Genomic DNA, 116,693 nt, shown 5'->3' with positions numbered 1-116,693 from the left:
TTTGCTCTGCTTGGATTTTATTTAATTTGTGTCCGTGTGTCGCTCTCCTGTGATGTGATGTGTGGGTGACTGTGTGACTCCAAATAAACATATATATGTATGTATATGAGGGCAAACTCTCTCTCACTCACTCACACACAGAAGTATTCACACACACACACACACACTCACGAAGGCGACGCTTTTTCAGTCTGTATACATTTATGTGAGCATATTTGTTTTACTTTGCTTTTCCATTTTCACTTAACAAAAAGGCAAAAAAATATAAATATTAAACACTCGCTTGCACTCCGTTTTGTTGAAGTTCATATTTTTAGAATTTTGATATTTTTAAACATTTTTTATATCCTCTGGTACACACACACACTAACACAAAAACACACAGGGACGCACAAACATACTTTTTGCTGAACCTGCGCCAACATATTGCAAGGCTGTAATGAAAAAAAGAGTAAATTGTAGAATTAGAATTAGTGGAGTCAAAGCATGTATGAGGATTAATTTAACTAATTAATAGAGTTGGTTTTTTTTCACTTCTGCACTTAGTAGTACTAACAATTGTCGAACGAGCTAGCGAGCGGGAGCAGCGGATTGGTGGGCAAATAAGAAAAATAAAAAACGCTGTGCGCGTTGTGCGCTGCACGAAGGACGAAAATGAAATTTCTCTTCAGTTGAAATCCAAATTTGAACTCGAAAAAAGATTGGAGGCTCGAATTTGGCTTTACAGAGTCTGCTGAATAACAGAATTACTCACATCTGAGTCTGCTGGGGACCAAGCCAAGCCGAATGAAGTCCACAACGAACCCTGTTACGCATCTGGCTGAGTGCGTCTCTGGTCTTTGTGTCTGGGAGTGAGAGCAACAGAGATGCAGAGAGGATTGAAGGATGATTTAGGCTAATAAAAACAACAACAATTACAGCTGTGTGCTGGTCAGCGGCTGCTTAAGCTGCACAGTGGTCAAGGACTACTAATTAAATTAAAGTTAATTTGATTCGATCTAATTTTAACTGTTCAATAATATAATACATTTGTTCATTTTTTGCGGCGATATAAAAATTTTATTAATTTAAATTCGATAAGTCCCTAATGTAGGTAATTAATAATGTTTGCCCCACTATGCAGTTAGGGTAGACATTTTGCAGGATATGCATGCATGTAAGTATTCCTACTGTAGCAGCCGAATGAACGTATATATATATATGTGTGTGTGTGTGTGTGTGTATACATTTGTGTATGTGGAGCTCAACAGGACCTGGACCTAACAGCTGGTAAGCAGGACATTAACGCAACAATAACAAAGAACTCTGACACCCACACAATGGAGCTTGTGTGTGTGTGTGTGGAATCCAGTCCTGCCTGCCATATTTGTGGAACTTGAAACACAGCTGGCTGCAAAAAGCTTCAATTTAATAAATATTTTGTCCTTCCACTCCATTCCACTCTCATAACTCTTCCGCTTCTATTTTGATAATATATTTGTATTTGTTTTTGCTTGGCTAGAGTAGAAGCAGCTGCAATTAATTTTCTCATGTCCCAATTTAACCCGTTCTCTTTGAGACCGAGAAGGACACACAACAAGTGCCCAGAAGAGGCGCAGTGGAGAGAAGCTCTTCTTAGGATGAGAGATAGGTACACACACAGACACACACACACACACATTTTCACATTATTACAATTTATTAATTGAATAATAAATTTATGTCAGCCATTCTTGAATACGCAAATTGGCCATGTTTATATATAAAGTTTATATTTTCAATTAGTTTTTGCTTATGAACTTGTGACACATTTTTGCCGGTTATGTTTTTTGTATATCTTTGTTTTGTTTTTTTGTTTTTATGTTTGTATGTATGTATTTTTGTTGTTTGGTATTGTTTGGCATCTTTCAAATTTGCAAACACCAAATACCAAAGAGCACACTAACAATAAAAAAAATAAAAAAAAGAACGGTGGTGTAAACCTAGCACTTAAAGCTTGAGTAGCTTTTTAACAAATATTTTTACAAAAAAACATGGATGGATTATTTACTTTTTTATCTATTTTTATTTACTTTTCTTTATCTACCTTTTTATCTACCTCGCGTGTTTCGTCCAGTGCTCACGCGTTTCGAGCAGCATTAAAACAGTGTTGTTAAAAGTATTGTTTAAATGTTTGATTATAACACAGTGGCTCCACTGGCTTGCAAATGATGCTGTTAGTTAACATCACAAACTTTGGATAACAGCTGCTGTTGAGTTTGGGTCTGGGTTCCTGCAGTCTGGTAAATTTGGGAGAAAGATTACAAAAAAAATAAAATAGAAAATCAAAACAAAACAAATCGCTGAAGAGAGCGGACGTGCAAGCGGAAGAAATTTGTTCAGAAAAGAGAAAGAAGAAAGTGCATTGTGTGTGTTTTCCTTCCTACTCTGTGGTGTATCTGGTGTAAATGTGTGCAAGCGAACAAGCAAGAGAAAAAGGGGGACAGCAAGAGAGCAAACTGATTGAGTCGTATGTGTGACAATCAAGTGTGAGTGGGTGTATATGTGTATGCGTGTTTTTTTTAGAGGAAACAAAAATTAAGACAAACACAAATTGTTTTTTTTTTTTTTTTGTCACGAAGTCGATTTAATAAAAACAAATTTGAAAGCAATTCAATACAAAAGTGTGCTTATACTTTGAAATCTAAGATAGTCGAGACAACAACACAAAAGATTTTAATACAAATAATACTAATAATACATTATGCCAACTGTGGAATCTTCCGATTCGGACGTGCAACAAAATCCGTCATCGACACTACCACTGCTGGGGGATAATCAGGTGACCATGCAGGCATCCACCTCATCCTCATCGAATAATAGCTCATCGGCTGGTGGCAGCAGTATGTCGTCATCGGTTGGTGGTGGTGTGGTGGGCGTGCCGTTAGATACTCAAAACAGTGGCGAACCGCCTGCAAAAAGACAATTGCTAGATCCAAACAGTGCCTCCAGTTCATCTGGTGGCGGCGCTGCGGCAGCTTCTGGAACCAATGAGAAGTTGGCCTATCGTATTTCAACAGCATTATGCTGTGCCGTATGCTTGGATCTGCCAAAAACGGCGATGTACCAGGTGAGTGATAGTTTCTGGGATCTCTTGAATGTTCCACTTCCACTCCCTTCAGACAATGTTTAGCGCAGTTGCAGCAGCAGCACCAGCAGGCACTGGGCCATCCACCAGTTATGTTTTTATCTACATTAGTATATTTGAGAGTGTGTGTGTGTGTATGTGTGTGTATACAAACAAATCGAGCCATGTCAGCTGTAAGCAAGAAACGGGTATTTCCATACGCCTCCCCCGCCGAGTAGTCAAATCGTGAGCACAGCTGTCTGGGAGAGAGCGAGAGAAACGTATACGTGCATCTGTGTGTGCCTCAAAATGTATGTTTGTGAGTGCGTATGTTTCTTACTCTCTTGAGTATGTCGTGTCTCTTTGAATTTTACGCCGTTTGCATCGTTGTCGTCGCCTTGAAAAATAACAATGCCAGGCACTTGGAACACCTCAGCCCCTAAACCCATTTTCGTATGCCCATTCCTACTTGACCAACCGGACCCCTGACATTAAAGTAGAGTCAAAAATGCATTATTTTAAATTCTTGGTTAATTGAAGACATTCAATGCCAAGGGTGAAGCCCCCAAAAAGAGAGTCAAACTCAAGTTTCCAGTAAAATGTGATAATTTTCCAAGTCTTGCTTGCTACTGGTTACACTAATGCGTAAATAGGAACACGCAAACACACAAAAAACATAAACTTGGACTTGTACACAGATATGGAGATACATATATGTATGTATGTATATGTATACATATGTCTCTCTCTAGTGCACGCATTGGCATTGCACTTTTATTGCGTTTTAGAAGATGACGAAGCGAAGCGAGCGACCCCCGCTAGCTGCATATCACACATCCAAACATACATACATACATTAGAGATGGAAATTAATGCTACTCCCTCTCTCTCTTTACCGTACTTTCTTGCTCTCTCTAAAACCTACATACAGACATCACATTTGCGCAGTTACATTTACTGCTAGTTTTTTGCTATTGCGTCATAGAAAAATTGGAATAGTCAAAAAGAAAACAAAACAAAAAACAAAATAACGTTAGGCTCGCCGATTTGTGGCCTATTTATAGCTCGAACCCGCCCGCCCTCTCTCTCTCTCTCTTTCTCTGCCACAATACGCGACAAATAAAATAAATATTATTCTAAGCAATGCTAATTTTATGTTTTATCCGTCCGCACCCACACTGTGGTATATATGTACATATGTATGTATGTATGTACCTGCATACATATGTACATACATATATCTAAATGCACACGCAAATACATATGTACATTCATGAATACAAATGTACATGCAAATTTTCGTGTATGTATGTACATATGTATGTACATATGTATGTATGTATGTATGTATGTATTTCATTGAAACATTTTATTGGCGTTACGTATGTATCTAAAAGGTGAATAGAAGAAGAACAATATACAATAATCTTATTTTTTATGTAATTCCTTCTCTTTGTTTCTGTTTCTGTCACTTTGCCCCTATTACTACTCCCTCTCTTTTTTCCACTGCTACATACATACATACATACATATGTACATACTGTCTCTTTTTTTACTGCGTCATTCCATTGACCTAGCAAATGAAATTCTTAAAAAGAAAAAAAAAAAAAAAAGAAATCATGTCTCTCTGTATCCGTGATTGTGATTAAACAATTTTTATTTCATTTATTAACAATTTTGTAAATTAAATAAAGAAAAAAACCAATCGTATTTTTCCTTATTTCTCCCTTTCCCTTGACTTCTCTCATTTTCCCTTATGACTATGTTTCTTTTGCCTTTCCTCTCTGTTATTGTTTTGCTTTTGCTGCTGCTTTGTTACCCTCAATGTGCGTCTCTCCGATACGTGCGTGGGTGTGTGCGTGTGTTTCTTATTGTTATCTCGGTCGCACACTCAATATCAAGTCAGCTGTTCAGGCAATCTGCGGCATGGGCGAGCAGTCTGTTTGATACTTTTTTTTCATTTTTCTTTCTATTTTGCTTTATTTATTTGAATGTATGTATGTATGTATGTATATATATATGTACATCCATGTGTACATATGTTTCTTTATATGTACAAACATATGTATGTACATATGTATGTATGTACCTATATAAAATTGGCAGTTTGTTTGTTAACTGAAACTTTGCAACGAAAAGAAGAAAGGAAAATAAACGAAAACTTGTTTAACCAGTTTTCAACAGCCACATGCAGGTGTACATATGTATGTGTGTGTGTGTGAAACTAAGGAAAAATAAACCAAAAACAAAAAAGAATAACAAAAAAAACGTGTTTTCTTTATCTACGCTGGATTGTTGTTGCCTCTTAGGTTCTCCTTCTTTTCCTCCTTCACTCTTCCTATCAGCGGGTTATCTACAAAAACAATCATCAGCTGGCTTTTGTTATGTCTACAAGGCGACTGAAACAGAGAGATATACAGAGAGAGAGAGAGAGAGAGAGAGCGCGCGAGTTACAACCAGACAGATAGATAACGCGAGAGAGAGAAAGAAAGAGAGCGGGAGAGTGAGTAACGTCGTATTGTAAAACAATTATTCTTGGGTAGGTCATAAATTCGCCATTACGATGGATTTTGAAAATTGAAGTTCATTTAACTCTCGGAACTATGTTTGTCTATCTTGTTTTCTGGAATGTGTTTAGCCATTTACTAGATACACACACACACAGAATCAAACACACAACAGCAGCCCAAAAATGTAGCTTATTTCGCTCTTTCTCACAATCTGTTTCTCCGAGTTCCCTCTCTATCTCTGTTTTCTCCACAGATAGTCAGACTTACATACATATATCGCACATGTGTGTGACTTCATTTTCATCGTCGTGGTCTTTCTATCCATATTTTCTCCTTTCATCTCTCTCTCCCCCACCACCTCTCTTCGTTTGGTCTGGCTAATTCTGTAAATAGAATATTCCATTAAAAATGTCGACGTTGCCCGCATTGTTTTCCTCTTTTTCTTAGCCAAATAGGAGAAAGGAGAGTATCCCTCCCTTACTACTCTCTGCCATTCAATGTTGTCTGTCCTTTGCGATGCTTGATTACGTTTTACATTCTCTTATCGTGTCTCTAAACATCACTCTCTCTCTCTCTCTCTCTCTTTTCTCTCTCTACCCTCTTTCTACGCTTTGCTTTCTTTTTATACACACACCAATTGGCCCCTAAAAAGCACAACAATCGACAGAATTTCAAAAGTTTTGTCATCTATTCTGATCCGTAATATCATCACTTTCCGGAAGTTTTCTTCATTTTTTATTGAGATGTTTCCAAATTAAGGAGAAATGTGTCTGTTTCTTATATTCCTGTTCCTCTTTTCACAACTTCTCTCTGTCTCGGAATCATCTCAATAATAAGAAAACTAAAAAAAAAAAAAAAAAAAAAAAAAAAAAAACAAGAACAAAACAACTAATTTTTATAATTTCGCCCTTTAGCCTTTAAATAGTTTATGTGGTAGACTTTAATATAACTCTTAAAAAAAATCTATCTATCTACCTTCTTAAAAATATAATAAAAAATGAAAAACAAAAAATCACAATCTAGTTAAGTCTATAAAACAATCTCATATGAAATTTGTATGCACACAAAAACAAAAAAAATAAAAAACTTTGTAATTGTAAAATGCTAATTATATAGAATATATACATACATAGTAGTCAGCCGATTCCATTCCATAGCATTAAAAACTGAAATTAATTGAAATGTATTATTCTCACACACAAAAATACACAATGGAAAAACAACAAAAACAAAAAAGTAAAAATAGAAAAAAAAAACTAAATCAAATGATTTCAATAAACTATTGCAAAAAAATAATACTAATATGCAAACTCCAAAAAGAGAGAGAAAACCAAAATACAAAAATAGCGTTTTTATTTCAAAAAAAAAAAAAAAAAAAAAAAAAACAACACAAGGAACACCAATTATCAAAACCAAAATAAAACCTTAAAAACAAATACACCAAAAAGTTCCATGGGATGAACTGGATTCTATCCAACAGTTCCTTTCTTCACCTCATCTCGATATACATATGTATATGCATACATACATATGTCCGTCAATCACTATCATTCAGTCTCACCACACTCTCCACAATCCACCACCAGCCCCACACCCACACCACATCAAACCCCATACAAACCAAAAACCAAGTTCATCTTGATCACCGGCCCCCGACTCATCCTCAACCCACCAACAAATCATAATAATAATTTCTTTGCAACCAAAACAACAACAAAATAAAGGCCATAATTATGACTAATAGCAACTTTTTTCTCCTTTTTTTCTTTTATTACAGGTTACTTTTCATATATATTTATGTATTTATTACATTAATATACATATTATACTGCTTTATAATTTGCAATATAACTTATACCTAAGATCATACTTATATATACATAGAACAGACGCAAATCCGTTTTCCAAAATTTATTATTTTATTTTTGATTTTTTAAATTTTTTTTTACATTTTTCTAAATTTCTTGCCTAAAAAAGATATCTAACCTCAATATTTTATTTCTCTCTCTTTTTTTTTTTCTCCATCTCTGCTCTCGCTCTTATTTTAGTGCCAAATGGGACATCTGATGTGCGCTGCGTGTTTTACCCATCTTCTGGCGGATGGACGGTATGAATAAAATTTCTAAATGAATTACATATACATATATACAAACATCCAATCCAATATGCTAAACATAATATGTACATATAAATATATATAGATATATGTATATGTATGTATCTGTATCTAGCATATTTTGAAAGGATCACTTTCGTTCAAATCGGACTAATTTGCTTTTCCAATATCTTTCTCTTCATTTCTTTTTTTCTCTCCCCCTTTTTCTCTCTATCTATCTATCTGTCTTCCTATACCTATTCTCTCCTTTTGGGTTTTCGTTGTTTCTTTCCATTCACTATATTGTTGTTACAGACTACGGGATCAAATAGCAACCTGTCCCAACTGTCGTGTGGAAATATCGAAAAGCACCGCTTCCCGTAATCTGGCTGTAGAAAAGGCTGCCTCTGAGCTGCCTAGTGAATGTCAGGTAAGGAAAAAAGGGAAATTTAAATAGTTTTCTTTTTTTTTTTGGTTCTACCCCCTCACTTTATTGGGGATAAGTTGCAAAGTCAACTCTCAGAAGTGTCGTTCTGTTATCTGCTTAAAAAACCTTTTTTTAAACCTTGATATAACGAGTCTGAGTGGACACACAAAAGTCTTAATTATATCTATAGATTAGTTGTGGGTTCTTATTAGTACGTACCTTTTACTTTTCCCAAGCGACTCAACTAAAACTTAGTTCTAACAAAGTTTTCGTGGTGTACATGATTTCGTTTTCGCTTCTTCTCTGACAGCAATTATAATGCTCAATTCTTTAACGATAAGTGCTGGTCTTCATGATTTTCGAAAGTTAAATGTATCATTTTTAAAATCTATGCTGGCACGTACAAAAGAGTAATAGTTTAACAGATTTTTCTCGTAGAGAAAACAACTATGATAATAAAAAGAAACGACTTACCATAACTTTTATACAATTTTAGAATTAAATTCACGAGGTTTTCTTATAATCATAATTTTCCTCTTTTTGGCTAGGGTAATAAATGATCTACTCTTGAATGCATATCAAATCTTTCGTCAGTTTGTAAGAAACCTACTTGAATTTTTTATACCATACACCCATAGGGTGAAATGGTATATTAAAGTCGCCAAAATGTATGTAACAGGCAGAAGGAAGCTTCTCCGACCCTAAAAAGTATATATATTCTTGATGAGGATCAACAGTCGATTCGATCCAACCATGTTCGTCTGTCCGTCCGTCCGTCCGTCCGTCTGTATGAACACACAGATCTCGGAGACTATAAGAGCTAGAGCCACCAAATTTGGTATGTATACTCGTGTATTATGTAAATGCATAGAGTTAATTGGAATTTTGGCCACGCCCCCTTACGCTCCCAGGAATCACATAAAACTATTTTTCTTAAAAAGTATAACAGCTAGAGACATCAAATTTAGTTTGTATACCCGTTTAGTTAGCGCGCAGAAACTAATTGTTTAAACTTTTTGCCACGCCCACTTCCGCCCCCGCAAATTAAACAAAACTGATTTTATCAAAAGCTAACAAAGCTAAAGTCACCAAATTTAGTATGTACACTGGCTTAGTATACGCGCAGAGTATATATATTTTCATATTTTGCCAAGCCCACTTCCGCCTCCATAATTTAGAAAAAACCGAATTCCTCCTGTAGTTTTTTGACTATCCCATTCAAAGTCGGCAGACTAATTAATCTTCTATGTTTTTCTGCCAAACTACCAAACAAATTTTATTGAAATCGGACTAGAAACATGCAAAATATGCGTATGAACGTATTTTACTAAGCGGTCCACAAGGCCAGAATTGGCCGTTGGCTGGTGGCGGCGCTAGAGTGCTCGTGTGTTTGTAGAGTGGGCGAGATAGCACATAGTATGAAGCATGTAAAAACAAATTAAAAGACATACATACATATGTACATTTGCTTTTCGAAATTTGAAATATTTGTTTCACCCGGTGTATGGTATAACCAAGTCGGCGAGACGACTTACTTACCTCATTAGTCATGAAATGAAATTTATTCATTGGACAATTTTGTAATATTTTGTAAGAAAGAGAAATAATGACAATTTTGAAGTATTTTTTCATTATTCTTTATTGCTAATATAAAAAATGCATATATTATTCCTTTGATCGACTTGATAAGTGACAGTAGATCCTATTTTAGTTTGTAAATGGTTATTATTCTTTAAACATATTTTAATTGAATAACTCCTTTGAAACAGTATTGCAACAATGAGTTTCCCTACAAATCCCTGGAGCGCCATGAGCAACATGAGTGTCAGGAACGTCCGACAAAGTGCAGATATTATCGCATTGGCTGCCAATGGCGTGGACCATTTCATGAGAGTGAGTGCGAAAAGCTTCTACCATAGCAATATTCTAACTCACTTCTAATTTAGCTACTGAACATGAACGCAATTGTTTGCACCCACAAAAGTCTGGACGTGATGTAATGGCAGCCTTAGTTGCCCACGATGACATGTTCAAAGAGGAGATGAAAATGTTCCATACTCTGATCGACTTGTTAAGCTATGAAAAGATAATATTCAATGGTGAGTGGTGCTGTTCGAGATGGAGATAGGCCAATATAAAAAAGTCTTTCTCTTTAGATCTTCAAATGAAGCCTTATCGCACAGATGAATATGTGCACAAATTGTTCTACGAGACGGCCCGCTTCTCGGCATTCAATCAACAATGGGTTGTTAAGGCCCGCATTAATAATAGCCAACGCGATCCTCATCAATCCAATGAGCGAACAATCACATATCAATTGATATTGAAAACAAAAACTAGTACGCCCATGAGCATACATTTCTTTGCTCTGAAGGGCCCGTTCTCAGATATGAAAGTGAATACTCAAATATACAAGCATGATTTTACAGAAGCGGTAAGTCAGTCGATTAAATGCCCTGCCCTGCTCTGCCCTCATATACATACATACATATTTACATACGTTGTACATTGTCATCATCGAAAAATCACATTGTTTAAACCATTTACCAAATGGAATTGAGTGGTTTTCTTCGCATGAGTGAAAAAACACAAATAATCTCGAAAATGTATTAGTCTCCTATCCTATATATAGTTTGGAGATAGAAATAACTTGAATAACAAATTTATAAATAGAAGTATCTGAAGTATTTACTTCATTCCAAAGATTGTCGACTAAACAGGAAATTTTTTTGTATTGTGTAATATGAGAGAAGTATCTTGGAATTGTCTCTGTTCCTTTCTCGTAGTCTTATAAGCAGACTAAATATGATATAGCCCGTCTGACTTAGGTGACATCAAAAATACTTACAAATATCGATTTTAAAGTGAAAAAATAGATGTAAGGTTTCAGTTTTCGTAGTGTTTATATGTTGATAAAAAGCTTGTTCCAAAGGTGGAATTAGGTGAGATTTTCCTACTCCATATAAATACTCAGGAAAAAATAAAAATTCAAAAACAAACGGATTAGCCATAAATCGGGATTAGCTATTATGTTAAAAGATGTAAGATCAATAAAAGTTAATTCAAAGTTCATTCATTTTTTAAACTATATTAAATTTTGAATCACATTAATTTTAATAAATTCTGAATACTCCTTATGTAATTTTGCCAAATTTTAACCGATTGTTTTTAAAATCAATTTTGAATATATATAATGAAGTAAGTAAGTCGACTCGCCGACTTGGGTATACCATACACCAGGTGAAATAAATATTTCGAATTTCAAAAACCAAATGTACATATGTCCGTAAAATTGTTTTTACATGCTTCATACTATGTGCTATCTCGCTCGTGTAGAGTGCTACAAACACACGAGCACTCTAGCGCCGCCACTAGCCAACGGCCAATTCTGGCCTTATGAATCGCGTAGTAATTCATACGCATATTTTGCAAATTTCTAGTCCGATTTCAATTAAATTTGGTAGTTTGGTAGAAATATTTAAGAATAATTATGCTGCCGAATTTCATTGCGATAGGCAAAAAAATGCAGCAAAATTATGGAGGCGGAAGTGGGCGTGGCAAAATAGTAAAGTATACAAATCCTGCGCGCAGGAAAACTACATTTTAAATTTGGTGACTTTAGCTTTGTTAGTTTTCGAGAAAATCAGTTTTATTTCATTTTCGGGGGTGGAATTTGGCGTGGCAAAATTTTTAAATAGTCAATATCAAGCTAGTTTACATACCAAATGTAATGTCGGTAGCTGTCATAGCTTTTAAGAAAATCAGTTTTATGTAAATTCCGGGGGCGGAAGGGGGCGTAGCAAAAAGTTTGAACAATTAGTTTCTGCGCGCTAACTAAACGAGTATATAAATCAAATTTGATGTCTCTAGCTGTTATACTTTTTAAGAAAACCAGTTTTATGTGATTCCTGGGGGCGTAAGGGGGGGTGGCAAAAATTCCAATTAACTCTATACATTTACATACCACACCAGTATACATACCAAATTTGGTGGCTCTAGCTCTTATAGACTCCAAGATCTGCTTGTGCATACAGACGGACGGACAGACGAACATGGCTGGATCGACTCGACTGTTGATCCTCATCAAGAATATATATACTTTTTAGGGTCGGAGAAGCTTCCTTCTGCCTGTTACATACATTTTGGCGACTTTAATATACCATTTCACCCTATGTGTGAATTATTATTCACGTATTATATTTTTTTAAAACTAAATTGCACTTAAATCGGTTAGAAATTATAGAAAATACGGGCTGAAACAATTAGACAGAATAACCACAAAAATCTTGAAAAATTCAACAAAAAAAAAAACTTATAAAGATCCCAGGGTAACAAACGTACCAAATCGAATCTATATAATCCTTAAAACAACTTTAATTCTTATTTCCTTTTTCATTTCAGAGCACTGAAAGTGATTATTATGTTTTACCCTTGCCAAATGGCACAGACGGTAATGGCTCGAGTGAGTGCAATCGTATGTTGGCCAATAAGGGCATCAACTTTCGGTAAGTTAAACATGAGGTTGGAATATACATACATATATGCATATGTTGATCGTATAATGAAAACAATTTCTTTTTCTTTAATTTGCAGTTTGCTCATGTTTTTGCTGAACAAGTGAAAAAAATTTTTTCTGTTCCATCAATAAGCAGCAGAAGAAAGGAAAAAAAAAATACATAAAAAACAAACACACATACACATATATTTTCAAACAAGCTTTAGTTTTTTGTTGTTTCTTACTCTTAAATGTGCAAATCTTAGTTATAGTAAATTGTAATCATGACTGTTGTAGGGGGCATGTTTTCGTGAAACCAAAAAAAAAAAACAAAAAACAAAGATAAGAAAAAAATAACATCTCATTGTAAACACACACATTTAAACACCTGCATACAATTACATATACATATAATATGTATATTTACATATAATATGTATATATACATACATGTATGTATATGTATTTTATATACTTCCAAAACAATGTATGTATATGTATTTATATGTTTTTTTCTATATATATGTATACATACATACATACATGCCCCACATTTAAATGTAAAACATATTTATACACATACATTTGCAGAATATGTATGTACACATTAATAAATTTGCATTGAATTTTACTGTGTAATAATGCTGTAGGTTGTATTCTAAGTTTAGTGAATAATTAAGATATTCTCTAATTGTCATTATCGAGTGGAAAAAGCGTTACATAAATCGTATGTATGTATGTATGATGTAAAATGTATGAGATCTAAATGTTTCTCTTCCCTTAATTTTTGTTGTTTTCTTTTTTTTTTTTTATTATTATTTGTTTCTATTCTCCCACTCGCTGGCTCTCTTTCTCACGAAAAATAACAAAATGTTTAATCATAGCATATAGAGTAATTAATAATAAAAGAAAGAAGAGATGCCCTAAAGATGCCATTTAAAAGAAACACATTTTTTTTTTTCTATTTCTCTATTATTATATAAAATGTAAAAAAACATATGCAACTTTTTTTCTACTTCTCTTGTCTCTTCATAATATATATTTTGGCTTTTTCAATTGTTTTTGATTTACTGTAAGTGCAAGTGGAGAAATTTCTTTAATAAAATGATTACAAAGTTGTGTATTGTGTGATTGTTGTGTGTGTGTGTGTGTTTACGACTAACATTTTAATATGATCTCACAGGAAGAAGCAACAGGTACACACACAAACACACACATATTAATAGCGACACACACACGTTTATAAACAAACAATAACCGTAAAATAAAATAGTAGAACTAATTCTCTTGAGTCGTCATCGTATGCTCAACTACACTGTAAGAAAAAAACACCAATCTGATCCAAAAATAAACCGATTCTAATTACACAAATATATATGTATAATTAGATCGCTCTATTAATTAATTGAATTAGCTCTAGTTATAACAATGACGTTCCCCGCCCTTAATCAGTCTTTTTCTTCTCCATTTGCTTAATTTAAAATTTTGTATTTTGTTCTTTTTTTTTTTTTTTTTATTTCACACACACATTTAAAATGTTTCAAGAATCGTAATTGTAATATTTATATGCCATTTCATACACTTTATAGAAGAGAGAAGAGGATGAGAAAGGAAAAAGAGCAGGAAAGTCAGAATTCATTTGCTCTTTTGGTCCTTGTTATCTGTCTATATATCTCTCTTACTCTCTCTATATTGTGACGCTGGCATCGTTAATTGATTAACTCTAAACATAATGCATATACATATATTAATGATATTTCTTAATAAATAAAATGAAAAACGAAAAGAGAATTTTTTAGTTTTTATTGATATTATGGCTTTGGAATTGACTTTACTTTAATAGGATATAAAAATATCTAAATTTCCTCTTAATGCCTTCGCATTTAAACGAAATAATTTGTGCATATTAATTTAATGATATGTTAAACAATTTCGATTGACATTTAACCAATTAATGGCACTTTGGAGAATTTACAATAAGGATTAGATTATGAATCATTTCAATATTTTTGACAGTATTTCGCTTTTACGATGTTTAGTTCAACATTTTTTTCTTTTAAATTTTTGTTTTACGCGCCTGTTATCGATATTATTATCGATTAACACACAAATCAGCTGATTGGTGCAGAGAGTTGTCTGGCAACATTGGCTAAAGACGCGAAAAGTAAATTAAACTAAAGTTGCTTTTTGTTTTGTTTATTTTTATCGAAAATTACTCAATTTTAACAATGGATTACGATTTCAAAATGAAAACGCAAATGGAACGAACCAAGGTGGAGGACCTATTTAACTATGAAGGCTGCAAAGTGGGACGCGGCACCTACGGACATGTGTACAAAGCGAAATGGAAGGAGACAAGGTGAGGGAGAAAGATACATACATACATGTGTATGCAGACCTTAAATTGTAAATACTAATGTGGCAATTTATCACTTTTCTCAGCGATGGCAAAGAATATGCGCTTAAACAGATCGATGGCACTGGTCTCTCCATGTCCGCATGCCGTGAGATTGCTCTACTCCGGGAGCTGAAGCATCAGAATGTCATTACGCTGATTCGTGTCTTTCTCTCGCACAACGATCGCAAAGTGTTCCTGCTTATAGATTATGCTGAGCATGATCTGTGGCATATTATCAAGTTCCATAGGGCGGCCAAGGCCACCAAGAAACAGGTGGTGGTGCCGCGGGGAATGGTTAAGAGTCTATTGTACCAGATACTTGATGGCATTCATTATTTGCACAGCAATTGGGTATTGCATCGTGATTTAAAGCCGGCCAATATTTTGGTAATGGGCGACGGTAATGAAAGGGGGCGTGTCAAAATTGCTGATATGGGTTTCGCTCGTCTGTTCAATGCTCCATTAAAACCATTGGCCGATCTGGATCCAGTGGTGGTTACCTTTTGGTATCGTGCACCCGAATTGCTGCTGGGGGCACGACATTACACAAAAAGCCATTGATATATGGGCGATTGGTTGCATTTTTGCCGAACTACTAACATCGGAGCCAATATTCCATTGCCGGCAGGAGGACATTAAGACTAGCAATCCGTATCATCACGATCAGCTGGATCGTATATTCAATGTGATGGGCTTTCCACAGGACAAAGATTGGGAAGACATTAAGAAAATGCCGGAACATCACACACTCACCAAGGACTTTAAGCGTTCCACCTATTCGACTTGTTCGCTGGCCAAATATATGGAACGCCATAAGATTAAACCCGACAGCAAAGCATTCCATTTACTACAGAAGCTATTGCTTATGGATCCCAATAAACGCATAACCTCCGAGCAAGCCATGCAGGATCAATACTTTCAGGAAGAGCCACTGCCGACCCAGGATGTGTTTGCGGGTTGTCCTATACCTTATCCTAAGCGTGAATTCCTTACTGATGATGATCAGGAAGATAAGTCGGATAATAAACGTCAACAACAGCAGCAGCAGCAACAGCAACAGCAACAACAACAGCAGCAGCAGCAGCAACAACAGCAACAACAGCAGCAACAACAGCAACAGCAGCAGCAGCAACAACAACAAATGAATCCAAACGAACCAAATGCCAAACGTGTTCGTCTCTCTGGTGCCGGAAATCAACAGGATTTCCATCACCAGCAACAGGCAGCCCAACAACAACAACAGCAGCAGCAGCAACAACAGCAGCAACAACAACAACAGCAACAACAACAGCAGCAACAAATGATGTTCAACCAGCAACAAAATTTCCAGCAACGTTTTAACTAAGCCACATAGAAAGACTGATTTTATCCAGTTTTTTTTTTTTTTTTTTGTTCATCATCTTTTCTAAGTAAATTAATTTAATAACATTTTTTGTGTGTAAGTGTAAGAATAACATATTAAAAAAAGAGAACAAATAGGACAACCTCTTCGTTTTCTCCATGTAATAACAATAAGAGCTAATACCAATCACTAAATCGTCCAATGGCCTCATTCCACTTGGCCATTCGTGCGAAAAGTGTGTCATAGTGTTTCGATTGCGGCTGGAACACACATTCCACTTGACGAAATCTTTTGAGATCATCGAAATCATGCCAAATGCCATGATTAATGCCAGCCATAAATGTGGCACCCATAATGCTAGACTCGGCATTCTGGGCCCGTTCAACCTTCAATTGACTGAGATCAGCCAGAAACTGGCAAACGAAATCATTCCGCGAAACCCCACCATCGACCCTAAGCAAAATAAACAATAAATTAGATTTCTCCTACTATTCAAAGATCTCTTCCACTTACTTGATCAGATCCAGTTTCTGGTTGGTCTCCTTCTCAGCCGCGTCGATTAGCTGCACCACCCGAAAAACAATGCTCTCGAGCAAAGCTCGCACCAAATGGGCCTTGGTGGTGGATGGTGTCATGCCAATGAATCCACTGGCAGCACGATAATCATTCACAGGTGGCTAGAAGAACCAAAAGGTGCAGGAGAACTTAATTAGTTTATCCATAAACTTATTGTGAGCAAACTGCTACTTTAATGATGATATGAAGCGAATATTTTATTTCAAGGTCCCATTATATAAACCCTATTGAAACATACGCTTTAAGGTTTCGGAATCAAACACGGCATACAATATCAACAAAAATTGCTAGGGTATTTAATTTAAGTAGACTGAATACTTAAATTTAATGCTTCTGAAATGCTTTTTGTTTTTATTACCCTCTAAATTAAACTTGACAGGTTAATTAAAAAAGCAAACGATTATCATTTAAGCAGTAAATGCTAATATTAAAGGTCATGCGTTCTATTTTCATAAGGTTTAGAATGAAAATAAAAACAAATTGGTGAAATAAGTGAGAGAAATCAAATTGGGAAACACCAAGAAGTCGCTGAACTTTAGATTGTGGTTTGTGGTAATGAGGTAAGCAGATCTTAAATTTATAGTTGACCAAAACAAAACTTTAAACTAAAACTTTCATATAATTGTCTACCTGCATTCTAACAATGTTGTCTCTAAAAGGAATAGATTGAACAATGTTTTGATTAAATATTCTATCTATCATCTATAGTTGTGTTCGACGGATTAGATAATGGGCTCTTGATTATAATAAAAAAGTAGCAGCAGTTCGAGAAATTAGTTTACGATCGTTGGACTTACCCCCTAAACCACTAAATGCAGGTATAAAGTATACATCATTTGTGTCTGCAACGGATTTTGCAATGGCCGATGTCTCTTTGGGTTGGCTAAACAGCTCACATGACTGGGCCCAAGTGATGACAGTGCCAAAATCATGAGATGCTCCCTCAATACAATAGATGGCATTCTGTTGCTTGAATTTATGCTTATTGTTCAATTGCCAGGCCACCAGCGGATACATGCCACTAATTGATGCATGGCACTGGGACCCAGTGACTAAATTGAGAAACGCACCCGTCCCCATGGTGACTTTAACATCATTGGAGCGAAAACAATGGGAGCCCCATATGGCGGCTGTTTGATCGCTGCAGGATGAAGCAATTGGTATGCGGGTATTAGCCCAATCCTGTCCAAAGGCTATGGGATTCACATGACCAAATCCATTATACCCATTGTCGACAACACGAGGCAGGATGTTAAGCTAGAAAAAAATCAAGAAATAATAAGAAAAAGCCTTTCCAATCGAATTTAAAGATTATTGTCCTACATCAATGCCAAACATCCAACTAATCATCTTCGACCAGCTGAGCGTGAATGGATCAAAGAGTCCAGTGGCTGTGCTTGAGGTTATATCGGTGATATGTTCGATATTCTCCGTCTGCTGAACCGCATGACCACCGGAACGCAATTTGTATAGAAGCCATGAGTCCAGCAACTCCAGACGGACTGCATTCTCTCTAATAGCTTGCTGCAGGCGCTTATTGTGGGCAATCTCGTACAGTAGTCTTGGTGTGACCTGACCATTCATCAATTTTAGCATACTTCCGGCCAGAAAACGCGAATTTCTGGTAGCCAAATAAAGGCCAAAGAAGAAACCATTCATTGTACGCTTCATGCAACCGGAATTCCATTGCTCGACCAGATCATCGGCTCGCAAATCCTTCCAGGTGATAAAGTTATGATAGTACTCATTTGTCTTATGATTCCAAGTTAAAAATGTGCAACGTTGTGTGGATATAGTTAGGCAGGTAATTTGTGAAGGCAACAGCTTAGCATCTACAAAAAATCTGTTTAGAGAGTGAGTCTGATAAATTAAGGATTCTCTTACCTCTTATGGCTTCCTTTATAACTTTGACAACCTTACGCCACAGGCATTCAGGTTCGATTTCAAAGAAACCCGGTTGGGGATTTAATAGCTCTACCTAGCAGCAGAGAACAACAACAATAAATAAACTAATAATTAAATTGACAACGGCAATTACTAGCTTACAGCATCTGTTGATGACCCTTTGACCGTACATTTCTCGTCCAAAATGAAACATCTCACGCTAGTGGTTCCAACATCCAATGCTGCAATATAAGCTGTAGCTTCTGTAGTTGTTCCTATTGTTGTTGTATCTGTTTCTGGTGGCGACATGTTTGTCGTAGCACGCTTGAATTGTTACTGATATTGTAGTATTTGGGTCCGCAAGTCAATTGGCTGCTTATCCATCTCGCTGGGTGGCAATTTCATAGTGCTAGGTTTACACTTCCCTTATCACAACTCACTGATTTGGGTTTCATTTATAAAATGTGATAACGGAGAGCCAGTGTTGCCATACTGCTAGATATTTAAACGGCAAAGCCAAACTAGCTAGAGGGGTGCCCGAAAGAAAAAAGCTGTTTTTGGTTTTATGTTGGGTTTTTTCTAATGGACATATAGAAAAATGTAAATTCAAAGATAGATTGAACAATGCTATGAGAACTTATATACCCTGCACTCATACGATGGAAAAAACTTGATCAGTAACAAAGAAGAGGTAAGTGATGGTCGCCTGTTTGTATAAACACCTTTGGGACATATAGGAACTCTATCTACCAACTAAAATTGACCAATTTAACCTATTTCGTTACAAAATTAGAAAAATTATTGAAAACTACAATTTTTTTAACTCGTCCAACTTATATTACAAAAGCTCAGTTGTGTGTATAGAGATAGAGTTAAATGCTAAATTAGCAACACTATTGGTGCATGGACCTAACGGTTGCAATATCCAAATATAACGTTTCAATATTTTGAATTGATACCATGTCTCGACACCTGCTCATATTTCTGATTGTTATCATTTGGCGTTAAGTGATAAGTTCTCTATAATTAGAGACATTATCAGCAAGTGTGGCCGCGGACTGATTTCTGGTTTCCTCGGCCGAGTGACTCGGGTTCCCCTTTAAGTCAACAATCAATGTGTCATTACATTTATGTGGTTTTGTTTTACAACTTTATTTTATATACACATAGACACGTATATAGATATCAATATTTATGTATATGTATATATATATTGGTATATACAATATAAATATGGGTTGGGCTATAGATAAACATTTATCTAAAATAGTCAACATCATACTAACAGATTTGTTCAATAAAATACAATGTTCTCTTTACAATCAACAATCATTAAATACATCAAGTTCTATATATAGAGTACATGCTAAAAGCGTCCTCTCTATGTTTTCGGTATGCATCTGGGTTCGCCCACTTAGGTACTGGTACTGGTTTCTCTTTCTTGCGAGATATGTCTATGACTAAATTGGAACGAAGCGTCGCTAAGCTTAATCTTTGGCCCAATTTGGCTTACATATCCGTTGGAAGAATGTCTGGTATAAGATATTGACATAGCTCCACTTCATCGCCAACAAATTTGACCTTCTTGGCGGTGTTATCATCTAAAAGCACTCGGATTGCTGGCCAAATGGTGGAAAACAATCCTGGTGAATTGATGATTAAACAAATGCCAAGACGTTCCGGAAAATGCTTGCTCAGCAGCCAAATGAGGTTCTGCACCAGCTGATAGTCCATGCAGGAGGTACTAAAGTCGGCCAGATCAAAGACAATGCACAACCGATCGGTCACCTCCTCAAAACACTTTTTGCAAGCCTCCTCTAGATTGTACACTATAAAGCGAGTCAACTCATCGATGTCACGTGCAGAAGCATTGTGGTTTTTGGCTGGAATGTAGATTACTGGACGGCCGATGCAGTCACGATGACGTAATACCCGAGCCTTGCCCTCCAGACCACTTCGATCCATTTCGCCCAGCTTGGCTACGCCATATGTTTCGCGCCATTTGTTTGTCTTCAATATGGCCTAAAGCAGCAGAACAGTAGAGAGGCGGGGTATTAAAAATCAGAGACTTTTGCGATAAGTTTTTCCCGGCGTGGGCTGAAGATGACGCCGTCAACTTACTTGGAATGCGGCATCTGTAGTCTTAAAAGCCCTCAAATAGCGTCTCAAGGAGAAATCATTATGGTATTGTGTAGGGTCTGCATCGACAATTAGTTTCATTCGCTCCTTCAGATCCTTTAGATCTTGTTCGTTAACTGGCGCCAATTCCTCGGATGACATATTGCTTCTGATTTCGTCCTCTGTTTTGATCTTGATATTCGCGAACTGCACTAAGCCTGTTTTTTTTTTTTTTTTTTTTTTTTTTTTAGAACTGTGCTACAAATTAGAAACTGTGCTGGTTAATTTTTGGAACTGTGCTACGCAGTATTTTGTTCAAAAGCCCTCTGCATTGGGTCCAAGCTTTTTTTTGGAACCAGTTCCAATCAGTGCTGCCAGAATCTCCTAAGGAAACTATTAATATTGTTGTTTTCTAGAAATAAATGTAATATATTTTATGTAAGTACTTAATGGGAAAAAATCAATCAAAATCAAAAAGTACTTACTTTTAGATGGATGGGGTATTGAAAAGTTTATAACATTATTATAATGACATTTCAAGCTGATGAAAAAACAAACGCATCAAAATAGATTTACCACCATGCTAGATTTATCTACTAAACTGCTAAAAAAGTGCCAGCACTGAAACCAACCGATTTCAATGGGCAATTAGATGCCGTTATCTTTATATATTTAAATTTTGTTTATATCGTTATGATATTTTGTTAATAACTTTTAATAAATTTATAAATGTTAACAAGACAAAACTGATAAAATTATATAAAAGAATACACACAACTCGTTCAGTGGTTATCTAACCTAAGTACCCAATAACAAAATAAGTAATAACTACATATACAAATGCAGAGATTCCAAGTTTCGATTCAGATTCTTCTTTCCTTTCTATAGAGATTAAATATTGCTCGAATGTTTATGTGTTGGTCTATCTAGGTCGTTGATTGAAAATTGCTCCTTTCTTCATCGTTCGCTTTTGATACTACTTGGGCACCATGACTCGGGCTATGCCCGGCAACACTTCCGCCTGTAGTGGGCCAAATTCAACGCGCTCACCATCGATAGTGATGATGCCATGATTATCATGAGGTTCCAAACGAAAGGCTCTTACGGGCAAAACCTTGACATACTGATTATTCACCTCCGGCAAATGTGTGCCGGAGCTCATGTTGTAGAGAAAGCTCAATAGATGGGGACGACTTATGCCACCGCGTATAAGAATAAGGTGAATGGTGCCATCGTTCATTTGGGCCTTGGGTGCAAAATGGCAATCGATACCCAGATGCGTTTGATAGACAGCATGCATCATTATGAATTCACCCTCCTCGACCTGCCAACCATCTTCTGGGGACAGCGGTTGATCCAGATCCGGTAAACTGCTGGGAGGGCCGAAATTCTGCGGACGATTTTCCAAATATGATGATGCCCCATAAATCTGTGACTGTTCAGCCAAATCACTCTCATCGGCTAAACTGTGATAGATGCTATCTGATATGGAATAGTAGTAACTACGTCGCGATCCCCCCGACAGCCAACTATCGCAGCGTGAACGAAAGGATTGGTTGATGGAGGTCTCCAGTGAAATGACATCGGCAAATTCTGACGGCAAACATTCAACGGAATGATGAAGGCTTGCTGGCACATTTAACAACTGTTGCTTATTGAGGGTCGTATTATAACTGCGACTGGATTGCAGCATCCTAAGTGTTGGCTCCTGCATTCCTTCCATTCCTCCGACTCTCTGGCCCGTTTGATGGCTTGGCAAATAGCTAACTCGGCCATTATAAGTTCGCAGATTTGCCAGACGATAAAGCGTCCAAATGGTAAAGCGTTGATAGCCAAACATGCGTAAACGTTCGCTCTCTATGTCTACATCTGAGATGAAGCCCCAGCCAATGGAGAGAAAGGAGTAAACGGAGCGTTCCTTAAGCTGAACACGTACCACATCCATGGGTGAACTGCGGCCACTGATGACAGTCAAAGCGGCACCCAAAACTGGCTTACTAAAATAGGGTTCGCTATTAAAGTAAAAAAGAAGTATTAATAAAGGATTACCGTCCGATTCCCTCGAGGAGTCACTTACTTATATCCATGGGCTATGGAGCGTGCTAGACCATTGCCAGAACCGCATGGTATTATGCCCAAAGCTATATTGGGCAACACTTGCTCCCAATCTTCACGCTGCATCAGACCATTGACAATCTCATGGAAGAGTCCATCACCTCCGACAGCCACCACACAGCACCAGGCATCCAGGCGACGTGTACTCATCAGTTCACTGGCAAAATTGGAATGTTTCGTTACATATAGATCATAAGGCACTTCAGCCTCGTTTAACACTGGAGAGACATGCATATTAAAGACTTCACGGCCATTGCCTGACCCGGATTTGGGATTAAGCAGCACTAAAACACGACGACGACGCTCTTCATTGGTACGGTCTACAAAAATATCCTCAAGCGTTTGATGCAATTGCCAGCGCAAAGCGCGATACCAACGATCCGCCTCTCGCATATTATCCTCGAAGGAGTCAAAGGAACGAAAACGCAGAGTCAATACCGTGCGCTCTCTATGAAGCTCGCTACGCAAACTTTTCTTTTTCAGCACGTAGGCAAAAACATAAAGATATGCACTGACATCGCCATCGCATGCGTATTCTTCCTTGCTGGCTGTGCTGCATTTGCTTGGTGTGGCCCCATTGTTGCGATTGTTGCTACGGCTGGTTGCCGAATTCGCCGGCGAATTGGGATTTCCGCTGCTGCAGGCACAGGCATTGGCCATGGCCAGGCGACGCGTCTTCTTTAGCCGCATGCATCTTGCTCCAACGATATCGCATATTTTCACGGTTTGCTCTTTGATGGTGGTGCCAGTGGGTGACTCCCGCTGCAGTGTGAATCCAGTTGTGTCCAGACGCACACGGAATACGTGGCTACTGCCCTTTTTCCGTTGACTAGTGTAGAAAGTGTCGCTGACATCGTGACGATGATTACTCTCACCATCGCCATCGGCCGTGCCCGTGGCCACAACAACAGTATTGGGTGTAGGAGTGGGAGTGGCAGTGATTGTGGCGATTGGCGTCGAGCCCATGGAACTTGTGCCGTCGCTGCTGCTGTTCTTCTCATGAGATTGATTCATATTTAATTGAGATTGGGATGCTTTGAAGCATTTTTGTTTCCGTGACAGCGCTTGTCGTCTTATCACTCACTCACCAACCAACCAAGGCCATCGTTAGCAGTGCTGCCAGTTTAGCAATAAGGTTGCTAGATCTAGCAGATTTGAAAAGAAACTGGCAACTTTTTTTTTTAAATACTATTAGCCACAAATCTAGCAATTTTAAATATATAACGTTTACATAGAATAAATATTTGAACTTGTTATAAACTCGTTGGTTTTATTCGCCGGTTTGTTTTTGTGATTATCGAAAATAAATAAACAAAATTAAAACAATAATAAATAAAACCTGGCTACAAGGTGAGGAAGCCAAGCAATGAATTCGCTTTAAGAGTGTTTTTAACCATATTTATTAAAATGCTAATATAATCATTTAAGATAGTGAAATTATGTTCCTTTTTACTTTATGTATTTTAATTTTAGTTTTCTTTCATTTAAATACATTTAAATAGTTTATCGACTATTTTTGGCATTTTTTAGCATATTTTCCTTAAAATCTAGCTATTTTTTGCTCGGCAGCACTGCCGATTTAGCGAAAATTTCTGCCTATCGTTTGAAAACAACTAAAATTTTTTTTAAATTTAAACGTTTCAGCCTTGCCATGAAATATCCTGATTTTCCATTATGTATCTAGTAGAATCTTAGTAGCTAGTAGTTAGACTTTCAATTTTGCGACAATATTATGTTGTATAAAAATTTCAAGTGCTTCAGATATTTGGTGACAGCGGCAACCCTAAAATCAGAAGACCCCAGCACATGCGGTGGTGAGTGAGCTAGGCACAGAGTGTGAGAGCGAGTGAATATTAATTTTTGTGCAATTGCTTTTTCTTATTATTTGTTTGTTGAACTGAACATTTTTAGTGAAGAAACGTGTGGCTTTATGTAATCTTTAAGTGGGCTAATAACAAAGTGTCAGTTAGTGTAAGCATTTGCAGTTTGGTGGTGGTCATGACTAACAGCCTGGAATTGGAGTTACCGCTCAAGGTCGCGCGTCATCGAATCGAGCGCGTTGGCTTTGCGTATTTCAATGCCCGCCGTAGCAAAATTGCGCCAGGCGGCGTGGAACGTAGCGAATCCGATGAGAAACTGCTACTTAATGGAGCTGGTGAAGAAGTCGATATTAAATACCTCAAATCCCTCGATCCCAAAGAGTGGAAGGAGCAGGATCATTATAGTGTATTGGGATGTGGTAAATTGAGGTAAGTAATTTTTTTTTTTTGTGGAGCACGTGCTAGAACGAAAGCAAGAGCAAGAGACGCCGACAGAGACACACACGCACATGCGGCAGAGAATAAAAGATAAACGGGGACAAAGACAGAGAGGGAGAGCACTTTGTATATATATAAATATATATATATTATATTCTCCCACTGGTTTTTGTAGATTTGAAGCCACTGATGACGATATACGCCGAGCCTACAGACGCATGGTGCTGCAGCACCATCCGGACAAACGAAAAGCAAAGGGCGAGGAAGTCATCACGGATGATGACTACTTTACTTGCATAACAAAGGCATACGAAATATTGGGTAAGAGGAGTCGTCCTCCATTCCAAGATACAAATGTAATAGCTTTTTTTTTCGCGGTACACAGGTACTCCGAAAACTCGCCGTAGCTTTGATTCGGTTGATCCGGAATTTGATGATGCCTTCCCCACACAAACGGATATTGACAACGATTTCTATGCTGCCTTCAATAAGTATTTCCATCTGAATGCACGTTGGAGCGAAAAGCCAAATGTTCCATCGTTTGGCGAGGAGAATGCCAAGCGTGAGGAGGTCGAACGTTTCTATAATTTTTGGTACGACTTTAAATCGTGGCGTGAATTCAGCTACATGGACGAAGAGGACAAAGAGAAGGGCCAAGATCGGGATGAGCGTCGTTGGATCGAAAAGGAGAATAAGGCGGCACGGATAAAGCGTAAGAAAGAGGAAATGACACGCATTCGAGCACTTGTCGATTTGGCCTACAACAATGACAAGCGTATCCAGCGGTTTAAGCAAGAGGAGAAGGATCGCAAGGCGGCGGCCAAGCGAGCCAAAATGGATGCCGTCCAGGCTCAAAAGGCCGAACAGGAACGGGCTGTGCGTGAAGCCGCCATGGCCAAGGAGCGGGCCGAAAAGGCCGAACAGAAACGCATCGAGCAAATTCGCATTGAACGCGAGCAGCAAAAGAAAGTGCTTAAGAAAGAGAGAAAAACGTTGCGAGACAAGGTCAAGGATTCCAAATATTATGCTAAAAATGAGAAGGATCAGATAAAGCATATGGAGGGTACAGAGAAAATATGCGAGACCTTCTCATTGGCTGAACTGCAGGCACTGAACAAGGCTATGGAGACAAAGGGACGCGAATCATTCCTGGCCGCCATACAGACCGCTGATCAGAAAATCGCCACAGAACTGGAGGAACTGACTCAGGCTCAACAAAGAAATCGGCAGCTAGCATAAACAATGCCACATCGAAGGGAGCTGGTGGTGTCAAGGAAGTGAAAAAGGTCGGTGACTTGTGGAGCAATGAGAATGTTCAATTGCTTATAAAGGCAGTGAATCTATTCCCAGCTGGCACCGCCCAGCGTTGGGATGTGATAGCGACATTTATCAATCAACATGGTGGTTCATCGGGCGGTGGCCTGGTAACAGCCCGTGATGTGTTAAACAAAGCCAAGGCCCTGCAGAATAGCGATCACTCAAAAAGTTCGCTAAAAACGCATGCTAATGATGCAGCCTTTGCCAGTTTTGAGAAGTCCAAAAGGAAGTGCAGACGTCCAATGACATCACCTTGGGTGAGGAAAGCAGCTCCGCCAATGCAACGACAAAAACGACAACAACAACAACGACGACGGCGACGAAAACGTTGAAAACAAATTCATCGGATAGTAAAGAGAATATTAAAGAAAATGGTGGCAATATCAAGCAGAATGGCATTGGAACAGCACCAGCAAATGGGCCTGTTTCTGTTACCGTTAATGGAACTGGCTCTGCTACTTCTATTACATCGACTGGGTCATCCAAAACCTGGACCAAGGAGGAGCAAGCTCTTCTAGAGCAGGCCATTAAAACTTATCCCACAACTACGCCCGATCGTTGGGATCGCATTGCCTCATGCATACCTAATCGCAGTAAAAAGGATTGCCTACGTCGAGTTAAAGAGCTGGTCGAGCTGGTGAACTCCAAAAAGGAGGCACAAGCGGCTGTTAAATGAGTTTCATAGCATACCCAAACGCAAACAATTATCTTCCCATTCTCCAGTCGCCTTGCCTTTTTCTCTTCCTGCTCCTACATCTCCTTCTCCATATTCGCCAACTCCTGCTCCTTCTCCTCGTTTAGCTGCTGTGTCCCATATATAAATTTTATTTAAATAAAACATAAAAAGTTTTTTGAACGTTTAGCGAAAAGTTACATACAACGATTCCTCTACATTTTCGAACTAACTAAATGGGGGATGGGGTCCAACTGGTCAGGGGTCATCATCATCGTTCTATCTTATGTCTGTTCGGCCACACTGCGTCCGCCACTCAGTTTCAAATCAAATGCCTGGGGATTCGCCAACGGATCAAGATCGGCAAAGAGCTCTAACCATGGATTGTTATTGGCTGTGATTGATTGGGATTTGGCAGGATTAGCCGCTGCTCCTGATGAATTATCCGACGACTTGTTGTTGGCGTTGGTACCCAGGCTTGTTGTTGCCGGCATTGGTGACGGGGGGCGGTTGACTGAACATGCGAGACCAGAATTTTTGGTTGCTACCATCCCGTTGTTGTTGATCCTCATCTCCCTCCTCCGCTCCGTGCAGTGAATCAATAAGAGGACTTTCCTCGAGCTGTTTGGATAGTTCAATGAGCAATGATTCATTGTCGCCACATGCTGGATGAGCGGATAATAATGGTTCGGCCTGAGATTTAGATTCAACGCTTTCACTTTTAGGCTTATCCTGATATTCACTCTGAAAAATAAAAACATTCATTATTTTTTTTAGGGAGTCAATATTCAATGGAGGACTAACCGCAAAGAACATAGATTGATCTTTGTCAACTGTTTCAATTGGAGCGGCAGCTGCTGGTTCCTCTGCCCCTCCCTCACCGTCGGCCGGCAGTGCTCCTTCGTTCTGGGACAGTTCCTTTAGCACACAAAAATCATATTTTGGCTTTACAATCAGAGCATTCGATATGCTCTGAAAAGTGGAGGCGGCCTTCTGGGCGAAATTCTTCAGTTCAGCCACATAGGCGACCAGGGCATGGGAATACATATTGCAGCGGGCAGCAGCCAGTAAATCAATCTGGAAAGGTGATGTTACAAGTAGGTAAGAATAATTTTTAGTTTTAAGGAAGAGGTACAACCTTTTGTATGGAGTCCATTGAGTAGCCATCGAAATTGTGCTTGGCCGCTCGGACATGAGCCTGGGCTGTACGGAATTTATCTAATCCTTTGCCCGTATCCGGATCTAGCTCTTGGCTGGCGGATTTCATCCAACACAGGGCTGCTCTATATTCGGTGCGTTCCTTCTCCATGGCCTGCAGTGTGATTTCCGTATCTTTGACTGCACGACAGCGATAGACATCGACCTCGTGCTGTAATCGCAACAGCGGCACACGTACGCACATCCGTTGCTGTCCGGCAAAGGACATAGCCTTTCCCGTATGGGTGATACTATTGCCCGTTGTTTTGCTCCGTTTGCCCGCCTCTTTCAGAAAGCGCCCAAAAACACACTCCTCTTGCGATAAAATGCACAAGCGCTCCTGATATTGGTCAATTATTTTGCATAGTTTTAGGGTGGTTTCCGATATTGATTTAAACACCTCGATTTTGGCATCGAGCTCAGCATCGGATTTGATAATATGCTTGTCCTCCTTGGATCCTAGCTTTCGTTGAACAGCCTTTTTGGTAATCCAAAATTGGTGTTGAACCTCCGACTTTAGCATATTGTTTTGGGATTCCTTCACTATGTTCGCTAAATCTCTCAGATTGTGTGAGTGTTGAACGAAGGTAATGTAGGGAGGTGGGAATTTTTTTTTTTTTAAATGTAGTGATGGCCGATTTTTAATCGATTTGCGTAACGATAGATGGAGCCACTGTGGTGTCATAAGTCAAAACGGTAATTCTGATATTTTGTGGGTTTTCCAAATCTGGTCACACTACCCAGCAAACTTTTCCTGCTAACGGCGCACGAATAGCTCCAATTTCTAGTTGTTATTTTTGTTGTTGTTTATTGTTATCAAAGAATTATTCAAAATAATTGTAATAAATTTTGTGTCACGTTACTAATCAAAATAAAAAGTATATAAAACGAGGCCAACCCTTTAGACAAAAAAAAATAAATAAATAAAAATAAACACGATAAACTGAAGCTGCATTTTAGCGGGCGCTAGAATATTTAAATAAATATTTGAGCAAGTGTGAGACTAAAGTGAGTTTATTTGAAATTTGTTTTGTATTTTTTGTTATTGTTGTATTTTTTGCCGGGTTTGAAGGCAAGTTTTTTCTTTTTTTTGAAGTTGCAAGAAACAAAGTGCAATTGAAAGTGACATATAAACATACATATGTATGTACATACGTACAATTCATACATACATACATACATATGTATATGCCGCAGTACGTTTAATTTACTTGACAGGTGAGACTCATATATGTAGTTAGAAAGAGAGGGCCAGATCGTGATGGATGCTACTGCCGCTAACTGTCCAGTCGACGCAACAACCAGAAGAAGAAAGTGAACAGCAACAACAACAACAACAACTCTGTGTGTGCGAAAAGTTTTCTTCTTGCAACTTTAATAAAGAAAATAAAAAAAGGAAAAAAAACCGGGTTGAAATCGGCCACCTGCAGCAGTACTTAGGTGTATGTGTGTGTGTGTGTGGGTGAGTGTGTGTGTGTGTGTATGTGTGAGAGTGTAAGTAGTTCAATTGATTTGATAGATAATGCACTCTTGTTGTCTTTTAACACCAACAGCGCGTGACTTTCTTGTCTTTCTGAGCTCTGGGCCGCCGCAATTAGGTCCGCTTCAATTTGAAATTGTAACGCAAAAAGGTCATGGCACTTGGCTTTAATGTGGGCCCAAAGCCAAAAAAAAAAAAGAAAAAAACTATACATATATGTATGTATATGCATGTGGATCCCTCCACTGCCACACCCCCCTTCTCACGCTCCCACTGACAACCTCTTTATAGTTATGTTTATTCAGCATCAAAGTCGCGCTCCGCCTTCAACAAACAATGCCTAAGAAAGAGGGAGACATAGACAAACCAAATAGGAATAGGTAGGGGGAGTGGAGGGATTGAAGGGAATAGAGGTGGTCAAAAGCGTCTTGTTTCGTTTTGGTCTTTTATTTTTTGTTTTTGTTTTTTTCTCTCTCGTTTTTTTTCCCTTCTTCTATTTGTTATTGAAAAATAAAGATTTCTCTGCAATTGCACTTGATGCTGCTTACCTGACACACTTGTTGTTGTTGTTGTTGTTGCGTTTGGTCGGTCGCTCGACTTTAGAATTGTTAACGAAATCGGAGTTAAGAGAGGACTAGTCACCCAAATGCATACACACCCTTCAAGCCCCCCATACCCGTCACCCCATTTTCCCCATCCCACAGTACTACGTCAATGTTTTCTGTTTTGGTTTCTTTTTCCCATTTAATTTATTTTTTTCGCAAATTTTCTCACAGTCCCCACAAAATATACATAAAACAAAAATCTTACATTTGAAACTTGAATGATCGACAAAAAGTTACCGCTTAGGTGCTAATTAGTTATGCAATCTAATTAATGGTGAACAAGGACATAAGACATACATACATTTCTGAGGTAAAAATAACTTTTTTTTAAACTGGGTTTTTAATATCTTCTTCCTTAGTTTTGCCAAGAGTATGTACCAACAGAGTGCATACAGAGTGTGCATAGAGAGAGAGAGAAAGAGAGCATATAAGCCGCGTCGATTAGGCTTCTTTAGTGGAAGATATTATATATATATATAATCTATATTTCGATTATTATCGGTTCTAATATGCTTCGATAATATATACTGTGGGTATACAGGGTATAAAAACAAGCACAGTGCTCTTAAGCAATTGACTTCTATAACAAACTTTTGATACCCTCTGTTCATCAAGAACGGTTAAATCAAAAACTTAGTTGAATGCAAATGTTTTTATACTTTTTAATTTGAACCTTGTAGTTACGAGCTTTGCCTCTTATTTTTTGTCTGGTATTGTTGTGATTCCCAACAAGTTTTGGTTTTTTTCGTATAAAATTCACTTATACTTGCTTGATCAATAGTCTTAAGTTCTTTAAAACTATTCAAGTTGCGCTAGCAAAGGGTATTAAATAAAAAAATGTGGCAAAAATGTGTGAGTTGTTTTTTGTCACCGTTGCAGCTGATGTTGAAGCTGTTGCTGCTCTTGTTGTAGTTGCTTTTGCAAGCAAATGTGTATCAAGTTACTTTTGGTTGCTCTCATTTGCATGCTGAGACACTGTGTATGTGTGTGTGTTGCAGTTGGTTTTATTTTTTTTCCCTGATTATTATTATTATTTTTTTTGCTGTTGTTGTTGTTATTGTTGTTTTCGTGTCGCCGCAGCGCGCGGCATTGCTGCAACTAAATTGGCCTTAATTGGCTGACTTTTTGTTGCCAAGTTTTGTTGTTGCTTTTGCTCAGACCATATTTCTGTTTGCCATTTGTTATCGGTCGTTGCCGGCCGGCTGAAACACACACAGGTTTATTTTTTCTTATTTTTTGGCCACTTGTGGCATGCAGCTTGCTTACCATTTGCTTGCCCCAATACCTTTTCCTCACAATGGGTAAAACCGAACATTGAACATTTGTTATTTTATCACAAAACCGAGTAAAAATGCTGAATTAGTTATAGAAATCAAGATAACCGTTTATAAATGGCAAAAAAAAAAAAACATGCTCGAATTGTGTTCAAATCCCATGAATATCGCATTTATCTTAACATGAAAAATTGTATCTAATGCAAAATGATTTGCCATTAAATTGGGCATGAAATCTCCATAACATTTATGACATATTTTTATTTTAAACAATTATTATAATAATATTCGTTTATACAAAGTAATATAAATTTTGAGAGCGTCACACACTTGCCATAATAAAATCAGTCTTGACCCTAATTCCTTGACAGTTTTCTTACTCAATGTACAGTCAGAATTCAATTTGTCGTGATCATGAATTAAATATAATCGTCATATTTTAAAATAGTTTATTTACTTATGAGCTCAAAATAAGAGTCTTAAAGAGCGAGAATAAAAATGAACAAAACATTAATGTTTTGAAACTGCTTTCAAGTAATACATCAATTTTTTACATCTTTATGGTCATTTAATAGTTTAAGTTAAATTCTTTTGAATTTCAATCATGAAACAAGAATTAATCTATCGATTCTTTGTACAACATGGCGTATGAAATTTTAATTAAACAATTAGACAAAGTGTCCTGGCACATAACTTTTTTGGATTTCATAAAATACATAAATATACGTGAATATATATTTTTAATCGACTTTAAGAGACAATTGCAACATTTTAAATCTTATTGAAATTGTTAAAATTTAAGTCTATAGCGAGTTTGGTCTTTCGAATTGCCATTGAAAATCTTAATTATATATAAAATACTATTCAATTCAGGTTAAGAAACATTTGAATTAGGGACCTAAGCAATTAAATGAATGAAAATAATGCTTAAAAAGTCTATAGTAAAAATTTCATAGAATTTATTTGCCAGCAATGCAGAGTATTCAAATGTCGGCGTGTCGGTTGTAAAACTGAAAGTATTTCCTCTGATTGCTTTTTTTTTTTGCAATCTGTTTTGGTTTTTCCCGATTTTTTTCTATATACTGTATGTGTATGTTTTTGTTGTTTTTGTAAAGTTTGGTTCATTTTTAATGCGCTTAGTCTCGGCTTATTTGATTTAATTAGCCAGCCAGTCAGTCTGCAAGCAGCTTGTTTTCATTATTGTTTGCAAATTGTGGGAAAAAATTCATTGGACTCGAAAAAAAAATATACAAAAATAAAATAAAACTAAACAAAAACAAATGCAAAAAAAAAAAACAACGCAAAAATAATCGCATTTTGAGAATTTATTGCGCCTGGCTGGTTGGCTGGCTGTTTGCCTGCATTTTATAGTTTGCGATTTGCGATTGCATAATCGGAACTCTGAAACAAGCCAATAAATCAAAATGCCATTCTCAAGCCACTTGGCAACGGGCTGCTGCTGCTGCAGTTGCAGTTGCTGTTGCTGCCGCTGCTGCAAGTGCTGCATGCAACAATACAAGCAACACCACTGGGAGACACGGAAGATGAAGGGGATCGGGGGTGCGGGAAGCGAGAGGATGTGCTATGGTTGTTGTTGGTGGATTGGTGGAGGGAGGACCAGTATAATATTCAGAGCATGTCAATGTGGGCCTCCGGTGTAATGTGTAATGTTAGCCGGCCAAATGTCCCACACACAAGCAATCGAACAACCGTGCAACCGAGCAGCCAACATCCACATGGTGCATGGTTGGTGGGTACTGGATACTCAGTGTACAACATTTACCGTTTTGGGCAAGGTCTGCGCCTGGCCTGGCCTGGTCGGCACAGCTGGGCTTGCTCTTAGCTTGCTCAGCTCTCGGATTCTTGCCACTTGCCACCCATTGCACAATCGCTAAATCTGCTCTGGTTTATTGAGATGTCGTCGACGTCTTGTTAACTGTCAGGCCCACGCGTCGAGGCCAAATGGCCAAGTAGGCTAGACACACAAACACACAGAGACACAGACACATTCATTCAACATTTTTCCAATGAAATTTTGCATTTTTGTTGTTATTAATAACAATTCCGTTTGCCAAGTTCTTAAAAAAAAAAGGCAGGAAAAGGCATTGAAACGAAAGAAAAGTAAAATAAAGTAAGGGTCCAATTGCGTTAATAAACTCGACCGCAATTGCCAGATATTCACATCACTCTCGACTTGTATGTTAGCCCGCTGCTGGCCAAGGGCGTAGTTCTTATCACTGATTTGTGGGGAAAGTTATAGTTACTTGATTCACAATTTGTCAATTAATTGAAATATGTATAAATGAGTTTGTAATTGATTGTTTGGAGATTTGGCACCTATGTACATACGTGATATCAGATTTGATCGAGACCAAAGATTTAATTACCAAATATGATGCAAATCTAAGCGGAAGTCATGAGTCCTTTCTTTAATGATTTTTAAAAGTTTTGTTAAATTTTCGATAATTTCAATTTCAGAATTATATGTCCAGATTTTGTATATTGCTTGAATCAATAAGGCAATCAATTAAGATTCATTGTGAACTCAAATTAGGAGTGAAATCGAAGAATTGTTGATTGCAAAACTTTTCATCTTAATGCAAACATTAGGAATAACAAATGGCATATTAATGATATTTTGCTAATTGTTGCTATTGCTGCTCGGAGATTGATGCCCCTTATTGGTAGCAGCCGTCCATGTTGTGCCACCTAGAGCTTGGTCTGCTCGATTGACCTACAAAGAGCAATCCACATGGAAGGGGGAGGGGATGGCATCAGTAACTGGACTTAAATATAGCTATCAGCTTTAAGAATTTCATTGAGTTCCAACAGCAGCAGCAGCAGCAATATTGAAGCAGCTTTCTTTACTTTCTTCTCATTCGCACAAATCGCTTGATTTGCTTATTGGTAGCGGAAGAAGTGAAAAGTTAATAGCAATAGCCAATTCTCCTGAAGATTGTGAGCAAATGAATTGCCCAAGATACGCACCAAGACAGACGGACAACAGATAGATACATAGATAGACAGACGAACAGTCACACAGACAGACATCAGATTTCATTTCAAAGGCATCTTACGGATGCGTTTTTTCTGCGGTTTTTGCGGTCATACAAATATTTACATTTCATATCGATACCGATAATACATATGTGTGTGTATGTGCGGGAGGGGGACACATGGAACGCGACGTTCCTCTGAATGAGTCTTGTCTTAGTTTACTGCAACTTCTTCTTTTTCTGCGTCTTCTGGTTTTTTCTTCTCGCTCGTCTTTATCGATCTCTTTCACTCTCTCTGCGTTTTAATTAACCCAAGTGGCGACCTGGCCAATTACTTTGCCGCCTGCTTAGAGTTAGAGGATTGGGATTCGCAATGACTTTCACTTTCTCGCCAACCAAGAAAGAGAGAGAGAGAGAGAGAGGAGACACTGAGAGATGGGATGGAATGGGATGTGGTGGGGGGAGTAGTCGGTGGGTTAATGAGGATGCCACATTGCTGCACATTTCGTGCCGCTTCATTGTGATTATCTTGTTGAAAAGATTCAAACTGTGGCAGCCGCTTTCATGTAATTTATTTGTTTATTGTCTTGCTCCCAGAGCCCAGAGCCCATAGAGCCCTGTGCACAACAACGCCCTGCCCTAACCGCCTAACCACCCACCCATGCCAGGAGGCAGTCAACCTAAACTCTTGTTGCCCCCATCTTCTCTCCAAGCCCAACTCTTAAAAATCACAAGTAGTTAGCAGAGATGAGCGTGTGTTGTGCAGGTTGTGATTGATCATTTCACAAGACTCTAGAGAGCGGAAACAGGATTTTGTGAATTTGGTTCATCCTACTATATGTGTATGTATGTATGTATGTATGTATGTATGTACATATGTATGTAGGAAGTAAAAGTTGTCTGTAAAAGGCTCAAAGAAACGAGCTTGACTTGATTAAAGACATAGGAACACATTAACGCCAATCATTTACAATATAATTGAATAATTCCTTTCAAAAGCGAATAAAATTTAAATAGCTTTCCATGCATTTCTTTCTTTCTCTCCCTCTCTCCCTCTTTCTCTTTATCTCTCTATCTAATTTCTGGGAATTCGATACGAAATTTTGTGGCAATTTAGTGTTTAATATCATTTATTATTATTTGCTTTAATTTTTTAAAATTAACCTAAATTTTTCACAACTTCTATCAAACGGGATAATCTTAAAATGTCTTTCCTTTGCAGTTCCATTTCCTAGTACAACTTGCTATCATCTTTAACCAGCAAAGAAGAACAGACTTAACTATTGATTTGTAAACAAATCGAGTTACTTATTAGTTATCCCAAATTTTGAATTGATTCTTTCGGAAGGAGGCAGCATTTAATTGGAAAATGAGTCAGTGTCCTCTATTGGCAAATTCGTGAATGTATCACGTGTCCATCTCTGGTCTATTCAGGGGGAGTCGTCTCCAAGTGCTTTGTTGCTGTTACACTTGCACTTGCCATTTGCTACTTGTTACCTGTTACCTACCTGTCGTTTAGTTGTTGTTTTTGTTTGTCTGCCTGTCTGTCTGTCTGTTTCTCTGTCCGTCTGTCCGTCTGCCAGTCAGTCAGTCAGTCTGTTGGCCCCGCTCGTTAGCTGAAGATGAACAAGTTTTTCTCAGTTTTTCTTTAGTTTTCTTCTGTGTTATTTTTTTTTCCATGCCAGGAAGCCAGCGATTTCTCATTGTTGTTGAAACTGTTTGGGAGACACAGACCCCACAACTCATGCGAGTCGGCTTAATTAGCTCTGAGGGGTTCAGTTTTTCTTTTTTTCGGTATATGTAGGAGAGAAGATCTTCGTCTTCTTCTGCTTTTGCTGTTCAGGTCACACTGTGTTGTTCACATCTCATCAAGTTGAAATGTTTTCCAACGGACATGCATTTCCCTCCACATAAAAACGGTTTTCCCCATTTTGTATTTCGCGGTGATTCATAATCAAGTTTTGGGTTTTCTCATTTTTTCTTCACCTAGAAATGAATGAAAATTTCCTTCTTATCTGGTCCTGAAAGTTACCATTAATCGACAGAAAGAGAAAAAGACTTAAAAAGAGAGAGATAGCCAGAGAGAGACTTTAGCGCATTTCCAGGAAATAGCGTTTCCTCATCAACAGAATCAAACTCACTATGACTAGTGGCAGACCAGTTCATCTCTACCAGCTTGGTAACTTGTTGTTATGATTTTACTTGAACTTGAGCCATTTAACTATCCTGTGCTTAAAAAAATGGTAAGGAATTTGTGTTTATGCAGTTTAGTAATTGCTGTCAAGGAAATTATTTTAATATTTATTAAACATTAATTGTCTTTGTTTTGAAATTATAATAATATTCTACTCCATTTACCTACTATAAACTTTAACTTATAGTTGAACATTTTCTGTAATTATCGCACATTATTAATATCTACATTTTTTCTCTTAATGAGAAGATTTTGTCAGATTTTGTTCGGCATCAGTTCCTATGACAAAATGCATTTAATTATTGTTAATTTCTTTTTTAAGCTGATTAGGTGTCTGAAACAATTTTGTGTTTTAGACAAGAGTGGCCAAATGTGCTCACTAGGTTTTCAGCTATCGATCTTGGATAGCCAGTAAAAATAAGGAAAACCAAGTACCTGAAAAAAGTCCTTGGTTAATTTTAGTACGAAATTATGGGTCATATAGTTGAATGTTGTTTATGACTTATTTAATATAAAATATTAGTGAAATATCTTAACATGTGGTCGGGAACTTGGACAGCCAGCCTTAGAAAAGGGTTTATAAAATGTTTCTTTACATCAGTGGACTTTAATTCTTGTCTTAAAATTTATTTTTTCAACTTGTCATAAATGCTTTCAGTTGCTGTTACTTTTACAGGGCGAAGACCTTGGTTTTTGCCAATTGCGAATTCTGTCTATGTTAAAAATTTATGATTCTTTAAGTAGCTATTCAAAAAAGCTGCTCATTTTATGTTGCTGTTGACCTCAAGTTGGCTCTCTCTGTGGTATATTATTATGATTTTGTTAAGTAACACCATTAAATTGATTGTTTAAATTGTGTATAAGATTGGCATAAATCTATGAATAGTTTTGATCTAGTCCGGAAAAGAAAGAAGAACGATTCAAATATATAACTGAAAAGAAGAGAATTTTATTTGTCCCAGCATTTTGTCGTTGGATATCTCGTGATATTCTCGGGATATTTTGTCGCAAGTTTTTAGTAAGTGTATTTAGGTTTTGTTGCCATCGTAATCGTTGGCCATCTTAGCTCTGGATCTGGTTGAGTCATATAACAAGAAGAAAGACTTGGCCAACAGAACCAGCTAAGAAGAGTCATTGTTGTTGTGGCAGAAAGAAGAAAGAATAACAAAAACTCGATTTCGTTCGGCTATGTGCGACGTTGTTGCAAGTTGTTGTTGTTTTTGTTTTTGTCTTTTTATATTCTGGTTAGCATCTCTGACTTCTTCGCACATGATTAAGCCAGATTGCTTTTAGTTTCTTCTGCTGCTGCTGCTGCAGTTGGATTGCATTTTCTTTTGCTTTTTGGACTTTGACTCTCTCTGTAGCCCTATCTCATTTAGCTTGGCTCAGATGACACAGCAGTCTTTGGTTTATGTTGGCTTTCAGTTTGGGATTCGCGATTTGCGATTCGTGTTACGATTATTTTGCATCATCCATCCATATGAAATGGAATTGAGGGGACCCTTGAAGAAGTTCAAGCATTGTTTTTCAACTCTATGAAAGAGGAGGTCGTAGAGGCATATTACGAAATTCCAGCCACTTGATGATGAGATCTACATACATACAATGCTAAATATTCTTAAGCAAAATGCAAATATCAACAATGAAACAAATCTTTTCGTTATTTGTTTGACAAAAATGTGGGCATTAAATGAGCAAACAATCGAGATCGACAAAGAGAGAAGAGCCAAAGAGGTCGTCGGTAAAGAGTTACCTTGAAGAGCCCCATGGAGCAATAGTAATAGCAATAGTAATAGCAATAGTACATACATATATAATGTACATATGTATATCTATATGTATGTACATATATATTGACTATATACATGTGAATTCAACAACTCATATGGTTGACCCAGTCAAGTGTTTTGCCATATGAGAAGAGATTCCTTTTGCAGCATTCTTGAGGCTTTCGATTCAATTTATGCTAATTGCTAATTGCATAATAATTCAATTTAGCTAGCTGGGTATGGGGATGAGAGGAATCTTAGGCGCATATTTCCGCGTCGTTAAGCACTAGCACCAGCACCCCAGCACCAGCAGTGGCAGTGGCAGTGTCTGCCGAAGTCAATTGCACAACAATTTGTGGCCTCTTTGGGTAAAATGCAAATCTGCAAGAGCTTGCCGCCTGCCGCCAGCCAGCCGCTGCCTTTGTTGATTCTCTTTAATTAAAGCCAACGCAGATGGAGACAGAGATGGTGGAGCGATTTGAAATGGCCGGCCATTCGTAGAGCTTAGACAACAATATTTCCCATTTTTTTGTAAGTTTTTATTTTTTTTTTGTTTTCTTCTCGTCTGCAATCAGGCTTAGCCCACACACACACACACACACACACACACACACACACACACACACACACACACACACATAAACTCACTAACATACCAGTCCTCTTGCTTTATCACCAACACGTGTAGATTACTCATACGCCCCATCTAACTGGACACGCCTGCATACAATAGGCAACACCCCACTTTTGCAAGTTCATTGATATTACTTGGGAGGGGTGATGAGGTGATACTGACTTTGTCATGCTACACATACATACACACATACATGACTCAGGTGTTTCGATGCAACTAACTAAATGGGGGGAGGGGAGGGCTATAAACTGGTGTTTATGTAGTAAATGTTAAAACATCAAATTATACTCATTGTTTTTTATGATTTTTACTCATTTTAACTCATACTTAAAGTATCAAAAGTAACCAACTTTGGCTCTGTTGTTCTTTATATACCCTTGTATTTGAGGGTAATATTTCATTGTGTTCCAAACATTTTCCTCATCATATTTCCTAAATATTCAAAGCGGTTCAATAAATATTCACCGCTTTACAAGCGATTTTCTCGAAGTGTTTTTTGGAAAGTAATGAAGTTACCAATAAATGAATAAAAGTATTGTCACAAAAGCAGAAAAGTTTTTTGTTCGGCTTCTTTTTTTTTAAACTTAGTTAATTTCTAGTTTTTTAATGATTTTTTCACACATTCAAAATGTGTTTAAAAAAGTATGCCAAAAGTAGTAAACGTTATGGCACTGTCCCTAATTGACATTTCATTGCAGCTCATTATTTTCAGCAATAATTTTGCACCTATAATATTCCAATAAACAAATTTTAATAAATGACTATTTTATTATTACGAGGGAAGGTCAATAAGTGAGTAACATTTTTTCGACCCTTAAGCTGCGTCATTTTGTTTGCATATTTACAGTTATTGATAACAGACAATGGAATGTGATGAAAAAATCATTAATGATTGGACAAGTAATATTTGATAATTGAGACGCAACAAAATGCGTTTAATATTTTGGATTAAAAAATGAGTTTAATTGGTTGTCTGCCTTTTTTTTTTTGATTGTTATAGCAATGTACATATATACATATGTATGTATAATGATTGAAGTTAAAGACTTCAGATAAATAAGCATTCAATAGGCAGGAAAAAAGTGAAATTTCCATTGTTTTTGAAAGTTCTTGCTATTTAATCAATGTTAACTCAATTTAACCAAAAAAAAGTGCCAATAAAACCAAAAAACTTAAAAGATGGATATGGAAGAATTGAACATTTCACTTTTTACGTTTTCACTTTTTTAGAGTTTACATATACTTATGTACATACATACAAACAGTTGCGGCAAAAAATTTGAGACAAAAATTTGTTCCCCTTAAATTCTGATTTCATTAGATTTTTATATAATATTATTGAAAAGTTTTGATGTGTCAATTTATAGCGTCGGCCCTAGCAAAAAAGAACCACAATTTTATTTGTTTTTTTTAAATTGATCGTACACCTTCGGACGCTTAGGAAAAGTTTTAGGTCTAGTAAAAGTTAGATAAACTGCATACCACAAATTTTCAATTTGGCCCCAGGATCCGATTTGGAGCCAATTGAAAAAGTCAAATTTGTATGTATTTTTTTTCGTCATTTTAAGCAACTAATTCATTCTAAAGTATAACTACACTTGAACTATGAAATATAGTGAATTCAATTTCCTGTCGAATGAGGTACTGTTCATTAAAATCGGATAAAAAAATAGACTTTGTTGCCTTGCAAAAACAGGTATGTTTTAGTAAAACAGCCGAACTATTTCCCTCTCTTTCTTTCACATGGAAAATACCGCTGCTTAGGTAAAAAGGGACAAACAGGTAAAAGTAGCTTTTTGTGAAAAATATACAAATTGCAAGAATACAAATTTTTAAATTTAGTTTTATTAAGATCTGTCGGTAGACAATAGTTAATATTTGTTGTAGTTCATGATTGACAAACAAATTTTAATTCAGTTCAAGTTTAAAATTCGAGTATTTGTGAAGGGCCGTCAGTCCTGTGGAGGAAAGAATGGAAGATCCAGCTGGTACCTGCTCTTCAGACACTTTGTGTAGGTGTTAAACTGGGCAACAGGTTTAAAAATAAACACCTATTAAATTTATATAAAAACCAGAGGGCCTGGGCTAACTTCGACCGCGTCAAAGTTTGTATACCCTTGCAACTTTTTTGGTAACTCTTTTCTTACCTATGAGCCATCAATGTGGAAGAACGTTTTATCAAAAAAGGCTTATGTTTGCGAAAGAATGGCCTACAATCATAGGAAATAACGAAGATATTGATCAAAGTCACTGTTTTCCACCGATCGTTCCTATGGGAGCTATTCGATATAGTCACCCGATCCTTATCAAATTCGACACAGTCATTAACATATATACTAAACTAACAAATGTTTAATTTGAAAGCAATCGCGGTAAAAGTAACGAAGTTATTTACAAAAGTCACTGTTTTCGACCGATCGTTCCTATGGAAGCTAAATGATATAGTCGCCCGATCTTGATCAAATTTGGCACAGTAGTTTATAGGCGTAATAAACTCTCTAATATTAGTTTCACGATAAAAGCACTGAAAATAACGAAGTTATTGAGAAAAGTCACTGTTCGTGACTTTGGCGTTTGTATGGGGGCTATATGATATAGTAGTCCGATCCGGCTGAATCCGAGATATACAACCCCTGCAGTATATACAAGCCTACGTACAAAATTTCAGCTCTGTAGCTCTTACGGTCTAGGAGGAGTTTTCGTTGATCCAGACGGACGGACAGACGGACGGACAGACGGACGGACGGACGGACATGGCTATTTGAACTCGTCTCGTCGTGCTTATCAAGAATATATGTATATACTTTGTATGGTCGGAGATGCTTCGTTCTATGCGTTGCACACTTTTGACCAAAATTAATATACCCTTTTTGCAAGGGTATACAAAAATGTAAGAACGATTTCACTTATACTTAATACAAGGTGTGCCTAATAATTGTCCCAAAATTACAGTGTGAAGTTTAGAGTTTAATATGCATGTTAATTAATTATCACATTGTTAGCTCAACACAAAAAAATAAGAGTAAATAAAAATAAAACACTGTGTGGAAAACGAGAATTGAAAATGTGAAAAGCCTTTTCAAGTTCATGGCTAGAAGCAAAACAGCTTAACACTAACAACAATAACGTCAAGAGTGGCCGAAAGCAGCAATTTTTGAATTAGCCAAATTACTATTATTTGCTGCAGCAAAAGCACACAGACAAACACACACCCAGACAGACAGTCAGACAGACACAGATAGACGCCGACACACACATTTACATATATTTAGACATATGTATGTACGTATGTATATATGTATGTGTGTATGTCTATACAGATAGTTGGAAGGAACAACCTTGTCTGTCTGGCCTCGCCTGGGCCATGGACAGGGCCATGGCCAGGGCCACGGCCAGGGCCTGGGTTCTAGATTTTTGGCTCTCTTTCCAATATAAACCTGGCTGAATGATTTAATGTCCTTTTTGGCAGCTATAGCCCACACCCAGAAAACATATACACACCCTGTATCTTTTGCCTCAAACCATCAAGCCATCAGCCATTGCAGTTGTTGGCAAATTTCGCTTGTCTAGACTGCGGCAAATGAACTTTATTTATTTTGGCAAAAAGTGAGATTCGGTTTTGGTGTGTGTGTGTGTAGATTTCGGGGGTAGGTTCTCTGAGAAGGATAACGTCAGTCAGTCCGTCAGTCCGTCAGTCAGTCAGTTTTAAGGACCCTCTCATACGTCTGTTTCCGTTTGTAAAAAGCATTTCAATTTATAATGCCGCGACATTTTGCACTTTGCTTTGGCTTCAACTTCCAGCTTTTGACTTTTGTCTTTGGCTCTGACTCTGGCTCTGGCTCTGGCTTTGACTCGGGTTTGGCTGACTTTAGGTGGTTTGCGTGTCAGCCAGCACAAAAAATTAGCCAAATGATAAAAATTTTCTTGTTGTTGTTATTATTATTGTTGTTGCTGTATTTTAATTTCATTTCAAAGCGGATTTTGGCATTGCCTTGGCTTTAACACAATAAAAAAGAAGGAGAACAGAGAAAGAGAATGTAAGATGGAGAGAGAGTGAGTGGGAGGTTCAGTTCACTTGTTTTCCTTTTCTATATATAAAAACAACAAATAACAAAGCAAAAATTATTTTGCGTGCCTGCAACTGAACTCTAAACGGTTGTTTTTGCTTTTGCGCTGCTGCGCCACGATGCGCATTACCGATAAGGTTTCGGTTTTTGTGGCAGACAGAAAGGGTTTCGCATTGCATAACACCATCAATCTTTTTGACCACACCACAAGATACACAAATACGAAATTTATGCTGCAGGCCATATATCATTATCATGTTTTTCCCTTCCCTTCCCTTCCACCCATTCAACCGTCCAACAAATTCACAATACGGCAATGGCAACGGCAACAGCAACACCAACACGCAATTAAAGCCAATGAATTGACAAGAAATTCAGCAACAATAGCAATAAAAGAAACAAACAACAACCAAGTACGACGACTTACAGCAATTTTGTTTTGCAAAAGACAATTGAATCGCTTGCCAAATGAAATGTTAGCCAAAATTAATCAATGGCCATGATTTGTCACTGTTACAACCGAAAAGAACTTGTGTTTAGACAGCCAAGTACACTATTGACTTGGTCTTACGTGTTTTTGGTTTCATTCAGAATATTTGGTCAATTGGGAATTCGTTAATTCGAGAAAGGTTTGGAAAACGAATACTTTAGAATTTCTATTGAAATCACAATAGAAAAGAACTGAGAGGAGTCCTGTGTCTGAGTCTGTGTATGATATTATTGTTATATGGCAGCTTAGAATAAATAACCAAGCCAAGCATAATCACAATTCCAATAGGATTTAGAATTAGAAAACTGTGTAGAAGTCTGTATATCCTTGCAAGTGTTTCATGTGTTTCTTTTTCTCTTTTTCTTACAGGTGACAAAACAAAAAAACCTTTTGCTGGTATAATATCCGATTTGAATCCAATTTAAGAGAACTATAGATAATAATATAAAGTAACAAACAAAGAAGTATTTCTAACCAAAATTGTTTTTGGTCAATCTTCTATATATAGTTAGCGGATTAATGCTAGTTTTATAGAAAGGACCAGTAGCAGATTGTTAAGTTTTAGCAACAAAATCGTTCATCATAAACAGGGACAGGCAGTAATCACTTAAAACTAAGCCCAAACTGTCAATTGTTTTTAGAGTTTTTATCAAAGGAACCAAGGTTTCTTCCAAAGTAAAAAAAACTATAAAAAGGCAGAAAGTATTCTAACAAAATAAAGTGTGTTTAACTTCGATCGGGTCATTCTATGTACATATATGTCTGCTTTAATAAACCCTTTAATTCCCATTATAATAAATCGTATTAGGGTATGTACATATACATATCAGGCGTATTTGGTATAATTTTTTTTTTGTCTTCTTTCAGTTTTGCTTCATACACAATTAGATGAATCTTTACTCTGTCTATAAACACTTGCTCAAAATTTAAAGGGTATGGGAAAAAGCGAATCTCACAATAAAACCATAAAATGGTAAATAATAGTGTATCGAATGCGAAAACAATTTTACAATTCTCTTCAGTTATAGTACTGGAAGTTCAATTCGATGGCATCTAATTGTTATTTAGCCACAATCATTTGTCATGGATTTTGATTTCGATCTGCAATCGTTTGAAGGTAAACCCCGAAAAAGAAACCTTTAATAAAAGCAAAAAAGAAATAGTCCAAAAAAACGTCTTATAATAAATAAATTATAATTGCGCACAAGTTGACGATTAAGGTCAGTTTTTAGCAGCTTGACCCCATTCGTTTTGCTTTTTTATCTTCTTACGGGTAGGTGCTCCGCGCTGTCTGCTCTTGTCTATTTCGTCCGTATGCTGGCTGGCTGAGTTAGCAAATTTAATTACAAACGGAAACAAATTAATTTCAAACAATTGAAATGAGCCACGAATTAGCAGAGCGAAGGAGGATGATGATGACGTTGCTGCTTTTTGCCCAAAAATGAGAATTGCAAATTTTTGCATAGGCACCACTCAGGCATACAAACAAACGTACATACATACATACATACATAGAGGAGAATGGCTAGCAGTGGGTGGTGGGATGAAGGGAGGCTTAGTTTTGACCAAAAACTGCAGAGCCAGCAACGATTTTACAGTCTCTCGGTTTTAAGTGCTATAAATCAAAACTGCGACTTCATTTTGCGAGTTCATAAACTTTGATATATAAATCTGAATGCTATTTCTACACAACCTTGTGCTTAGAAGGTGCTTGTCAGTGACGACGATGACGACGGTGAGCATCTTCCGCTCCATAAAGTTCATATATAGGTACATGGGTACATTTTTCATCATCAGCAAATTTGACTTACAGTCTAGTTGAGTTGAGTCAAATCGTATCGAACTCATGTCAGCTCAATGACTTTGAAAGGCAATAACTTAATAAAAATGACACTCTAGTATTCAGAAGTTTTACAGCATAATAATTCAATGGAGTAAACATAGAATATTTTCAATTAGTGCATCAATAATGCTAATACCTCTAATCTACAATATTGCGGATCAGGTTATTGCCTATACGATTATTCCTTTATTCTCTCAACATCCAATTGTATCTTCAATCCCGTAATAAGGTCTTGCGATAAGGCTTTATGTAAGCAAAAAGTTATTTTACCGGGTTTCTTTTCAAAGACCATCGAAAAACAGTACAGTCCTTTGAATCCACTGCTATTAACCCCCTCATTAACGACCTTCCTTTGGTATTAACACAGTTCCACATGTTTCCCGTGTATGTAAGGCATGTCCAAATTCAAAAGACATATCCACTTTTTGTCTGCTTGTAGCTAGTTTTAATAATCTTTAGAGTTGGTGTGAAAGGATTCCATTAAATCTAAATGTGTTTTAAATGTAAAGCTATGTATTTTTTTTTGCAGATGCTCTCCTCATTTAGCAACTTTTTATCTTATGCACGTTTTAGGTTTACTTATATACCATAAATTAACTACTACTACTTAGGTGGGGTTGTCTTTTGACGATCCACACACAACCAAAACGATATTTACATCTTTACTCTGTCCTATATTAGATTAGTAACTTAAATTGAATAAGTTCAAAAGTAGTTGCCGTTTTGTATTCTTTATGGTCTTAAATTTGGACTCCAAATTGCCAATTTTTCATCATTTTTTTTAGAAGGATTCTATACATTAATCTTTTCTCTCTGAATTAAGGTAAACTAGACTTATAACTATACATTAACTTATATAGCCTGTTGGGCTACCAGGAATAATAATGATAAAACTTTCCTATGATTAAAACACTGTACAAGTAGCTATGCTTTGCATAAACCTTTTCAGGTTCTTTGGTCTGACGACAAACTTCTGTACACTGTAATTAAATGCTACAAACAAATACATAACTAACAATAAGTCAGACACCTCTCTTACTTTACTTACTAAAGATCTATAACCTTTTAAATTTGTCTTATAGTAAGCTGAAGTCTTTATCTTTTGTCAGAATCATTAATTATCATAGACAATTAAAAAGTCAATAATCGGAAGGATTGTTATCAATGTGTTTTATATCTTTTGATTTTGACTACACTGCAAATGATCGTATGCTAGAAATGTTTTCCAGCTATCTACAATTGTTTAAGTTGGATTTAGTTCTGTACCAGACAAGATGTTGCCATATATTGGCCTTACATTCGGCTTATTATCAATCTCTGTAAACACATGTCTGACATAACAACCTTAACTATTACAAAGTGAGATTCGCAAAGTCAGTTCAAATAAAGCAAGAGTTATATATTATTTAGGTCATTAGAATAATTTCTAACACATACATACATATACATACACATATGTATGGATATTGAATGGCCATATGATAACATAGTTTCTAGAGGCGGGAGACACAAAGCAACAACTACAAAAATGACATATTCCATAGAAATAGTCACTCTCACTAGTTCATTTGCCTTCAGTTAGCGTTACTTTCGCTAGTTTCAGTAGAAATTCAAAAGCCACAAACACACGCACACACACAAACATAGTATGTTAAAGAGATCTTCTCTGTATGTATGTATATATATTTTTTGTTTGTTCCACCACGCCCACGCAATGAATTGGTGAATTGGTGGTGATTCCATTCAAAATGCACATAAATTTTGAAAACGATTTGGTAGTTGGCCTCACCTAACCTGGCCTGGCCTGGTCTCTAGTCTCTTTGGTCTCTGTCTGAACGTTTGAAGTTGGAAGTGAGACGTTTGGTCCGGCCATAGATGGCCATGTGGGTGGTCATCTAGTAAAAAGAGAGATAGATATATAGAGAGCGAGAGAGAAAAAGAGAAAAACATGGTGAAAAGACTATTTGCATCTTTCAATTTATTTCAGTTTGTTTCTTGTTTTTCAAATTTTGTTGTTGTTGTTGTTGTTGTTTTCTATCATTTTCATGGCTCCTGGCAGCGGTTTGGCTTCGATTTCTAAAAGCGAAATGGTGGAAAAATAAAAGAAAATTTGCATTTAATTGGACAAGCCCGAAAGGCAGGCCAGCAGGCAGTAGACAGCCGGTCCAAAACTTGCAGTCCGGTGTTTTTCACGTGTGTGTGTGTGACAAATTTTCATTTTTTTGTGTTTTGTTTTATAATTATTTATTTTGTTTGTTCTACTTTGGCGGCAGATGATTTACCTTTGCACCAAACCGACACCTCCACCCATTTACATCACTTTACTTCTTCTTTCGTCGACAACTTCTACCACTCATCAATCAGCAAAGATCTTTGGATTTTCTTTGTTGTTTCAAAGAGTGGCAACAGATTTTAGGTGGTGGGTGGTGTGTGGAGGGTGGAGGGAATGTTTGGTTTTCCTTCTCTATCGAGGCGACATGATGACGTTTTCAAAAATTTAGACAGAGACTGAGAGAGCGAGCAGCATCAGCAGCAGCAGAAGAAAAATAAGAAGATGAAGAAGAAAAAAAGCGATGAGTGAAAGTGAATTTTCGTATGTGGTTGTTGTTGTTGTTGCTGCTGTTTGTTTGTTGCTGTTGTTAGTGTGCAGTTGTTGTCATTTCTTTTGCTTAGTTGTAATGTGTAATGTTTGCAACCATCAGCAACAGCAACAACAACAACGCAGGTTCAGCTTCTCATCGCACTGTGGGCTCTGTGTGTGTCTCTGTGAGTTTTTCGTCTTTTGATTGTCTCGCGATAGCCAATTGAGATTTTCATTTGTCAGTCACAGAAAAACAAAATCCAACTAAGTATATATACGACCCAACGACCAACAACGACGACATCGACTACGCGTCTGTCAATGACATAGAAAGAGAGTTTAAAGCATGATATGTACTTGTCGTTGTTGCTGCTCTTGCTGTTAGACTGATTAGACTTTTGTTGTTATTGTTTGTGCTGTTGTTGTTGTTTTTGTTGTTGCTGATGTATGTATCTGCGTTTCACTTTCGCTCTCATCAAGTATTTATTTTGCTTTGTTGTAGAAAAACAAGCCAAAAAACAAAAACCTAAAACAAAAAATTGTTAACTTTTTTTGGTTTTATCTGTGAGCACGTGGTCATTTGTTCGTTGGGGTGCTGGCCGGAAATGCACTATTGAAATGATCTATGTATAAGAAATCACCAACGCACTAACTAAGTTGGTTACTTGTTTATTAATGGAGAAAATAAATGTCTTACCTTGTGACCTACCAACTTTGCCTTGCGGAAAATTATAAGCTATTGACGGGTATTGTGCATATCGGAACGTACATATGTATATAAATCCACTACATTTATAAACATAGATCAAGGGTGGGCACATAAATATTACTTGAGAGCCAGAGCATAAACGGCAGAGGATGGGCAGAGAAAAAGGTAATTTTTCCGAGTCGACTCAAACAAAAATTTGTGTGTCTTGAGTTTTCTGACGGGTCATAAACTACCTTTTTTGGGTCGAGCAAACAATGGTCGTCCCGAAATCAAATCGTTTGTCCATAGAGGGACGCACATCGTACCGATCTAAAGGAAAAGGAGACACTCAAAAGGAAAAAAAAAACAACCCTTATTTACTTATACGTCCCTCCCTTCCTGTACCGACAATCTGCGAGCTCTAGGTCGCGACCTTTTTGTTTCCTTGCCCAAAAATGATCTTCCATCTGCCCAGCCTTTGCCGATATGGCTCTGGCTCCCAAGAACAAATTTTGGTGCCCACTTTTACTTTAAAATTTTGCAATCAATACCTTTATAAGTATTTCATTTTACTCAATTATCAGCAAATAATATAAATTTGATTCAACTTCTTCTCAATAATAATTAAAACAAGAGCGAGCAAAGCAGCTATCATATATGACCACAATCCTGTTTATTATCCCCGTCGGAAATAATATTTTAGAATTGCTTCATCGAGGGGAAATGCCACATTCTTGGGGGTTTGGTAGGTCTCCATTGAGCCAAAGATTACACTAGCAGCTATCTAACTTAGTCGTTATGTCTTTGCAAAAAGGTTTTATTAATTTTGGCACAACGACTAGACGAGCTTATGTAGCATTCCTCGTCCATATGGATCAATACATACTAAACATCTAAACTATTAATATAATATTAAACTATACTTCAGAGATTATTTGTCTGTTACATACATTTTGTCGACTTCATATACGATTTTATCCTATGATTAAAACTTTGCATTCTCATTTTGGTTTTTAAAAATTGTTTTTAGATATGTATATTCTGGATTTGTCAAATGATATTGGGTGTCAAACAGTATTTATGATAATAGTTAGTCCATGCACTGTTATTATTGTGCGTTACGAGTAGCCTAATTAAATTTTAACAATGGTATATGTATATAGTCTGAACAAACCTTTTGTTTGACATCTCAAGATCATGGTTTAAGATCTTCAAGATCAAGTAGAATGATCAGTTTAAGCTTTAGCTCTAGTGCAATTGTTAGATAGCCGATTTAAACGTTGAATAAGATAAAACTGCTAGGATTTTTGGTCAATTTATTTGTTGAGGGAATGTTAGTAGGAAGAATGATTACACAATTTCATTACTAGCCATTCCCCAAGATCGTCTAGTTGGCTTTCTGACAGTGAATAGTCATTAAGATAAGGCGTAAAATTCAGATTGAAACTGTTAATTGTCTAAATACAGAGTGTGGTCTACATATATTGAAGTTTTTAAGAATTGAAACTTCATATTTGCATGTAGGATTTCGCTGATTTCGTTGTGGTATTAGCTTGCAGTTGCAGGGAATCATCAGTTAAGAATGCCGATTAGTAAGATGACCCCTGGCCATTTGGTTCTTTGTTTGTAGTTCTCCGCTCTATGGCCATCATTTTGGTTCATTAAATAATCGTAAATTTTACATTTCGTGTAGGAAAATGTTTTAATTAGCAATTGTTTTGAATTAAATTGCGCTAAATTAACTTAGCTTAAGAATCCGGCAAGTGCTTACTTAGCAAACTCTGCAAGCAAATTACACAAATTAAAATTTAAAGCACACCGCAGCAGCAACAGCAGCAACAACAATAAAAGAGAAAAAGAAAAGCAAACACACACACACACACACTCAAAATGAAACCGCAGATAAAATGATCTTGAGTTTTTCCACAATTTGTTTATTTTTCGACCGACAACAGCAACAATAACGACAACGGCAACGGCAACGACAACTACAACAACTTGACCCAGTTTACATTTGTTGATGCTTTTTTTTTGTTTTTTCTTCTTGAACATTTCGTTTTTTTTTTTTTTTTGTTCTTCTACATTGTAATTAGTGACAAGAATTGTTTGTAATAATAAGACGGCGACTCATCAACTCGGAGAGAACAGACCAAGATTTTCAACATTTTGTTGTTTTTTTTTGGGTCGCCCTTTTTGTTAGTTATTCCAAATTGCTGGTATAGTTAATTAAAAGATTGCCGGGCGTAATTAGCGTGCCACCAGGTAAGAGATTTATTGTACGAGTGTAAAGTTCAAACATCAAAAGTAAAGGGCGTAATTAATTTTGAAGGACAGAATGGAAATCATTAAAAACGAATTTACCTAGGTTGCCAAAGGTCAAGAGAGGCTTGCCGGCCAAAAACCCTAAAGTCTGGATCGGTTTTCTACTAACCATAAGAGCACAATGTTTTATTTTTTTTTAAGAAAGTTTCTCTTTATTGAAATTAGGGCAGCGACCCTTAATGATGTGATTTACAAAAATAAGAACGTTAAGACACTCGGAAAGTCATTTGAATTAAAAAATGTAACTCGAGAACTGATCTGCTATGAACTGATAGCTCCTTCACATTTGTCGACTTGAAGAATCAGCGAATTGGAGAAGACTGAATAAGCCATCTGACCCACTTGTGGAGATTTGTCTTCGATGAATTTTGAATTTTTAATTTGAGGAAGAAAGATAAGACTTGACCTTGATTTGTTGTGCAAAATGAATGAATACATATATCCAATGAAAAGTCAAATACTTTGTGACTTTTTTGTGTTAGCCGCTCATATTTGTGGCACTTGAATTTGCATAACCTTTTACCTTCCTGTCTGTGAACTTTCCTCAAATAAACACACACACACACACACATACAAAACGGAGAGTAAAAAGCCGAAATTCGAAAGGTGACATCGTTGGAATTGATTGCCGCTGAGTCCAAGCAGGTCTATTGTCCAGTTGGACAGTCTATAAAATTATTTCGCGAAAGTTGTCGCACAATATGGCAAAGTGTTTACTTTATTTTCTGTTAGTTGTGTGTGTGTGTGTGTATTTTTTATATTGTAAAATCTTTTTTTTTTTTTTTTTTTTTTTAATAGATTGTAATGTTTATGCTGGCTGGCAAAGAGTTGCCAGTCGCCACATTTCGCAGCCATAATTCAACTAATTAAATGCACATGAAAAATTCAGCACTTAAAAAGGAAAACGACAAATGGAACGAACCAACTGACGGACGGCCAGACGGACGGACGGACGGACGGACGGACGGACGGACGAGCAGCAACAACAACTGTCAGGATGGAACGATGATGATTATGATAGGACGGGGAAAGAAAAGAAAAGGAAAGGAAAGGGGGCAAAAGCCAAAAAACTAAAAAAATGCCAAACTAAGAGCCAAAAACTTAAAATGAAACGAGCTGTAAACATTTTTCAAATTATAATACATACTATGAATGAAATGGCTGAATTTTAAACAGGTGAAAGACAGATGGATAGATGGAAATGTTAAGAAAAAGCTTTCAAATGCCAAATTCGCATTTCGGATGCGAATGGATTCGATTGGATTGGATACCTGCTGCAACATTTTTTGGTTTTGCCACATTGCCAGTGAATTGGAAATAAGAAAACAAAACAAACTTTGTTTAGATTTTTAGCACATTTTTTAAAAATTTCAATTAAATTATACAAGATAGCCTCTTAATTGAAAGAAAGAAGTGATTTAAAAGCGGGAGGTTGTGTTAGTGATTAAAAAAATGATGAGTACTTACTTAAATGTAAATATGGGTGAAAGGGCCGTAAAAGAAATACCCACAAAACAAATCTTCATACTCGAAAATTTCATCTGTCTGATGAATTTTTTAAACACTTATTTGTAAAGTTGTTAAAGTTAATTAATTTCAATTTCGCGAAGAGGTCCTTTGCAATTAAAGAAAATTTAAAATTATATATAGGGTAGACCTCCTACGATGGTGGATTTACTAATACTTCTAAGCGAAAGGCAATTGCGTTCTTTCCATCTCTCCTGCCTACATATTTTGTAGAGAAATGCATAAACTTTGTGATAGATTGTTAGAATTTTCATCCACATTAAATGCAACCAATATGAAGACATTTCGTGTGAAATTGTGGTAGCTTTTTTGTCTGAGTTAATAATTTGTTGTTTGTTGCTTGATTAATGATTTTCGATAACTCGATTTATGTTGGCAAATTAGCCATGGGTCATCATGCAGGCAGTTATATTACACACATACAAACATACATATGTATGTATGTATGTATATTTGATTATGCTGATAACTAACCAACAATTGTTGGCCATTGATCTGAAAGGAAAAGGCTTTCCAATCAATTAGCGTTGACCCACAGATTGCCCTTAAACTTGCATTAGGTATGATTTTTGTTGTTGTTGTTTTCTTATTTCGTTTCGCTTCATTTTCTTTCTTAATCAATTTTTCAGATCGCCTAACACGATATTGCCCTAGGTCTGGGCTACTGTTCAAAACTGGCCACAAGCAACAGCCGGCAACCAGCAACAGCCAACAACAACACCAACAACAACAACAACTTGGGCGCAACTTTCACTAATTTTCAATGTGCGGCAAACTTGATTTGTGTAAATTATTGTTACCTGGGACGCACTTTTTTATTGTTCACTCTTGATTCTCTCGTTTGGTATATACATATACATATGTATGTATTTTTGATCAATTTGTCGCAATGATCAATATTTTCCACTCAATTTTCCAGACTAATTGCTTGAAGTTGGTTAATCTATGTATAAATTCTTCCCGTTTTATGTATGTATGTAGACATATGCCATATTTTTATTCATTTTTTGTTGTTGTGTTTTGTTTTTTCATAATATTCGCTCTTGGCTTAACACAATTTATTGCTCTATTATGGCACACAAATGGCAAAATTAGCAACAGCTGCAATTATAATTTTAATATCCCTCTCATTTCTCCCCTCCCCGGCAGCAGCAGCACCACCTTCAATCCTCCAACCTCTTGCCTCTTGCCACTCGCCACTTGCCACTTGCATGCTGTTTAGTTCGGTTCAGTTCAGTTCAGTCGCCCTCTCCATTAACCCATAATAGACCCGTTTTTATTTTTTATTTATTTTTCTCTCGTGTCTCGTCGCTATATTGCAATGTTGGCCAAATCTAAGAGTTTTATTTTCATTTAATTACTGTTGTTGTTGCTGCATTAATTGGCTTGTTTTGCTTAATAATGATTATTGGTTTTTATGACTCTTTGATTATGCGATGATGCATCAAAAAATACGAACAAACTCAAGTCCGGCCCAGACAGCAAACCGACGCAACTCCATCCCCATACCCATACCCATACCCAGGTCCATGCCTCTAACTCCAGCTTCAACTTCCAAGCGGGAAAGTCATGAGGTTGTTTTGCTTCTTTTCTTTTTTCATTCGTTCATTTTGTGAGGTGTTGAGCATTTTGTTGATGTTGATGGGCTGTCAGTCAGTCTCTTAGTCAGACAGTGCCGGTCAGCCCCAAAAAACAACAACAACAGCAACAACTTTGACTCCGGCGTACTATTGCGGCTGCTACTTCGCGGTGGTTGTGCTTGGCCGAGGTGGCGGTGGTAGTGTTTGTGGTGGTGGTGGTGCTGCTGCTGCTGTCTTAATTATGTAATGTGCGCAATTGAAGACAATTTAAATGCCCGCCAGTTGTGAAAAACAAACACGAACTTCACTAGTCAAAACGAAACGAATAAAGAAAGAAAGAAAAAAGGCGAGCGATCAAGGGAGCGGAAAACAAATCGATATTTAAATGCCCTAAATAAATGCATTAGTATTTGAAATTCATAAATTTAAATACATAAAACATAAATTGAATTAAGAACACTTAAACCTTTATATGAACAAACGAGTATATGGCAAAGAAGAAGAGGGCAGATATTTGGGCTGTCTACTACCAACAATTCCTAAAAAGTACGTTTTCGTATCCGATTTCATTTTTAATATGCCTTTTCTAAGATGGAACTCAATTCAGTTTCCATCGTAATTCAAGAGAAATAATACTCTAGATATGGAGAGCACATAACACGACATCCAAGTCTAATTAGTATATTAGAAGAATTTGAAACAATCCAAAAACTTTGTGAATTTGGGGGGTTATTTGTTGATGGAATTTTAAAATTTTTTTAAGTTATGTATATATGATAACCATTTTATTCTACATTACGGAATTGGTAAAATTGCATCTGAAATGATTTCTCTAAAATGGTTGAACCGATTGGTCTCAAATATTTAGCCAAATCAAATCACTTCATAGATCAGGTATTGAACGAAAGTATTTCCAAATAATTTGCATTTTGTGTTATCAAAACTGTCATAAACGGAAGATGAATAGCCTGGGCGCGAAATGTTTTATTTCTATGGCAAATACCATAAAATTAAGCTCTAAATAAAACCAGAGGGCCGGGGCTAACTTCGACCGCGTCAAAGTTTGTATACCCTTGCAACTTTTTTGGTAACTCTTTCCTTACCTATTAGCCATCAATGTGTTAGAACGTTTTATCTAAAATGGCTTAAGCTTGAGAAAGAAAGGCCTACAATCATAGGAAATAACGAAGATATTGATCAAAGTCACTGTTTTCCACCGATCGTTCCTATGGGAGCTATATGATATAGTCACCCGATCTTTATCAAATTCGGCACAGTCATTAACATATATATTAAATTAAGAAATGTTTAATTTAAAAGCAATCGCGTTAAAAGTAACGAAGTTATTTACAAAAGTCACTGTTTTCGACCAATCGTTCCTATGGGAGCTATATGATATAGTCACCTGATCTTGATCAAATTTGGCATAGTCGCTTATAGGCGTAGTAAACTCTCTAATATTAAGTTTCACGACAATAGCTCAGAAAATAACGAAGGTATTGAGAAAGTCACTGTTCGTGACTTGCTCGTTTGTATGGGAGCTATATTATATAGTCACCCGATCTTGATCAAATTTGGCATAGTCGCTTATAGGCGTAGTAGACTCTCTAATATTAAGTTTCACGATAATAGCATAGAAAATAACGAAGTTATTGAGAAAAGTCACTGTTCGTGACTTTGGGGTTTGTATGGGAGCTATATGATATAGTGGTCCGATCCGGCTGAATCCGAGATATACAACGCCTGCAGTATATACAAGCCTACGTGCAAAATTTCAGCTCTGTAGCTCTTACGGTCTAGGAGGAGTTTGCGTTGATCCAGACGGACGGACGGACGGACGGACGGACGGACGGACGGACATGGCTAGTTGAACTCGTCTCGTCGTGCTGATCAAGAATATATATACTTTGTATGGTCGGAGATGCTTCGTTCTATGCGTTGCACACTTCTGACCAAAATTAATATAACCTTTTTGCAAGGGTATAAAAATACTTAAGTTGAATCAGTTGAAGATCATCTGATCTTCATGTTGAATATTCGTTTCCAAAAAGAACCAAGAAAATGTTATATTGTTTAGTAATGCAATCTAATGAGTGTAAACTAAGACAAATTCGCTATGAAATATAATCAGATAAAATAAAATTTAAGAGGGCTGTTATTTATCGATAAGTCAGCAAATTGTGTAGCCTGTATATGCCAATATAATAAAGGTTGTTTGAATTGTATAATCTCAGGGTCAAATCAACAAATAAATTGTCCATACACTCTAGAAACTTGTAGATACCATAAGAAAGGTCTGCTGATTAAATTAAGGCCTCGAGCTGATCAAGAGCTGTAGGTTTTAATGAGTCCTTCGATTCCCATTTGGCCAAGTTAGGTCAGTTAACCTATAAAACTCTCCTAGCAGAGAGTATACCAATAATTATATGCACCTGGAAGTGGAGCTTCAATCTCTGCTGTTGCACTTGGTCCGAGCCAGAAATACACACACACACACACACACACACACACACAGAAAGAGTGCAACTCAAGTGGACATCAAGTGGACAGCAAATTATGATGATTATGCAATGCTAAAGAAAAAAACCCGAAACAAAAAATAAGACTAAGAAAAACTACAAAAACAAAAAGAAAAACAAGAAAACACTTCTCTCATTGATGAAATGAGATCGAATGCAGCTGGCACCAAGCTCTTGACCTCATTTACATAAGTATACATACATACGCACATCCATAATATAGTACGATGTCGGCTCTTCAGTTCAGCTTGTAAAAATCGTACTCAAATATATTTGTAATATACCTAAGCATACACCTGGCCCATCTGTTGGATAGTAAATCTTCTGAAAACTCCGCCCTTAACTCACTGGAAAAAGGCATTTTAATTGCCCAGCAATTAAGTTAGCAATTACATAAAAAAAATCAAAAAAATAAAAATCAACTAAACCCGTTGATTTTAAATTAAATGATTACCGCAGCAAGTGAAAAATAAAGTGAATTGACTTACGCATCGCTAAGCAGAAAAACTTATCGATGGTTGCTTATACTAAAGTTAGTCTCATCATATGCTGCTAGTATGTTATTACGACAGAAGAAAGTCAGTCAGTCGTTAGCAGTGAGAGTGAGTGAGTGAGCGAGTGAGAGTGAGCTATGATAGAAGAAGAAGAAATAACCATTAGTTACACGCGCTTAACAAAATGTTGAATAATTGCCAATAATTATGATAATTAAACTAAAAAATAAAAAAAAAAAAAAAAAACGACGGTTGCATCAGCAACAAATGTTGTATTTGCTCCACTAACACGCACTCGAACAACACCTCCTACTCACACACACACACTCACACTCACACACAGATTGTCTTAGTTTTCCTCCTTCTACTCATCACTTGGTTAATTTATGTCATGATTTACCAAATTCCGCAAGTAAATTCCATAGGAATTTTCCTATAAATTAGTTGGCTTGGCAGTTGTTTTTGTTGCAGACCAAATAGATGTCAGCGATTTTGTTTTTGGTTTTTCTCCTTGCGAACACAACACACAACACATTATGAAATGAGTTTCTCCTCCTTCATCTTGTTCTCCATGCTCTCTCCGAGTTCGTGCCGTGAGGTCTTGTTTTCCACCAAGCCGCACACAAATCAAATGCTTTAAAAATGCTTTCCGGACCATGATGCATGTTGACATTTTCCAATGAGGCCTCTCAAAAATACTTTTTGGCATGCGCTGACACGAAAAAAGATTCTTTTTACTTTGCCACAAGAAGGCAAAGACGATGAAGATCTTGGAGATGGTGAAGATGCTTGGTGCTTGCTGCCTGCTGCCTGTTGGCTGTTGGCTGTTAGCTGCTAGCTGAGGGCTGGCCAAGCGAACATCAATAAATTTAGCTCATAACGCCAAGTGACAGTAATGTGTCATCTGGGAGAATGTTTTCTAATGAAGCTCGTTGGAGGGAGTGAAGGACTGGTGAGGGGGGACATTTTCTTGTGAGTTGTGGGTGTATGTACATATACAATGATTGAATAAGGAATGGCTCTTGCCAAGAAGAATCGTTTTGAGAGAAAATTGCATTTCTGCTACAAGAAAATGCAAAACAAAAAGAAGAAAAGCAAAGACCAAGCAATTGTACGATGTGTTCTATATGCGTATATGTACATACGTTTAGCTCTAGGGAAATTGCCATAACTTGCAGCTAGTGTTGTTTCAAATACATCAAAAGAGTAGCTCATCAAGTTCTGACGAACATGCAAATCAAATAGTTTGAAACTAAATAAGTATCAATCTATTTACGTGCTTTGTTTTAGCATTAAAAAGTGAAAGAAGAAAAGAAATGAACAGACTCGTGTTTTCTCGAAAAAGTTTATTTTTCTTTGGCTCTTCTAGCATGTTCCAGGATATAATATTCGTTCGAGAGCTTTGGGCCGAGTGAGAAAAATCAAATCTTGATTCATTTTTTATACCCTTGCAAAAAGGGTCCGACCGTCCGACCGTCCGTCTGGATCAACGCAAACTTCTCCTAGACCGTAAGAGCTATAGAGCTGAAACTTTGCACATAGGCTTGTATATACTGCAGGGGTTGTATATCTCGGATTCAGCCGGATCGGACCACTATACAAACCCCAAAGTCACGAACAGTGACTTTTCTCAATAACTTCGTTATTTTCTGTGCAATTATCGTGAAATATAATATTAGAGAGTTTATTACGCTTATTAACGACTGTGCCAAATTTGATCAAGATCGGGCGACTATATCATATAGCTCCCATAGGAACGATCGGGCGAAAACAGTGACTTTGATCAATATCTTCGTTATTTCCTACGATTGTAGGCCATTCTTTCGCAAACATAAGCCATTTTAGATAAAACGTTCTAACACATTGATGGCTAATAGGTAAGGAAAGAGTTACCAAAAAAGTTGCAAGGGTATACAAACTTTAACTCGGTCGAAGTTAGCCCCGGCCCTCTGGTTTTTTTTTACTTTTTCTCCCATTTTGTTAATATTACAAATTTCCTATTCTGGGATTATTCAAAAAATGAGATCTTATTTTTTTTTCCAAACAATTTTTCTTTTGTAATGAGGGAAATATAGAAAAAGATTAAATTAACTTCATTTTGCTGTGATTCTCAACTAGTTTTAGCTTTGAAGAAATGATTTAAACTTTATATTTTTTAAAAGACAGTCTTGGCTCAAAAGCATTTAAGTTAAGAAGAAATCAAGAAATAATTGCATTAGCTAAAAACTAAATTTTAGCTTAATTAAATAATGAAAATAATCTCTGCGAATTCGAAAACACAAAACAAGTTGCAGTTGTGTTTTTATTTTAAAAGTATTCCTAAAGTGTATTAACACTTAGAAATGAATCAATTATGAATAATAAAGATGTTTGGTATGAGTTGTGTTCTTAAGTAATAAATTAATGTCATTATAAGAATCTCCTTACACAATTTTCTTGTTTAAAATTCTTCCCATTGACACCTGTGGCAGAGTGTAAGATCGGGTCAAGACTCTCGGAGTCAAGGCGTAATGAAATCATCAACTTGTGGCCTGCCAATCCATCAAAGTGAAAAAGAAAAAAGATGTGTAAAACAATTTTCCTCACATGAAATGCAAATGAAGTTGGCCAATGCCTTTGACTTATGCTTACGGCCACCTCTTTAGCTTTTGCTATGGCTTTGGTTTTTGGCCTCTGTGTCGGCATTTCGAATCGCTCGTGCGCATAATTTAAAATAATGACGGCCCATTCAACTTAATGCGTCTGGCTCCTCAGATCGATCAGGTGTCTCTCCACATACATACATACGTATGTACATATGGATGTACATACATAGTTGTAGAAGGGGTCCACATAGGGAGGAGGGAATGACGGTTAGCCAAAAGAGTTGAATGCACGCACAAAGATCATCACGAACGCATTGTAGATGAGTTTGTGTTTGAATGATGCTGGGGATGCTGTTGGTGCTGTGTGTATGTGTGATTGTGGACAGGTGTCGCTCGTGTCACTCTCACTTTTGGCGTCAAAAATCCAATTTGAACGCAGATCATCAGACAACAAGAAATCTTCCTTCTGCCTTTGGCTTTTAACAGCTGCTAGCCACTTTCCCAGCGATACCCTATATACATATGTATGTACATACATATATGTATTGTCCATCCGCCACACTCATACACAGACACATACAATTATGTGTGCGTCCGCGTCTGCCTTAGCTGCACTATGTATACAATCTATGATTTGTGATCTTTAATCGGTGATCTCCTTCAAGTGTCGACTACCGTCTCAAGCGTTTGTCACTTTCCTTTTGCCATGCAAATTTCTTGCCTCGACTATTAATTGGTAATGGCAGTCAACAACAACAACAACAAAAAAACTAAACTGAAACCAACAACAACGACGAAAAAAAAAAAAACCAGTCGTAAAAATCGTCAACCAAACGTGGCAAGAAATTGTTTTGCCTCAACTTGCTGCCCACGATCAACTCATTCACAGTTAGCAACAGCTACTGGACTACCGACACCACCTGGTGGTGGTGCATGAACTGGACTTCAAATCTTCCCCAGACATTGTCCTGTGCTAGTGCAAAGAAATACAAAATTCCATACATAAACAGCAGAGCGTCGACTCTGAGGTACCCCATACAAAAATAGACTTTTCATACTTTTCAAATCTTATGTATATAGGCTATAAGTAAGTTACACTTCCATTAACGATAGCCCAAGGCAGATGATCGTGTAGTTGCTTCTATTGGTTACGGAAACTCCTTCTCTGTATCCGTATTTCCAAACGCAAATATCAAAATCTTAATATCCTAATATGAAAATCTATTATATTTCAAAGAGAGAGTTTTTCCTAAATGCTTTAATAATTGCCGAACAAAAAGGGCTTTTATACAGTTTCCGATAAAAAGAGAAGGGTTTAATTTTCTTTAATATTATCGAAAACCAAACAACATTAAAGTAAAATAAAGTATTCTTTGAATTCATTTTAAAGATAAGCATTATTTTCAAAATAGCGTTTCCTTCTACTTTTGATTGCAATACAAACATACAAAGATGGAGAAATATTTCAATTTATTTATAGTGTATGTGATTGTATGCGATCGCTTACCAAAAACGTAATACTAACGCTTTTTGTCATTATGTACTCGACCCTTTTAGGTACAGGGTACAAGAAACTAAAACTCTCTTTGCATATATACTAACTTGCCACTATTCCTCCATGTCTCCTTCTCCTCACTTCTACTCTTTCTCCTACTCCTATTTTGGTTTATCAACGATCTTTACCCGTTGGCACGTTTCGTCCATTGCCTTGGAGTTGCTGTTGCAGTTGTTGCTGTTGTTGAAGTGTTGCCAAATGGTCGTATTCATGTTTTTTTTTTATTGTGTGCTTTATATATTAGATTGTCATGGCCAATACATAAAAATATGTTATTGAATTTAAATGCGAATACGAATCTCGTAAGCAATTCCAAGAAATTGTTTACTTACCAAAAAGGTCAGCAAGAAAGAGTTATAAAGCTCTGAAATCATGCTGTGGGGATCAACAGATCAGATATCCACTAAAGGAAATTAAATTAACTATGCGATTTTTGCAAACGGTTCAACGGTGATTTGAGTTGAGAACCCTGAATTTCATGTAGATCCTTATACTTAAATTAATAGGGGCTAAAATAGAATCGAGTCTTTCAGGACTTCAAATCACGTAACTAAAATATAAACTCTCCAAAGTCTTCACTAAGTCTTCATTGTGGCCCAAACGCATACAAAGTGATGAACGGGTAAAGTTTCAGGATCAAAAATTTATAGAGACGTTTAACTCTGTTTTTGGCTATAATCCCAAAAGCGAAACCGTAAACTCGAATGGCTTATATAAACCTACATACATGTAAATGTTCATAGGCAAAAATTATTCTCTATCGTGAAGAACATTTAACACAAAATATAATTTCTAAGAATTGTATTTATACGGCACTCAAATCTTCTAAATATAAACACAAACATTAACCGGCTTTAATAAATGTATGGCCCAAAACCTAATTCATAATAATTGGCATTCAAAAGCATATAGAATTCTGATACTGTAAGCGTTTGAAAGTTCTGACTAATAATGCTTATGCTCTTCCTTTTCCTTCCCTTCGTCTTCATGCACAGAATCCAATCTAACAATGGGAAAGGTATAATTCTTTGGCTTTAACGATCTACAAAAAAGCAAAAAAAAAAAAAAAAGTGTCCAGAGACCACCGCAAAATGAAATGTGTACATAATTCCTTTGTAGTTCTGGTTCTATTATTTTCCTCTCTTTAAGATGTTAGCATGTGTATAGACGGACAGACATACATACATACACATATATCTTGCCTCTCCCTTACTCTCTGCATTGCTCTCTTTCTGGCTGCTACACTGTCTATGCCTGATTCTAATAAACCAAACAATAAATCATCATTGGGTTTTAACATTTTTGCGCTTTGCTTTCCGCTGACTCACGATCTGCAAAAAAAAAAAAAGAAAAGAAAAGAAACGTACAGAAGAAGAGAAAAGAAGAAAAGAGCTTTAGGCCCCAAATGTCCGATGTCCAATACCAATTCCCATTCCCAGCATCCAAGACTGGATCGGCGCTTTGCTTTGTGTTTTGTTTCTTTTTCCTCCTTCTGCTCACAACTAACAAAAATTCTCAAAACAACAACAAGAAAAGACACAAAACTGGCTTGGGCACATTTCTGGACAAAGTGTTGGCCAGCACGCAAAGGAGTGAGAGAAGCAGCCGTCGACGTCGTGTTATATAGCCGGTTTTCCTGGGCCCTGGCCCTGCCACCAGTACTCCACAGAGAAAAAGAAGGAGAAAGCCTGCAAAATTTGATTTTTTTCGTTTTTTGTGTTTTTTTTTTTGGCCCAAAAGGGCGGCCAAAAGTGCCCGGCAGCAGCATCATGCAATATACTCATACAATTTCTTCACATTTGCCATAAAAATCTTTTAACATTTCGTCTATTGTTTGGCAAAACGGCAGCAGCAACAGAATTGACATTTCCTTTTACAACATATCCAAAAAAAAAAAAAAAAATCACAGAAAGAAGCAAGTTGTGCGAACCTGCAAAATGAAAACTATAAATCAGCTGCAACAACAACAACAACAACGACTATTCCATGTGATTGTCACGCTTGAAGGACTTTTCTCGACAGAGAAACAAAATACAAGAAAACTCTGAAAGAAAACGAAAAATAAAAGCGAAAATGAATTTGTTGTTTTCTTGTTGTTTGTTGCTGTTAACAGCATTCGTTGTTCGCTCTTGCTGACTTTATGAAGTAGGTTACTATGTTTGTTGAGTAATTGAGTTTAGTTTTTCACACACGAGTGTATCTATCTATTTGCTAGTGTTGCTCGTGTTGCTGCTGTTGTAGGAAGCTGCCTCACACATGCAACTGCCCCAGCAACTGGCAATAGTTTTGCATGTCCCAAGACACAAACAGGCAAATCTCTTGTCTAACAAAATGTGTGCAATCAACAGCAGGGATAGAATTATATATATTTGTGTACATATCTACATATGTACATACATAGATCAAGAAATTGGCAAGCGGATGGATGTCTAAACTTTGCATATTGCAAAAAAAACATCATTCAATTAAAGTTCTAATGGACTTTACATACAAATGCTTATCAAAAAGCAAATGGCAACCAATTTGACAAGGCGATTCCCCCCCCCCCCACAAAATCGGGATATTTACGATTTTAATTTGATAAAATTATTTGCAAACTTTCCGTTTTGCATTTAGAATTTTTGAATAATTTTTTACTTTTTATACCCTTGCAAAAAGATCAGAAATGTGCAACGCATAGAAGAAAGCATATCCTACCATATTAAATATATATATTCTTCATCAGCACGACCAGACGAGTCCATATAGTCATGACCGACCATTCGACTGTCTTTTAAATTAATACTTGTTAGTTTTGTATAGCTCCAAATGACTGCCAAATTTGATCAGGATCGGACGACTATATCACATAGCTCCCATAGGAACTTTGTATAACTTCGTTAACGTGATCGTAAGATAAGTTAATATTTAACCTATTTCATATGTACATATATCTAACGACCTTTTCTACGAAACGTTTTTCCAATTTGACGGCTATAGGTAAGGAAAGAGAAAACTTGTAAGGGTGTACAAGCTTAGTCCCAGCCCTCTGGTTTCATTTCGTTTTACCCCCAAATACTTGGTAAACCTTTGCAGTGGTCGTGCTACTTTAATAAATCATACTGAAAAATGCCTTCATCAAAAATTACTTAAATAACTGAGCCAAAAGTCTTGTTGTGATCAGACCACTATCATATACTTTTTCCTAGATCCGCACATGTATGTATAAACTGATATCGATAAGATTATTATATTTAATATTGGGTTATGTTGTCAGTTGATTTAGGATAAAAGGTGATACTAATTTATTCACATTTTCGATTAGAAAATTATACAATTCTAAGCAAACCAGATTTGTACTTTATAATCACCATACTCAAATTTAAATTAAGTTTCAAACGAATTAGACTCTAGGAGGCGACAATTGTTCTTAAAAATACCTATTCTAATGTACCACTTTTTACGGGGGTTGAAAATTGTTTGTATTTCATGCTCTTAATTGTTTTCCACAGAGTGTGGATGCATGTTTTATTTGGTTTTTAAGTAATACTTGTCATTTGCATCTTTATGACTTAATTTTGTTGTATGTTTTCTTTGGTCATTCTGATTTGGTGAAGCCATAGTTGTATCAAAAACGATTAAGGTTCTATTATCAGCAATGGTCATACCAAATCTTGAAGGCTAAAGTTTGCACACAATAACAATTGGCCATATACATATTTGTTTATATGTTCAACTAGACCTCGCTTTGCTTTGTTTCGTTTTGCGTTTTTCTGGTAACGCCAAATTCAACGTTTACCAACATGAACTATGAATTCTAGACCATACTATCGAAACTCGGGAATTCCCTTGGTCTGTTTTTTTTTGAAAAAGACAAACCCCGAATCAAACTTCTATTGTTGTTGTTACATATGCAACTGTTTAATTGACGAAGCCAATGAATATATTTAAAAAGAAAAAAGATCCTTGGAAGAAATTTATTTTAATCAAAAAATAAAAGCTGTTCAGCAAACGTTTCAAAGCTTTTAAAAACAGACACTCAAAGCTCATTAGAGAGTTCGATTTTATTTAGTTTTAGTAGTTTTATTTTTTATTAAATGCTTAAATAGTTTACTTTGTTTTATGGATTTGATTTTGTTTTTTTTTCTTTCTCTTTTTTATTGAGTCATAACAAATATTTGTTCTTTACTTCGTTTACAAAACTAAATATTTTCGTTGCCCTGGAACCTATCTTTGATCTTTACATGGTTTCTCATAGGAAATCTTGAATACTTTTTATCTAATCATATTTTATTTCCCACGTTATGTGACTAAGAAATATGCAAAGTTATCAGAATTGAGTTCATCAAACGAACTTAAATTGCAAATGTTTAGTAGATGGGTAGATATGAGAATAGTTATATAGACTTACTGTTAATTAGATTAGCAACGTTTACCGCCTTTTGGACAGTCATAATTTGAGAGAAACAAAACAAAAATGTGCCAAAAAGAAGTTGAAACTAGTTAAAAGTCATAAGACCAATAATGAATACCGACTGGCTTTAAAGACTGTTTGTGTGCCAGCTCTTTGCTGGCTCGTTTCTTATTTCCTCAAGCAATGGCAACGGCAATGGCAACGGCAACGGCAGCAGCAGCACTGCAGTCACGTTCCAGCTTCTCTTCACTCCACCACATCCAGGACTGGCACCACTACCACCTCCACTTCCATTTCCATCATCATTCTTTGAGTCTATGTCTGGTCTGGCCTGTGCTGTGGTGTGCTGTGCTGTGCTTGCCGTGCTTGTGATCTAATTATTGTATTTGCTGTCCGTTTTGCCAGTGCCTCCCAATGCTCTCATCGTGTAGTCGGCTCCTGGCTATTCCTCGGCCTTAGTTGATGCTGTTTGCCAAGCCTGTTTAACCATTCGTCGTGCTCTGCATCCATCCACTCTGCTTAGACTCCATCTCCCACTTCTCTCTCGCATTTCAGCTTGGGGGGCTCTGCTTGGCTTTGGATTTTTGTGTATCAATTTGGTCGATTTGCTCTTTAGTTTTGTATTTTAACGTGCACTAATTTGACTTTTGGCGCGTCTCGTTGAAGTTTTACAGTTTTCCAGATATCCAGTTTATTATGACATCACTTGGCTATTGAATTGCTATTTGTATTTGACATTAGCAGGCAATTGAAAAATGTAGTTTTGTTGTTGTGATTGTTGTTGTTTTAACTGTCTGTGAGTTAAGGCTAAGATTTTGACTTTGTCGTCGCCGTATGCATATCTACATCTATTTATCTATCTAGTGGGAAATCTTTCGATCAATCGTTGTCACGCTAAGCGGAAAAAACACCTCCCCCATACAACAACCAAAAAACAACATTTCAGTTTGTGTGTCTGTTGCTTTTTTGTGCTTTTGGGTTTTTTGTTGTTGTTTAGTTTTTGACCTCCCCTCATTTTCATTAAGCCTTTAAACGAATTTCCGTGACTAGCTTATAAAAATATTGAAATCCATAAGGAAATCGATGCGATACGAAGCGATGCGAGATGCATGCATCAATTTTCACTTTCCAAGATACAAGATACTTAAATACTTACTTATATAAGTGGGTATAAGGTTTCCGAAAATAACAACAACAACAGAAATACCGAAAAGAAATCCTTGTACGTGAGGTTTGCCTTGGAGGTCACGTGGGAAACGGCAAAATGCAATAGCAACAACTGCAACTGCGAAATAAAACAAAAACAAAAAAAAAAAACACATTTTTAAAAGCCCAAAAAAGATAAAAATTATTATAACTCAATGAGATTTCACATCAGACAGGCAGCAGCTGCTGCTGCTGTTGCTTTTGTTGCTCAGATTGAGATATAAAACACAAAAAATATAAAACAAGTGAAGATATTTTATTATTATTATTTCTTTTTTTATATTTTGTTGTGTGAAACTTTTTTTAGCACCAACCACCGATTGGGGCATCAATGGCTCATAATTAATAATTATTATGGGCAGATACACACACACATGCATATGGATAATTATTTATTATTAATAATTATGCGAAATGCAAACAAATCAAAAAAGATAATGTAAGACAATCTTTTTTTTTTTGCCATCTTTTTTTTATTTCTCTTTGTTGCTTTTGATTACTTTTACTTTGTTGCAATTGGAATTGAAAGTTTGTCGCATACATTACAGAGATTACATCATTTCAACAAAAACAAAAAATAAGAAAAAGGGGTGGTGTGGGGAAGGTGGGGTGGGTGAGACGTAGGCAAAAGACATTGCATAGGAGTGGGAGTAGAGGTTGAGAGGTGGAGGATTAGAGCCAACTGTGGCAGTCAGTCATTCAGTCAGTTCAGTTCAGTTGGTCAAACATGTTTCTCGAGAGACTAAATATAGACACAACACAAACAGGACGAAGAGACACCAGGCACAGTCCAGAGGATCGGGGCTTGGAGAGAGCGATGAAGCAATGGAGATACACTGGAGGTTAGATGGACAGCTTCAGTCAAAATGGTCTTGTTAATTTCCATTTTTCTATGCAAATTTCAAATTTCAACTTCCTCGACAATTTTCCAACACACAAAAATGGCAATAAATGCAACCAAAACAAAACAAAACAAAACAAACGAGCATCAAAAATTTGACTTGCCATAAAAATTGAAATCCAAACGAAAACAAAAAAAAAACTGGATAAAGGTGAAGACTGAGCAGCAGGAACAACAACTGTGGGGATGGGGGATGAGGGGAGGGATATCAGTGCGGTAGGGAAGTGGGCGTCTGTGTGTGTTAGGCAACCTCTGGTTATAGTAGGGGTATGGAAAATATGCCATAGACACATGACACAGACAGGCAGCAGCAACAACAACAACAACATTGGAAACTAAAACAACAACAGCAACAACAGCAACGAGAGAAAAAGTCAACGTGCAAAAATAACAAACAACTGTCAAATGTCTGACAAACGAGACAAGGAAAAGACAAAACTTACACACACACACACAGATACAGCACATCGAAACAAGAAACAAATATAAATTATAAAAAAAAGAAAAAGAGGAAAATTGAGGCCTACTGCAACATATAACAAAATGCAAGAAATAACAACACCAACAACAATAGTAGAAATGAGAAGCCAACAGAAATTCAAAACGTTGCATTAACTAACAACAACAACAACAACAACAACAGCAACCGTAATCACCATGCGACAACTTTAATGCAACAACAACAATAACACGAAAAATAAATGATATTGATAATAACTTCCCGAAAATTTTAACAACCTAACTAAACAACAATAAATGCAAAACAACAAAGCAACAGCACAACAACAAAAAATCGCCATTATTGTTTTCATTACGCATACGACGCGTACGCCAGTTGTATTGAGTAACTCCTATTTCTTCCTTCCTTTATCTTTTATCGTTGCTCATCGTTTGAAATCTGTGAATGTTGCTGCCTCCAGCTACAACAATAGCGACAAATATGCAGACTGGCGCTAAAGAATGCTCAAATTGAACAAGCAGAGGATGCGGCACACAACTGCAATCTATCTATCTATACACACATACATACATACATACAAAAAATTGCTGGAGATGTTGTTGTTGTTGCCTGCCTGCCTGCCTGCCTGCCTGCGCGTTATCAACGGCATTGTCGGTGGTTTCCTGCATATTGCTAGTGGTTGCATGCCCCTGTGGGAGTCGGGTATAATGATTTCATGAGTTTCAACTCTTTTGCAATACGACTGCAAAGTTAGTTCATCTAATTTATATGTTAATTTTGAAAACCGTAATCAACAAGATCTAGTTTCAATCATATTAAACATACATATTTAAGGATATACGTAATATCAGATGACTCGAAATATTTTCATCAGCTAGATGACAATTTGTCATTTATGAAACAATTTTATGCAACATAAGTTCTAACAATAAATAAAAAATGGTTGGAACAGTCTTGCAATTTTCATCACACATATTTTGAAGTTCATCCGTTTTGTCTTTAAAATATAATAAAGATTTAATTCTTTTTTTAAAGTCTTGATATAATTAGTGGAAAATATAATTGGGTATAGATCAGATAACACCGAAATTACACTTTCTGCTAAGTTCTTTGGCCTTTAGCCTTTATTTTTGTTCAATTTTACATTGATATTTCTAATTGATAATTACAAAATATATTTCTAAATTGTCTCACATACATACACAAAGGAAATCCTGCTATTATTATTTATTAATGACACCCAAAGAGTTACGAAAACTCAGGGAGTTAGATTTCCTCTAGGCAGTTGTTTATGTTTTTCTTTTTTTGTTTTCTGTTTTAGTTGTTGAAATTCTTTTTGGTTGAACATTCAGGATGTAGATTAGATTCTAGTCATATTACTTGTATTTCAATCTCTTAATCGATCTATTAATGGATCTGTCGTTTGTTTGTGATAGTGCATTAAAAATTCGTTTTCCATTTAATATTCCTTGGGATGATGTGGATAGCTCTTATTGTTATTGCATTGCGTCTGCCTGAATGTCTCCGCCGTTTGGCAGACGGGGTATTGCCGTCATGTTCGTCTCCGTCTCCGTCATCGTTGTGATTCGCATTGCTCTGGTCTGTTCGGGTCGGGTCGGGTCTGGTCTGGTCTGGGGCCATGCCAATGCCACTGAGAGAGGAGCACATGGCATGTCATTTCTTGGCTTCAAAAGCATCTTTGGCATTTCTCGAAGACGTCGTCGCTTTTCGCTGGTCTGGGCTTTTCTTTCTCTTTTGCTTGGCAATTGGCATTCCTCCCCACCACCCAACACCATCAATAAATACATACAGCATTTAGATTGTGTTCCTCATTTTACTTTTTACAAGTGTTGTTGTTTTTTCTTTTTTTTAATATAACAATTTTAAGGGCGTTGGTAATTTGTTTTGTCTTTTTACTACCTATGTATGTACTTATATAATTTTAATTTTCTCAGCTTCACATACAATAAGCTTTGTAATCTCTATGATTGTATTAGTATATTTCCATTGTTTATGAAAAAAGAGAAAATAAGGAAAACTATTCCTGGTTACTGCCTCAGTTAGTAGTTAAACAAGGTCCACCTGTTCAGTGATACCTGTATTTAAAGGGTCCTTTAGTTCTTGTTTTTGTTTAGACCAATAATACGAGTATTCAGAATTGATATATTATACAGTTAACACTTTATCATAATGATGGGCAGAACCTATAACTTATATTCACTAATATTTCTTCAGTCATAATCAAATGCGTGAAATTATGCCAGAGAGTATAATCGTTTTTTCAATTATTTATGTACATATTCGGGTTTCTAATTTGGCATAAATACTACAGAATTCTTGTTGAAATAATCGACTGGCTGCCAGCGGTAGCTAATCTCCATCTTTCTCTCTTAGTTAAGTGAAGAAGAAGAATCAAAACTGTTGATTTATCCAAGCACAGTGCGGAAAGAGGGGTGAAGGAGGGGGCCAGGCGCTGATTGGCTTGTGGTCAAAAACTATAAATTATTTGAGCGCTTCAGCATTTTCTTTTAAACAAAAGCAGCTCATTATTTGTGAAAAACGCGGCTGTCAAAATTGAATAGGGAAAAGCCCGGGCGAAAGAAATAAACCAAAAACAATGGCAGGCAGGCAGCGACAGGCAACAGTAACATCAGCAACATCAGCAACAACCGCAACAAGCCGCAGGTCCATTAGCAGAGCTGTGATCTCGGGCCAGTGGCTGGAAATGGTATGATCGGGGGGAGCGGAGAGTAGGGGAGATTTGGGGGATGGGAGAGTTGACGATGATGACGACGACGACGACTAACTACAACGCCACTGCCATCACCGCCGCCGCCGCATAATGAAAGCGAAAATTTAAATTTTTTGATACAATTTGCAATTTTTTCCTACTTCATCATTCACATCACCCCGGCAGCAGCAGCAAACAGCAGAAAGCAGAAAGAGCTACAGAAGCAGCGGGCGCTCAGCTTCGACTTCGTCTCCGGCTCTGACTCCGACTTCGATTCCGACTTCAACTGCAACTGCAACACTGAGTTGGTCTTGGAGTTTGAGTTAGAGTTGAAATTGCAGCCATTCGACAACTCGACAAAGAAAACAATTCATCATGTTGGTAGATGGAGGAACCTTTTGATTGTGCAGCGGCTCCACCACCACCACCAACAGCAGTCGCTTCGTTCGCCTTCAATTTATGCGGCAATGCAACAGCAGCGGCGGCGCTTAAATCGATTGCTTTGCCACATTGCAGCAGGCAAGCAGGCAATTGGAGCTGGAGCTGGTGCTGCTGCTGAAGCTGAAACTGCAGTTGACTCTTGTATCCAAGACGATCGCCTGCGTTGTTGTTTGTTGTCGTTGAACCATAACACTAAAACGACAAAAAGATGGTAGCGTGGGGGGTTGGGGGGAATAGACCGACAGACGTTAGACAATGGACGATGCACGATAGACGACGTCTTGACGTTTTGCGGGTGGATATGGCATTCGTTGAGTGACCAGACCAAAAAGACTTGGCCAAATGCTTGACTGCTCGGCTGCCCGCTGCTTCATTAAGCTATTCATTCATCTATGCAATCCGATGCGATCGTGTAGTTTTATTTTGCTCTTAAATTTGCGCTAACTAGATGTCGCAATTGAAAGTAAGCTGTCAAAAATTGCCATCTATCTAAAGGAGTAGGAGTTGGGAGTAGTGGTAGTAGTAACTAAGTAAGTAACTAAATAAGTAGTAGCAATAATAAAATGGTATATTGTGAGATCTCATTAAATGAAAGGATGTCAGTTTGATTTAAATGTGTTTACTTTCCCTGAATAAGCAATCAAAGTAAACTTAACTGGACTAACATAAATTCCAAGGCCAAACAAAACCAAAGACTGCCATGAACTTGCTTTCAAGGCACTCAGACTGCACTCTGTCTAGATGAATCAGAACCTAGAGTTCAGAGATTGTACTACAATGACGGAACAATGATATTATATCATCAATTCTTATTTAATTATAGCAACAGTTCAAGGGGACCATTTCAAGGCCTTTTAAAGGACACTCTGTTCAAGTTGATTTTCAATTGTTTGAGCATGGAGCAAAGAGGCTTGAGAGCTTTGGAGTCATGTCCAAATTTATATTTACCATTTACCACCAGTAGGCCCGGACATGAGTCAGGGGCCCAAGGGCCCAAAAGAGCCATACAAACCTATTTGCGAAAATAATAAAGAAACCGAAATATTTCAATGCTCTTTGCCCCGGGGATAAAAACTCTTAGCTAGACAGCTGCTTATTATTAATAATAATTTATGTTAATTTTTGTTAGCACCTTTTGGAAGTTTTTGTTGATTTTTTGTTTGCTTGGTTTCACCAATTTATAATGTTTATGATTTGTAAGACAAATAACTCGGAATAACACAAAAAGGCCAGCTAAAGCTGTTTGCTTGCCAATTCTCCTTCTCTCACCTAAAAACGAAAACACCAAAAAATAAAACAAATTTCTTGACCAACAACCATGGAATGTGGCCAAAAAGAAACATGTTTTCTAACAAAAAAAAAAAAGAACTTGTATGGAATGGGAGGTGGGGGGCTTATTGGCAACGACAAATAAAAGAGCTTTAATAAATAAATAATAAAAAGAAAATGTGCGTAAAGGGTCGCTTGGAGATACTTGAGTTGAGGTGATCAAAGAATTCACAACGCAGATCGAAAAATGTGGGCGATGATCTCATCGCGGCCATCGCCATTTAATTGGCTTCGTTCAAGTCACTGTGTTTATCTTAGCTTACCTTTGCCTCTCTCTCTGTGTGTGTGTGTGTGTGTGTGTGTGTGTGTGTGTGTGTGTGTGGGTAACACACACACCCCTCCTCCTCGTCAGTCCACACTCCATTCCCTCCCTCACACTCTATCATTCATACTTATTCTCTCTTTTTATTTGTTGTCGCTGTTTGTGCTATGTATTTTATGGCTCTGGCGTGCGCATTGACCGAATTCGGAAGAAGATGAATGTGCGACAAATGCATGTAAAGAAAAGTAAACAAGAAGAAGCAAAAAAAAAAAAAAAAAGATCAGCGGGTGAAACGCTTCAAGCTTTAAATGTATTCAAGTTATCTCGTAATCTGTTCAGACATTCATCCATCCAGTCAGTCCGTCCGTCATTCAGTTAGGCTAGTAATTGTATATGTAAATTTCTAAGGTTGAAATGACGCACACACACACACACATTGACACTGAGACATACAACTTTCCCAAAAGCAGAAATGCAATGCGGAAAAATTAGAATTACAAAAATTTTGATTGACAATTTGTCATACATGGCGTATGAGCGATTAAAGGTAAAGTGCCTGCCATTTCCTAGAGACGAAACAAATACATTAAATATGCATAAATGCATACTAATATATTATTTAACTTTTAAAATTCTAAATGGCAAAATGGTCCTTAATCAACTTTTATTTGTCTGCCATATATTATGAGATTCGTTCCTTTGTTTTGTATTTGTTTGCCCTTTGCTTTAGGATCTACTAAATGTTTTCATTTACAAATTACCAATCTGTTCCAAAATTGCAATTTGATTTGTAATTTTTAACACATCTTGAAGCTGAATTTTTAATTACAATTAGCCAATTAATGCTAATCAAACCAGATTGGTTAGAGGATGTACATAAGTACATGTGTAAGTACATATATATGTATGTATGTATGTACATACATATGTACATATGTATATAACCTTTAAGAATCCTTTACCTTCAAATTGTTTAATTAATGAAAATGTTTAACAAACTTGCTAGTTTTTGTTGTTATTTTGTTATCTCACCCCATATTACATCTAAGATGAAAATATATACACACATACATAGATATCGTATGTAGGTTTTATTTTTTGGCTTTAATTAACCCATTTATAGTCATTTGTACATCCGGCAATTTTGGCAGGAAATGACATCCAACTGCTTAGATTGAAAACAAAAAGTATCTGTTAGTTTTTGGTTAGTTTCTCTATATGTATGTATAGATGAAATTGCAAAAACAAATGCCAAACATGGCTTACGGTTAATGATAATGATATGGCTTGGCTATGATGAGATTATTAGAGCAACAGCAGCAGACATTCAGTCTGACGACAACAGCAACAAAAATAATACAACGACTGCGACTACGACGACGACGACGACGACTGAGACGACTACACTGCTGATCAGCAGATCTAACTAACTCCAGTTTATGCTTTCAGAGTTCGCCTAATTGATTTTATAATCAAGGTTTTAATGCGTTCTCCTCTCTTCTCTTCTTTATATTTTTGTCGTTTCAGTTTACTGCTACATACTACACACAGCCCCATCCGACAAAAAATAAAACAACCGAAAAAGAAGTCACCTCTCTTTCTCTCTCTCTCTCTCTGCATGTGTACCACCACGGCAGACGCTGTCGCTCTCGCTATCTCTCGGTGTGCAAAAAAAATGCTGCTTGCAGCGAAGCTCAATGCAAATGCCACTTGCGCAGCCGAAGTGGCGCTCGTGTTGCTGTGAACCAGCCCCAGTCATTTGGCTGGCGCCGCATTTCAGTTCGTTTGTGTCGCTCGGTGGGTACGGTACGCCTTCGCGCTAGTTCTCTCTTCACATTTATACCCATACTGGTTCGTGGTTTTTTTTCTGTTCGTTATTTGCTGCGCGCATGCGTTAAAGCCTTGCGCTGGCTTCTTTTTCTTTTTTTTTTTTTGTGTTGCCTGGTCTTCTGCTTGGATGCAAATCATAAAATAAAAATAAAAAATAAGCAACCAAAATTAAAAAAGTAACTAAAAGGTAGAAGAGTCTGAAAGAAAAGTGTGCGAAAATAAAATGTAGCAAAAAAAAAGCTAAGAAAAGCAACAGTTCAATACGACGGACGGGTTTCGTTCTTATCGTCGTCGTCGGTCTGTTCTACCATTCCATTTAGTTTTACTTTTTTCCCTCCACCTTCCCGTATACCGTGCGTGTGTATATATGAGTGTGTTTGTGTGTGTGTGTGCGTTGACCATTAAAAGTAGCGTCACTCTGTAATGAACCTTTGAAACAGACAGCGCAAGAGAGACCCCAAGAATCAGGCTTTGCGTCTTCAGAACTTCGTCTTCGACTTGCGTTTCGCGTTATTTTTAGACGATAAAAAAAAGCACAGCACAGAAAAGAAACTTGCCGCCGGCCAACCAACAACCAACAACAACAACAACAACAGAAACAACAGCCACGAAATGGGCACCAAATCACCCGGTGGTCCACAACGTTGTCGACTGATCTTGCAACGCTGCTTGGCCATACAGCTGAGCAAGCCGGGCCACACGCCCGAGGACTTTTGGATGTACGATTCGGGATATATGATATTTCAGGTGAGTTCTTTTTCTTCTTCTACATGATCATCGTCATCATCATCTTCTTCTGTTGTTGTTATTGTCTCGAATGTGTGTGTGTGTAAGGTTCGTTTGTAACTGAAGAAAAAGGAACTGGTTTTTGGAGTTTTTGCGAACTGGTCTCTATGTGTCCAGTTGGAAGACACAAACAAACAAACCCACAAAAAGTGAAAAACAAAAAACAAAAAAAAAAAAAAGTGCGTGAGGATGAGATCAAAAAGTCAGAAGATATACTACAACACCAACAACAATGTATCTAGATGCATATGTATATGTATGTATGTATGTAATTATATATAGAGACTTCTAGAAGAAGAATGGTGATAAATTTCTGCAGCGTTGGGTGAGGGAAGGAGTTGGGGGCCGTATGTGTAATTGTCTGTTCTCAAGGTCGCCTCTGTGGGTGGTTACGGTTACAGGTAAAAAAAAATAAAGAATAGACTTCTTTTCATTGCAATTTATGTGACCATTTCCCATGACAAAACCAATCTGTTGGAACGACTCTCATCCAGGTTGTCTGCATGTGTATGAATAGCGGCAAAAATGTTTTTTTCTTATCCAGGCGTCAGCTAGACTAGACAAGGCACCGGCACCATCACTAACTTGCAACTGCAACTGCAACGTTTGCCCTTTAAATTGCAACTTTGGTGGCGGCAATGTCTCTGGCTTCTAGTTTCGTCTTCGTGCTTCTTTATATTGATGACCCTTTAGGTAGAAAGAACTTTTTGGCTGGCAAAACTTTTCTTTTGGCCTTTGGTTTGATATTATTTTTTCGTTTTTGCTTCTTGCCCTTCGACAAGAGGAGGAAGTGAAAACCCATAGATAAGCAGAAATTCAAATAACTTATGAGTTCATGGAACTTGTGAGCCGCAGAGCATCATAAATCGCTTCTTAGTGTAGAAGTCGCTGAAAGGCGATCGCTTTGAAGGCGAACATCGTTTGTTTTGTTCATTTTTATTTTCCAACACGTTTTGCCTCAAAAAAAATTTGAATTTAAAATTATTCGTCGTTTTTGTTGTTCGTTTTTTTTTTATTGTTACTACTGATGTTATTCACTTTTTCGGTGGCTGAATTTTATTGTTGTCATTTTTCATTGTTTATTGCACAAATTACCCTAATGACGTCACACCCAGGTATAGGCACAGGCAGCAAGTTCAAGTTTGAAGTGCTAATTAATGTGTGGCATCAACACTCTCCACACACAAATGAGCAAACAAACAAAAGGAGGGATAGAATTAAAAATTCATTAATTTGCCATATATTCGAATAGTCGGTACCCTCCCCCCCATCCCATATGCAGGTTTTAAGGTCCCCCCCATTCCCATTTATGCGCAAATTATATTTACAAAAATAAGTTTTGATACATGATACAAAACAAAAATGTTGTGAAAGTTTGATATAAACTTTAAATTGCAAACTTCTAATTAAAACTATTTGAAAATTGTGCATTACATAAAAGGGGACGAGATTATATATCAGAATTTTGTTTAAGTTTTCATAGCTAAGAAAAAAGAAGATTTCTATTTCATACATAGGAATCCATCGTGATGCTAGCTCAAACTGGAACAGTTAATATAATTGCAGTTTCTTGTAAATTAAACGTTTATTACGAATAGGTTTATTCCTTTCATAGAACTCGCATCACATGATCATAATAAACATATGGACATACATGTACATATATAATCGGATGTGGATAAATTTAAAATTAAAACAAAAGGAAACCTGTATTTTAATTATAATAAATTGTGGCTAGCAAGAATTTTGTTTGGCAATTTTATTTTCTCGCTCATTTGGGTAAGATCTTAAGACCCTGCCGATCGACTCAATTCATTTTGCATATTTTAATTCCATGAAATAAGTAAGTCAAATCCTAATATCCTAGGCCAAGAGTGGACTTTTAACCCCGTTTGAATTTCGCTGAGTTAGCCACATCCTTGCATTTATGATTTCCATCTACATTTCGAAATTTGTACCCTTGCTTTTGGGGTTTAACACATAACTTAGGGAAGAAGCTAATAAGTGAAAGAAGTGGAAGATACATTTTCGTAAACATAGCTTGCTGTCACCCAGGCCCAGAAGTCTATTAATTATATATTTTATTTAGTTTTACTATACCTACAACTTATGGTAGGACTTTTTAATAGTATAGGGTCCAGTTGATGGAAATACGGGAAAACGATGTTTTACCTTAAAGAGCTAATATTACCTTATCACCACTAAAACAAACAACTACACCTTAATCAGTCTCTGAGCCAGACCCAAAAAGTATTTTTTTCAATCCTTTTTTTTCTTCTTTTTCAATTCAGTTTTATAAATTTTACCAGTAAGTCGAATTAGCCAAAATGCAAAAAGGTCCAGGACCAGACTTCCAGCCCAATTGTTGAACATAGGGCTAAAAGCCATTCTTTTTTAACTCCATCCATTGCACAATTGCAAACGAAGGTATCATAGACAATTCGACCAAACAGTTGGTTATGTTCATTCATAATGTGTATATACATAACTAAACAAAATTAACTTTACTTTACTTAAATTACTTGAAGTCTATTTTTAGACCCACTCACTCAATTCACCGGCATTTTTTTTTGACAATACCAACTAATTTTAATTTTCAGTGAAAAAATTGAACATCAAAAGGCAGACCGCACTTTTTTTCCATTCGTTGTTTTCGATTTTTGTCATGTTATTTTCAGTTTGTTTTTCAGTTTTGCTCTTTTTACAAAAGCGTAAAAAAAAAAAACATTTAAAAATGTCGCTTTTAGTACACATTCATTTCAATTCCCTTGACTGAATTGAACAATGCTTTTTGGTTTATGCATTTTACACCGCATACAGAAATTACAAAACGAACATTCATAAAAATCCAAAAAAAAAAAACCCAAAAAATAAAATCAAAAAAATATCAGAAGTAAGACTCAACGGAGTCAGAATACACACTCGATGTGTGTGTGCGACTGTGTGTGTGAGCTAATTAATATTACGTGCTTCGGAGTTAAGCAGAGATAAGAGACCGGAGCGTGCCCTGAATACGACTACGCGGGGGGTACAATGACAATGAGCCAAGCAAGTGTGTGAGAGAGGGAGAAGGAGAGACGAAGAAGATGATTATTAAATAAGGGCCAAGCATAAACCATTTACAGTTTTAATTTGGGCCACTAACTCTGCGTGAAATTATTGAAATATTTACGAGTTAAAACTTTGCCTTTACCCCCGAAATGGGGAAGTCAGTTGGAAGTTATTGAATGAATGGAGAGGAAAAGAAACAACAAAAATTGTACGAATTTTCTTCGTGGTCATTCAAGCAAGCGATAAGTTATGAGTAGTTAGTCAGTCTGTTCATCAGTCCATCAATCAGTCAGTCAGTCAGTCAGTCAGTAAGTTATTTGTATTTTATCATTCAAATGAAAATCTTTTAAATGTCCATATGCAATGAAGTGTAAATTATTCTTATTGAAGGGTGACAAAAAGGTTTCTTCCTATTTCTTCTTTTCTGTTTGTTTTTATTAAGGCGCAGTTAAAGACAAGTTTTGAAGCGTTTCCGGTGTTGGAAATTAAGTTTTCTGGGAGTGCCATAATAATAAAAAAAAAAAAAAAAAAAAATATATATATATATGTATAATAAAAAATTAACTCTACAAAACACAAACTTGTGTAATTCTTATGGAAATTATGGGAAGCAAAACACAAACACAATTTATACAGCATAAAATAATACATATTTACAATTGACCATAACTTTAGCATATAAACAGACAGACAGGAAAACGGCTAAGAATTATTATATAAAGAAAAAAAAGATGGCATAACCATAAAATTTTTAATTAATTTAATATATATGTATGTATGTATGTAGATAGTTTTATTATGGCCTATGGCCATATGGGCCAACAACGGGTGTGAGGAATGATTTTAAACAGAAAAATGAATGGAATTACAAAACTGTTTTTGCTTAACAGATTCGGATCATATATGTATGTATTAACATGTGTAACTGTGTGTGCCTTTCCAGAATCGAGCTTTGATTGGGGAAAACATAATTCATGATGTTTTTTCTAGATTTTCATTCCGCTTTCTCAATTGCTCAATTTCAATTCTATTTGAATTTTGTCTGAAATAATTACGAAACGAGTATTTAATAAAACTCTTTTAGAAGTCTCTCCCTTTTTGTTTGTTTTGCTGTTACTTTTTCAAAAATCTATTCAATTTTAACATCAACAAAGGATCAATTGGTCCTTCAACCAGCGGAGCGTCCAATCATCTTTAATCTCTAAAGATCCGTGGGCATGTCTAGTCTATTTTTATTCATTTTATTATTTTCTGAGGGACCAGAACTTTAATACATCACAATGCTAATTTTCCCATGATAAGGGCTTTGATTTATGTATTTTTCAACAGAATGCAGATTTGTTTGCAGATATTGAGATATTTCTAGTTGGCAGCTATGTATCTACTTCGTATCTCCCTCTCTCCCTGAGATTTAGCTCTGTTAGCGTCATCTTTTCACCGCTTTATACTGATTTAAGTTGTCCCTATGAATATGTCTATACTTTTATATAAGATATTTTATTTATTTATTTATTTAGACTATGATTAGTAGGTAATTACAAATTATATAAGATAATTTCTGTTATCTAATGTGAAAATTAATTTAAATTAAACCTAATTTAGAGATATTAAATTTAATTGCATTCATACATATGTATGTATATATGTATGTATGTATCTATGTAATTCTAGTCAACTTCTGGAAACTTGTTCTTGATTGCTTTTTTTGGGGACTCTGCCGCACTCCACATCCGTGACTGCTTTTATAGTCAAACATATTAAAATCGACTCAGTTGTTTATTTTTATTTTTTTGTTGTTTTCGGTTATGGTTTTTGTTGCCCCAGTCGCGTTTTAGTCAAAGCTTTAAATGCCATCAGCTCAGTGAGAAGAATGATTTAAGGCCGCGACTCACTCTAACTAAAGTCAATTTTCCGGCGTATAAAATGAATTTTTATTATTTGCCAACTGACTCTGTGTCGTACAAACAAACAAACATACGTACATACATATACACACTCCACCAAGGTACAACTCTGATCTCTCTCAGTGACCCCTCTCCCCATTCGCTAGTCCCCTAGCACCCCACCGCACCACAACTCCAGCACCACCCCACCACCAAAAAAGTGATCTCTGAACCGTTTTGTTAACGTTGTTGCTGTGTGGTTTTTTGTGTATTTTTTGCACGCAAATGACTTCACCTAAATCAACTTAACTTGTTTTTCAAATTAATAAACTTGCAACAAGTTTTCTGAAATAGCTCAACGGATGCGAACAAATGGCGTCATCTGTCTCAAAAAAAAAAAAAAAAAAAAAAACGAATGGAAAGGCATGGAAATGGAATCAGACAGAGTAAGCAAGATGGAGAGAGGGGGCAGGGGCGATCGAAGTGTGGGAGAAAAACACATAAACTGCAATGTAAAATGCATAAAATTGGCAATGAACACTTTTAGAATGCGTTTTGTTCATCGTTTGAAAATAAAAAAAGGGAAAGTACATACATAAGTGAGAACATCGTAAGTGGCAGTGTTGGCCTTCCTCCACTGACTCCACTCAGCTCCATCCGCACTTGCATTCAACTTGCAGCTTGTTAAGCTCTTGCCACATAATCAAACAAAGAAAAAATGGGGAAAAAAATGAAAATGAAGCCAAAGTCCGGACAGACGACAGAGGCGAGCCGAGTAAATTGATTTATCGGCACGCGGCACTAACAAAAACAGATTTAAATTGTTGATAGCCCCTCCAATCCCCTCCCTGAACCACACCCCTCGCCACTGTATCACACTCTTTCACTCTCTCTTTTCATATAAAGCATCTTCAATTGCTTTGATTGAGTTTAATAGAATTGAACAACGACAATTCGATTGGTTTGGTTTGGTTTGCTTTGGTTTTGATTTGATGTTGCAACATTTAAACGCATGCATTTTTGTCGCCCGTCTTTTTGTGTTTGTTTATTTATTTATTATTATTGACTATAATTGCTTTACGTGTGTATGATGTGTGCGTGTGTGTGTGTGTGTGTGTGTTGTGTGTGTGAGCTTTTGTGATTGATTTTCATTGTGATTGGCGATGATCGACTAATTTAATTGACAAACATTGAACCGTGCTTTAGTTCAGCAGAAGGCAAACTATTTGCTCCACCTCGCCTCTTCTCGTCATGTCTTAAGAGCTTCCACGTCTCTACGTCTGTGCCACTTGCCACTTGTTTGTGTTACTCACTCACTCACTCACTCATTATGTAAGCAAGCCAGTCTAGAGTCGAGAGACGGCGGCAAGGTCGCCTTGGATTTCAGTTGGTTTTTTTTTTTTTTTTGGTATTGGTTTTGCTCGGTGTCCAGTGGCAGCAGCAACAGCTTGAGTTCAAGTTGAAGCTTTGTTTTGGTCACGCCAGGCGACAGGTAATTGCCAGCCAACAACAACAATAACAACATATGAGTTTTAACAGTATTTTTTCGCTTTGCTATCGTAAAATGTGTTTAAATTGCATTTGAAAAACTTTTGTAAAACGTTGTTCAACCACGACGTTTAGAATTGGCTTGTTAGTATAAGTGCTGAGGCAATGGGCCAAAAACCAAATCAAAGTGAGAACCTTTCTTTACAATGGAATGTCCCTTATTCTTTAAAGCGTAAGACTCCATTTTTGTTCAATTGTCCCTGCTGCTCCTTTTGCCATTTCCTTCTGTTTCACTTATAGATTTAATTTGGTTGATTTAATTTGATTTAAATAAATTGAAAAATACATGAAAGTAATCATAAAACCAACAACTATTTTAAATGTTTAAATCTTTAGGAAGATATATTTATATTTGTTTAGAAACATTATTTAAGTATTTTAAATTAGTTTATTTGATTACATGCACTAGTTTTTATATTAGATACGTCAGATATAAACATTTATTTTACATATATACAAATAGTATACAATTCAAAGAAGAGTAATTTGCAAGAAACTTACATACAATAAATAACTCAGAAAAGTTTTATCCAATATTTATATTAAATATCTTATCTTATGTTATTAAAAACCCATCAATATAGGTTTTCGTTAGAGAATGAAAAGATTAGTTCAGATTGCAATGCATGCAAAAATTTATAACTCTAATTGATTCAATGTATGTACATATGTATGTATGTAAGTATAATGCTAGAGCTAGAGTGAAAACTTGTGGTAAACAATTTAACTTAAATTTATTAGATGCACATTTTTTTCTATGGATGTAAAGCTATATTCTTAATTTTAATCTACATACTTTCGAATTATTAAGCCTGTTCTCACGTTCCCATTCCGCATAATTTGGTCAATTTGTTAACTTAAAACATATTTCTACCATGATAATTATATGTACGTACATATATGTTCATATATAGCTTCGAAAACGATTGACATTTCACTTGGAAACGATATTGGGGCTGATAGTTGTTTTTTTTTTTTCGAAATTTCTAAAGCTTGTTTAAGTTCTATTAACCACAAACCAACAAATAAGTTTATAATTTGCAATAATTATTTAGAATAATTAAAAATAATTAATAACAAAACGTTACTACAATTCCTAGTTGGAAATCGGAAAAGTATTTTGATCCCATAAATCCCAATACTACTTTTGCAAAATTTAAGGGTCCTTCACGTTGTTCTTGTACACAATATAGAGCTGAGACAATTACTTTTAGAAAGATTCTCATAAAGATGAAAATAAAAAGTATACGTATAATACTTATAAATTTATCTGATTAATTCATTAATAATGTGTAATAATATGGCATGTTGTTGGTTTAATTACTTTTTTTTTTCAATTTTTAATGATAAATCATTAAACTAAAGTTGTGTATCATGGCGAATTCAATTCTAATTGTTTAAGCAGAAGCAACTAAAAATTTCTCATTAGTTTAGTCACATGGAAACAACAACAACAACGATGAATATATTGCATGATTGCCACATTGATTGAATGACAAACAGCATATATACGTATTATATATGTATGTATATATATCTTATGAATATGCTATATATGAGTAGGTAGATAGTTAGTTAGATATGTATATATAAATTGCGTGCTAAATGCTAGACACCGGAATAGTGTTTCCCTATTTGGTGTGTATGTGTGTGTGTGTGTATAGACCATTCTATTTAACTAGCTTTATAGCAAATGAATGACAGACAATGGCAGAGTTAGCAAGTACAAAGTACAAAAGACGACCCAGGCCCAGACTGAGTACCAGAGTTAGAGTCAGGCCAATATCAAACCGACCAGACATTTCAGCAAGTGCCAACAAAGCTTCAACGCCAAAAAGACAACAAAGCAACACCCAATAACAATTGCAACAAATCAAATTCAAAAGCAGCCTCAGAACACTTTTTTTTTATTTTTTATTTTGCTTTTCACAGGTGCAGTTAAAAAAAAGACCAAATATATGTAACGGGGGTAGAGTGTGGAGCATGGGCGGCGGGCGCACGGGGTTGGTGGGGATTAGTTAAGCACACTTGATTGTTCCCACAGTTGCCTTCCAGCAGTTCCCAAACGTCGGCTTTTCGCCTCGTCGTCGGCGTCGTCAACCGTCCTAATAGACTTTTCACGCTTCAGTTTTAAATTGAGGCGCTGATTTTTTACAGCTGATATTTTAGCAATTGGCGCTCGTTTTTTTCCCGTTTCATACCCTTTACTCATAGCCTATTAAAGTATTTGAATGCAATAGACAGGAAAAGTTTTCCATTTGGAGAAACTATGAATTCACTAGATTTTTTTCAGTTTTTCATTAGCTTTAAATTCAATAGACATAAGTTTTGACGAAACAAATTCTAAAAATTTTAATACAGAGTATCTGTCAGTCGAGCTGCCAACTTTTATTTGCCTCTTGTTTTTATTTCACATAGTTTTTAGTTTCGTTTTACGTTTTGTTTGTTAGAAGTTTTGCAATTGCAAAAGTTTTCCAGCAAACGGAGACAGGCAAAACAAAAAACGACGACGCAAGACAATGCAACGAACCTCGGGGTTTCTACAATATATGTACATATGTATATCTATTTACATTTATATGTATATAGTATATTTTTTATTAATTGCTGAGAAAAGCAACAACAACAACGATCGCAATAAAGAGTTGCCAAAAAGTTTTTTTTTTGCAGGAGAACCAGGACTCTAGGAAATGTCATCAATTGCTAAAACTTGGAATCGAAATAGGACTTTTGCCAACAGCTGGCCTCGCTGGCAATTTATTTATAGCCAAAGGAGAGAGAATGGACTCGGAATTTTCTTTTTTTGGTTGGTCGGGGGAAAAAACTAATAAAACAAATCGCATGTTTAGCCAAGAGTAGATTTGCTGTAGATTTCTGGTCATTGAACCTGGAAATCCTCCCCGCTAGCTGCTGCTGCAACCATCCCTTAACCCCATTCCCGATAACCGGCCCAAGGACTGTATGCTACGGTCCACTGACCAAAAGCAAATCAAAAGCAGGGCCCAGGCTTAAGTATAGTGCAAATTGCAACAGACGTTGGTCAGTCAGTCAGCCTTTCATCTTCCACTTTTCCTTTGCCATACCAACCATGGGGTTGCTTGTTCCCAATTCAATTCAATTCATTGCGTTTGAAGTGGGCGTCAGTTAAGAGTTAGAGTTCCCCGCCCATCCTTCGTTTCAAACATAAGTACTACTCATAGTTTGCGGCTCCAATGCAATTCGTATCCTTATCTTAGTTGCAGCATTGATTGGATTTGTAGTCGTAGTGGCAGTCGTAGTTGCCGTCCGTTCCCTGTATTTATGTTTACTTGGCAAACGATTCATCCGTACAGGCGCTAAGTTTTATTGTCTCAGAGCAGCCCACACACACCCACAACCCCCTAACATCCACAAATAGAAAGGGGATACAACTATTCTAGAATAAACAATGATGACAGGACTTAGATATGGCAAGCGAACCTGGGATTTAACTGTGGTAAACTGCCAAGGCGTAATGCATTCAAATGGGCAATAGTCCTGTAGATTCAAATCTCTGACGCAGTTTATCACTGACAATGGAGTTAACAGGGTTAAAAAATGTTTTCTTAAGGTAGAGTTATTATTAGGTATTTAGAAAAAAGTTTCCAGTAAACGAGGAGAAACCATTTCCCAAAGGAGTCTACATTTTGCCAGTCCCGTTTTTAGCGTAGCCCCGCTTGGCCTGTCTTAAATCCAGCCCTGTATTATTTTAGTAAAATTAAATTTTTTCTTTTCTAAAAGAATCAATGATGATGATGATAATGATGATGGGGGTAAAGCTTTAGGTTTTCATTAGATCAGTTTTGAATGGTGTTAATTGGTTAAGCCAATACTTTTATTTTTTGTTGACTTCTCACCAATTTACATATATTTACTATATGCCTTCCATTGCTACTTCTTTCAGCTTTCTCATTTGCTAGTGAGCTTTAGAAAAAAGATGATTTAATCGTATATGTACATGTTTTTTGATTTGCGAAAAGTAAATGCCGCTTTTAAAGTCAAATGAAGGGTCCCCAAAGACAACCACCACGACAACAACAACAACAAATAATAATAACCAAAAAAATATACAAAAAACAACAGCACACAAATATGCTTTTGACTTGTGCCTAAGTTGTTGTTGCTGTTTTTGAAATTGTTGGGCTCCGAAACGACTGGCTGCAACTTGATGTTCGTTAGTGGAAAGGTCAAGGATTATTATACTTCATCATAACTCTATTAAGCTCCAAGTCCGCAGTAGGCAGCAGCAGAGGGGCATTTGAAGCTGCTGCTGTTGTTGATGCTGCCGCTGCTGCCTCACTGCGCATTTGTTTGTACATACATATATTGTTATTATCTTTTTATGCGGCACACACTGACACACACACACACACAGACACATACGAAAGAGGTCTCTTCAAACGGCAGCCACATATCTCAACTCCCCACATGAGATACAAAGACAGTCCGTCCGTCCGCCTGCCTGCCACTCTTGACTTTGCTCGACTCTTACTCTGCCTTGCCTGCCCCTGCCACAGACTCTTTGGTGATAGTTTCGGTCGTTTGTTTGTGTGTGTGTGTGTGTGTTTGTTTCTTTCAACTTAAAAATATTATTATTTGTGGGAGTTTCGTTGGATAGTTTTCTATTACATGAAATTAAGTAAAAGTTCCAATGAAAGCCATCCAAAAACAACAATAACAACAACAACTAACGAAACTTTTTAAGTGACTTTTCAAGAGAAAATTACTTTCATATACCGCAAACGAACAAACGGTTTGGGCATTTGATTTGATTATTAAAAGTTTCGCATACTTCCGAAATAAATACAAAAATACCAAAATAAAAAAAGCCACGATGAAACCGTAAGTTTTAACCCAACCAATCCCCACACCACCCCCCAGCCGTAACTCAATGCTTAAAGCCTTTATAAGTAGGCCTTTGATGATGATTGTCTTGGCATTTTGGTCTCGTGTCTGTCGTCTGGGCGCTTGTATGGCAATGATGCGGCACTAAAATTGATCCGTAGCCCAGGCCAAGGCCCAGACCGAGGCCCAGACTCAAAACTCATACTCTTAGGTCCAGCTATGATTGCATAGATAATAATGGAACGCGTGACAGGTAAAGCCGCCCATTTGGAGATGACGCTAAATGTTGCCGATGTTTGCCTCGAAGGCAAGCAATGACGAGTTAATTTCCGCGCCTTCTCTACATCCATCTGTCTTTCCACATTAATTGTAAACCCTGGGGCGAGGAGAGTCGCCGCCGTGAATGGTTCAACTATTGTATAAGAGACACCACCAAGAGTCAGCATCAGGCATCAAGTTGGCGACATTAAAGCCCAAAAGGAGTGACCACAAAGAAATGGCAAAGTTGTCCCAAACGAACGAACTAACCATCGCAAACATCCATCTATTTCATCTGCCATTCCATAGCCAGAAAAAGGTCAAATATTCAAACTGGGTGATGTTCATTAGCGACAGAGCATGGGCAGAGAGCGTGAAACTCCGGCGGCTAAAAACAGAAAAAAACCCTATTCAGCTTGCACTTTAAACCTGAGTGCATTTCCTTCATCGTATTGTATACCCTGGAAACGTTGTCATATGTTAGGGCATATTTATTTTACCTGAAATCTTTACTAAAGAGTTGATATATTTCGGGTTGTGAGCTTTGTAAATCTCTTGCACGGTCACTTCAATTCACTTTTTTGAATTGATTACAGGGTATTCTTACATTCGTCATCATCGTCGAACAATTATTCCCCTTCGCATATATGTATGTATACGTATTGTTTTTGTGTTTGACTTTTTGGTTTCGACCCTTTTTTTGGACCATGTTTACATCGAAAACGTGCCTCAAGTGTTCCTGTCACAGCACAAATTGGACATTTATTTGCTGCCTCCGAGGCAGCAGTTGCAGCAGCAGCATCATCGCCACAACCACCAAAGATTGGCTCTACATTGGGTATATGATTTTTGCAAGTCGGTCAGAACGTGTTAAGGATTTGCATTTTGCTTTTGTGGCGCCTCTAAGATGGTTTCATTGATGGTGTGTGTGTGTGGTTTCTGTTTTTTTTTCGTCATGGGGCGTGTAACAATCCGCTTTGGTTAATTGATGGTTGCCAAGACCCCGATTGCGGGATTTGTCACGCCCACCATCAGAGAGAGAGAGAGAGATGGGTAATTCTTAAAACAGCTAGGCTGGCTAACTGGATAGATGGATGGGCTGGCAGACAGACAGTTTGCCACCAATTATGCCACTTGGTGCACTGCAATTTGTCAATTAGCTGATGAGATTGAAGGCTGGGCTTGTTCAACACCCATTGAACTTCCGCTTTGTCTTAAGAGAGCGGCGCTTTTAACCGTTTTTACCAACTGCTACAACAGTTATTTTAATCTGAACATCTACCTAAGTTATGCATGCCACTTCCTTCTACATAATAAGACATAAACAACACAGTTCTACTCTTTACCCGTGACTCATCTTTAAAATCTTCTTCTTGTGCTGTCTTTTCTCTACAGAACTTTCTGGCCGCTAATGCACAATGCTGGTGGAATGGTCCACTGACTGCTGCCACACGTGCCCTCAAATATGCCGGTCATGTGGCACCTGGAATGCTGTTGGTCACCGCCGAGCCATGCGCACTTGAGGTGCTGCGTGGAGCGTTTGCACGCAGTGTCCTAAAGCCGCCGGCCACTTATGTCATCAATTCGGTTGGTAAGTCAAAAAGATAAATTTCAAGATTTTTAGGGACTATTATACAATTGACTAACTAAGTGGACACGCAGGCAGGCAGGTAAACCAACAAAATTGAAATACTCCCCGCATCCCTCAACGGTTATCACTGTGATTGCGCCAGACACTTCATCAAATATTGATGTTCAGGCTCGCTTGGTCTGCTCTGGTGAGCCTCGTTGGCTGTCAATTAAATGGACACCTGTGCAGCTAATGCAATGCTACTACTTCCCATTCCCATACCCAAACTGTCTGTACTTTTTCACACTTCCAATTCGTTAGTTTATGGCTTTCCCCTCTCTCGGTCCTGCCCCGCCATACCATGCCAAGCTCATGAATTGATAAATGGCCGGCCATGGCCAAAGATCGCCCATGTCCGCGTCCATGTCCGTGCCCCTGTGTGAATGTGTGTCTGTGTGTGTGTGTGTGTCTGCTCATCGACAGCCTTTGGCTAACCCGTTTGAAAATTAATAAGTTTCGATTTAGCTGAAGTTTGCTTTTTATATATATATTTTCTTGCAATGGCTTATAATCTGTACGGCACTCAATAGAGGAAACAAAGACAACCACTCACTCATTCACCACACACAACACACAATACTAGGGTCAACTACTGCACAACAAATTCTCCAAGATGCAACAGAAGCAGTATGAATGTTTGCCTCCAGCTTTGCTAATTAACATCTGCAATGGCGTAGAACCCATTAGCTACTAATTACCATTAACATGACAATTTCATTGTTCCACATGCATGTACCATATGTACATATGTATGTAAATAGACAACCAGCCAAATATTGTGATAGTTCGAAATGGAATAGTTTTGCATTCACATGAAATGTAGAAAAGGGTCATTGTAATTGAGATGCCAAATGATATCGGCATTTATGTTGCAAAAACAAATTAACTCTCTCTGATTCCCGTTTTAATATAAAAGCAGAATTAAGAAATCGCTTTATTTACAGTAGTATTTCATTCCCTGTGCAATAATATCGTTTCTGCTTCTAGTCTTTATAATAAGACACTTAATGAGGTAATCTGGTTTAAACCGAAATTCGTTCAATTTCGTTATCTTTGTTTTGTTCCCAAAGTAGGTACCGAGTTTCCTTTAATTTTCACCCGGGAGCACATTTTTTCTTTTTTCAATCCTTTTTTGTTGCATACATTTCATTTATTCCTTGCGGCAAATATTATAATAGCTCATTTTTTATACACAAGGTTTAGAAAAAATTATGAGAAAATTAGATAATGGAAGGAAACTTTGGCTTAGACGAGACCACCTTTTACCAATTATAGCATGAGCTAGTCTATGTAATAATATCGAAAAAGTAGGTCATTGCTTCTCTCGTTGTTTCTTTTTTGATTTTTATTTTTGACTGCATAAGGTATGAAATATCATTTAAATAGACCTACATTTGAGAATTAGGTCGGTAAGACAATTACCCTTTAATCTACAATATGATTAGACGAAGAACTCCATTCTAAATCAAGCTTTTCACCTTAAGGGCTTTTAGAAACCCATTTAGGTTGTAGAAGAAGTAATAGTCAATTGATTAGATGCCAAAAGATTGATTGATACGAGTTTTTGATTGTTAAACCATACCATAGAAGAGATCAACACTGCAAACAAGGCCAAGTCTTTTTAAAAATATTCCCTTTATTCACTTTTTTTAGTTGATTTGTTTAGTTGATTTGTTTTAATTAAAAGATGGACGTTTTTTTATTCTATTGCTATGCTAAGGTCTCTAAGATATAAACACCAACTATAACTATATTTACCAACTGTATATGTATGTATATATTTTCCGTTTATTATGAGGATATACTATATACATATATGTATGTACTTAAGGCCGGATTTACTGAAAATGTTGCCTTCTTAGATTATTTTGTTTGCAATTAAAACCAATTCTTGTGTAAATACTTTTTATTTGTAACTTGAGAGACGTAGATGGTTATCACAATTATTTTGATCAAATTGGAAATCAGAATTTTACATTTAATAATTAAAAATGTAATATTTAAAAACAAAAACAAAAGGAATCTCTATGATCTATATTTTGAAGTTTTGCCAAACGTTGAATTATGAAGAACAACTATGATTTTATCGAACTGTATACCCTAAAGTTATGGGATATATGCATTTGAGATGGTTTTCTGGGACATCTTTTGCAAATTAAATTATCTATGTTTGTAGTATCTTGTCTTTGGGTATCAAGTGGAGTTGTTTAAAATGATGTTGCTCAGCAAAACTAAGTCACAATAGATGGCCCAAACAAAAAGCAATAAAATGGCTAACATTGCATGCAAAAACAATCAATCAACGGCAATTTCTCGCTCAATTAGACAACAAACATGCCAAATAAATAAATGCAACAACAATAGCAGCAACAGCAACAAAATAGAGGCAAATAAAATGAAGAAACAGAAAAGCAAATTAAATTCAGTTTCGTGTTAAAGAGGCAAATGGGGAGGTGAATAGATTGATGGAGTAAGTAGAAAAGGAGATTGGAGTGGGGAGTATACATACATACATAGATGCATTCAAGCAGTTTGTCCGATCGCCAATTTGACAGTGGAATATCACAAAAGAGACAGACAAATGGCCAATGCCTGTTTTTCGTCGATTGTTGTTGTTTTTTTTTTTTGGTTTTTTTTTTTTTTTTGTTGGTTGGAAAAATGCAAAATAGCTGGAAAGCGAGAAAATTATGCAGCATAAAAAGAGGATTGGGAAGGTGGTAAGTGGGCAATGGTGGCCGAGGGGGAGGAAAATAAAGAAATGATAATCTCTAATCCCCCCCCCTATCCGCTTGCATCCCTTTACCACTGTCTCAGCTGTCGGTAACTATGATTGTGAATAAAACCGAAGAAGAAGTAAAGAGCCGCAAATCAATTTCATCACGATTTCCCATTGATGTGATGTTGCTGAAAGTGAAATGTGACCATGACAGTGGCTGTTGATTGTGTGTCGGACCGTTTGTCTCTTCGTTCAATCTGTCGGATAATTGTAACTTAATATTCAAGCCATTAACAAATCACAAATCGGTAGAAATCATTTGAGCCATTAACATTGAAAAAAAAGACACAACAAATTGAAAGGCCATCAAATAAAAAGTCCTAGCAAAATGTTGCTGCAACATTTTATTGTAGGCATAGTTTTTCTCTTTCATTTTGTTTCGCTTTTTCTGACATTTATTTTTTTGTTGTTTTTTTGCTGCTTTCCCACAAAGCTTTCAACTCGATTCCTCCTCCATTTCTCCATTTAATTTAAAATTTCGCCGTTATGTGTGTTGATTGTTTGCTTTGAGATTTAGCCTCTAACCGTCGCCGTCGCCGTCGCCGTCACCGTCATCTCACCCACATTACCCACATCACCCACCATCATCATACGGTGAGCCAATTTCATGGCACTGCCAGGCCAAGTGTCTTCGAAGGTTAACAAACCCATTGGAATTGGCTAGATGGAACGGGCCGATGGGGAGCTCTAAAGAGAGAATTCGCCAAAGCGTAACCAACGCAAGTTCGCCAAAAAAATAAATAAATGAAAACTCAGCGTCATCGTCATTGTTGGGAGTTGTCTCTGCAAGTTCATCATCTCATGCTCGCTTGAACACATCACCCTTTCTTTAGCCCTAGCCCTACTCTGCTCTATCTTCACTCTATTCCACGTTCTAGTGACCCCTCCTGGAAGAGCATTACCAAAAGCGATTATTGTAATTTTATTGTTCTTTTTTCGTCTTCTGAAAGCTCTGCTACCCACACTGATTACTGATTGCTTACCAAACTCCAACTCGACTCCCAACCCCCTTAATGAGGTCAACCCGTTTATTTTCAAACGATTTTTTCGTTTCGTTTTTTTTTTTTTGGATACGCTTCGTAGATTTCCCATACGACGGGAAAGTGTTCTCTCTTGCCCTGCATTTTCTTCATTGCCCATTGTTTTTTTGTCTTTGCTTCTTGGGGTTACATACAAATTATTTAAAAGCCGCCAGTAGAAAAGAGGTAAGAAATAGACAGTATAAAAGAAACGCACCGCCGCACCACCCGCAACATTAAATGGTAGATCCAAAAATGGCAACATTCGACACGTTTTTCTCTCTCCCTGTCTTTGGGTATGACTGACATTATCATCATCAAGATGGTGCCACATTGCTTGGGCTTGGAACTGACTTGGACTTAGATGATCCTGCTCGGATTCCAAAATTGCGCAAGCAAACAAAAGCAGTTCCAGGTTCAGGTCCACTAACCCTATGTTGTCATCGACATCATCATCATCATCATCGTCACCATCATCATCATCATCATCATCGTCATCATCATTGTCATCGTCGCCGACCCAACGAGACTCATTGACCTTTAACACAAGATGACGTGAACGAAACTGAGAAAAAAGTGTCGCCAAAATTTCATTGTATTGCTCCTTATTTGCCTGCCTTTATTTTCTTTTGTGTGTGAGTGTCTTTAGTGTTTTTTGCTCGTTTTTGGTGTTGCAACCACGTAAATGTCAATTTGCATTTTGTTGCATTTGCCTTGCCTTTTTGTCGTTGTCGTTGTGAGGCGTTGCATAAACAGCAGCAACAGCAGCGGCAGACCTCCTTGAACGCCTTGTTTTCAATTTGTTACTGGACTGAAATATTTTTATTAACAGACGGAAACAATTAGCGTCGCCTCAAAAACGCAAAAAAAGAAAAAACACAAACTAAGTCTCTCTATCTGAGTTTTTGTTTCCTTTTTGGACCGACTGCGTGGCCTTTTCCTCAAAACCAAAAAAATAAACCCCTCAAACTAAAAAACACAAAAAAAAAAAAAAAATGGGAAATTGAAAAAACGCGCAAAAACGTTTCAGACACAAAATCGTGATTGCCTTCGTTTGGCCGCCAGACATTTTTTGTTTTTTTTGTCTTTTTCGAAACTCCTTAACTTTTTGGCTGCAAAATGCTCTACATGTTCAAGAAAATAAAAAAAAAAAACAACTACATAGAGGGGTTGGAGGGTGTTAGTACCACGGACTTTGTGGGAGGCTTCTTATGTAAATGAATTGCATGCAGCAACAGCAGCAGCAACCTTTGGAGCATACAGAAGAGAAGAGAAAAAAAGAAAGAAATAAAATGGAACAACAGCCTGATTCCGGCATGACATGGTATGCATCTAATTTGGCTAAAATCAATGCTCTGCGCTCCCTAGCGCCTTTCATGACGGCCCTCCAATCCACTCGGTTTCAAAAGCATATGAGAACCTTTTCAAATGAAACTACATATGAATGAATTTAAACCTGTAATCTGTTCTCTCTTCGGATTCATAATGCTAATGAAAAATGCTAATCATTAAAGTCAAATGTGCTAACTATATAATTATGAATCTATTTCTTTTATGATAATTCATGATTTCTTTTCTAGCAGCAAAACCAGATCATTAGTAGCCCAACCACAAGTATGCCGTCAAATTCGTAAGGATCAACTAAGATACGTATAGGTACATATCTAATTTCTAATTTTAGGTTCTAATTTATTGAATGAGTTTATAAACTAAAAAGTAAAGAAAAATGAAGCTTAATAGTTGTTTTTTTTTGTTCTCATTTTGCTCTTAAATTTGCCGCAATTTAGGTAGGTTTAACAAAGTTTAATCTAATTACAATTTTTTTTGGGGACGTGAGGTTGTTTTGTTTGATCAGCGATGACTTACTTCATTGTAATATTTAACTTAATCGCTATGGATTAACTATGCTAGTTAAATGCTGTCTTGCTACCTTTTGCATCAAACTTTGTATTTAAGACGGTTCGAGGTCCTTTCTGAAGTAGTTTATCTCAAGCGGAGCACAAAAAGGCGAGCAACTTGGATATACATATAGCTTTTTCAAGAACTATCAAGTTCTATTACCTTTGCCAAGCAACTGTAGAATTGCAGTGTCGATATCACCACCATATTATTAACACCGAAACTAGTTGGGAATTACAACTGAATAAAAGATTAACAGCAGCCTTATCCATAGTTTCGGCATAACCTTGGGCTTCATACTAATTGTTTTTGGCTGAAACTTTTTGAAGGGATGACAAATGCTTCTTTACTAAATACTTTGAATACTTTTGTGCATGAACACCTTCTCTTATAGGAAATATGTGGCCAGAATATAGGTCCTACAAATTTGTAAATTCGTCCTCGAATATCATTATAAGTTGAACGCCACTAAAAAGACTTACTCACAGTTGATCGATATTTTGCAAATGGAGGTTTCCCCTTTTGGCTATAAGGGGATTGAGTGATTGTTTCTTCAAATTGAATATAACTTTGACAAAGTTGGCCAAGCTTATTGTCGACTTCATCTGCATGTTTTTTTTCCTTTATCTTTTCTTTTATTTACTCTTTTTTAAAAAAAAAAAGTTTTTGTTTTTTCGCAAATGATAATTAATATGAAAAAGACGTGAAAACGATTGCCGCGATTTTCCCACCAACGCTTGTGATGGTGTCTTAAAGGTAACCTGCCATCCTCCGCCTTCGCTTCCGCCCCTACCTCCTCCCAACTGGAACCGCCTCCCGAGTATTCGCTTAGCTTCATCCGTCTTAAGTAGAGTGAAAGTGTTGCGTTTTGGTTTCAAATTGTGGACGTTGCCATTGTCGCTGTTGCAGTTGCTGTTGCTGTTGATGTTGCCTGCGCTTTGGTTTATGTTATTGTTGCTATTGCTGTTGCTGTTACTGTTGTTGCCGGCGGACACATATCCTTGTGTTCAATCAAACCAAAGCGACGTCAACGCGCGCGGCCTCGTAGTATCTTATAGCTGGCGCTGGTTGTGGCTTAGTCTCTGGCTCTGTCTTTGGCTCTGGCCTGGCGTCGGAGTCAAGTGTTTTGTAGCTTGAAGGTTGTTTCGTCTACCTCCCACTGAAGCTTACAAACACCCCCAACAACCCCCCTCTGTGTGTGTGTGCAACAAACATTTTTAACTCTTGTAGTTGCCATGAATTTTTATGCAAATGAAAAATGTTTCTTGCGATTTCCATTTTTTGTTTTCTTCCCAAATTTTTATACATATTTCTTTTTTTTTTCGAAACGATCCGCCACTGAGGCCATTATTGTGATGCAATTGCCGCAAGTAACAATAATCTTGATGTATGATATTTTTTCGGGTTTCAGTTTTTTCTTTTTGTTTATTATTAGAAAAAAGAAAAACGTTAAAATAAAGAGGAAATCTTGCGCGCCTATCGTGTTGTTGGCACATTTTCGCGTTGCATTTTGTTTGATCTCATAACCGCCAGCGATACCCAAGCCAAAGCCAAAGAGATCTTGCCAACAACAACAGCAACAGCACTGGACGACGACCATCATAAACACAACGCTGTCCATTTCGAAATAATCAATAATTTTTAGCTATCAAAAGCAATTTATTATTATTTTTTTCCTTTGTTTTTCCTCTCTTTGGCGAAAAGCTTTTTCTCACTGCCCCGTGGAAGGGGGCATACCCCACCAACTATTCATCCATCCACCTTCTCGTTTGCCTGGCAGACAAAAGCGCAGGAGAGGAGCAAATAAATTAACACTTCCTTAAACGATAAACACAATTGGTGGGAGAGAGGAGCTTGTGTGGGGCCACGGGGTGTAGTCGAATTGAAATGGAAATCAAAAAATCAAAATCAAATGCCAAATGCTACATATACATATACAATAGTAATTGATATTGTTTTCTTCTTGCCTAGTGGGCAACATTGCATTAAGATGGAGGCGGAGGTGGAGGTGGAAGTGGAAGTGGACACCGGCAATATAATGACAAATGTTTTCACTATTTAATGTTGTTTTCTTTCTTGTTTTGGGGGGCGTCACAACTGTTTGCTTTTCATTTCTTTTATTAATTTTAATTGCAAGAGGTGGCAACGCCTTGCAGCCATTTTGGCGGGGCCAACAGCTAACGAGAGCTTCGAAAGATTAAGCCAACAAATTGCAATGGTCAAATAAGTGGTAAATATACGGACACAATTACATTTCGATGCCTGTTATCCAAATGGGTATAACTAGATTAAATTATATATTTGCTTTAGTTGGTGCTTATTGTCCTTCAAATGACATCGATCAATGAGAAAAAATTAGTCTTATTTAAGCGGAGAAAATCTATAAAAAATGCTAGAGATTGAAATAAACTTGAATACAGTAGGTATTCCAGGAGTACTAAAATTGGTGACTCTAGCTCTAATAGTCTCTGAGATCAATGTAGGTGTCCATACGAATGGCTAGATCGAATCGGTTGTTGATGCCGATCAAGAATATATACATACATATACTCTATGGAGTCGAAAAAGCTTCCTTCTGCCTGTTACATACATTTTGACGAGTTTAATGTACCATTTCACCCTATAGGTATAATTATTTCAGCTTTTTGAGGAGCTTTCGAGAAGCTGATAGCAACTGTAAATTATATAAATATGATATGAATTATGAAGTTAAAAAAGATTATTATTTACATTATCCTCATATAGAAAACATTTTGTTTATTTTAATTTGTTTTTTTTTTTTTTTGAGAATCTTTTATAGAATTTACTTCACCAATCTCATTTATCGCCACATTGTCTCGTTTTTGAGTCTAAGTATAAAACACATTATCTCTAAATTGACTGAAACAAATTCTAAGTATTGTAGACGAGAAGAATTGCATTGCCCTGCAAGATATTTGTGTTGGAAATTGCTTTTGGTTTTTGCCTAATATCAATACTTATCAATGAGCAGCACTGGCATTACATTTTGTTTGTAGTCAGTGAATTTGTTGTACGTTTCCTGCAAGTTATTGACTTGCCCTTAAGCAATATCTGCATGGTTGTTGTTGGCCCAACCGGCCGACTACCCAACTTGCTGCTGCCTTATTGCCAATTTCTTTCATGGCTTTGACTCCACCCAAAATAATAAAAAAAAAAAAAAAAAAAAAAAAAAGAAAAAGAAAAACGTAATGTGTGTTTACCAAAAAAGATGCAGATTGCAGCAATATGTTTGCCATCTTTCATATTTTTTTTTATTTATCTAGCCTCAATTTGGCTTCTGCACTTGCAAACAATTTATGGGCAGGGCGCCGCTGCCAAATAACCGAATAAAATTTATAGAAAAATAACAAATCTATAACAAAAAATAACTAAATGTGCCAGCTGATAAGCATATGTAGATATACTATGGTAAATGTTATGTAAATTGTTGGCCCAATACTTAGGCCAAGTGTCTTGCCAAATTGGTAGAGGGAGACAAATGCAAGAGAAAAGAGAAAGGGGAGAGGGAGTGGAGTAAAAACCATAAATGTTCATAGCTTCCAGTTGCGAATTGCTAGATTGAGATTGAGTGCAATTTCAAGTGACGCCACCAAATGAGTGCAAAAGATTAATCGGCAAACAAATTTGCAATATGCAATGTGAAAGTGCCACAGTATGTGTGTGTGTCTGTGTGTGCCGGGCAAAGGCTTGGAGATTGGGTGAATGTGCTGTATTTATGTATGTATGTATATACCCTTTACCCTCATAGCGTATATTATAAATCCATCTTCTCTTTGTGAATGATAAATTATATCATCTGGATATCCTTCCTAGATCGTACTCTTAAATACTCAGGAGTCTCACATTCAAATTTTCTTGAAACCTAAAATCGAAGGTTTGGTAAATATTTATTTAAGCTACTCGAAATTTCGGTGTTAAAATCTGGAAAAATCGAGTAAAGCTAGATTTCAGTGTTGCCAAACGGTATTTTTTTATGAATTATGGTGTTGCCAGTCTGTTGTTTTATTTGGAGCGTTGTTTGACTGCTCTAGCAGCCAAATATTTAATTTAGAATTATAAAATCAAGAAAAATGTATTTTGGAACTATTTTCGCTCTATAAAATCAAGAAATATTGTAAACTCAACAATATTTTCGTTTGTTACGAATAGTGCGAGCAAAAGTTTCTAAAAGCTCGTGTATTTGAGTATCCGAATATTGGCATCTGGCAACACTACCTCAAAATTTTACAGCTTTTTTTAGCCGGAATATTGTATTCTAAACTATATTTGTTCTATAAAATCAAGAAATATTGAAAACTCAACAATATTTTCGTTTGTTGAGAATAGTGCGAACAAAAGATTCAAAAAGCCCGCGTATTCGAGTATCCAAAATTCCGCATTTGGCGACACCATCTCAAAATTGAACAGTTTTTTTTATAAAAATATTAATTTTCTTTTGTTAATTACTCAAAAACTACCAAATAAATCGCCAAGGCGCACCTGAGGTAGTGCTCGTGGAATTTTTCTCTTTCGTTTGATACCAAATTTATGTAGTTTAAGCGCGTTTTGGGCCCGAGTAGCTGTAGTAAATATTTACCTCCTTTTCGTTTGATACTAAATCCATGTAGCTTAAGTAAATGTTTACCATTTTTTATTTTTATAGAAGAGTATGACAAAGTCGTTTCACTGAATCACATGTCTGGTTTCTTGTCTTGTTGAGGTTTTTTCGTTGTTTTTTTTTTTTTTTTTCTGCTGTCGCCCATTAAAATGCCGCTAATTGTCCTTGACGATGGAGCATCCCACATGACATTTGTTTTATGCGATTTTGCGTTTAAGCTGTTGGTTCAAATTGCTGCCGGGTTGCGGCATCAAGGCTGTGTGGCTGCAACAAAAAGTGAAAACTTGGAAAAAAAATTATGCAACTGCCGCAAGGACGTTGTGGCCAAGAGGCACGGCCTCAGTAGCAGTCACAGCCGCAGCCAGAGCCACAGCCAACGGAGGTCGTCACACACTTGGTCTGATTTTGCAGTAGCAACCCTGTACCCCCCCGTACCCTTTCTCATGGTATGCCTCTTTCTCGGCTTCTTGCTGCTTGTCTCTGGGCTTATTCTCTTTCTCACTCTCTCCATTTATTTATTATTGCAGTTTTTTTCTGTGCTTTGTTTTTATATTTGAGGCATGCCACAGCAGCAGCAATTTCAATGATGGTGATGCTTGCCTCGGGGGCGTTGCTGCTGCCTGTGGTAATTGTCGTTTGCGTTTTTGGAGGTTAACTTGGCAAGTAGGAAGCGTTTTGTGGAGGCGACTATGTATGTATATGTTGTATATATTTTTGTTTAATTTATGGGCACGACGCCAGAAAGAGACAGCAGCTGTCAGAGTTAGCTAAAGAGAGACGAGGAGAATCAATAAGGCAAGTACATCAGTCGGGCCTTTTCTTCTCTTCATCATGATGATCTGTTCAGTTGATAATGCTTTTTGCCTTTTAAAGCCATGTCTCTTAATTCATAGAACCTAATTTTGAGAGAGAGGAGAGCGAGAGAGAAAGAAAGACAGAAGGAAGACAATTCTTCTTTAGATTCAGAAATGTAATGGTTAGATCTCTTTATATTTCTTCCATGTGATAAGAGTTTCACTCATGACTTGGCCATTTGCACAAGAGCAAATCTCTTATGACCTTCTCAAATGACCTCTAAACACTCACCTAAAAAACTGCCTTATATGTGTTTAAGTATCTCTAACTACATTTAATTACCCCCGACACTCAAATGGTTACACATCAAATGCCAAGCGAGCCAAGGCTGCTGCATCCATCATGACCATCCACCAGTCAGCTTGGGTGATGAGGCGGTAGGGGGTAGGCCACCCAAAATGCCGAAACTAAAAAAAGTAACAAACCAAATTCATTGGAAAAAATGCGAGCAAGTTGCTTGATACCAATTCGGAGAGCTGAGAGTTAGCTGTTTAAGGCAGTGATTAGCCTTATATGTAACCCCACGCAACCCACCGCTCCCCACCACCACATTACTTACACCTGTTTTTATAGATGTTGTCTCTCATCTCCTTGGTCTGCTTTTTTTCTGTTTTTGTTTTTAGGTGACATTGACGATTGCATTGTGACGCCAACAGTTCAGGGACAGTTCACGCCATTGCCCGAGGCTCTGTGTGATGTTATTATGGACCTCACATCGGAGGGTCAATCAGCAACTATTGAACATGTGCGCGGCAAGTTGGGAGTACGTTTCCCCCACATGACGACACCTGCCACAGAGGTTATTTACGATACGCTCGCTCAGCTGATGCAAGAGCAAAAAATTTATCAAACTTCAAAGGGTTACTTTATCTTTACACCAGAGTAAGTACAAAAAAATATAGACAAGTAGAGAAAGGAAGGGAGACTTAAATTTGAAATCTTATTGTTCAGACGTCGGCGCAGTCGCTCACGACCACGAAGCAATCATCACCAATTGAATGGGACTCACAGCACCAATAGTAGTTTAGCCTATGGCCAGCTGGATGAGGAGGAACACCAACACGATGGCGATGTAGTACCTCAGGAGGCACGGACCATGCTAATGTCCAATGCCGAGGCACTGCATTCGCTCTATGGCGAAATATCGACGGAGCGGGATGGAGATCTAACACATCAGTGCATCCAAACGAATCTAGCGGATGTGATTTGTGGAGGTGAGTACATTGATTGATTTATTTGTTTTGATTTGTCCATGGATGAATATGTTGTTTGTTTTGTAGGCAATCCCAATGACAAAATCATTTATCCACGCGCGGCCAAGCGACGTAGCGCCTCATTTCCGACGCCACGCAGTTTGGAACGTCGGCACAGTTTGCGGCTCTTTGGATCATCGAAGCGCCTGCAACGCTGCGCCTCCACGCGCAGTCTGTCCAAGACCTATGCCCAGACACTGAATACCACGGATAGTAGCAGTTCGGAATACCAAAGCACAGATTCGTCATCCCCCCAGTAAGTAAATGGGAATGAAGTGAAAATTAAATCTGAAACTGAATTATTTTTTGTTGTTGTAGAAAAAGGATCTTTGCTTTCACGCCTGTTCCGACGCAGTGGACGCGCCAAGCAGCGTCAAATTGAGACCTATTCGGCACAGTTTCCACCAGCCGAATGGTTCAATACGCGTGCCGTTCATTTACACAGTGTGGGCACCCAGACGGCAGAACATGTAAGATTGATTGATTGCTATTGAACTGGTTTTCCTCTGACTCTCATTCATTCCCTTTCAAGGACATGCCCGTGGCACACACGTTATCGAACTCAACGTTTTATGATGGCTCCGAGCTGAGCCAACGATCATCGACACTGCCGCGACGCCATCGCCGTCACATGTCCAGCGAATCGACATTTCTGATATCCTCACGGGACTGTTCGCCCATCCGGCGGCGATCGCCGGTCTACTGCAGCAGCTCGCTACCTCGCTCCACGCAGTCTATACCAGCCACCACAGCCAAGTTGAATCACTCGTCAGCCACGCTGTCGCGTCTGCACCATTCGGCGACACCCACTCCGCCAAAGACGGCACAAAAATCGGTGATTGGCAAACACATCTTTGAGAGTTCACCCTCACGCTCCTCCACATTGAAAGCGTCGGCGGCAAAGCGTCAAACCGATGGCCTGATTATTAATAGTTGCACGGACAACAAGACCACGTATCGGAGTCTACAAAGTAGTGGTCCATCCAGCTTGGAGTCGTGCAAGACATCGATGTTTGCCAGCGGGCCGTCAAGCATCGATAGTGGCAAGGTATCCTTTAGCCAAAAGACCAGCGGTCACTCTAGTCTTGACTCACAGTGCTCCACCAACACAGCTGTAATTGCCCCATCATCGGGCATCAGTGGCAGTGGCAGTGGAAGCGGCAGTGGCAGTGCCCGCTCCATTTTGCTGTTAAATGGCTCTCCAAGAGGCACACCACGTCATCAGGCGATGCGAGCACGCGTCGCAGAGGCACAGGCTCAGAGGCAAAGGGAACGAGAGCGTGCCAGTACACCGAGTCGAATTTTAAAGGAGCTTAGCTATTCGCATGTTCCCAATGGTGTTGGTGGTATGCCAAATTCGAATAGCAACAATTCGATTACCCTGCAAGTGACCACTTCAAATGGAGGTCAGAGTATACCCAGCACCAAAATCTTTGTGCAGAATTCACCTGTGAGAAGTGTGATCACATTAGAGAATGGTAAAATGCTTGAAAACTCCAATGTCTTTATAATAAACAATGAGACAATGACTAACGAGAAGGGTGAGATAATTAAAAAGACCTTGTCCAAGCAGACAACCCTGGCTGCCTCTAATTCTGCTCCTGCTCCTACTGTTGCTACTGCTGCCGCGCCTCCTGCTGCTTCTGCTCCTTCTCCAGTAGCATCATCAACGCCCGTCAAGCAGGAGGCAGTTCCGGAACATGCGCTAAGTGAAACGGAGGCCAATTCAGAGACTTGCGATTCCATATCGTTCATTAGCGAAAGCTCCCCAGACAACACATGCAACGGAGCGGAAACAGAGACACCCAGCTATGATGGTGGAAAATATGCCAAGAATACCAACAATGATGCCACCATGAACAACAACAGAAAACTCTGCCTCCAACTGGCCAATGGCATTGCGTATAAGAATAATGTGCTGAAAAATGAATCCCAGCCCAATTCGCCCAGCATTGAGCAGCAACCACTAAAGCTGGCAGCTTTGGCCAAACAGGATTTCGAGATAGCCGGTTCGGTGGGCAACTTGCATTTTTATGAAAAGCATTCTAAGGGTCTGGCTCCGGCGCAAAGCAATAATAAGCTAATGAACAGCAGCAGCGATTTAAAAAATCTCTGCTACGAGTCTGTATGTCAACTGCAAAAATGCTCCATGAATGGCCACGATGAACTGGCCTTAGCCCATTTGCTGCACAAGCAGTCCAGCAATCCCTTGGGCAGTGAACCCAATCTGGCTCTGAAGGACCATGCCAATGACAAGTCCATTGACAAGGAAGCCATTGATCGCCGGCTCAGCCTGACCAAAGAGTCACTGGAGCAAGGTATGGGCAGTGTCCTAGCTGCTGGCAACGAAGAGCTCTACAATTTCCCCAGTCTAACGGACCTTTCATTTAACTTTACATCGCTGGCGGCAAGAAAGATATTGCAAGGTGTTAGCCTCAATAGCATCGATACCCTTGTCGAGTTGAATATGGCAGCGGCGGCGGCAGCAGCGGCAGCCGTCAATACCCAGGAGAAGCAGCAAAATAATCAAGCAGCAGCAGCTGCAGCAGCGGCGGCGGCTGCAGCAACATCACCAATGTGCACCGATTTTGGAATGGTATAATACTTCTCCCCTTCTACTTTCCTATTCCCTTCTCCAACGCAGAATCTTCTGCTTCCCTTCGAATCAAGCGAATATTAAGCGTCTTAGATAGGAGAGAATAATGCCTCTTCTCTGCATTTGGCAAGCAAACAACTTTTTGCAAACACTGTGTAATTTATTATCGTATCGATTTGATTTCCCCATTTTTTATAGCCGCAATTTGTATGTATTTGTTTTAAAGTTTTATCGGGAGAAACTTTTATTTACAGTGCCAAAATATGTTTAGTTTAATCTTAATGCATCTAATTTCGTATGCCAGTTTATCATTTACTGATTTACGTTACTTCCCAGTACCCCCTCCACCCATTCTTAATCACCAAACACAAGTACACGAACAACTTCCCCACACACACTCTCACGAGTTCCGTTTTTCTCATTCAAATGGGGAAGGATGGATCGGTCCGAATTTCGATGTAATCTTTTTGTATATTTACTCAAATCATGTTTTTTTTTTTTTTTTTTTTGGTTTTTTTTTTTTGTAATAGTCTAAACTAACATGCTCCAATATGCAATCCTATCTGTACACACACACACACATACATACACAGAATCGCCACACACTTAACTACAATGACTATATGAAAATAAAAGTGTACTACGAATCTAGAAATTAGCAATTAATACAAGAAATACAATAATTTTGTACAAGGCCTTAATTAGTAAAGTCAGCAATAATACAAAATAAGTTGAATTCACTAATAAAATAAAAAAAAAAATAAATAAACAAAACATATATTTTTTCCATACAACACAAATAATTTAAGGATCCAAAATAAGAATAAAGACTAAAAGTATTGAACAAAGTCGGAAAACCTGAAAACTTTCAGCTGCTTGCTGGAGCATTTGGAAAATTAAAAATTTAATATAGATATCGACGGACATTCCAGGAGTAAATGCTATCAGTTCCTTAAACAAAAAACAGCTTCCCAAAGGACATAACAGCCGAAGCGGGTCATCAAGAACTACGACCTGACAAAAGAATATCCTGGTCATCCTTGAAGTTGCTGTCTTTACTTTGCTATTCGAAGGACAATTTAGGATATGCCCATGCTAATCGACGCGCATTGGCGAGGACTCTAAATTGTCCAAAGGATATTTAAATTAAATGCTTAAAAATTTCGAACACTTGTCTGGTTGTGTAGTTTGTTTACCCTTGCGAGTTTACTTTGTTAATCTTTTCTTACCTATGCACTGTGGTCCAAAATCCAGATTTTGTGTCATTAACTAGAAGGAATGCAGTTGCAGAGTTGAAACTTTGCACTTATAACCATGTTAGGATGAATAATAATAAAAAAAAAAAAAAAATTGGAAAGATTTGACCACGGCCTCTTGATCTCCCATACTAGCCCATGCAGCGTATACGTAATGTGATTTAAATTAATTTGGGATTAAAATAATTATAGCAATTATAGCAACTTAAATTTTAATATTTTATTTTGAACTGTTATTAATAAAAAATTAATTTTTAATAAATTTATATTATCATCTAATTTAAAAGCAATCGTCAAATCGTCTTATTTAAAATAAAACCAAAGTTGTTTATTTGTAGTTTGTATTCCTTTTTTTTATTAATAACAGTTCAAAATAAAATATAAAAATTTAAGTTGTTGACTTTTAATTGCGATAATTATTTTAGTCCCAAATTAATTTAAATTACATTACGTATTCGCTGCGTGGGCTACTACGGAAAAACTCGGAAAAAGTAATCATAACATAATTTAATACATACTTTGAGCTGTAATTTACTATAATTACAATTTCGCAGAAATTCACAGAAAGATAGTTTCCACTCCACAATAGACGCACACATGGGTTAACTTTTCTTTATTTTAGGACATAAACAATCATTACACAAAAAAAAAAAAAACAATTAACATATACAAATTAAAATTTCTTGCAGTATGTATTTACATTCTACAGACCTTGATTAATATTATCCATTACAAAAATTATTTCAAAGTTTGTTTGTTAATTTTTTACACTGGTTCAAAGTTTGCGTACAATATCCCGCTTTTTTTGGCAGAGTGAACAGCTGACTATACACCTGACTTTAAAAGTGTGCCAAAATTTCAGCGGTGCAGTAAAAACAAAAATATTTTTATATTCGAAGTATTCTGTCCAACAAAAAATTGTTTTAATACGATTTTGTTTCAACAATCCACAAAATCTGGATTTTGGACCATATGGTCTTCAAAGTGGAAAAACGTTTTAAAGGGTTTCTTTAAAGCCTAATAACGGCTCACATAGGAAAAAACGAAGTTATTATTCAGAGTCACTGTTTTCCACCGATTGTTCCTATGGGAGCTATAATATATAGTCACCCGATCTTGATCAAATTTGGCATAGTCCGTAACAGATACATAAAACTGACAAAAGTTTAAATACGGTCAGGGATGCTCCCTTCTATGCGTTGCACACTTTTGACCAGAATTAATATAACCTTTCTGCAAGGGTATAAAAATCGTTGCATCGTTACATTTTGGTGTCAAAAAGAATTTCTCAAATATTTCGCCTTTCAAGGATACCCCATACAAACGCCAATAACTTCGTTATTTTCAGTGCTTTTATTGTGAAACTAATATTAGAGAGTTTATTATGCCTATAAACTACTGTGCAAAATTTGACCAAGATCGGGCGACTATATCATTTAGCTCCCATAGGAACGATCGGTCGAAAACAGTGACTTTTGTAAATAACTTCGTTACTTTTACCGCGATTGCTTTCAAATTAAACATTTGTTAGTTTAGTGTATCTGTTAATGACGGTGCCAAGTTTGATCAAGATCGGGTGACTATATCATATAGCTCCCATAGGAACGATCGGTCGAATTCTTCTAGGCCATTCTTGCGCGTTTGATTATGTTTATAAGCCTTTTTTGATAAAACGTTCTTCCACATTGATGGCTCATAGGTAAGAAAAGAGTTACCAAAAAAGTTGCAAAGTTGCAAAAAGTATACAAACTTTGACGCGGTGGAAGTTAGCCCCGGCCCTCTGATTTTTTACACATTTTGGCACAACTGTGTGCTAATCCACTCCATTCAAAGAACATAGATTCGAGTCATTCTGAAATGCTGGAGATTTGGCTTGTATTTCTCTAGTTCCTTCCAAAGTTTTCCACTTTTTAGACTATACTAAAGAGTTTTAAATAAAGCTCATTAGTTTTAGATTGTCTATCCATTTGATGCATCGCAATGCATTTTTTTTTGCTGTTAAGTATCTGTCCAGACTGGACAATAATTAAATTCGATAAAAAACACATAAAACATGGCATTAACAAAAGTACAGTCAAAAAGCAAAGCCGCAGAAGGGTGGGTGTTCAATCCTCATCTGCTGAAACCGAGTAGACTAGTCAACCCCCACCAGTTAGGATCATGCCTGAAAAGCAAGTCCAGCGGGGGCACAGCGAAGAGTGGCGGCTATACTTGTTACTTAATATAAATAATATTTTAATATTTGTATAAATATTTAATATTTTGTATAAATACAAAATAACTAAAACTAAGCAAATAGTAGGCCATCCGAATTTGTTTTGGTGGTGAACATGAATTTGAGTTCATTATCATTCTAATATTCTAAGTAGGTTGAGAAAAATTTTTCAGTAAAAAGTTCAGTTAAAAAAATAGTAAAACTAATTTTAGAATTATGGATACCACAGTGCGTAAGTGCAAAAAACAGGGCGAAAGTAAGGAAAGACCGATCTATAAACCGCAGAAAGTAGCCAGAATAACCTGCAACGGATACCTTAACTTTTTACGGGAGTTTAAGATGAAATGTTGCGGCCTTTCGCCCCAAGACACTGTCCGTGAAGGAGCCAAGGCTTGGAATCGGTTGACTTGCCAACAGAAAGAGAAATACAAGAATATGGTAAGAAATTCTAAAGAAGTCTATATTTACTTGTTACCTCGTATCTCTCCTTGCAGTACTTCAACCAAAAATCAAAGGTATTGAAAAAAAAACGTTGTTAACCTGTGCGCTGTCCATATTCTAGTGCCGAGAGGAGATATCAACAAGAAATGAAAGACTCCAGAATATGACATTCATCTCTCCATAATATAATGTAAATTTTAAGTTAAAATTTTATAATTATTATTCAAAATTCATTGTTTACCAAATGTGAGTCAAAATTTATTGTTATTAAACTTTTTCGAGGGTCTTTAATCTAACCCTGTAATCAATGAAAAGGCTCCCCAAATAGCAAGTTAATATTTACCTTAACACGAAAGTGAATTCCAATTCCAATTTTTAGTGCATTAAAAAGCCATGAAATCGCTTGGGCATGACCAAAACCACAAAAACTACTTCCAAACTGCCAAAGTAGTTAGGAGACAATTTTCAGACGCGCACACACTTACATGAGGACACAAAACACGCCGAAGACGCATTCAAATGCATAAATAACTTGTACACATTTGGCTTGGTCCTGAATGCAAATATGCGATAATGAGCAGGCAGGTAGTTCGGCCCCTTATACTGCAGCACTGAGCTCTATAGCAAGTTGACAAACCATTTAACACTATAATACAATTTGATAGAGCCGAGTCGATCTAGCCTTGTCCTTCTGTCCGTCCGTCCGTCTGTATGAACCAGCAGATCTCGGAGGCTATAAGAGCTAGAGTCACCAAATTTGGTATGTATACTCGTGTAGTATGTAAATATATAGAGTAAATTGGAATTTCGGCCACGCCCCCAGGAATCACATAAAACTATTTTTCTTAAAAAGTATAACAGCTAGAGACATCAAATTTGGTATGCAGACTAGTTTAATAGACGCGCAGAAACTGGCTATTTAAAAATATTTGCCACGCCCACTTCTGCCCCCGCAAATTAAACAAAACTGATTTTATCAAAAACAAACAAAGCTATAGTCACCAAATTTGGTATGTATACTAGCTTAGTATGCGCGCAGAGTATATGTATATATTTTCATATTTTGCCACGCCCACTTCCGCCTCCATAATTAAGAAAAAACCGATTTCCTCCTGTAGTTTTTTGACTATCGCATTCGGCAGACTAATTAATCTTATCTATTTCTACAAAACTACCAAAATATGCGTATGAACGTATTTTACAAAGCAGTCCACAAGGCCAGAATTGGCTGTTGGCTAGTGGCGGCGCTAGAAAATTATTCGTTATCCACAATCGTTTCCATTATCCCCGACGGAACTACCTTTCAGTATTGCTTCATCGGGGGGAAACTCCACCTATGTCGGGGTTCGAACTCGAGCACAACAGAATTGTAGTTTTAGTAGGTCTCCATTGAGCCACCGACTAGTGAGCCGGCGCTAGAGTGCTCGTGTGTTTGTAGAGTGAGCGAGATGGCACATAGTATAAAGCATGTTTGATTTTCGAAATTTGAAATATTTGGGTGTGTCCGGCGTTCCTGAAGGCCTTAAACAAAAACCGTGATGTTTAGAGCACTGCAGGTCAACCTCAATCATTGCAGGGTCGCCCATGACTTATTAACTCAGTCGGTCAGGGAGTTACGGGTGGCGCCTGCATTAATAAATAAGAATTAGCGCCGCATGGAAGATCAGCAATTTGGGCATGTAAAAGTTCGCTAGGTAACTTAGAAAGGCATCACGCAGCTGTTGGATTTGTAAGAGCAGAGATATCTGGAGTACAAATATATAGCTGTTACTTGGCCCCCAGCCTAACGGCCGATGCGTATTACAGCATCCTAGATGCCCTAATTGAGGTTGCCAAAGGCCACGAAAAGGTGGTCATAGCAGGCGACTTTAACGCCTGGTCTGGGGATTGGGGATGCGCAAGCACAAACTAGAGAGGAAGAGCCGTTCTTGAGGCGTTAGCATCGCTCGATGTGGCTCTGCTCAACGAGGGATCGCAACACACTTTTAACAGGGGTGGTGCAACGTCTATAATTGAACTGACATTTGCTAGCAGCGGGCTGTTCAACACCGGCAGTGACCATGAAAGCATTTTGTGCGACATAAGAGCCAATAGCAACAGAGCAGCAACTACGCGCACCTCGTGCTAAGGGTACAAAGCTGAAACGCTAAACCCGCAGCTATTCGCCGAATCGCTGGTTATTAATACCACAAATGACCCTGAGTCTGCAGCAGATGCGGTGATAACTTGCCTGACAGACGCATGTAACAGGAGTATGGCAAGAAGAGGCACATATCGGCGACACCACACACCCGTGTACTATTGGTCTATCGATATTGCCGCAGCTAGAAGAGATTGCCACATGGCACGTCGCCAATATTCGCGGTCAGGAGGCAGCGATAATGCGGAAACACTGAGGTACTTAAAAGAGCAATTGTGAGACGGCAGACACAGATCCTTGGGGAAAGGCATATAACACAATAGTAAAAAAGCTCCACAGGCACAAGCAACAAGCTCCGACAGACTCAGTGAAACTCGGCCGCATCGTCTCCAGCCTTTTCCCGGTAGTGCATGACCCAGCGGAAACTCAAGATCCCTCGGCGACACCAGCAGAATATGATGTAGAGATTACGGTGAGAGAGGTAATTGATCCTGCAAGGCAAATTGCAGATGACAAAGCGCCAGGCCCAGATGGCATACCAAGCCGCGCCACGAAGCTAGCGGTGTCTTTGCAGCGCGAGGCGTTCGTAGAACCTTCAACTAATGCATGAGGTCAGGCCCATATTAAGGGGCATCATTATCATCACAAAACTGCCAACACCCACACATTTGCCGGAAACAGTACTGCAAATGCAATATACCCTTAAGCTATTAACCATAATAAAACTTTTAAAAAAAATACGCAGAAACAATAGCCATCCAGAAGGCCATAAAGCTAGTGTACAAAGTAAACACTTCAAAATATGCTTTGACTCCAATATCAACAACAAATTTTATCCAACAACTATAAGAACCACCCTCGCCTTAGGTTTGGACACACAAGATTTACCCAACAGCACTTTATCAATCCCAACAATATTACACCCCGCCAAACCAAACCACCCAAACTGCAACATAGAACAGAATCCAAAATAAACTGTCTAGCAACATCCTACCTTAATATTAGACAAACAATGTCCCATAACGATTCTCTCAAGCCCAATCCCTGAAAACGTCTTTATAATAATTAAATTCCTAAAACAATCAAATACATACCACACCATATAATTACAATTTATATGCTTACATGCTTACAGAATAGGTTGGTGTTATTTAAATAAATGTGTAAAATAAATATTTAATATACATATGTATATAAAAAGAAAATAATACAACAATTAAGACAAAGGTCTTAGCAGCCAGCGCTTTCAACATTTCTTACAATTTATTTTAATAAAACTATGTATCTTCGATTTATGTAAATATATTATTGTGTCTTTAACTCCAAGTCATGTATTGTACATATGTATGTATGTTTTTGGTGATATTTGTGGTTGATTTAAATATAAAAGAAATTGTTTTTTATTATTGTTGCAGCTGAAGGCGGTTGCCCGAAAAGAAAAGATAAAACAAAATTTGTTATAGTTTTCTCTTGGAAGTTGTCTAACCTGTGATATCTTGTAAATTCTCCTCGAGCCTGTTTTTTAAATCATCTGAAAAATTAATGAACTTTCAAATTGGATTTCCATTTTGAAACAATTACTTGACTTGTATAAATTTCATCAATTAAATATTTTAAAGCGTAATAAAACACGCCTTCGCTAATGTAATACCTTCGCTGACTCTATCCCCAGTCATCAATTTGGGTTTAGACATCTACACAAAACCAAGCTACAACTGACACTTCTTGCACAACAGCTGATAAAATCCTTTGATGAAAAATGATTTTCTCGGCTGTCTTCATAGATACAGGGATGCTTTCGACAAGCAAACTTCCTTCCACTGGCATTGTATGCAGTCCTCGACAATTGACTTGCTGACCGAACATTCGTTGCTAAAGGTCCAAATGAAACTCTCTCTCGGATTGGAAGTCTCACTGCCAGGATTCCGCAAGGTGGTGTGCTAGGGCCGCTACTGTACAATGTATTCCCCTCGGGCATGCCAAGATAAGCCTAAATGACCTCATCCACATGGTAAAAACCTTAAAGAATTCTCAACATCAACTCAACGGTCCACATACTATTTCCCAAATGAAACGTCTCGGCTCCAACTAAAACAAGAGCGATAATCATGAATGGGAGTCCGATTAAAATCGCAGCTATTGTTACCTTGGCATTCAATTTGGACGTAAACTATGCCTACATGGCCACATCTTCGAATATCCGGGCCCTTGCACAGACTTCTTATGGCCCCTCCTGCAAGCCACTAAGTCACTCTGTATAAACAGGCCTTAGTTCCAGTTACACCTGTTCCATCCCGATCTGGGACAACCTTGTAAGCGAGTTCCAATTCAATCGCATTAAGTCACTGCATGGTAGACTACATGGTAGAGGAGATTGGAAAGAACAACATCTAATACTGAAATGAGAAGTGAGTATAAAAGTAAGACTACACACAAAATTTCTGAAGTTGCATGCCAAAGATTCGCAATATATCCTTTTGTGTAATACATTAATGCACCTCTACAACAAACCAAGCAAGCCCCATCTCCTGAGTGAAAAAACCAAAGGCAAAAGTATCTCATTTCCACAGCTCCCACAAGCGCGTCTAAAAGTAGCAAAAAGAATTTATAAGTCATAAGACTCGATTTTACTAAACGTGTGAACTAAGCTCGAGTTATTGCTAAATGATGTTTAACCTCCGATTACTTATTGCCGTTTGCCTTTATGCAACAAAATTCGATAGTCACATAATTTCTACAATCGATAACGTTCCGAAGTCAGAAGCTAAAATTAAAAAGTGTGACCCACACTATCATCTATCATCGAACACCGTCTAGCTGGAATGGCTCAGAAATGGATTCAACCTCGATGGATTTTTCGGTTAACAAAAAAAAGCTATATAAATACGTTACATTAACCAGGGTGCCTTTGGGATGTACATATACAATAATATTTAAAACAATGATTTAATTCGATGAAAAACATATAAAACATGGCATTAGTATAAGTTCAATCAAAAAGCAAAGCCGCAGAAGAGTTCATCGGGTGGGTCTTCAATCATCATCTGCTGAGTCCAAGGAGAATAATTTAAATGAAAAATAATAATTACACTGACTTATTCTAAGGGCATAATTTTTGAGGTTACTTTTTTGAATTTAACAAAAACTGGAGGTCCCAGATCTGGGTGGCCGATTGGATCCCGTCAATTTGACTGTCTGCTGGCTCCTGCGAGTTTCCGTCCCACGTCTCAACTGGATATCTTTGACCCTGATTTCAGTTTTAATTTTTTTCTCGACTTTAACTTTACATGTTCCCTTCGGAAGAAAACAGTTTTTTTTGTCCCCTTCCTTTTTTTCCTATAAAAAAAACTCGCATCCCCTATTAGATTTCCTCAAATTTAAATTTGTTTCCGGAACCAGTACCGCTCCCAGAACTGGCTCGGTTCTTTTTCTTTTTCCCGCCAAATTTCCAGCGAAGTTTCTAGCTAACAAACCATCGATACAGGATTATCGTTATTTATTTATTTGACCCATAACAATACCTAAGCTATTCGGGCCAAAAACAGCCTAAAGGTGGCCAACAGAACAATACTGTGGGTGCTCCTTGTCGATTTTTTGCCTAGTTTTTCTGAAATTACCAAAAAATATTATTGTGGTAGTTTTTGCGACCTTTGTGTTGTTATATAAAAATTTTTGATCAGGCTTTAGGTCATTTTTTCCAAATAAAAATGAAACATTGTTATTTAAGTTTATTTTTATTTATTTTCCGATATATTTCGGTTGCGCAGCGGCAACCGTCTTCAGGGCAACTACAATAAAATACAAGAAACATTTAACAATTATGTGACATTTAACACAATTTTTTGTAACATACATTATTTAACACGTCAGCACCGTTTGACGTGGAGTTACGAACTAATTTTTGTCAAGTAAATGTCTGTATATGTGAGCGCAGTTGTCAGTATCAGTCTTAAAGTTAAGTCGTGTGGCGCTCGGTGTATTGATGATATGTAGCATCTCCATGGTGAACCTTTTGTTGTAGTGCCGCTCTTCATCTAATATTGTCGTCTCTTCGAAATTCGGTGCATGGCCACTAGTTGCACAGTGTGTCATTAGTGCTGTTTTTGCTGTGTCTGTGTAATGCCTCATTTTATAGTCCGATTTGTGTTGGGAAATTCTAGTTTTTAATTTTGATTTTGTCGTCCCAATATATATCTTGTTGCACGGTATGTTTCCATTGCATGGGATTTTGTATATCACATTGCTTCTATTAGTCATCTCTATTTTGGATTTTGTTTTGTTGAATACATGTTTGAGGGTATTGTCCGGTTTATGTGCTATTTTTATTCTATCTTTGTCATAACAATCCGAATGTGATAGTCTTTCCGATAATTTTGGTACATAAGTGACCGATATATATGTTTTTTCATTCTTAGTTTTGTCAATGGTGGATTTATGTTTTTTAAATAATGTCCTGATTACGTTATCCGGAAAATCGTTGTCCTTTAAAATATTTATTATTTCCATCTTCGTTTCTTCATGGTATATTTTATCCGAAATGTTCAGCATCCGTTGGATACAGCTCCTTGCTGTGTTTATTATCATCGTCTTAGGGTGTTTTGAGTTGAAATTGATGATTCGTCCTGATGCTGTTGGCTTCCTGTACCATTTTAGTTTTAATTCGTTTCCTCGTCTGATGACCAATGAGTCCAAATACGCCAGTTTTCCATTGTCTTCCAGCTCCATAGTGAATTTTATATTCCTGTCAAATGAATTTAGGGTGTCCAGTGTTTTATCGATGTCATCTTGGTGTATAATTGAAAAAAATATCGTCTACATATTTCGTCAATAATCTTGGTGGTCTGGTTAGTTTATCCATTGTTGTGTCCAGAAGATTTTCCATAACGATGTCCGCAATCACAGGTGAGGCCGGAGATCCCATCGGCATTCCTTTTAATTGTATAAATGTTTGGTCCTTGTAGGTAAAATATCTATTCTCTTGGATGCAGAATTTTACTATTTCCATAAATAAAGCTTTTGGTATCTTTGTGTATTCCTGTATTTTAGTCCATTTGTTCCTGATTGTGTCTAATGCTAAATCCGTTGGTATGCTTGAAAATATTGATACTATATATTTATACTATAATATAATATTTAAGACTGATACTGACAACTGCGCTCACATATACAGACATTTACTTGACAAGAATTAGTTCGTAACTCCACGTCAAACGGTGCTGACGTGTTAAATAATGTATGTTACAAAAGATTTTGTCGAATGTCACATAATTGTTAAATGTTCTTGTATTTTATTGTAGTTGCCCTGAAGACGGTTGCCGCTGCGCAACCGAAATATATCGGAAAATAAATAAAAATAAACTTAAATAACAATGTTTCATTTTTATTTGGAAAAAATGACCTAAAGCCTGATCAAAAATTTTTATAAAAAATATTATTTTTAGCGGGATAATGGCTGGAAGTAACTGAGTGCGTCTTAAAAGACCGTCGAATTTTGAGATAGTGTTTTCAGACATTTTGCCACATTTTGGATACACTTATAAGCAGGCTCTTTGAAACTTTTGTTCGCACTATTCTTAACAAAATATAGTTCAGAATGCAATATTCGGCTGCCAGAACGGTCAAACAACGCTCCAAACAAAACAACAGACTGGTAACACCATATTCCATGAAAAATAGCGTTTGCCAACACTGAAATCTAGCTTTAGCCGATTTTTTTCACTTTTCAACACTAAAATCTAGAGTAGCTTAGGTAAATATTTACCGCTTGGGCATAATTCCAACTAATTAACAGCCACACTGTTTACGCTTAAAACTCTATCACTCTAGTATGCCCTGACAAGAATTTTTGACTAAAATGTCGCTTTACTTCTCAGAAGTTTCATTAGGCGTTTGCCTTCGATGAGGCAACATCTAATCACTTCATCCCTTTTTTATTTTATTTTTTTTAACTTTTTAAGGTTTTAACCGGGAATGTGTTTCACCGGTGCTATTAAGCCAAATTAACTGTTTAATAATTTCTGCTCAGACCGAAATCGAATCAGGTGTCAGATTCAAGTATTGAAGTTGTGTCTTCCGCCATTCAGCTATCATCTGGTATCCAGATTCTAGATCTAGTAGCAAATGCTTACTGCCATACAAATTTGATTGCAAACGTACTCTAAAACAAAGAAGGCGATGAATATATGTAGGATTATAAAGGTTCTTGAAAGTTTCCAGAGCACCTAGTCTGATGAAGCCTTGGGTAAAGCATGCAGAATGGGAGGCTGCGACACAAAGGCCAGACCGCGCCCCGTCGAATCAGATTTAGAAATCGAAATGGATCCCAATTAGGTAAATAAACGGCGGCCCCCTTACGTGGAC

General features: G+C 37.2%; 8 protein-coding genes and 1 long non-coding RNA gene across 9 annotated transcripts; 5 read left to right on the top strand and 4 right to left on the bottom strand.

The window, feature by feature from the left end:
• The first annotated feature begins 2,236 nt into the window (after positions 1–2,236).
• On the top strand, positions 2,237–14,403 carry LOC137578805 (zinc finger TRAF-type-containing protein 1 homolog). Its single transcript, XM_068292391.1, has 8 exons — positions 2,237–3,088; positions 7,644–7,702; positions 8,006–8,120; positions 9,887–10,010; positions 10,064–10,216; positions 10,274–10,551; positions 12,519–12,622; positions 12,711–14,403. The coding sequence occupies exons 1-8, from the start codon at positions 2,723–2,725 to the stop codon at positions 12,736–12,738; spliced, it is 1,227 nt and encodes a 408-aa protein (XP_068148492.1). The 5' UTR covers positions 2,237–2,722; the 3' UTR covers positions 12,739–14,403.
• Positions 14,404–14,749: 346 nt separating this feature from the next.
• LOC137579716 (cyclin-dependent kinase 8-like) lies at positions 14,750–16,494 on the top strand. The gene is given in 3 exon segments (XM_068293514.1): positions 14,750–14,971; positions 15,055–15,559; positions 15,561–16,494. Coding segments are annotated over 3 exon segments (1,431 nt in total). The 5' UTR covers positions 14,750–14,840; the 3' UTR covers positions 16,356–16,494.
• Positions 16,396–19,270, bottom strand: LOC137579712 (putative glycerol kinase 5). Its single transcript, XM_068293500.1, has 6 exons — positions 18,975–19,270; positions 18,813–18,906; positions 18,252–18,760; positions 17,728–18,185; positions 16,866–17,030; positions 16,396–16,805 (listed from the first exon to the last, which is right to left on the bottom strand). The coding sequence occupies exons 1-6, from the start codon at positions 19,119–19,121 to the stop codon at positions 16,529–16,531; spliced, it is 1,650 nt and encodes a 549-aa protein (XP_068149601.1). The 5' UTR covers positions 19,122–19,270; the 3' UTR covers positions 16,396–16,528.
• Positions 19,271–19,939: 669 nt separating this feature from the next.
• LOC137579071 (uncharacterized) lies at positions 19,940–21,199 on the bottom strand. Its single transcript, XM_068292763.1, has 2 exons — positions 20,934–21,199; positions 19,940–20,834 (listed from the first exon to the last, which is right to left on the bottom strand). The coding sequence occupies exons 1-2, from the start codon at positions 21,090–21,092 to the stop codon at positions 20,322–20,324; spliced, it is 672 nt and encodes a 223-aa protein (XP_068148864.1). The 5' UTR covers positions 21,093–21,199; the 3' UTR covers positions 19,940–20,321.
• Positions 21,200–21,627: 428 nt separating this feature from the next.
• Sk2 (Sphingosine kinase 2) lies at positions 21,628–24,153 on the bottom strand. The gene is made up of 2 exons (XM_068291937.1): positions 23,008–24,153; positions 21,628–22,942 (listed from the first exon to the last, which is right to left on the bottom strand). Exons 1-2 carry the CDS (start codon positions 24,057–24,059, stop codon positions 21,907–21,909), a joined length of 2,088 nt encoding a protein of 695 aa, XP_068148038.1. The 5' UTR covers positions 24,060–24,153; the 3' UTR covers positions 21,628–21,906.
• A 573-nt stretch (positions 24,154–24,726) lies between these two features.
• On the top strand, positions 24,727–27,500 carry LOC137578076 (dnaJ homolog subfamily C member 2). Its single transcript, XM_068291726.1, is given in 6 exon segments — positions 24,727–24,859; positions 24,957–25,294; positions 25,479–25,624; positions 25,689–26,516; positions 26,519–26,839; positions 26,842–27,500. Coding segments are annotated over 5 exon segments (2,001 nt in total). The 5' UTR covers positions 24,727–24,859; positions 24,957–25,043; the 3' UTR covers positions 27,297–27,500.
• ICA69 (islet cell autoantigen 1-like protein) lies at positions 27,423–29,264 on the bottom strand. The gene is made up of 4 exons (XM_068291736.1): positions 28,432–29,264; positions 28,098–28,370; positions 27,802–28,037; positions 27,423–27,770 (listed from the first exon to the last, which is right to left on the bottom strand). Exons 1-4 carry the CDS (start codon positions 29,173–29,175, stop codon positions 27,578–27,580), a joined length of 1,446 nt encoding a protein of 481 aa, XP_068147837.1. The 5' UTR covers positions 29,176–29,264; the 3' UTR covers positions 27,423–27,577.
• Positions 29,223–104,543, top strand: ko (Stork-head domain-containing protein knockout). Its single transcript, XM_068291716.1, is given in 7 exon segments — positions 29,223–29,498; positions 74,944–75,993; positions 89,031–89,226; positions 101,056–101,314; positions 101,384–101,646; positions 101,713–102,155; positions 102,218–104,543. Coding segments are annotated over 6 exon segments (3,366 nt in total). The 5' UTR covers positions 29,223–29,498; positions 74,944–75,858; the 3' UTR covers positions 104,288–104,543.
• Positions 104,544–107,868: 3,325 nt separating this feature from the next.
• On the top strand, positions 107,869–108,438 carry LOC137580094 (uncharacterized). The gene is made up of 2 exons (XR_011032942.1): positions 107,869–108,190; positions 108,247–108,438. It is a non-coding gene; the product is annotated as an uncharacterized lncRNA (long non-coding RNA).
• The last annotated feature ends 8,255 nt before the right edge of the window (positions 108,439–116,693 follow it).

The sequence above is a fragment of the Drosophila tropicalis genome, unplaced genomic scaffold, assembly GCF_018151085.1.
Source record: "Drosophila tropicalis isolate 14030-0801.00 unplaced genomic scaffold, ASM1815108v1 contig_1190, whole genome shotgun sequence".
NCBI lineage: Eukaryota > Metazoa > Arthropoda > Insecta > Diptera > Drosophilidae > Drosophila > Drosophila tropicalis.
The sequence above is the reverse complement of the archived record's forward strand: the minus strand, read 5'-3'. Positions and strand labels throughout refer to the sequence as shown.

What these genes read in the sequence shown, in the direction of transcription:
- Sk2 (XM_068291937.1), bottom strand. Translation starts at nt 24,059, where the DNA reads ATGAATCAATCTCATGAGAAGAACAGCAGCAGCGACGGCACAAGTTCC. An exon ending in TCCATAGCCCATGGATATAA is followed by an intron (nt 22,943 to 23,007) that starts GTAAGTGACTCC and finishes TTACTTTAATAG; the next exon opens with CGAACCCTATTTTAGTAAGC.
- LOC137578805 (XM_068292391.1), top strand. Translation starts at nt 2,723, where the DNA reads ATGCCAACTGTGGAATCTTCCGATTCGGACGTGCAACAAAATCCGTCA. An exon ending in CATCTTCTGGCGGATGGACG is followed by an intron (nt 7,703 to 8,005) that starts GTATGAATAAAA and finishes TTGTTGTTACAG; the next exon opens with ACTACGGGATCAAATAGCAA. An exon ending in TGAAAAGATAATATTCAATG is followed by an intron (nt 10,217 to 10,273) that starts GTGAGTGGTGCT and finishes CTTTCTCTTTAG; the next exon opens with ATCTTCAAATGAAGCCTTAT.
- ICA69 (XM_068291736.1), bottom strand. Translation starts at nt 29,175, where the DNA reads ATGACACCACAGTGGCTCCATCTATCGTTACGCAAATCGATTAAAAAT. An exon ending in CAATGGACTCCATACAAAAG is followed by an intron (nt 28,371 to 28,431) that starts GTTGTACCTCTT and finishes TCACCTTTCCAG; the next exon opens with ATTGATTTACTGGCTGCTGC. An exon ending in ATCAATCTATGTTCTTTGCG is followed by an intron (nt 28,038 to 28,097) that starts GTTAGTCCTCCA and finishes TTTATTTTTCAG; the next exon opens with AGTGAATATCAGGATAAGCC.
- LOC137579071 (XM_068292763.1), bottom strand. Translation starts at nt 21,092, where the DNA reads ATGTCATCCGAGGAATTGGCGCCAGTTAACGAACAAGATCTAAAGGAT. An exon ending in CTACAGATGCCGCATTCCAA is followed by an intron (nt 20,835 to 20,933) that starts GTAAGTTGACGG and finishes CTGCTGCTTTAG; the next exon opens with GCCATATTGAAGACAAACAA.
- LOC137579712 (XM_068293500.1), bottom strand. Translation starts at nt 19,121, where the DNA reads ATGTCGCCACCAGAAACAGATACAACAACAATAGGAACAACTACAGAA. An exon ending in AAGGGTCATCAACAGATGCT is followed by an intron (nt 18,907 to 18,974) that starts GTAAGCTAGTAA and finishes CTCTGCTGCTAG; the next exon opens with GTAGAGCTATTAAATCCCCA. An exon ending in CAGAAACTGGATCTGATCAA is followed by an intron (nt 16,806 to 16,865) that starts GTAAGTGGAAGA and finishes TATTTTGCTTAG; the next exon opens with GGTCGATGGTGGGGTTTCGC.